Source organism: Pistacia vera, unplaced genomic scaffold (genome assembly GCF_008641045.1).
Source record: "Pistacia vera cultivar Batoury unplaced genomic scaffold, PisVer_v2 Contig586, whole genome shotgun sequence".
NCBI classification, from domain to species: Eukaryota; Viridiplantae; Streptophyta; class Magnoliopsida; order Sapindales; family Anacardiaceae; genus Pistacia; species Pistacia vera.
The window spans coordinates 172,473-316,651 of NW_022196430.1; the positions used below are offsets into that span (position 1 = coordinate 172,473).

General features: G+C 34.9%; 4 protein-coding genes and 1 pseudogene across 6 annotated transcripts in view; 3 read left to right on the forward strand and 2 right to left on the reverse strand.

Annotated features, from left to right (window-relative positions):
* The first annotated feature begins 33,303 nt into the window (after nt 1–33,303).
* Nucleotides 33,304–40,930, forward strand: LOC116109641 (1-acyl-sn-glycerol-3-phosphate acyltransferase 2). The gene is made up of 11 exons (XM_031395866.1): nt 33,304–33,529; nt 34,052–34,174; nt 35,564–35,603; nt 35,744–35,817; nt 36,130–36,189; nt 36,715–36,792; nt 36,939–37,097; nt 38,394–38,519; nt 39,839–39,931; nt 40,190–40,276; nt 40,389–40,930. The coding sequence occupies exons 1-11, from the start codon at nt 33,449–33,451 to the stop codon at nt 40,629–40,631; spliced, it is 1,164 nt and encodes a 387-aa protein (XP_031251726.1). The 5' UTR covers nt 33,304–33,448; the 3' UTR covers nt 40,632–40,930.
* Nucleotides 40,931–54,641: 13,711 nt separating this feature from the next.
* On the forward strand, nt 54,642–71,601 carry LOC116109633 (DNA-directed RNA polymerase I subunit 1). Its single transcript, XM_031395857.1, has 21 exons — nt 54,642–54,850; nt 55,091–55,260; nt 55,520–55,679; nt 55,789–56,100; nt 57,243–57,497; nt 57,605–57,775; nt 58,551–58,713; nt 59,895–60,085; nt 61,994–62,257; nt 63,015–63,103; nt 63,198–63,345; nt 63,476–63,694; nt 64,046–64,474; nt 64,572–64,752; nt 65,574–65,782; nt 66,382–66,584; nt 67,124–67,322; nt 67,414–67,679; nt 69,457–69,597; nt 69,729–70,554; nt 70,827–71,601. The coding sequence occupies exons 1-21, from the start codon at nt 54,833–54,835 to the stop codon at nt 71,421–71,423; spliced, it is 5,211 nt and encodes a 1,736-aa protein (XP_031251717.1). The 5' UTR covers nt 54,642–54,832; the 3' UTR covers nt 71,424–71,601.
* A 3,491-nt stretch (nt 71,602–75,092) lies between these two features.
* On the reverse strand, nt 75,093–81,392 carry LOC116109642 (target of rapamycin complex subunit LST8-1). 2 transcript variants are annotated; one of them, XM_031395868.1, is made up of 11 exons: nt 81,174–81,392; nt 80,704–80,800; nt 79,998–80,099; nt 79,773–79,885; nt 79,584–79,653; nt 77,200–77,277; nt 76,467–76,583; nt 76,283–76,377; nt 76,104–76,183; nt 75,943–76,002; nt 75,093–75,528 (listed from the first exon to the last, which is right to left on the reverse strand). In XM_031395868.1, exons 2-11 carry the CDS (start codon nt 80,749–80,751, stop codon nt 75,401–75,403), a joined length of 891 nt encoding a protein of 296 aa, XP_031251728.1. In that variant the 5' UTR covers nt 80,752–80,800; nt 81,174–81,392; the 3' UTR covers nt 75,093–75,400. The 2 variants fall into 2 exon arrangements, with proteins under 2 accessions (XP_031251728.1, XP_031251727.1); XM_031395867.1 differs by having other exon boundaries at nt 80,681–80,800; nt 81,174–81,390.
* A 22,052-nt stretch (nt 81,393–103,444) lies between these two features.
* Nucleotides 103,445–115,218, reverse strand: LOC116109625 (annotated as a pseudogene).
* Nucleotides 115,219–140,516: 25,298 nt separating this feature from the next.
* The window catches only part of LOC116109640 (oxysterol-binding protein-related protein 4C-like), a 3,691-nt gene continuing 28 nt past the window's right edge, over nt 140,517–144,179 (forward strand). The window contains exons 1-7 of one of the 2 annotated variants that reach the window (XM_031395864.1): nt 140,517–140,633; nt 141,520–141,666; nt 142,102–142,347; nt 142,417–142,525; nt 142,615–142,900; nt 143,250–143,352; nt 143,913–144,179. The exon at nt 143,913–144,179 is cut by the window's right edge and continues 28 nt beyond it. In XM_031395864.1, coding sequence (XP_031251724.1) covers nt 141,559–141,666; nt 142,102–142,347; nt 142,417–142,525; nt 142,615–142,900; nt 143,250–143,352; nt 143,913–144,167 — 1,107 coding nt within the window. In that variant the 5' untranslated portion in view covers nt 140,517–140,633; nt 141,520–141,558 and the 3' untranslated portion in view covers nt 144,168–144,179. The remainder of the gene's footprint in view (nt 140,634–141,519; nt 141,667–142,101; nt 142,348–142,416; nt 142,526–142,614; nt 142,901–143,249; nt 143,353–143,912) is intronic. The other variant, XM_031395863.1, reaches the window with a different exon arrangement.

Consider the following 144,179-nt stretch of genomic DNA (forward strand, 5'->3'; position numbering starts at 1 on the left):
TAACCATGCCATGCCATGCCTTGTTCTTTAATTCTTTGATACTGATTCAATGTTTCAAGTTTCCCTTGGAGTGGCTCTTCAACAACATCCACCTTGTTCCATACCGCTCAGAGGTGACTAAAATATGAAGCAACATATGAATTTCCTTATCGGATTTCAGCAAGACTTTGGTGCAATGAAAAAAAATGTTGCCACATTAAGGGTTTCGTGCATTTCCTTGATAAAATCCTATAACTCCTTTGCATTTTCGGTTGTTGGTAATGTAACAACCACCTCACTTGTCAAACAATTAGTGATCCATGAATGAACCAAAGCATTTGCTCTATCCCAAAACTTTTGAAGTTGGGGTTCTGATGGCATGGGTACAGTGCCTTCGATGAACCCCAATTTATCTTTGGTGATGAGAGCTCACCTAAAATCGCGAGCCCATGTTGCGTAAATCTCAAGTCTGGCAAGAGGATGTTTGATGAGGACAAGATCTAGACCATCTGACTGTGGGGCAAACAATGGGTCACCAGGTTCGGGTTGGTTAGTGGGAGTAAAAAAAAAGAAAATGAAATGGAATCAGTTATGGGATCTGACCCGTTTGACTTGGATTTGGAGCCATGTAAAAAATTGGTTGTTTAGAAAATTGTTATTGTTGACTTGAGCTTGAACCATGGTTTGGGTCATGATCTTGGTTTGCTAAATGGGTCTGGTCAAATGTGTTTTTGGTTGGATCCATAAAAGGCTGAATTGTTTTGAGTTAATGGGTTTGGATGGAGATGCTGAGAAATATCTTGAAAATTTTGCAGGGTGAAGCAGAAAGGAACAACTTTTACAGGACAAGAGAAAATTGAGCAGAAGATAGGAAGTGCTTTGATACCATGTCAAAATGGTATTTAGCTAGAAGAAAAGAATATGGAAGAAGAAGTATTGTATTCGTTGTGTCTTTACATGTACAATGTTGCTTCTTTATATACAAAAGAGAAAATCTAAGAATGGTAAAACAATATTACAATTGTTGTAAATCTGTCATGATTGCTATAAGTTAGTGTTGTAATCGAAGCTGCAATTAGGCCATTAACTAAGGCTTTTAATGAAGGAATCCATATCTCAATAGTTTTAATTGTAATAAAATGTTTGATTCTTCTTTCTTCATTTTGTTTTCATTTCAAAGATTTATATTTATAGTTTAAAAAAATTAAAAATCAATTGTAATTAATAATAGAACAAAAAATTTTCTCAATAGAAATTTATGATACCAAGTGTTTTGTTTTAATGGGTATGAAATCATGTTTTTTTTTCTATCAAGTTGAGATTTAGAAATGATTACCTGATTGGAAAAGTTTTGAGGTTGTAATTTTGTAACCAAATTAATTCATATTTGTATGATAACAAATTTATGATACTAAGTGTTTTGTTTTGATGGGTATGAAACACGGTTTTTCTTCTGTCAATGTGGGATTTATAATTAATTACTTGGTTTAAAGAAATCCGAGATTGTAATTTATAAACAAATTAATTCATATTTGTGTAATAATCATATTGATTGGTTTGTCTCATACTTTACTATTGATTTTGATTAATTTAAATTTACTATTAACTTTTTAGAGTAGTAAATATAAAGTTTTGAAGTGAATAAATAAGGAAAGAAGTATATTTTATTTTTATTATAAATATATCCTCACTTATAATTGAAGATGAGGGCTAAAAATCACGTCTTGTGAAGTAATTATTACATTTTACATTCGTAGTACGCTTGCGCACACCTCAACTGATCTTTGGAGTCTATTGAACACCTTACAAGCATCTTAACTAATCTATAGGGTCCATTGAACATCATACAAGCCCAATTGGATGGGTAAGTCATAAATATGGTTAGTGGCTACTTGGTGGGACTTAAGCATCTCAACTAATTCCTAAGGTCCATTGAACACCTTACAAGCCTAATGGATGGCTGGTTGGTAGGACTCGAACACAAGACCTCACCTCAACTAATCTTTAGGGTCTATTGAACACTCTATAAGCACCTTAACTAATCCTTATGGTCCAGTAAACACCATACAAGTCCAATTGGCAAGGTAAGTCATAAACGAGGTAGGTGACTACTTAGTGGGACTTGAACACCTCAACTAATCCCTAGGGTCCATTGAACACCTTACAAGCCCAATGGATAACCACTTGGTTGGACTCAAACATAAGATCTCACCTCAACTAATCCTTAGGGTCTATTAAACACTCTACAAGTATCTCAACTAATCCCTAGTGTCCATTGAACACCTAGGTTCAATGGGCTAGGTAAGTCATAAATGTGGTAGGTGGCCACTTCGTAGGACTCGAACACCTCAACTAATCCCTAAGGTCTGTTAAACACCTTACAAGCTTAATGAACGACTACTTGGTGGGACTCGAACACAAGACTTTACTTCAACTAATCCATGCGGTCTATTGAACACCCTACAAACACCTCAACTAATCCTTAGGTTCTATTGAACACCATGCAAGTCCAATGGGCTAGGTAAGTCATAAATGTGATAGGTGGCTACTTGGTGGGACTCAAACACCTTATCTAATCCCTAGGGTTTATTGAACACCTTACAAGCCCAATGGATGACCACTTGGTGGGACTCGAACACCTCATCTATTTCCTAGGGTTTATTGAACACCTTACAAGCCCAATGGATGGCCATTTGGTGGGACTCGAATACAAGACTTCACCTCAACTAATCCATAGGGTCCATTGGACACCCTACAAGTACCTCAACTAATCCCTAGGTCTATTAAACACCATACAAGCCCAATGAGATAGGTAAGTCATAAATGCGGTAGGTGGCCACTTGGTGGTAGGGGTGGAAAAAATCGGTTAACCAAACCAGTTTAGTCATTTTTCGAACTGAACCGGAAAATCGGTTTAAGTAAAAACCGAACCGAAACTGAATTGATTTATTAGCTTAAACCGGTTGTAAACCGAATCGATAATTCGGTTCAGAAAACCGAAAAACCAGTTTTGTACCGATTTTTAAATAAAAAATAATTTAAAAACAAAATCATGCAAAACATACCCCCATAGAGAAACCTAGTCGCTGCAATCAACCTTCTACCATACTCAACCACCAACGACCAAGCCGCCGCAAGACACCACAAACCACAACATACAAGCACCTTTTCACTCCTTTTGCTCACAGTTTCTCAATCTTAAATCTGTAAACCAAATCTGGAAGAAGAAAAATAAAAAGCACTAAAGAGATTAAGGACATTCGAAGTCCATGGCAGTCGAGATAACCATTTCGCTTACGAGAGAGAAGCTAGACAACAGAAAACAAAGATTAAAATAAAAAATAAAAATTGTTTTGGGGCTTGTTTATTTTATAAAGAAGAGAGAAAAATAAAAAGAAAGGGAAAGGGAAGGTCCGGTACTCAAAGAATAATAGATTGAATAGAGAGAAGAAGAAAATTTTAACTTTCTTTTTAAGTGAAAAACAACAACAGTAAGAAGCAAAGATTGCATGCAGAGAAAGGAAAGGCAAGAAGGAGAATAAGAAGGGAGTCTAAAATGCAGTCATTTCTCTTACACTTTAGCTGTGAGTTTGTATTTATATAGAGATATCTCAAAAGAAATAAATATATATAATTAGTAAGGAAGAAAAAACAAATTAGTAGGTTTGCTTAAATGGTTAAGGGCAAGACTTAATAGAAGTGTGTGTGGGTTCAAACCCCATAGTCTGCAATATTTTTTAAAAATCGGTTTATATTATTGATTGAACCGGTTAAAAATATTTTTCGGATCAAAACCAAACCAATTTTGGAAAATTTTCGATTTAGTTTCGGTCTGGTTTTTTGGTTTGGTTCGATTTTCCGTTTTTTTGTCCACCCCTAGTTGGTGGGACTCAAACACTCAACTAATACCTAGGATCCATTGAACACCTTACAAGCCCAATAGACGACCACTTGGTGGAACTCAAACACAAGACCTCACTTCAACTAATCCATGTGGTCCATTGAACACCCTACAAGCACCTCAACTAATCCTTGGGGTTTATTGAACATCATACAAGCCCAATGGGCTAGGTAAGTCATAAATGGTGTAGGTGGTCACTTGGCAGAACTCGAACACCTCAACTAATTCTTATGGTTTATTGAACATCTTACAAGCCTAATGGACGACCACTTGGTGGGACTCGAATACAAGACCTCACCTAAACTAATCCTTGGGATCCATTAAACACCATACAAGCTCAATGGGCTAGGTAAGTCATAAATATGGTAGGTGGCCACTTGGTGGGACTCGAACACCTCAACTAATCGCTAGGGTCCAGTAAACACCTTATAAGCCTAATGGACAACCACTTAATGGGACTCGAACACAAGGCCTCACCTCAACTAATCCATAGAGTCCATTAAACACCTACAAGAACCTCAACTAATCCCTATGATCCATTAAACACCATACAAGTGCAATGAGCCAAGTAAGTCATAAATGTAGTAGGTGGTCACTTGGTAGGACTCGAGCACAAGACCTCAACTCAACTAATCTAGAAGGTCCATTGAACACCCTACAAGCACCTTAACTAATCTCTATGGTCCATTGAACACCATACAATCCCAATGAGCTAGGTAAGTTATAAATGTGATAGGTGGACACTTAGTGGGACTCGAACACCTCAACTAATCCTTAGGGTCCATTGAATACCTTACAAGTCCAATGGACGACTGCTTGGTAAGACTCAAATCAAGACCTCACCTCAACTAATCCCTAATGTTCATTGAATACCTACAAGCCCAATGAACGACCACTTGGTGAGACTCGAAAACAAAACTTGTGGGTAACCTATGGTCTTGTCATCTAGCTACAAGTCAAGTGGTTAACCTTACCTTTGTCACATTGTAATTAATTTTCTATCCCGGGAATAATTAAATATGGGAAAATACCATTTATTACCCCTAAAGTGTGTGAAGTGGTTAAGTGGAGAGTGACTATTGCATTTAACATGCAATTTGCTAACACATGAAATGGTGAAAGGGGTTTAGAAAATATTTTTGATACAAGAAATAATGTTTGAAATAGTTCATTGAATTTAAAAGCATTTAATGTTTGGTTAGTCCATCTTACTGACTTGAACTAAATGAAGGTGGTTGCGGTAGTTGAGATTTTAGGAGAGGAGATGATGAGGCAGGAAGTCCAAAGTAGAAACTAGAAACCTTCCACAAACATTGCCTACACTATATAACCACCCAAAATATAGTGGTTGACCCACCACCTTAAAACTTGCACGAAAAAAAAAGGCATATAATTACGTGCTTCTTCATGGTTCATAATATTTGTAAAATTTAATTTAATTTTGTATTTTCGAGTAAAGAATTGTTGATGACTCTAAATTTTTTACTTTCCACTAAAAATGTTAAAATTTTAATATAAATAAATGTTATGGAAGATAGGAATAAAGGCAAGTATTATTCTTATAATTGGCAAATCCAACACGTCATTTGAAACAAAGCATCTTTGGGATATTGTCATTCATTAACAAATTACAATATTACTTGCCGTGTTTTGTTAGGTTGTTGTTTACCTAAAATTAAATTCACTATTTAGACAACCTTTAATTAAAGTAATAAATAACTCTAATTCGTTAATTTTAATATAATTAATGTTTCAGATCTATTGAGATTTTCAAATATTTTACAAAAATGAAAACAAAATAAACTTGATGTTAAAAAAAAAAAAAAAAGAAAGGGAAATCATGTTTTGTAACGGCTTTATTTCTAAGCACAAGTAAGAGAGTCACGTGAATTGTCTTTTAACAACTGTTTCATCATACAATGAAATAATAATTATAATTTTAGTTTAAAGAGTGTTATAATTTATTGATTAAATTAACTTGATCTAATAATTTAAATTTCCGTTTCATAATAATTTTCCTTAAATTAATATAATTTAAAGCTTATCATGTATGAAAGGTAAAATTAACTTGTAATTAATATTCAATCACTTAAACGGTCAAACAATGAAGAACCATCTATAATGGTGAGATGTATGATCTTTAATCAGTCATTAAAATTAGTTGACCCCTGTTATACTTAATTAAAGGTCATATTATTATTATTATTATTATTATTATCCACATTTTTTTCAATTTTATCAACCCATATGGTCCCTAGTATTCCCTAATTAATAAATATAATTATTTATTTGATGAGATTATATTAAAAACATATTCTTAATTTCGTTTGCGTAATTTCTAGAGACAGATTACAAACCGAGAACCCATTAATGAAATTGAATCTGAATGTGACCCGACCCGAATCGACCCGTAAATGAATAATTAATACAGCATTTAATTTCTTGAAAGGGGAAACCAGTCTTTAAAACTCCCACACTCCCCTGTCTATCCATCCAATAATTCTCTATTTAAATTTCTCTCAGATTTATCGGAAATATTTTGTCAACTGTACAAGTTACAGACACACTTTCTTCCTCTACGAAACCAAAAAGAAAGAAAAACAATAAGAAAAAGCAGCAGAGGCCATGGCGATTGCAGCGGCAGCTGTCGTCGTCCCCTTAGGCCTTCTCTTCTTCATTTCAGGCCTCGTTGTTAATCTCATTCAGGTTTTTTTCTTTTTTAATTTTTTTAATTGTAGATTTGATTTACTGTGCATCTTAGTGTCAGATTTTCTTTTCCCTGTTTTTTGTTTATTCGATTTGAATTCATTATAGCGTTTATTTTTCAAAAGGTTGATAGATTGGTTGTATTTAGATCATGTTGAGACTTTGTTTCTCTCGTTTGTTTCTCGAGAAAATGTGGATATGGGAAACAACGGAAGATTTCAAGGTTGTGTGGGTCCCACTTCAGACGATTAAACAGCTAATTGGTTGAACTTAAATCTTTACTGTCTGGAGCCGTTTTGGTTTTCAAACTAGAAACTAAATTGCCCTTTTATTTTATTTTATTTTTTTATTTTTTGAGAGATTAAGCTTCATTTTAGCTCTATATATTATGGTTTTGTTTTTTCATTGATTAGGATGCGAGTATTATGTTTTATGTCTCAATAAATTTTAGGATTATAATTGCAAACTTGTTGGGATGATAAACGTGATGGATTGTAAGTATGAGCTACTGATTTGTTTCAGGCGGTTTGCTTTGTTACTATTAAGCCTCTATCAAAGAGCTTGTACAGGAGAATCAATAAAGAGGTGGCGGAATTGTTGTGGCTGGAACTCATATGGCTTTTTGATTGGTGGGCAGGGATTAAGGTGTTAACATATTCCCATATTGTTTTAGCTTTTAATTTCTATATTTATCGTACTTTTTTTATTAATCTTGTATTAAGTGTTCAAGTTATATTTTATTGCTTCTTTTCTACTTGGCATCATTCTATACCATGCCTCTTGAGCTGGAACTTCACTTAGAAAAGCATTTAATAATAAGCGAATGTCTAAGTCACTGTTTGGTTGGTCACTGTAGTGTACTATTCTTTTGAATACAGAACAGCAAAAAGTTTATTGTTTGGTTACAAATTGAACAGTAATTTTCTGGAATTTTCCTTTAGAACCTGATAACAGGTATTCAAGATATTTTCTTTATCAATTTTGTTTTTTGTAGTAATATCTTTGAGACTCTTTTTTAAAAGAAAAAAGCAAAACATAGTGGTATCTCTATTTGCCAGACATACATACTTTTCAGCTGAAAGTAATATTGAGTAATATTTTTAAGATCACTTTTGATAAACAAATTTGTACCAAAAAAAAAAAAAATTCTCATCATCTTAAATGTGAATCATACAATTAGAAAAATGGGAAAGTTTAGGCGTCTTTTCTGGATATATGCTATTGAGAAACATTGGATGATTATGATATAGTTCTTCTTAACTAGAAGAAATATGCAAGCAAGAATACAATTTTGGGTTGCATAATTCATGGTCACAGAGTTAACAGCTGAGCATGTTAAAGAATTTGTTTGCCTTGTTTAGATAGTGAGAAAGAAATGAGGACAGTGGATTTTGAATCAAAGAGATAGCGCGATATTCCTGGAACTGTAGGATGACTAAGGATGTCCTAGTTTTAGTATTAACTATTCCAATAGTAAATAACACAGTTACATTGGATTCATAGTAGCTGATTTCCCGTCATTGTGATTTGTTGGCTCATGGTTCTGTTAGTAAATTTATGTATTATTGAATAAGCCTGTTTTCAGTTAAGCTGTTATAAAATTAAAATGAGCTGTGGTTTTCTGGTGATGTAGTGGCATATTCATGTTATGTCTTCCTGCTTGTGTGTTTCTTTGCATGTGGTCTTTTTTGAGCGACGTCACTAAAGGCGGCGTGCATGTGGGCTATATTCTTTTAGTCACTCACGAGTTCCTATAGCAACAACCTTCTTCTCTTATCTTTTACATTCTTTAAATAAAATTTCAGATTTGAATTTCTTTAATTATATTCTTTAGAGGATGATTCTACAATTTATTTCTTTTCTTTCTTTCTCTTATTCTTTAATGTTCTCCTCATGTGTATGTGCATGGAAATATGCTAATTCTTTACTATTCATTCTAAATGCAAAGTGAGAATGTGAGAATGCGATGGCATATAAAGATATCATTAGAGAACTAGTATTCTTACCAAAAATATTCCCATACTTGAAATCAATCCAGATTATTAGACAAAAATAAACTAATAAATTGGAAGCACTTTTGAGGTAGTCTCTGCACAGGTCATATTTCAAGGTGACATATCTCAAGTTATACACATCAGATTGCCATGATCTTGGTCTTATTTTAAAGCTTAGAGAAAGGGCTACAACTTTAGTTTAGGTCTCAACCCAGTTCGATATGTAAGATGCTCAAAAATCACTCAGAAGGCCACAGATTGACAAGGCAACCATGGTAACAGGTTTCTCTTAGGATTTTCATCAAACAATTCATTGCAAATGCAAATACTAAGTTGGTTACACTTCCACATCTTTCTCAAGCCACCAAAGTAGGAGCAAGAACTCCCTAAAGCCAACAATCAAACCTAGATAAAATTCATCTCACCTTTCCACATCCATACTTCGTTTTTCATCCAAATCCTCAACTCAAACATAAATACATCCATTCTCATCAATATTAATAAGAATTTCAATCCAATACTAATAATCAATTCTCTACACATCTAAGATCAATTCTCATTACATACTAATGAACAATTCTCATACATATTAATAATTCCATTCTCATTGCCATGAGATCACATATCAAACAACCTCAATTCAATCCATAATTCTCTCTCATCCAAACACACAAACAAATAAAATAAATTTCTTACACAAGTATTTATCAATCAAAGCTAAGTGGATTTACTTACCTGAATTAAGCAACTCCAACAATAATCTCTTGGTAGAATTTCCCTTTCCTTTAAACCTAAGCATATACAAACCATAAGATATTCCAAATTAAATTTAATCTGCTTCTTGGTGCAGGATCTTACCTTTAGATGCTTAGGATTGAAAAATCTATCAAATCTAGCCAAAATCATCTATGAATTTCCTTGGAAATTTAGTGAAGAAATTTGAGAGAATTCGGGTAGAGAAATGGCATGAATTGAGGGGTAGAGTAGCCAGGATTTCTCCTCTTGAATCTTATGACATAATAATAATATATGTTTCCCATTTTACCTTTGCACTTTCTATAAAATTCTCTTATGTCCCTAGTCATTACAAGAATGCCATCATTTTATATTATCCATGTTATCTCTTTTTTTTCACTCCCCACTCTTTCATTATAATATGAGTGAAAGACATTTTACCCTAATAACATTTTAAGAATATTTTTCACACTTGTTCAGATAACTTTAACAAAATTAAACTAAGGGTATTCGAGCATGAATAAAGTACTTACCTTGATGTGGGCGTTACAGAAACAATGTCAAGTAAATTTATATTATGTTTTGTATTGGAATATTGATTTGTGGATTGTGTATTGTATTGTGTTTGTATTTGTATTTATGTTTTAGTGTTTATGACTTATAATTTGTTTTCTATAGCTGTTGGTTTTAAATTGATGGAAATTGAGTGGTTGTGAACTTTTTTGTGTGAATGAATGAATATGAAGTATTGATTGTGGGGGGTGTAACTGCAAAAAATGAAAATTGTAGAAATGGCGGCGGTTGTAACTACAAAAATTGAAAACTGAAGTGAGAAAATGCAAGTACCCAGGGTCGACCCGTATCCGATATAAGGTAGGGTACGAGTCCAATATTTTGGACCCGAATAGAATTAGTCCTTTTTTACTCGTACCCGTTGGACCCATACCTATTTGATTGCTGTACCACCCGACCAATTTGTCGAGTTTAACATACACACCACATAGTTAGAAATAAGGTAAGTTGTGGAGGAAAAACTATAGTAGGGCAAATGAAATATGTACTCATACAAGTGGTCGGGCGAGCATGATGACGTTGTAAAGGGGTCTCTGTCTATAGATGGAGATTTCATTTGTGGAGAGATGGTTGTATCATGAGTGTTACCATTGGGGCTTTAGAGGACGAAGGTGTATCAAATCTGAAATTGGTGTCAGAAAGTAACGGTGATCATCATCATCAAAAGAATCAAAGGTCTGATGTGGATGAAGAGTGTCTGTTGATTCTGTCTCTATGAATGTAAAGATATCTTCTCGAAACAATAATCTCCGATAATCAGGAAATATCCTTAGTGGATCATACAATGATACCCCTTCTATAACATTGAATAGCCACGAAAACTTGATATTAGGTTTTTTACCAAACAAAAGTTCATAAAGGGTCTGTTGCTCAAAACTTTGGTTGACATGCGATATGATTAGATAAGTTGTCGTAATCACACATTGCCCATAAATGTTTTGGAATATTGGCTTGGTGTTTTAGGGCCCTAGCGACTTCAAGGCGATGTGTCTAGTTTCTTTCGAAAAATCATTTTGTTGGGGTGTGTATACACAAAAGCTTTATGTAGGTCACTTTGGAAGAAAAAGTGTGGCATTTTGTATTAAAGAATTTAAGGGCATTATCGGTACGAATGCGTTGCACTTTTGTTTGAAAACTGGGTTTGAACATTCGTATGAATCAACAAGTGGAGTATGAGTTGGGCTTTTGGTTCATAAGGAAGACTCATGTTCCCTGGAATATTATCTACAATGGTTAGAAAGTAACGAGACCCATCATGCTTTCGAATATGATAAGAGTCCCAAATGTCCACTGTGTATAAGGGCAAATGGTTTTTTTGGTAGTGGATTTACTGGTTGGAAAACTAGGTTGCGTTTGTTTGGCAAGAGGACAAATAGACAATTTTGATAAGGAATGGCACTATGTGTCCCAAATGCTGAGGAAAAATAGAAAGAGATTTTATTTAATATGTGTATTATAAAAAGTAATTTCAATATGTAAAAACAATATTAACTCTTTTAGTATAGATGACCAATGGTCAATCCATGATGAGTCTACCCAAGCCGTCAGTTTGCAGTCAACGGTCTTGAAGGGTACATATAGAAGGTAAGAATTGGATAAAATATGATCTGCTAACAATTTTGAAACGGACTTAAGGTTAAAGGTAAAGGTAGGGAATATAGGGCATTTTTAGAATTAGATTTTTTGTGAGTTTAATGTTTCCTATATGGTTGCTAAGGCGGGATTGCCATTCGGATTTTAACAGGGTGGCTGGCAATATGGGTTGGAATATTTCAAAAAAAAATTGGGGAGCAAACAATATGATCACTAGCTTCTGAATCAATAATCGTGTATAGTATTAAATGAATATTTAGACAGAAGAATACCGTATAAGTTCTTGAGGCATGTTGTCTTCGAAATTCGATTTAGGAGTGCATGAGTTGGTTGTATTGTCCTGATTGAGAGGATGGTGCTAGAGTTTGGTGTCGGTGGGAAAGTCATCACTTGATTAGTCATTAGTGTGTTAGTTTTTTTCTATGGGAACTCGGTCCTCCATTGAAGCTTCCAGCATGTGTACAGGTGGGTTTTTCCATTGCAATACACGTAAACATTTCTCTTTCTTGATTCCCCGTCGGCAACCCCCCCCCCCCCCCCCCCCCCCCTTAAAGGGTGAAAATACGAGAATTAGAATTTTGAGGGTTGTTTTGTAACTGAGACCAAATATGGGGACTTTTGGATTTGTTGTGCAACAAAAATGGGCCATCAGGTGGCATTGGTTGATCTGAGCCGTCCATTGATGATTTAAATTATATGTTGGTTTTAGAAAACCCTAGGCCATTCTCATTCTTTGCTACTGAAAGAAAAATCCCTTTACATTGCATAACTGATTCTCGATGTTCCTCTGCACAGCCAACTGATAAGATGCGAAGGACGGAGTTAGGGAAACACCAAGATTTGTGTATGAAGGGAAAAAACCCTTCATTCAACCAAGTAAGAACTTGTTAACATGCCCTGCCATGCCTTGTTCTTAATCTTTGATATGATTCAATGTTTCAGTTCCCTTGGAGTGGCTCTTCAACACATCCACCTTGTTCCATACCGCTACAGAGGTGACTAAATATGAAGAAATACGAATTTCCTTATCGATTTCGCAAGACTTTGGTGCAATGAAAAAAATGTTGCCACATTAAGGGTTTCGTGCATTTCCTTGATAAAATCTATAATACTTTGCATTTCGGTTGTGGAATGTAATAGCACTCACTTGTCAAACAATTGTGATCCATGAATGAACCAAAGATTTGCTCTATCCAAAACTTTTGAAGTTGGGGTTCTCATGGCATGGGTACAGTGCCTTCGATGAACCCCATTATCTTTGGTGATGGAGCTCAGCTAAAATCGGAGCCCATGTTGCGTAATCTCAAGTCTGGCAAGAGGATGTTTGATGAGGACAAGATCTAGACCATCTGCTGGGGGCAAACAAGGGTCACCAGGTTCTGGGGGTTAGTGGGAGTAAAAAAAAGAAAATGAAATGGAATCATTTTGGGGATCTGACTCGTTTGACTTGGTTGGAGCCATGTAAAAAATTGGTTTCAGAAAATGTTATTGTTGATTGAGCTTGAACCTGGTTTGGGTCATGATCTTGGTTTGCTAAATGGTCTGGTCAAATGTGTTTTTTTGGATCATAAAAGGCTGAATTGTTTTGAGTTAATGGGTTGATGGAGATGCTAGAAATATCTTAAAATTTTTGGGTGAAGAGAAAGGAACAACTTTTACAAGACAAGAGAAAATTGAGCAGAAGATAGGAAGTGCTTTGATACCATGTCAAAATGGTATTTAGCTAGAGAAAAGAATATGGAAGAAGAAGTATTGTATTCGTTGTGTCTTTACATGTACAATGTTGCTTCTTATATACAAAGAGGAAATCTAAGATGGTAAAACAATATACAATTGTTGTAAATCTGTCATGATTGCTATAAGTTAGTGTGTAATGAGCTCAATTAGGCCATTAACTAAGGTTTTAATAAGGAATCCATATCTCAATAGTTTTAATTGTAATAAAATGTTTTTTCTTCTCTCATTTTGTTTTCATTTCAAAGATTTATATTTAGTTTAAAAAATTAAAATCATTGAATTAAATAAAAACAAAAAATTTTCTCAATAGAAATTTATGATACCAAGTGTTTTGTTTTAATGGGTATGAAATCATGTTTTTTTTCTATCAGTGAGATTTAGAAATGAACTGATGGTAAAAGTTTTGAGGTTGTAATTTTGTAACCAAATTAATCTATTTGTATCATAACAAATTTATGATACTAAGTGTTTTGTTTTGATGGGTATGAACGGTTTTCTTCTTCAATGTGGGATTATAATTAATTACTGGTTTAAAGAAATCGAGATTGTAATTTATAAACAAATTATTCATATTGTGGTAATATCATATTGATTGGTTTGTCTCATACTTTACTATTGATTTGATTAATTAAATTTACTATTAATTTTTAGAGTAGTAATATAAGTTTTGAAGTGAATAAATAGGAAAGAAGTTTTTATTTTTTATTAAAATATCCTCACTATAATTGAAGATGAGGGCAAAATCACGTCTGTGAAGTAATTATACATTTACATTCGTATACCTTGCGCACACTCAACTGATCTTTGAGTCTATTGAACACCTTACAAGCATCTTCATAATCTATAGGGCCATGACACATACAAGCCCAATGGATGGGTAAGCATAATAGTTAGTGGCACTTGGTGGGATTGAACTTCAACTAATTCCAAGTGCCAATGAAACCTTACAAGCTAATGATGGCTGGTTGGTGGACTCGAACACAAAGACCTCACCTCAACTAATATTTAGGGTCTATTGAACACCTATAAGACCTTAATAATCCTATGGTCCATAAACACATACAAGCCAATTGGCAGTAAGTCTAAACGGTAGGTGACTACAGTGGGACTTGAACACCTCAACTAATCCCTAGGGTCCATTGAACACCTTACAAGCCAATGGAAAACCACTTGGTTGGACTCAACATAAATCTCACCTAACTAATCCTAGCTATTAACACTCTCAATATATCAACTAATCCCTAGTGTCATTAAAACCTAGGTTCAATGGGCTAGGTAAGTCAAATGTGGTAGTGCCATTGTAGGACTCGAAACCCCAATAATCCTAAGGTCTTAAAACACTACAAGCTTAATGAACGACTACTTGGGGACTCGAACACAAGACTTATTCAACAATCATGCGGTTATTGAACACCCTACAACACCTCAACTAATCCTTAGGTCTATTGAACACCATGCAAGTCCAAGGGCTAGGTAAGTCAAAAGTGATAGGTGGCTACTTGGTGGACTCAACACCTATCTACCTAGGTTTATTGAACACCTTACAGACAATGGAGCCACTGGTGGGACTCGAACACCTCATATTCATAGGTATGAACACCTACAACCAATGGATGGCCATTTGGTGGACTCGAATACAAAATTCACCTCAACTAATCCATAGGTCCATTGGACACCCTACAAGTACCTCAACTAATCCCTGGCAATACCCATACAAGCCATGAGATAGGTAAGTCAAATGTGGTGGCATGTGTAGGGTGGAAAAACGGTTACCAAACCAGTTTAGTTATTTTTCAACTAAACCAAAAATCGTTTAAGTAAAACCGAACCGAAACTGAATTGATTATTAGCTTAAACGTTGTAAACCGAATCGATAATTCGGTTCGAAAACAAAAAACCAGTTTTGTACAGTTTTAATAAAAAATAATTTAAAACAAAATCATGCAAAACAACCACTGAGAAAACCTAGTGCTGCAATCAACCTCTACCATACTAACCACACGACCAGCCGCCGCAAGACACACAAACCACAACATACAAGCAAGCACCTTTTCACTCTTTGCTCAAGTTTCTATCTTAAATCTGTAACCAAATCTGGAAGAAGAAAAATAAAAGCACTAAGGAACAAGGAATTGAAGTCCATGGCAGTCGAGATAACCATTTCGCTTACGAGAGAGAAGCTAGACAACAGAAAACAAAGATAAATAAAAAATAAAAATTGTTTTGGGGTTGTTTTTTTATAAGAAGAGAGAAAATAAAAAGAAGGGAAAGGAAGGCGGTACTCAAAGAATAATAGATTGAATAGAGAGAAGAAGAAAATTTTAACTTTTTTTAAGTGAAAAACAACAGTAAGAAGCAAAGATTGCATACAGAAAGAAAGGCAAGAAGGAGAAAGAAGGAGTCTAAAATGAGTCATTTTCTTACACTTTAGCTGTGAGTTTGTATTTATATAAGATATCTCAAAAGAAAAATATTATTAATTAGTAAGGAAGAAAAAAAATTAGTAGGTTTGTTAAATGGTTAAGGGCAGACTTAATAGAAGTGTGTGTGGGGTTCAAACATAGTCTGCAATATTTTTAAAAATCGGTTTATATTATTGATTGAACGGTTAAAAAATTTTTCGGATCAAACCAAACTAATTTGGAAAATTTCGTTGTTTGGTTGGTTTTTGGTTTGGTTCGATTTTCCGTTTTTTTGTCCACTACTTGGTGGGACTAAACACTAAATACTAGGTCCATTGAACACCTTACAAGCCCAATAGACGACACTTGGTGGACTAACACAAGACCTCACTTCAACTAACCATGTGGTGCATCCATGAACACCCACCTACACGCACCTCAACTATACTTGTTATGGTATTGAAACTACAAGCCCAATGGGCTAGTAGCAAAATGGGTAGGTGGTCATTGAGAACTCGAAACCTCAACTAATTCTTATGGTATTGAACACTTACAAGCAATGGACGACCACTTGTGGGACTCGAAACAAGACCTCACCTAAACTAATCCATGGGATCCATTAAACACCATAAAGCCATGGGTAGGTAAGTATAAATTGGTAGGTGGCCACTTGGTGGACTCAACACCTCAACTAATCGCTAGGGTCCTAAACACCTTACAAGCCTAATGACAACTTATGGGACTCGAACACAAGGCCTCACTCAAATCCATAGATCATTAAACACCTACAGAACCTCAACAATCCCTTGATCCATTAAACACCATACAAGTGCAATGAGCCAAGTAGTCATAAATGTAGTAGTGGTATGGTCACTTGGTAGGACTCGACAAGACCTCAACTCAACTAATCAAGGTCCATTGAACACCCTACAAGCACCTTAACTAATCTCTATGGTCCATTGAACACATACAATCCCAATGAGCTAGGTAAGTTTAAATGTGATAGATGGAACTTAGTGGGACTCGAACACTCAACTAATCCTTAGGTCCATTGAATACCTTACAAGTCTAAGGACGATCGCTGTAAGACTCAAATCAAGACCTCACCTCAACTAATCCTAATGTTCATGAATACCTACAAGCCAATGAACACCACTTGGTGAGACTCGAAACACAAAATTGTGGGTAACCTATGGTCTTGTCATCTGCTACAAGTCAAGTGGTTAACCTTACTTGTTACATTGTAATAATTTTCTATCCGGAATAATAAATATGGGAAATACCATTTTTACCCCTAAAGTGTGTGAGTGGTTAAGTGGAGAGTGATATTGCATTTAACATGCAATTTGCTAACACATGAAATGGTGAAAGGGGTTTAGAAAATATTTTTGATCAAGAATAATGTTTGAAATGTTCATTGAATTAAAAGCATTTAATGTTTGGTTAGTCCATCTTACTGACTTGAACTAAATGAAGGTGGTTGCGGTTGTTGAGATTTAGGAGAGGAGATGATGAGGCAGGAAGTCCAAAGTAGAAACTAGAAACTAGAAACTTCCACAACATTGCCTACACTATATAACCCACCCAAAATATAGTGGTTGACCCACCACCTTAAACTTGCACGAAAAAAAAGGGATATAATTACGTGCTTCTTCATGTTCATAATATTTTGTAAAATTTAATTTAATTTGTTGTATTTTCGAGTAAAGATTGTGATGACTCTAAATTTTTACTTCCACTAAAAATGTTAAATTTAATATAAATAAATGTATGGAAGATAGGAATAAAGGCAATATTATTCTTAAATTGGCAAATCCAACACGCCATGTGAAACAAAGCATCTTTGTGATATTGTCATTCATTAACAAATTACAATATTACTTGCCGTGTTTGTTAGTTGGTTGTTTACCTAAAATTAAATCACTATTTAGACAACCTTTAATTAAAGTAATAAAACTCTAATCGTTAATTCAATTTTAATTATATATATTATAATGTTCAGATCTATTAGATTTTTAAATATTTACAAAAATGAAAACAAAATAAACTTATGTTAAAAAAAAAAAAAAAAAAAGAAAGGGAAATCATGTTTTGTAACGGCTTTATTTCTAGCACAAGTAAGAGAGTCACGTGAATTGTCTTTTAACACTTATACGATTGATGGGTATGTTTCTTTAAATGAGATTTGGGTGTTACAAAGTAGAATTCTCAACTTTTGCCATATGCCTCCTCCACACTTAGGAGTGCTTTTGGCTGAAACAATGTTTGGTTTCTTAAAAGAATGGGGAATTGAAAGGAAGATTTTCTCTCCTACTTTGGACAATGCAAGTAATAATGATAAGATGAAATATACTTTAAAGAGGCAACTTTGGGTGCAAAATGTTTTGTTATGTAGTGGTGATTTCTTCCATGTGCGATGTTCTACACATATCTTGAATCTTATTATTCAAGGGTTAAAAATTACTAGTGTGGCTTTGCATAAGATTCGAGAGAGTGTGAAATATATTAAAGGAAGTGAGAGTAAAAGAATCAAGTTTGGAGAATTTGCTGTTTAAATTGGTGTGAAAAGCTCAATAGGATTGCGAATGAATGTTCCCACTAGATGGAATTCTACTTTTTTAATGTTTGAAACTATGTTAATATATCGATCTATGTTTGTATATTTGTCTTTGATAGATTCCAATTATGAAGATTGTCCATCAAATGAAGAATGGGATGGGGGGAAGAGGATATGCAAATTCTTGCAACCATTTTAAGAGATTACAACTCTTTTTTTGGGTTCCAAATACCCCATATCAAACTTGTACTTTAAAAATGTGTGGGAAATCCAACTGCTATTGAATGAAGGGATGGTGAGTGAGGATAAAGCTCTTAGTAGCATGGAAAAACAAATGATCCCAAAATTTGCAAAATATTGGCATTCTTATAGTGTTGCGTTAACTATTGCAACAATTCTTGACCCACGTTTAAAGATTCAATTTGTGGAGTATGCTTACAAAAACGTTTATGACTTACCTACTACCTAAAGAAAGATGGAGGTTGTTAAGCATAACTTGTATAAAAAATTTTAAGCTTACAAGGTACAATGTCCCAAAGAAGTTCCCTGCGCCACCTATTCAAATGCTCATCCTGCGAGTGGTTCTCCTCTTATTAGATGTCAAGTTTATATTTGTGTAAGTCACTATAATTTTTTTTTTTTTATATTCTTGTGATTAATAAAGTATTGTTTATTGTGTAATTTTAACTTTTGGTACTTAACTATTTAAATGGTGCAGGATTTTGACAACTTTGAGAGTGAATTTAGTGTTACTAAGAAGTCTAAATTGGATCTTTATTTGGAAGAGTCAAGGTTTGATCGCATCAAACATCATAATATGGATATCCTCTAACATTGGAAGAGCAATTGTGATCGTTATCCGATACTTGCCATGATGGCTCGTGACATCATGGGTATACCAATAACATCTGTTGTTTTAGAGTTCGCTTTTAGTATTGGCAGCAAAGTGTTCAATAAATATCGAAGCTCACTAAAACCAGATCTTTGTTTTGCACTCGGACTTGGCTAGATGGATATGAAATTAAAGGTAACATGTTAACTCAACATTTCATATGTTTTATTATTTTCATTTACTAATATTTATAGTTGTTAATTGTAGATGATGTTGAGGATGATGAAGAGCTTCATGTGTCGTTAACTAATCTGAGGACTGTGGAATCAAGAGACTCCACTAACACCACCATCGATCCATCGTGAAATCAACATGATCTAGCCAAGAATATCTTTAGTTGAAACTGTAATATCCTTTATAACTAGTAGTTCTTTGGAAAAATATAAGTAAAACTCACTAAATATATTATAGAAAATATATATGTATGTAAGAATGTAATAGTGGGCCCAAAACAAATTTTACTTTATATATAAATCTCTACATCATGTAATAATAGTTACAAAAATAAACTCAAAATACAGTCAGACAATGTTGCCTTTCTCCTCCACTACTTGACGGCCGATCCGACCGCATCTCATCTACTAACTGCAAAAACAGTGAAATCAACAGGGTGAGTACTAATTGCTCAGTAAATAAACCCACAATACTTCTATTCTTTCTCCGTTATTCAGATCTTGGATTTTTTTTCCTTACACCAAACTTCTCAATTCTTCTATGCTCTTTATAAGATTCTAGTTTCTCACTTATTGATATGTAAGCACAAATAGGGAAACTAACTCAGAATAGTAGAAATGACATGATGCATATGCACAAATACATAAACTTTTTCTATGCATCGCATTTTCTTTTCTGTTTTTCTGTTTTCTTATTCCGCTTTTTTTTTTTTTTTTTTTTTTTTGCGTTTCTTTCTTTTTCTATTTCTCTTCTTTCTTTTCTGTTTTTCTTTCTTTTCTATTCTTTCTTTCTTTTATATTCTTTTCTTTCTTTTCTTTTCTTTTTCTATTATTTTCTTTCTTCTCTTTTCTATTATTTTCTTTCTTCTATTTTCTTTTCTTTTCTTTTCTATTCTTTTTTTTTTCTATTCTTGTTTGTCAATTGGACTCGGTTGAGACATGAATTCAGAACCCTGGCCGTGTGAGTGGGTACAGTCCTCATCTACATGCACTTCTAACGGACTGTACCAATTCTTTTTTCTTATTCTGAGGCCGCTCACTAAAGGCGGCGTGCATGTAGGTATGCTCTGCTGGGTACAGTCCTCATCCACATGCACTTCTAACGGACTGTACAAATTCTTCTTTCTTATTTTGAGGCCGCTCACTAAAGGCGGCGTGCATGTGGGCTATTCTTCTTCTTAGTCACTCACGAGTTCCCTATCGCAACAACCTTCTCTTCTCTTATCTTTTTACATTTCTTTAAATAAAATTTCAGATTTGAATTTCTTTAATTATATTCTTTAGAGGATGATTCTACAATTTATTTCTTTTCTTTCTTTCTCTTTATTCTTTAATGTTCTCCTACATGTGTATGTGCATGGAAATATGCTAATTCTTTACTATTCATTCTAAATGCAAATGTGAGAATGTGAGAATGCATTATGGCATATAAAGATATCATTAGAGAACTAGTATTCTCTACCAAAAATATTCCCATACTTGAAATCAATCATAGATTATTAGACTAAAAATAAACTAATAAATTGGAAGCACTTTTGAGGTAGTCATTCTGCACAGGTCATATTCAAGGTGACATATCTCAAGTTATACACATCAGATTGCCATGATCTTGGTCTTATTTTAAAGCTTAGAGAAAGGGCTACAACTTTTATGTTTAGGTCTCAACCCAGTTCGATATGTAAGATGCTCAAAAATCACTCAGAAGGCCACAGATTTGACAAGGCAACCATGGTAACATGTTTTCTCTTAGGATTTTCATCAAACAATTCATGTGCACATGCAAATACTAAGTTGGTTACACTTCCACATCTTTCTCAAGCCACCAAAGTAGGAGCAAGAACTCCCTAAAGCCAACAATCAACCTAGCTAAAATTCATCCTCCACCTTTCCACATCCATACTTTCGTTTTTCATCCAAAATTCCATCAACTCAACACATACAAATACATCAATTCTCATCACATATTAATAAATTAATTCTCATCCCATACTAATAAATCAATTCTCTACACATACTAATGAATCAATTCTCATTACATACTAATGAATCAATTCTCATCACATATTAATAATTCACTTCTCATAGCCATGAGATTCACATATCAAACAACCTCAATTTCAATCCATAATTCTCATCATCCAAACACACATACAACATAAAATAAATTTCTCTACACAAGTATTTATCCAATCAAAGCTAAAGTTGGATTTACTTACCTTGAATTTAAGCAACTCCAACACTATAATCTCTCTTTGGTAGAATCCCCCTTCCTCTTAAGCCCTAAGCATATAAAACCATAAGAATTCAAAACTTTAAAATTTAATCTTGCTTCTTGGTGCAAGAATCTTACCTTTAGATGCTTAGGATTGAAAATCTATCAAAATCTAGCCAAAATCCTATGAATTTCCTTGGAAATTTAGTGAAGAAATTTGAGAGAATTCGGGTAGAGAAATGGCATGAATTGAGGGGTAGAGTAGCCAGGATTTCTCCTCTTGAACTCTTATGACATAATAATATATATATAGTTTCCCATTTTACCTTTGCACTTTCTAAAAATTTCATCTATGTCCCTTAGTCAATTACAAGAATGCCCTCATTTTTATTATCTTATCCATGTTATTCTATTTCTTTTCACTCCCCACTCTTTCATCTAAATATGAGTGAAATGACCATTTTACCCCTAATAACATTTTAAAGAATATTTTTCACACTTGTTCAAGATAACTTTAACAAAATTCAACTAAGGGTATTCGAGCATGAATAAAGCTACTTACCTTGATGTGGGCGTTACAGAAACAATGTCAAGTTAAATTTATATTATGTTTTTGTATTTGGAATATTGTATTTGTGTTATTGTGTATTTGTATTTGTGTTTGTATTTGTATTTATGTTTTAGTGTTTATGACTTTATATATTTGTTTTCTATATGCTTGTTGGTTTTAAATTGATGAGAAATTGAGTTGGTTGTGAACTTTTTTGGTGAATTGAATTGAATATGAAGTATTTGATTGTGGGGGTGTAACTGCAAAAAATGAAAATTGTAGAAATGTGGCGGTGTAACTACAAAAATTGAAAACTGGAGTGAGAAAATGCAAGTACCCACGGGTCGACCCGTATCCATATAAGGTAGGGTACGAGTCCAATATTTTGGACCCGAATAGAATTAGTCCTTTTTTACTCGTACCCGTTGGACCCATACCTATTTGATTCGGCTCGTACCCACCCGACCAATTTTGTCGAGTCTAATCATACCCCACATAGTTAGAAATAAGGTAAGTTGTGGAGGAAAATATAGTAGGGCAAATGAAATATGTACTCCATACAAGTGGTCGGGCCGAGCATGATGATCGTTGTAAAGGGATTGTCTCTGTCTCAATAGATGGAGAATCTTCATTTGTTGGAGAGATGGTTGTATCATGAGTGTTACCATTTGGTCTTTAGAGGACGAAGGTGATATCAAATCTGAAATTGGTGTCAGAAAGTAACTAGGTGATACATCATCATCAAAAGAATCAAAGGTCTGATGTGGATGAAGAGTGTCTGTTGATTCTGTCTCTATGAATGTAAAGATATCTTCTCGAAACACTACATCTCCGATAATCAGGAAATATCCTTAGTTGGATCATACAATTGATACCCCTTCTATAACATTGAATAGCCCACGAAAACATTGATATTAGGTTTTTTACCAAACAAAAGTTCATAAAGGGTCTTGTTGCTCAAAACTTTGGTTGACATGCGATTGATTAGATAAGTTGTCGTAATCACACATTCGCCCCATAAATGTTTTGGAATATTGGCTTGGTGTTTTAGGGCCCTAGCGACTTCCAGGATGTGTCTATGTTTTCTTTCGAAAATCTCATTTTGTTGGGGTGTGTATACACAAAAGCTTTTATGTAGGATCACTTTGGAAGAAAAAAGTGTGGCATTTTGGTTATTAAAGAATTTAAGGGCATTATCGGTACGAATGCGTTGCACTTTTGTTTGAAACTGGGTTTGAACCATTTGTATGAATCCAACAATGTGAGTATGAGTTTGGGCTTTTGTGTTCATAAGGAAGACTCATGTTCCCTTGGAATATTCATCTACAATGGTTAGAAAGTAACGAGACCCATCATGCTTTCGAATATGATAAGAGTCCCCAAATGTCCATGTGTATAAGGGCAAATGGTTTTTTGGTAGTGGATTTACTGGTTGGAAAACTAGGTTGCGTTTGTTTGGCAAGAGGACAAATTAGACAATTTTGATAAGGAATGGCACTATTGTGTCCCAAATGCTGAGGAAAATAGAAAGAGATTTTATTATTAATATGTGTATTATAAAAAGTAATTTCAATATTGTAAAAACAATTATTCAACTCTTTTAGTATAGATGACCAATGGTCAATCCATGATGAGTCCTACCCAAGCTCGTCAGTTTGCCAGTCAAACGGTCTTGAAGGGTACATATAGAAGGTAAGAATTGGATAAAATAGTGATTGTCTGAACAAATTTTTGAAACGGATATAAGGTTAAAGGTAAAGGTAGGGACATATAGGGCATTTTTTTAGAATTAGATTTTTTGTGAGTTTAATGTTTCCTATATGTGTTGCTAAGGCGGAATTGCCATTCGGCATTTTAACAGGGGTGGCTGGCAATATGGGTTGGAATATTTCAAAAAAAATTTGGGAGCAAACAATATGATCACTAGCTTCTGAATCAATAATCCGTGTATTAGTATTAAATGAAATATTTAGACAGAAAGACATACCCGTATAAGTTCTTGAGGCATTGTTTGTCTTCGAAATCTGATTTAGGAGTTGCATGAGTTGGTTGTATTGTCCTGATTGAGAGGAGGTGCTAGAGTTTGGTGTCCGGTGGAAGTCATCACTTGATTAGTCATTAGTGTGTTAGTTTTTTTCTTATGGGAACTCGGTCATCCATGAAGCTTCCAGCATGTGTCACAGGTGTGGTTTTTCCATTTGCAATACACGTATAACATTTTCTCTTTCTTTGATTCCCCGTCGGCAAACCCCCCCCCCCCCCCCCCCCNTTTATACCTAAATAAAAATAGTATAAAGTTTTGTATATTTATAGTTTGTTACTTGTGATGGAGTAGGACTGTAACCAAAAAAAATAAAAGAAGAAGAAGAAATAAAAAGAACAAAAGAAGATGAATTAGAAAAATAGATAAGATATCCTCGCGTCTTATTCTACTTGACAGTGAAATACAAAGTCTGAAGATGTAATGATGGACTTTCAAAGAGTATATAGGAATTATGGAATATTTTGAGTGACCTAATGTTTATAACTTAATATGGTCTCATTGGTATTTCCGACCATTTATGCTCTATCCCTTCGGATTTAACATCAATTTTAGTTTCCTTTATTTTGTGGTCTATAATATAAAATTCAATTTAAGTGGTAGATTTGGATGTAACTGCTCAATGAGCCCATGTCAAACTCGTAAATCTTGTTAGCTTACAATTCCAAGCCTGGGAATCCTCGTATAGCATTTTGGATTGTTGTACTGTGATCTTTTTCTAGTTATGAAATATTTGTGATGATATTCAGTAATTTCTAACTCATCTTTGTTCAGGTAGTCTCAACTCTCAAGCATTGACATGGAAAAGTCTCAGTCTATAGATATGGTTAATGTGAGAGAAAGTGATGATGTTTCTAAGGTAATGAAACCTCCTACCCATACTAGTAGTACTATTCCTATTTCTAGAAGTAAACGTAAAACTTCAAATGTTTAGAATTACTTTGATACATACTTTGATGAGAATGAGAATGAGAGGGTAAGGTGTTTGAGTTGCCAAAAATCCTATGCATATGGTAGTGCCTCTCATGAGACTAAAAATTTGAAGTGTCATATGGGAGATTGTGTTAAACGTGTCAACAAGGATGTAGGGCAATTAATGATTGATGTTGAGCATAGATTGCAAAGTACCAAGATTTTTCAAGAGAATTATCGTGAGAAGATGACATTATCAATTATTAAACATAATTTGCCACATTCATTTGTGGAGAATGATAGAATTAGGGATGTTCATTTCTATTTGAATAAGGAAGTTAAGCGTTATACTAGGAACACCGTTAAGACGGATTGCTTAAAAATATATAAAATGGAGATGGAAAAAATTAAGCTTGAATTAGGGAGGGTGACTAGTAGAATATGCTTAACTTATGATTTATGGAGTTCTTATACGATTGATGGGTATGTTTCTTTAAATGAGAATTGGGTGTTACAAAGTAGAATTCTCAACTTTTGTCATATGCCTCCTCCACACTTAGGGGTGCTTTTGGCTGAAACAATGTTTGGTTTCTTAAAAGAATGGGGAATTGAAAGGAAGATTTTATCTCTTACTTTGGACAATGCAAGTAATAATGATAAGATGAAAGATACTTTAAAGAGGCAACTTTGGGTGCAAAATGCTTTGTTATGTAGTGGTGATTTCTTCCATGTGCGATGTTCTACACATATCTTGAATCTTATTATTCAAGTGTTAAAAATTGCTAATGTGGCTTTGCATAAGATTCGAAAGAGTGTGAAATATATTAAAGGAAGTGAGAGTAAAAGAATCAAGTTTGGAGAACTTCCTGTTTAAATTGGTGTGAAAAGCTCAATAAGATTGCGAATGAATGTTCCCACTAGATGGAATTCTACTTTTTTAATGTTTGAAACTACGTTAATATATCGATCTATGTTTGTATATTTGTCTTTGATAGATCCCAATCATGAAAATTGTCCATCAAATGAAGAATGGGATATCAAATGAAGAATGGGATAGGGGGTAGAGGATATGCAAATTCTTGCAACCATTTTATGAGATTACAACTCTTTTTTTGGGTTCCAAATACCCCATATCAAACTTGTACTTTAAAAATGTGTGGGAAATCCAATTGCTATTGAACGAAGGGATGGTGAGTGAGGATGAAGTTCTTAGTAGCATAGAAAAACAAATTATCCCAAAATTTGCACGATATTGGCATTCTTATAGTGTTGTGTTAACTATTGCAACCATTCTTGACCCACATTTAAATATTCAATTTGTGGAGTATGCTTACAAAAACGTTTATGACTTACCTACTACCTAAAGAAAGATGGAGGTTGTTAAGCAGAACTTGTATAAATTTTTTAAAGCTTACAAGGTACAATGTCCCAAAGAATTTCCCTGCGCCGCCTCTTCAAATGCTCATCCTGCGAGTGGTTCTCCTCTTATTAGACGTCAAGTTTATATTTGTGTAAGTCACTATACTTTTTTTTTTTTTTTATATTCTTGTGATTAATAAAATATTGTTTATTGTGTAATTTTAACTTTTGGTACTTAACTATTTAAATGGTGCAGGATTTTGACAATTTTAAGAGTGAATTTAGTGTTACTGAGACCAAATATGGGGACTTTTTTGAGATTTTATTGATGCAACAAAAAATGGGCCATCAGGTGGCATTGGTTGATCTGAGCCGTCCATTTGATTATGTTAATTATTGTTAGGTTTTAGAAAACCCTAGGCCATTCTCATTCTTTGCTACTGAAAGAATAATCACCCCTTTTACATCTTGCATAACTGATCTCTGATGTTCATCTTGCACAACCAACTGATAAAGACAACGAATTGACGGAGTTAGGGAACACACCAAGATTTGTGTATGGAAGGGACAAAAACCCTTCATTCAACCCAAGTAAGAACTTGTTAACCATGCCATGCCATGCCTTGTTCTTTAATTCTTTGATACTGATTCAATGTTTCAAGTTTCCCTTGGAGTGGCTCTTCAACAACATCCACCTTGTTCCATACCGCTCAGAGGTGACTAAAATATGAAGCAACATATGAATTTCCTTATCGGATTTCAGCAAGACTTTGGTGCAATGAAAAAAAATGTTGCCACATTAAGGGTTTCGTGCATTTCCTTGATAAAATCCTATAACTCCTTTGCATTTTCGGTTGTTGGTAATGTAACAACCACCTCACTTGTCAAACAATTAGTGATCCATGAATGAACCAAAGCATTTGCTCTATCCCAAAACTTTTGAAGTTGGGGTTCTGATGGCATGGGTACAGTGCCTTCGATGAACCCCAATTTATCTTTGGTGATGAGAGCTCACCTAAAATCGCGAGCCCATGTTGCGTAAATCTCAAGTCTGGCAAGAGGATGTTTGATGAGGACAAGATCTAGACCATCTGACTGTGGGGCAAACAATGGGTCACCAGGTTCGGGTTGGTTAGTGGGAGTAAAAAAAAAGAAAATGAAATGGAATCAGTTATGGGATCTGACCCGTTTGACTTGGATTTGGAGCCATGTAAAAAATTGGTTGTTTAGAAAATTGTTATTGTTGACTTGAGCTTGAACCATGGTTTGGGTCATGATCTTGGTTTGCTAAATGGGTCTGGTCAAATGTGTTTTTGGTTGGATCCATAAAAGGCTGAATTGTTTTGAGTTAATGGGTTTGGATGGAGATGCTGAGAAATATCTTGAAAATTTTGCAGGGTGAAGCAGAAAGGAACAACTTTTACAGGACAAGAGAAAATTGAGCAGAAGATAGGAAGTGCTTTGATACCATGTCAAAATGGTATTTAGCTAGAAGAAAAGAATATGGAAGAAGAAGTATTGTATTCGTTGTGTCTTTACATGTACAATGTTGCTTCTTTATATACAAAAGAGAAAATCTAAGAATGGTAAAACAATATTACAATTGTTGTAAATCTGTCATGATTGCTATAAGTTAGTGTTGTAATCGAAGCTGCAATTAGGCCATTAACTAAGGCTTTTAATGAAGGAATCCATATCTCAATAGTTTTAATTGTAATAAAATGTTTGATTCTTCTTTCTTCATTTTGTTTTCATTTCAAAGATTTATATTTATAGTTTAAAAAAATTAAAAATCAATTGTAATTAATAATAGAACAAAAAATTTTCTCAATAGAAATTTATGATACCAAGTGTTTTGTTTTAATGGGTATGAAATCATGTTTTTTTTTCTATCAAGTTGAGATTTAGAAATGATTACCTGATTGGAAAAGTTTTGAGGTTGTAATTTTGTAACCAAATTAATTCATATTTGTATGATAACAAATTTATGATACTAAGTGTTTTGTTTTGATGGGTATGAAACACGGTTTTTCTTCTGTCAATGTGGGATTTATAATTAATTACTTGGTTTAAAGAAATCCGAGATTGTAATTTATAAACAAATTAATTCATATTTGTGTAATAATCATATTGATTGGTTTGTCTCATACTTTACTATTGATTTTGATTAATTTAAATTTACTATTAACTTTTTAGAGTAGTAAATATAAAGTTTTGAAGTGAATAAATAAGGAAAGAAGTATATTTTATTTTTATTATAAATATATCCTCACTTATAATTGAAGATGAGGGCTAAAAATCACGTCTTGTGAAGTAATTATTACATTTTACATTCGTAGTACGCTTGCGCACACCTCAACTGATCTTTGGAGTCTATTGAACACCTTACAAGCATCTTAACTAATCTATAGGGTCCATTGAACATCATACAAGCCCAATTGGATGGGTAAGTCATAAATATGGTTAGTGGCTACTTGGTGGGACTTAAGCATCTCAACTAATTCCTAAGGTCCATTGAACACCTTACAAGCCTAATGGATGGCTGGTTGGTAGGACTCGAACACAAGACCTCACCTCAACTAATCTTTAGGGTCTATTGAACACTCTATAAGCACCTTAACTAATCCTTATGGTCCAGTAAACACCATACAAGTCCAATTGGCAAGGTAAGTCATAAACGAGGTAGGTGACTACTTAGTGGGACTTGAACACCTCAACTAATCCCTAGGGTCCATTGAACACCTTACAAGCCCAATGGATAACCACTTGGTTGGACTCAAACATAAGATCTCACCTCAACTAATCCTTAGGGTCTATTAAACACTCTACAAGTATCTCAACTAATCCCTAGTGTCCATTGAACACCTAGGTTCAATGGGCTAGGTAAGTCATAAATGTGGTAGGTGGCCACTTCGTAGGACTCGAACACCTCAACTAATCCCTAAGGTCTGTTAAACACCTTACAAGCTTAATGAACGACTACTTGGTGGGACTCGAACACAAGACTTTACTTCAACTAATCCATGCGGTCTATTGAACACCCTACAAACACCTCAACTAATCCTTAGGTTCTATTGAACACCATGCAAGTCCAATGGGCTAGGTAAGTCATAAATGTGATAGGTGGCTACTTGGTGGGACTCAAACACCTTATCTAATCCCTAGGGTTTATTGAACACCTTACAAGCCCAATGGATGACCACTTGGTGGGACTCGAACACCTCATCTATTTCCTAGGGTTTATTGAACACCTTACAAGCCCAATGGATGGCCATTTGGTGGGACTCGAATACAAGACTTCACCTCAACTAATCCATAGGGTCCATTGGACACCCTACAAGTACCTCAACTAATCCCTAGGTCTATTAAACACCATACAAGCCCAATGAGATAGGTAAGTCATAAATGCGGTAGGTGGCCACTTGGTGGTAGGGGTGGAAAAAATCGGTTAACCAAACCAGTTTAGTCATTTTTCGAACTGAACCGGAAAATCGGTTTAAGTAAAAACCGAACCGAAACTGAATTGATTTATTAGCTTAAACCGGTTGTAAACCGAATCGATAATTCGGTTCAGAAAACCGAAAAACCAGTTTTGTACCGATTTTTAAATAAAAAATAATTTAAAAACAAAATCATGCAAAACATACCCCCATAGAGAAACCTAGTCGCTGCAATCAACCTTCTACCATACTCAACCACCAACGACCAAGCCGCCGCAAGACACCACAAACCACAACATACAAGCACCTTTTCACTCCTTTTGCTCACAGTTTCTCAATCTTAAATCTGTAAACCAAATCTGGAAGAAGAAAAATAAAAAGCACTAAAGAGATTAAGGACATTCGAAGTCCATGGCAGTCGAGATAACCATTTCGCTTACGAGAGAGAAGCTAGACAACAGAAAACAAAGATTAAAATAAAAAATAAAAATTGTTTTGGGGCTTGTTTATTTTATAAAGAAGAGAGAAAAATAAAAAGAAAGGGAAAGGGAAGGTCCGGTACTCAAAGAATAATAGATTGAATAGAGAGAAGAAGAAAATTTTAACTTTCTTTTTAAGTGAAAAACAACAACAGTAAGAAGCAAAGATTGCATGCAGAGAAAGGAAAGGCAAGAAGGAGAATAAGAAGGGAGTCTAAAATGCAGTCATTTCTCTTACACTTTAGCTGTGAGTTTGTATTTATATAGAGATATCTCAAAAGAAATAAATATATATAATTAGTAAGGAAGAAAAAACAAATTAGTAGGTTTGCTTAAATGGTTAAGGGCAAGACTTAATAGAAGTGTGTGTGGGTTCAAACCCCATAGTCTGCAATATTTTTTAAAAATCGGTTTATATTATTGATTGAACCGGTTAAAAATATTTTTCGGATCAAAACCAAACCAATTTTGGAAAATTTTCGATTTAGTTTCGGTCTGGTTTTTTGGTTTGGTTCGATTTTCCGTTTTTTTGTCCACCCCTAGTTGGTGGGACTCAAACACTCAACTAATACCTAGGATCCATTGAACACCTTACAAGCCCAATAGACGACCACTTGGTGGAACTCAAACACAAGACCTCACTTCAACTAATCCATGTGGTCCATTGAACACCCTACAAGCACCTCAACTAATCCTTGGGGTTTATTGAACATCATACAAGCCCAATGGGCTAGGTAAGTCATAAATGGTGTAGGTGGTCACTTGGCAGAACTCGAACACCTCAACTAATTCTTATGGTTTATTGAACATCTTACAAGCCTAATGGACGACCACTTGGTGGGACTCGAATACAAGACCTCACCTAAACTAATCCTTGGGATCCATTAAACACCATACAAGCTCAATGGGCTAGGTAAGTCATAAATATGGTAGGTGGCCACTTGGTGGGACTCAAACACCTCAACTAATCGCTAGGGTCCACTAAACACCTTACAAGCCTAATGGACAACCACTTAGTGGGACTCGAACACAAGGCCTCAGCTCAACTAATCCATAGAGTTCATTAAACACCTACAAGAACCTCAACTAATCCCTGTGATCCATTAAACACCATACAAGTGCAATGAGCCAAGTAAGTCATAAATGTAGTAGGTGGTCACTTGGTGGGACTCGAACATACCACCTTGGTAGGACTCGAACACAAGACCTCAACTCAACTAATCCATAAGGTCCATTGAACACCCTACAAGCACCTCAACTAATCTCTATGGTCCATTGAACATCATACAATCCCAATGAGCTAGGTAAGTTATAAATGTGATAGGTGGACACTTAGTGGGACTCGAACACCTCAACTAATCCTTAGGGTCCATTGAATACCTTACAAGTCCAATGGACGACTGCTTGGTAAGACTCAAATCAAGACCTCACCTCAACTAATCCCTAATGTTCATTGAATACCTACAAGCCCAATGAACGACCACTTGGTGAGACTCGAAAACAAAACTTGTGGGTAACCTATGGTCTTGTCATCTAGCTACAAGTCAAGTGGTTAACCTTACCTTTGTCACATTGTAATTAATTTTCTATCCCGGGAATAATTAAATATGGGAAAATACCATTTATTACCCCTAAAGTGTGTGAAGTGGTTAAGTGGAGAGTGACTATTGCATTTAACATGCAATTTGCTAACACATGAAATGGTGAAAGGGGTTTAGAAAATATTTTTGATACAAGAAATAATGTTTGAAATAGTTCATTGAATTTAAAAGCATTTAATGTTTGGTTAGTCCATCTTACTGACTTGAACTAAATGAAGGTGGTTGCGGTAGTTGAGATTTTAGGAGAGGAGATGATGAGGCAGGAAGTCCAAAGTAGAAACTAGAAACCTTCCACAAACATTGCCTACACTATATAACCACCCAAAATATAGTGGTTGACCCACCACCTTAAAACTTGCACGAAAAAAAAAGGCATATAATTACGTGCTTCTTCATGGTTCATAATATTTGTAAAATTTAATTTAATTTTGTATTTTCGAGTAAAGAATTGTTGATGACTCTAAATTTTTTACTTTCCACTAAAAATGTTAAAATTTTAATATAAATAAATGTTATGGAAGATAGGAATAAAGGCAAGTATTATTCTTATAATTGGCAAATCCAACACGTCATTTGAAACAAAGCATCTTTGGGATATTGTCATTCATTAACAAATTACAATATTACTTGCCGTGTTTTGTTAGGTTGTTGTTTACCTAAAATTAAATTCACTATTTAGACAACCTTTAATTAAAGTAATAAATAACTCTAATTCGTTAATTTTAATATAATTAATGTTTCAGATCTATTGAGATTTTCAAATATTTTACAAAAATGAAAACAAAATAAACTTGATGTTAAAAAAAAAAAAAAAAGAAAGGGAAATCATGTTTTGTAACGGCTTTATTTCTAAGCACAAGTAAGAGAGTCACGTGAATTGTCTTTTAACAACTGTTTCATCATACAATGAAATAATAATTATAATTTTAGTTTAAAGAGTGTTATAATTTATTGATTAAATTAACTTGATCTAATAATTTAAATTTCCGTTTCATAATAATTTTCCTTAAATTAATATAATTTAAAGCTTATCATGTATGAAAGGTAAAATTAACTTGTAATTAATATTCAATCACTTAAACGGTCAAACAATGAAGAACCATCTATAATGGTGAGATGTATGATCTTTAATCAGTCATTAAAATTAGTTGACCCCTGTTATACTTAATTAAAGGTCATATTATTATTATTATTATTATTATTATCCACATTTTTTTCAATTTTATCAACCCATATGGTCCCTAGTATTCCCTAATTAATAAATATAATTATTTATTTGATGAGATTATATTAAAAACATATTCTTAATTTCGTTTGCGTAATTTCTAGAGACAGATTACAAACCGAGAACCCATTAATGAAATTGAATCTGAATGTGACCCGACCCGAATCGACCCGTAAATGAATAATTAATACAGCATTTAATTTCTTGAAAGGGGAAACCAGTCTTTAAAACTCCCACACTCCCCTGTCTATCCATCCAATAATTCTCTATTTAAATTTCTCTCAGATTTATCGGAAATATTTTGTCAACTGTACAAGTTACAGACACACTTTCTTCCTCTACGAAACCAAAAAGAAAGAAAAACAATAAGAAAAAGCAGCAGAGGCCATGGCGATTGCAGCGGCAGCTGTCGTCGTCCCCTTAGGCCTTCTCTTCTTCATTTCAGGCCTCGTTGTTAATCTCATTCAGGTTTTTTTCTTTTTTAATTTTTTTAATTGTAGATTTGATTTACTGTGCATCTTAGTGTCAGATTTTCTTTTCCCTGTTTTTTGTTTATTCGATTTGAATTCATTATAGCGTTTATTTTTCAAAAGGTTGATAGATTGGTTGTATTTAGATCATGTTGAGACTTTGTTTCTCTCGTTTGTTTCTCGAGAAAATGTGGATATGGGAAACAACGGAAGATTTCAAGGTTGTGTGGGTCCCACTTCAGACGATTAAACAGCTAATTGGTTGAACTTAAATCTTTACTGTCTGGAGCCGTTTTGGTTTTCAAACTAGAAACTAAATTGCCCTTTTATTTTATTTTATTTTTTTATTTTTTGAGAGATTAAGCTTCATTTTAGCTCTATATATTATGGTTTTGTTTTTTCATTGATTAGGATGCGAGTATTATGTTTTATGTCTCAATAAATTTTAGGATTATAATTGCAAACTTGTTGGGATGATAAACGTGATGGATTGTAAGTATGAGCTACTGATTTGTTTCAGGCGGTTTGCTTTGTTACTATTAAGCCTCTATCAAAGAGCTTGTACAGGAGAATCAATAAAGAGGTGGCGGAATTGTTGTGGCTGGAACTCATATGGCTTTTTGATTGGTGGGCAGGGATTAAGGTGTTAACATATTCCCATATTGTTTTAGCTTTTAATTTCTATATTTATCGTACTTTTTTTATTAATCTTGTATTAAGTGTTCAAGTTATATTTTATTGCTTCTTTTCTACTTGGCATCATTCTATACCATGCCTCTTGAGCTGGAACTTCACTTAGAAAAGCATTTAATAATAAGCGAATGTCTAAGTCACTGTTTGGTTGGTAACTGTAGTGTACTATTCTTTTGAATACAGAACAGCAAAAAGTTTATTGTTTGGTTACAAATTGAACAGTAATTTTCTGGAATTTTCCTTTAGAACCTGATAACAGGTATTCAAGATATTTTCTTTATCAATTTTGTTTTTTGTAGTAATATCTTTGAGACTCTTTTTTAAAAGAAAAAAGCAAAACATAGTGGTATCTCTATTTGCCAGACATACATACTTTTCAGCTGAAAGTAATATTGAGTAATATTTTTAAGATCACTTTTGATAAACAAATTTGTACCAAAAAAAAAAAAAATTCTCATCATCTTAAATGTGAATCATACAATTAGAAAAATGGGAAAGTTTAGGCGTCTTTTCTGGATATATGCTATTGAGAAACATTGGATGATTATGATATAGTTCTTCTTAACTAGAAGAAATATGCAAGCAAGAATACAATTTTGGGTTGCATAATTCATGGTCACAGAGTTAACAGCTGAGCATGTTAAAGAATTTGTTTGCCTTGTTTAGATAGTGAGAAAGAAATGAGGACAGTGGATTTTGAATCAAAGAGATAGTGCGATATTCCTGGAACTGTAGGATGACTAAGGATGTCCTAGTTTTAGTATTGACTATTCCAATAGTAAATAACACAGTTACATAGGATTCATAGTAGCTGATTTCCTGTCATTGTAATTTGTTGGCTCATGGTTCTGTTAGTAAATTTATGTATTATTGAATAAGCCTGTTTTTAGTTAAGCTGTTATAAAATTAAAATGAGCTGTGGTTTTCTGGTGATGTAGTGGCATATTCATGTTATGTCTTCCTGCTTGTGTGTTTCTTTGCATGTGGTCTTTTGTCATTGTATTACATTGCCTTCTCAAAGAAAAAAATTTAAATCTTAATGTTTGGCACATCTGATGAGGGATACTAGTTGATGTGAGTGTGTTGTATTATGGTTGGATGATACCACATGAGTTAAATCGTGGCATTTGGGAGCAAATGAAGAAGAGGAAGAAGATTGGAATACTTCAGTATTTTTTCTTTTAATTTTTAAAATCTTTCATCCTTGTGGCCTTCCATTTTCTATATTCAAGTTCAAATACAAATGTGATAGTCCTTGAATGGATTTGGTACCATTTGAGGCATAGCATATATATCCTCTGGAGAATTTGTTTCTGATTATTTATTGGTCTGGCTGCAGGTCAAACTTTATACAGATCGTGAGACACTAAAGATAATGGGTAAGGCTAAAAAGCTTGTTAAAAATATACAAGTAATATTTGGTGTTTCTAAGTGTTATGGAGATGATAATATTCTCTGTTCTAAGATTCTATTGAATAGCTTATTTTTCAGTTTCATGTTGTGAATTATCAATTTTCAGGTAAAGAACACGCGCTTGTCATTTCCAATCATAAAAGTGACATTGATTGGCTTGTTGGATGGGTTTTGGCTCAGGTACATAATGTGTATAGTACAATCATATTCTTATGTGTGCACAAGGTATACAATCAGGAGCTTGCATGCATCTTACGCATCCATTGATACATAGACAAACATTCAAGAACAAGTTGTCATATATAGTAACTCAGTCTCTATGTGCTCATAATTTATGTATAAACTATACTCATGAGGCAAAAATTTGGCATTGAAGATTATATTCTTAATCCAATGTAAAAGCTTATGGTATTTATTTGAGTAGAGTTTCTGATCTCATATTCCATTACAAGGTATCTACTGCTTAGTTATTGTTAAGTTTGCCTATGACAGCGGTCAGGTTGCCTCGGCAGCGCATTGGCTGTGATGAAGAAGTCATCAAAATTTCTTCCGGTATGTTCTAATCCTGCAACTTTTTGATTTGACATTGTAATTTAATTGCGTTTGTTACTGAAACAAACTGGATTGAGTTGATGGTTTATGTTTAATTCTCTGCCCTCGTATGCATTTTGAATTTGACAATCTGCTGTTATATATTGTGTTCTGGACTATTGATGATATACGATTTTCGAGTCATTATTCTTCTTAATGGAAAGAGAAACACTTTTAAACTCATTCATGGTTTTAATTTAGGAATAAGATGGCAAAACGTAGCTCCTATCAAAGTCTTGTCTGAACCCTTTGATTTATTATCACCAGCATTTTGGTACTATTTGCATCATTCTAACAAGCAGCTGAAGTTGTTTGTTGGCAATAAATGTTGGTTATTAAAATGTTGGTGTGAATTTTTATTATGACATACAAGTTTTGTTTTGTTTTTTTATGGTTCTGTAGTCCCTTTCTATATAAATGTCACTTGGAAAAGCATTTTCTTTTGTCTTCTTTCTTAGTCTTTGTAAAAATGTAAAATATGAGCAGGTCATCGGTTGGTCAATGTGGTTTTCTGAGTACCTATTTCTGGAAAGAAGCTGGGCCAAGGATGAAGGCACAATAAAGGTATGGTGGTGTAAATTTGCTTCAACTTTACATATTCATGTTAATTTTCGTGTTGCAGTCTTTGTTTATATATGTTTTATGTGTCTCCTTTTTCCTATGGAAAACCACTGTTGCTGCCCTCTGAATCTTGTGGGACTTTTCTGCAGTCAGGTCTCCAACGACTAAAAGACTTCCCTCGGCCCTTTTGGTTGGCTCTCTTCGTAGAAGGAACTCGCTTTACACAGGCAAAGCTTTTAGCGGCTCAGGAATATGCGGCTTCAAATGGATTGCCCATTCCTAGAAATGTTCTGATTCCTCGTACTAAGGTCAGATTTAATCTACTTTGTTTCTAACAAATTCTCTTGTTCTCCATTTTTTAACTTTTCTGGCTAGTTCTAAATCTTCCCATATCCAGAGTGGGGAAACAACTTCTCTGAATAAAAAAGCTGAATTAGTTATGAGGTATATTTTTGGGCCTAAGACCCTTGATGTAATGTGGCCTCAGTTGCTATATAATATTGTGTTTTAAAATTATATATATTGTTAAAACTTTTTGCAGGATTAGGCAAAGCCTTATTATCAAGGCATCATCTTTGTATGTCAGTACCTATACGGTTCATTTTGTTATCAAATGTTTGTTATCTATCATTTTGATTACATTGGTGAAGAATATATTCTTTGAGTTAACAATCAGCTTGGCCAAGGTCTAGACATCTAAGCATCAAGCCCGCCCTTATATGAATGCTGCTGGCTGTATGAACTTCATGATTTATGATACATGGTCTCTGTTGCAATAAAAGCAAGGGCGTGACTCTGTTGGTGGATTTGTTATTCTAGGAATTGAATTTCCTTTGAAAATTATTGGTTTGGAGTCCAGGAAATGATTCAGTTTGTTATGATTGATTTATATGGTCACAGATGGAGCTGATGGTGAAAGGAGTTGTTTGGTCATTAGCTCATGGAAGAATTCACACTTGTGATATCATGCAATGGAGGTTGACTAACACTTGTTTATCTCATGACTGGTCTATATTGTGTAAAAAAGATTCTGAAAGCATTGATCATCTCTTAGATTCTGAAAGCATTGATCATCTCTTAGATTCTGAAAGCATTGATCATCTCTTTCTTTGTTGTTCTAAAACACTGAAGCTGTGGTGGAATCTCTTTGGAGAAACAGGAATTTTTTCTGTTTTTCTGGTCTTGTAGCTCTTTGTTGGTTGAAGTTTACATGCTTTTGGTGGAGGAGAAAAAGCCAAGGTTTTGTGGAAGAGCTGTGTTTTGGCTGTATTTTGGGTTTCATAGTCAGAGAGGAATAAAAAGTATTTTATGAGAAGCTAATGAAGATGAGGATGGTTTCCTATTTATGCTTCTTTATGGTCTTTAATTTCATAAAAGTTCCTGGATACTTCTTTTTACTTTATTTTTAGAGATTGGAATTCTGTTGTGGCTTAAGTTTATGCTATTTGTGTGTTTTTTTGGTTTTTATTTTTTATGGTGGACAACTGGTTCCCCATTTTTTTAGTCATATTTTCTTATCATTAACATACTGAGTTATATGTTTCCTATATATATAAATAAAAAATATATATATATATATAACCTAATGTGTTTGTGGCTTCCAGGGATTTGTTGCAGCAGTCAGTCATATGCGCTCATTCGTCCCAGCCATATATGATGTAACTGTAGCTATTCCTAGAAGTTCACCTGCACCTACAATGCTCAGAATGTTCAAGGGGCAACCTTCTGTGGTAAGCCATCTGTGATTGAGACATTTTAAGCAACTCTATAAAGCATATCAGGAAACTTATGGTATTTACATATGATTGCGAGTTTGAGTTTGAATTTATTTGACATGGTTTCACCTGTGATACAGTTTTACACCTATTGAGCATCTTACTTGTGTTATTTTTGAATGAGGATTTGGATGTCCCGGACATGCCTGTGTACAAAATTGTCCAATAGAATGAAAATTTTGCCTTTGAAATTTTATTCTTACTCAATTAAATTGTTATTCCAGTTCCTTATCTTATATGGGCATACGACATCGTGTCTATGATTATAGATTCTATTCAGTGCATGAAAATTCGCATAATATTTTGGGGCATAAAATGTGGTCACTTATGAAGGCTTTGACGAGAACTGAAAGGAGAAGTTTTGGAGTAGAGTGCCCTTATCTTTGTTAATATGTTGTTTCTGGTTAGCATATCTGCTTAGTGAAGTGAATGTTGGTTGGTGCAAGCCAAAGATTGTCAATAAGTTTTTATGGTCACGACAAATTAAAGAACCTGAGAGGTTACCCACGTGGTTGGGTCTGTGGTTTTTTTCCTATGAGGTTTGCAGATCCATTTTATTTAGGGGAACTACCTGGCAAACAGCCAAGGATTTCATGCTTTCTAAGATTGTAGCATTGGGCCTCAGTTTTAAACTCAAGCAGTGGGTTTGACTGTTTCTAGGTTATTTAAAAAAAAAAAGAAAAGAAAAGGAAACAGTGTGTTGAGTCATTTAATGTGGGAAAGTTTAGAATTAGGTTTTGGAGACTACCATAGACAAGTTCAATGCAATGTGACGTGAAAGTTTAGTATAGATGTTAGTCCAAAATCCAAATGAGCTTTACCAAACTTCATCCAATGTTAGTTTTTTTGAGAATTTTTATCCTATCTAAGTTTATTTGCCTTAGAGTCCAATCAATGTGATTTCAGGTAGATTGGGTGATTGGTTTATTGAATGGATTATATAGCCGTCTAAATTTTGTTGATTGAAGCAATCAAGTTGGTTTACCTGTGGTTGGACATTAAATTTGTCAAATATAATCATATGTGGTCAAATTTGTTTTGTTGTTTTGATTGCATTACATGCTTTGGCCAGATAGGATTAGATTTTGAATAATTGTAGAGGTTTTTTTCTCCGGTGCCAGGGGGTGGGAGAATGCATTGGAGATAAGAGATTGTCATTCAAAATTTTATTTGTGCAGTGCTTAAAATATACTATAAATTGTGGTTTCTGAAGTACGATAATAATGGCTAGTTTTTCTCTTGAATGAAGTTGAATCCTTGTTTATCTCTTGCAGGTGCACGTGCACCTCAAGCGACATGCGATGAAGGAATTGCCTGATTCAGATGATGCTGTTGCTCAATGGTGTAAAGATGTATTTGTGGCCAAGGTGAGTTATCATTCAACTAGTACAAGGAGGCAGCTGCTTTTGTTGTGATGCCAGTATAGATGTTTGGAACAATTATGATTTAGATGCAAGGACTAAGTGGTGTAATGTTTACAAAGCTAACAGTTGATGCTTATGTATACAACTCAATTAAGCTGTATACTCTTGCTTGGTGCTTCTGTCTACTTTTATCTGGTTGTGCTGGTAATTTGTGTTTCAGTTTCCTTCTGATTGTCTTGCCTTTTGATTTTTGCACACAAGGATGCTCTTTTGGACAAACATAATGCAGAAGACACTTTCAGTGACCAAGAACTGCAGGAAATTCCCCGCCCAGTAAAGCCCTTATTGGTGAGACACTAGTCTATAAGCCAGTCAATTTATGATCCAGTACCATTTTTTAGTCAGGGTTTTGGGGAATTACCCAATGAACTAATCATTTATCTTATAATGGAACAAACAGGTTGTTATCTCTTGGGTATGCCTGGTTATTTTTGGGGCCCTGAAGTTTCTCCAATGGTCTTCACTTTTATCATCGTGGAAGGGTATTGCAGTGTCAGGATTCTGTTTGGCCATTGTCACTGTTCTTATGCACATCTTGATTCTCTTCTCTCAGTCAGAGCGTTCTACTCCTGCGAAGGTTGCACCAGCCAAGCCCAAGAAGATCAGCGAGCCTGGAGAGACGAGACAAAACAAACAACAGTGAATCAAAGCTTTCAATAGATTGGTAACTTCATCTCAATCATATTTTTGTGGACTTATGATACATGTAGGTTGTGTATTGGCCTGGAGTACGTCAGTACATTTCTGTTTTGAACTCAGCGTTTGCTATGATTTTGATAACTGTAATGACACAGTTTGTATGCAATCAATTCATTATTTACCGGTTAACTAGGGTAATTTTGTATAGATTGTATCTAAAGGAGCTGTTGTAGCAGGGCTCAAAATTTAACTAGTCCTTTTTTGGCATCTGAGGACTTTTATATTCAAAATGCAATTTTTGCATGTGTGACCTTCTTAAAGACTTCTCATTCCATTAAGTCTTTTTTTCCATTAAGTCTTTTTATTTTACATTCATATATCTTTAGCGGTTTAACCAGTCTGAATTAATACATGAAGTATATATATAATTTGTTTGTTTTTTTTTTTTTAGAAAAAAATATTGAACTTGATAAGATATTATATTATATCCATTGTTTTAAAAACCGGACCGGTGGGTAATCCGCTCGGATGGCCGGGTCACGGTTCAACCGGTCCAACCGATTGGACCGGTGATGTTATCACACATCATGATGATGTCATCACATTTTAAAATTTTTTTTTTTAGATTTTTATTTTTTAATAAGACAATAACAATTTAATTACTGTCCAATCCAATATGATTCAAAGTTCAAATTCAACAACAATCCTAACATAATTTAAGTATTTAATAACAATTCAAAGTTCAAATCCAAACATGATGTTATATTTACATATTAAATGTCAAAATACATACTAATTAATAACAAAACATTTGATGCAAGTGTTTTTTCTTTGATCCGTCTCCATGTTGATTGAGTTTCACACACTAGCATCAAAATTCATCACCATCATCATGATCATGATCATGATCATCATAACTATCACCACCATCTACGCAAATTTAAGTAAAAAATAGAAATCATAAGTTGATCCAATTGCAAGTTCACCGCTGTGTAATCTCAAGATAAATGCAACCAACAATTTTTAATCTTTTTCAAGATCATCTGTGAGTAAACTTTTTGGTATAATCAAAAGAATCAAATACAAAATACATTGTTAATTGTTTTTATATGGCATATAAATGTAACATAAAACAAAACTTGTCGTCACTCACAACCACAGCCACGAAAGAATATGATTACTACAGAGCTTATGCTAACAGGAGCAAGCCTCAGAATGCAAAAAAACTATCATAACAACTATCAGCTAAGGGAAGCTTTTTATGACCTAAAAATCTATACTAGCTAATCCAATTACTTAATCATCTACAGTCTCTCAGCAAAAGCAATTTTCATCTTTGTTTAAACTCTTGGTCATGTATCAGCATTTTCAAAAAAATATTGCAAACTCTACATCCAATCAGTCGTAGAGCATTGAACTTTTTGTAGTGGAATCAATCAAGGACTGATTTTTAACATCAATATCTGGTTCTACAGAAATTAAAAGATCCCAACACCTATAATATCTGGTTCTAATTATTTTTGGGGAACATATCACATATATAGTCCTTGAAATAATGGAGTTGAGACTTTAATTAACGTTGTCATTAATTCCATCCAGTTTGCTGTTACTTTCAAATAGTGATCGCTTCATGCTAAGAAAGAGTAAGAGAGAGCTTCAAATGCAGGCAGATATGGAGTTTGTATGAAGAAACTGAGAGTTTATTTTAAAATTCAAATAGATCATATGATAAGATAGGAATCAAATTTAGAAACGTAACACATGAGCTAAGAATCATGGAGAGTGACATTATTGATTAGGCTCTGTTTGGTGCAATACTGCAATGCACTAATTAAATTCCCTGCACTTTTTTTGTGCAAATATACTTGAATCAAAGCAGAACCATCCTCAAGATCATGTTAATATAACCACAACAGCTTTATAGATTGAAAAATGAAAAGGGTGTTAACTGAAATGTAAAGGGAGCGAGAAATGACGTTACCTGGATCGACGAATAGAGCTGTCGCCGTCGATTTCCAGTGAGGGAGGAAGACGTCGTTGATTTCCAGTGAGGGAGGAAGACGTCGTTGATTTCTGGGAAGGGAGGAAGACGTCGTCGTCGATTTCCAGCGAGTTCAGATGCGATTTGGGTGGGATTTCAGAGAGAACAGAAGACAACTGAAACCGTTAGAATTTTCATGAGAAAGACTGAAAGAGAAGAAGATGAGAAAGGGTTGCGACGCTACGTGATAGAGAAGAAGAGAAGAAAGGCTGTGACTCTGCGTGACAGAGAAGAAGAGAAGAATGGGCTGCGTGAAAGAGAAGATGATTCTCGCGTATTATGGATTTAAATTGTGGACTGGTTTTTTCGTCAGTCCGGTTGGACCGACGGTTCACTCATATTATCCGGTTTTCATCCGGTTTAAAATGGCTCAATGCATATTAGCGGATTTGAGGGTAACTCGAACCGGACACGTGATCGGTTCACGGTCCAACCGGTTGGACAGGCCGGTCCGGTCCGGTTTTTAAAACAGTGATTATATCTGAACTTTGTTATATATTTTGTTAGAATAATTTTACTAAAACCCAATCAAGTTACTTCAAATTCCAAAAATCACGTTTCGGCCGACAATTATCAGAGCAGTAAAGGAAATAAAATTAAATTGAGTTTTTTGTATACATCCTAACTACAATATTATAAGTTTTTCTATCTCCGCTTATATTTTTCTTAGAATTAATGACAATAATTCTCATGAGGTATGATATAATAACAAAAAAAATTCTTTAAGTTTTCGAAATAACAGAAATTCTATTATTGTTAATGAACTGTTAGTAATTTACGCTGTTATGAGTTGGAAAATATTATCAAATTTTTATCTTGTCAGTTATTTTAACATCTAAAACTTAATACAAATGATTTTTTTTTTGTTTTCATAACTTTAGGAGGATTTTAGTTATTATATTATACCTCATGGGGATTAATGTTATTAACTATTTTTCTTAAAATAAAATAATACTATATACACATAATATGAATCATATAATACACGAGTGGTCTATATGTACAAACTAAAACTAATTTATAAAAACTGATGTAACCTAACTCTTTCATTTAACATGTCATTCATCTATATTTATTAAGCATTAATTGAGTTGATAATTTGTATGTATTCATCATTCACCTCATAACACATTAGTTTGTATAGAAAAGTTTGAACAAATAGTTTATCCATATAGTATTATTCATGATACAAATGCATTTCATATTATTTCATCATTCCTATCCAAATATAATATCTTTTCACAAATCCAATTTCTACCTAAAGTTAAGGAAATTCCCATTATTCAACCTTCTAGTTTTGTTATTCTTTCGGTAAGTAAAATTATTACTTCTTCCCTTTGTTTCATGTTCTTCCTCAACTTTGCATTCTTAAAATTTGTTGCCTATGGTCTTGGTAAAGAAACTATTTTAAGGATCCCTTTGGTAAGACTTATTTGAGTAGAGTTTATAGAGAAGAGTTATTGAAATATAGTTTATGAAAATATGATTTTTATGAAAAATGTGTTTGTTGTTTGGTTATGAAAATATAAAAGAGCTTTCAAGTGTTAATTTATTAGAAAATATCTTAATATACAAAAATAAATCAAGTCGAATATATAAAATAAAATAAATAAATTTTTAAAATTTTCAATGCTTTAAAAAAGCTCAGAAAGAGCTTCAACTTTGAGCTTCTTCCACAGCTATAAAATAGCATATTTTAAATCATGCTTTTGAAATGTTACCAAACAATACTAAAATTACTTCAAAAGTGCTTATAATTAATTTTAAATAAGCTCTTTTGTCCACTTTGGGTTTTATTAAGGTTTAATAACTATAATCATCTTTAAGTATAGTTGAATCATAAAATCCCCTTGTAATCATAGAAATAAAGAAAAAAAAATCCCTCTATTGTTAAAATCAATGACAGAAGGGTAATAATTAATTTTATATAATCCATCAGTTATAAAATCTAAGGGTGAACTTGCAGCTCACTAACAACAGATGAATTATTGTAACTTTTGAAATCTGAAGAGAACTTTTATTATTTGATCAAAACCTAAGGATAAGGAGGCTGAGATCAAAATCCCTCTTACTAATTCTTCAACTTTGAGTCCACTGCCAAGCACTATCGCCACTACCACGCAACAATCATGGCCAAACCCTAAAACAAGAGAAACCCATCACACATCATCTAATGACTAATATTGTTTATTGAAATAAGGGGTGTGTTTGGAAGTTTCTAAAACTATTGGAAACGTGAAAATATTAACAAGTACCTTGTCAACATAAAAACAAAAAGGCGAAAGACCGGGGGCATTTTATTAAAAGACTAAATCAAGTTCAAATTTAATTAAAAGGCCATGTAGTTTGAAAGTGTTAAGTAAGTATCCTTATTATTGATTAAGGTTAATTAAACATGATTAGTGGTTAATTAGGATTAATGAAGTATTGTGTAATTTTTTAAAATTATAATATGTCCCCAAAGAGCCGAAATTCTTGCAAACAAACCCAAACACATTCTTCTTCTTCCTCCGGCCATTAACGCATGTTTCCCTTGGTTGTTGTTTCTTCTAAGCTTTGTCTACATCTTCTTCTTCCTCCTTCGTCTACATCTTCTTCTTCCCCTGCCATTAACATTTTCTTCTTCCTCTGCCATTAACATCTTATTCGCCTAGATCCGCCTCCTTTTCCTCCTCCTCCTCCTAACATTTTGTCCAGGTATGTGTATCTCCTCTTTGTATTTTATATTTTGATTTATAAAGATTTAATGATGGATTAGGTTTGGGTTATGATTTTGATTTAGTTGTTTAGGTTATTGGGTTGTGCTTGAAATAATGCAAGTTGAAAGGAGTGAAATTTGTTGACTATTTTCTTGCATTGTGGGTAGCTGGGGGTGGTAGCACCGATTGTAGGTGGAGATGACTAAAAATGTGTTCTAGATATGATGGATTGCTTCAGCAATTTGGTGTATCTCTTAAGCGATCTGATATGTCTGGTATAATGCAGCAGAGTGAAATAGACCGCTTAAGCGATCAAGTATATGGCAGAAGATCACTTAAGCGATCTGTTACAAGTCTGGTATATGGCAGCAGATCGCTTAAGCAATCAGGTAAATGGCAGCAGATCGCTTAAGCGATAAAGTAAATGGCAAAAGATCGCTTAAGCGATCAGAATTATTTATACTAGATCGCTTAAGCGATCCAATAAGCGATACACCATATTGCTCAAGCGACTTTGTAGATACTTTTTAAAATTTGTCAACCCTTAATACATCAATTAATAATTTTTTTTCTTGCATTATAGGTACTTGACTATTATTAGACATGGACAAGTTGTTTTGGGTGTTTAATATTTTGGTGAGTGCATGGAGGAAGAAAGTTGTTGGAAGTGGATTGGGAAGAGCAAAGAAGTTATACCAATTGCTATGAGCACAGAGGTTGGTTTTGATGATTTGATTAATGAAATAATTAGAAGAGGTGATTTGAGTTGCTCATGTAGTGATATAGTTGTGAAGTATGTTTTAAGCAGAGTTCCTGAACATTATAAGGTACCTCTTCCTATATTAAAGTTGGATGAAAGTGTGAAGTTATATATGATTGATGTGGGCAATAATGGTTCAAGGCCGATTTTAAGGGTTTTTTTTTTGTAAATAAACCATTGGAAGTTGGTTCAAAGGAAGGGGATAACGAGGAAGTTGGTGGAGAGAATGCTGGTTTTAATTTTAACTACAAAGGCATTGATTTCTTAGTTGAAAAATCAAGAGTAGACGGTGATTTGGGTGGTGAGAAGGACACTGTAGAAGAGGTTGTTCCTCTGCGGCATAATAAAAATATTGACGAGGAGGACCTCGTACATGTTCCCGTAGATATAGATATTCCTATAAATATAGATTATGCAGAAGGTGTAGTTTGTGAGGAAGAGAACACTATGGTCCTTTATGCAGGTTCAGAGGCAGCGATTGCGGGTAGTAGTGAATCAGCTCATGTTTTTACTGATGGATTAGACTTGCATGTAGGGTATTTATTTGATAAAAAAGAGGAAGTGGTGAGGAAGCTAAAACTTGTTGCCATGAAAGGTAATTTTGAGTTCATCAACAAAAAGTCTAATTCATCGATAGTGACAGTTGCATGTCATTACCAAAAGTGCAAGTGGCGGGTTTATTGTAGAAGTTTAGCGGAGTTTGAAAAATTTTATTGTTAACACATATACCCGTGAGCATACATGTGAGTTGGGACATATTTCAGGTGAGCATCGACAAACCTTCGCTGATGTTATTGAACAATTTATCAAAAGTCAGTTTGTTGAAGGGAAAGGTTCATCTCCTAATGACATTCAGAGACATGTGCACACAGAGTTGGGATGTGTTGTTAGTTACTGGAGATGCTGGAAAGGGAGACAACATGCACAAGATTTTGTGAGGAGCACACCGGAGCACATGTATGCAGTATTAGAAGCGTACCGTTATATGTTTGAGTTGACAAACCAAGGTAGTAAGACAGCTTTGAAGTGGGACAAGAATATGAGGTTTAAATATTTTTTTTGTTGCTTACGGTGCTGTTATAAGGGGTTTTGTAAACATGAGAAAGGTGTTGGCTGTTGATGGTTGCTTTTTGATGGGAAAGTATGGAGGTACATTGTTGGTGGCCACTGCACATGACAACGAGAATCACACATATGTTGTTGCATGGTGTGTGGTTGACTCTGAGAACGACAAGTTGTGGACTTAGTTTTTTCAGCAAATATGTATAATAGTGCCTAATAGTGACGAGTTGTGCATAATATTCGATAGGCACAACTCTATAAAGAAAGATATTGCCACTATTTACCCTCAAGCACATCATGGATTTTGTATGAGGCACCTTGGTGAGAACATAAAACAAAAGTTTAAGTGTGCTGGCTTCCTTCAGACATACTACATGGCAATAAAAGCTTATCGAGTTGATGAGTTCGAGAAGCACTTCCGGCAAGTTCGAATCAAGTATGATAGAATTGCTAAGTATCTTGAGCATGATGTTGGTTTCAAGTGATGAAGTAGAGCTTACTTTCTTGGAAGAAGGTTCGATGTCATGACCACGAACATAGCTGAGTCCATAAATTCAAATTTGTTAATAGAAAGAGAGTTTCCAATAGTTGCCATTTTTTATGCAATCCTGAGGACATTGTCACGGTGGTTCCATGAGTGTCATATGGAGACAGATAATTTTACCACAACCCTTGTTCTGTCAGTTGAAAAATTATTGCGAGAACATAGGAACTGTCAAATGCATTGTTTGCCTATCTTCTCAATGCTCAAGAGTTCACTGTGCACGGCTATGGTCCGAATACCCTAGTTAACCTTCTTAGTAAAACTTGCAGCTGTAAAGTGCTTGACATTCAATGTTTACCTTATCCTAAACCCTAAACCGGCAGCACTGAAACACCAACGAAAGTCAGATTTTGGTTTAAGAATTTACATGAAACCTTGCTCTCCTTTCTATATGGCAAATCACTACATGCTGACTTATTCGGAAACGATATATTAAATTCCTCCAGAAGAGCAGTAGGTGGTGCTGCCATAGTTGATTGACATTATCATCAATCTGCCATTCAAGAAGACAGAAAGGGGAGAAAAAGAGTTAAACGTATTCCATCAGCTTGTGAGGTTCCCCGGAGGATGAATAATTGCTCTATTTGCAAGCAACCTAGCCACAAGAGAAGCAATTGCTAGAATCGATCACATGCAAATCCAGAAAATTAGGTTTGAATAGCTTAGATGCAAGAAAGCAAGCAACCTACTGTAAGATCTGCAGATAAGATCAGGTATGGAAGTTGGATTTAGAGTTTTGTAGTTTATGTGAAATGCATTTCTTATTGGGTTGTCTTGAATAATTAGATTGTCTTGAATAGGATTAGCTGGTGTTGTTAGACGTTAGGCTGTTAATACTTGGGTTGTGGTGTTATGTATGCTTTGTGGCCAAGACCAATGCTGGATAATGTTAGAAAGGGTGCTGTAGAAGATGACGAAGAGGCTATTGCTATTGTTGCTGCTGATGCTAAAGGTGTGCTGAATAATTGTGGAGGATGGGGAAGTGGCTGAAGAGAATGAGGCTGCCAGTGGTGCTTTTATTTTGGGTGTATATAGGACATTTATTTGTTGTATATAATATTGTAATTTAATGTAATTGACACATTTCAGATTTGTACAAAAGCAATTCAATATTTCTTTCCCTTTTTTGAGTTTGAGTTTATTTAGAATTCTTGTTAAATGGCATTAATGTGTTGATGCAATTAGGTTGTCAAATTCAGGAGAAATGATGAAATTAATATGTGTTGGTGATTTTAGTTTGTCAAAATTTAGGAGAAAAGTTGGAAAAAATAAGTGTTGCCCATGATCGCTTAGGCGACTATATATATCGCTTAAGTGATTAAGGGTTTTTTATACAGGATCGCTTAAGTGAGACACTAAATTGCTTAAGCGATCATGCATTTAGGATGATTTTGATTCTGTCTAGGACTTGATCGCTTAAGTGACTAAGGCTAAAAGCCAAGAATCGAGCGAGATCTTAAATCGCTTAAGCGATCGTGCATTTGGGACGATTTTGAATATGCCTTAGACTTGATCGCTTAAGTGACCAAGGCTAAAAGTGAATAATTGTTTAAGCGAGAGCATAAATCGCTTAAGCGATTGTGCATTTGAGATGATTTTGATTCTGCCTTGAACTTGATCACTTAAGCGACCAAGGTTAAAAGTGATGAATCACATAAGCGATACATCAATCGCTTAAGTGATCGTGCATCTGGGATGATCTTGATTCTGCCTTGGACTTGATCGCTTAAGCGATCAGAAATTGCTTAAGTGATTAAGGCTAAAAGTGAAGAATTGATTAAGTGACAAATAAATCACTTAAGCAATCATGCATCTGGGATGATCATGATTCTGCCTCAGACTTGATCGCTTAAGCGACGAAGGGTAAAAGTAAAAAATCGCTTGAGCGATACATAAATCACTTAAGCGATCGTGCATCTGGGATGATCTTGATTCTGTCTTGGACTTGATCGCTTAAACGATCCTAAATTGCTTAAGCGACCAAGGCTAAAAGTGAACAATCGCTTAAGAGACAAATAAATCGCTTAAGCGATCGTGCATCTGGGATGATCTTGATTATGCCTTGGACTTGATCACTTAAGCAATCGTTAATCGCTTAAGTGACTAAGGCTAAAAGTAAAAAATTGCTTAAGCGATCATGCATCTAGATGATCTTGATTCTGTCTCGGACTTGATCGCTTAAGCGACCAAGTGTAAAGGCAAAGAATCGCTTAAGCGAGAACTTAAATCACTTATGGGATCGTGCGCTTGGGGTGACTTGATTCTACTTTGGACATGATTGCTTAAGCGATCAAGCTTAGGCGACCAAGGGTAAAAGTGAAGAGTCGCTTAAGAGATCTTGATTTTGGCTTGTATGTGATCACTTAAGCAACTGTGAATTGCTTAAGTGACTACGGCTAAATATACTGGATCGCTTAAGCGATACTTGAAATTGCTTAAGCGAGCTTGTATATTTGGATGATCTTTATACTGCTTTTGACAAGATCACTTAAGCGATAACATACATCGCTTAAGCGACCAAGACTAAATATTCAGGATCGCTTAAGCGAAACCATACATTGCTTAAGCGATTAAGCCTAATTTACTTTGGTATTTTAAAAACATTAAAATTTGTGTTATATAGAATCATTTTATACTTTAATATTTCTTTTCCATGTTTATCTACACACGTAAATAAATTAGTTTAATTAAAATATAATTTAAAAAAAATTGATTAAGTGATATAAATAATCAAATCAATTGACACAAGACAGAGATAGTGGTCCACTGAACTAATCGTACAGTTACAATTCAAGCTTATTTCAATCTATTCCCCCCACATCGTACAAGATTTGACTGCATTTTTGTAAGAAAAAAGAGCAAAATAATCATTCTGAAATACACCATCCATATTTGTGAAATGAGGTTCGTTTCTACTAACGTGTCACACTAGTACGCTATGACATTCATCTATATATCATACGATTGTAACCTTAATATGTGTTAATGGAATTAGGTTGCAAATAATCCTTCTTGATTGGCCTTAATATGTGTTAATAACTGATGTTGCTTAACATTAACGTTATTAATCATGTGATGTTGTGAACGTCCGAAGTTCACATTAACGTCACTTAATATGTGGTTGGCAACCTATTCCAGAAAAAAAAAGGGATCGCTTAAGCGATATAGTGTTTATAAGCCTTCGTCGCTTAAGTGATAATACAAATTGCTTAAGCGATCTTGTTAAAGGTATAATAAAAATCATCCGAATATACTAGATCGCTTAAGCAATTTTAGATCTTGCTTAAGCGATTTCATATCTCACTTAAGCGATCCAGTATATTTACCCTTAGTCGCTTAAGAGATGCACAGTCGCTTAAGCACGTAGAAGCTAGAATCAAGATCACTTAAGTGATTCTTCATTTTTACTCTTGGTTACTTAAGCGATCAAGTCCGAGGCAGAATCAAGATCATCCCAGATGCACGATCGCTTAAGTGATTTATTTGTCGCTTAAGCAATTCTTCACTTTTAGCCTTGGTCACTTAAGCGATTTAGGCGATCAAGTCTAAGGCAGAATCAAGATCATCCTAGACGCATGATCGTTTAAGCGACATAGTGCGGATAAAAAATATCACCATTACTTCTCTGTCGTAGCCACATAAGTGCCAATACCTCATCAATGTGTTGCATCAAATAAAAAAAAGCATGATAAGTATACAATACTTCATGGAAAACATAAGCAAAAATAAGGAAAAATAACTCATCGAGTCGTCGAGCCACTTGCCCATTGTCAATATCTTTTCAAAGCACTCTCAAGGATAATCCTCAGTCATGCACTTCACATGCCCATCACTTCCAGAATTATTGTAATAGGCATAGAAGAGTTTTTTCTTTTCCTTATATATTGGCCTATACAAATCGACCTTTAACTCCTCCGTTTTCACTTGCCACTTCCTCCGCCTTCCTCCTCCATTTTCACTTCCCCACTTTCTTCACACCCTCTTCCATTTTCAATTCCTCACTTCCTCTGCTTTCCTCCTTACCTTCCTCCATTTTTGCTTCTCCACTTTCACGGACTACCTCATTTTTTTCTTCGTTTTCCTCTTCTTTCCATATGTTACTGCTGTGTAAGGAGATTTTAGTGTTTACTTTTTTGGCTCTCTCTTTTATGCTCAAGTTGCACTTTAACCACTTTCAATACCCCACCAATTTCCTCCTCCACCCTACCAACTTTCTCCGCCACTCTATCAACTTTCTCCTCCACCCTTTTCATTCCCTCTTCCATCTTCTCAAACCTCTCATAAACGGTTGTTCTAAAACTCTCAAACAAACCATTTATGAGGTCAATCACCTTATTCTCCTCATCTCGATGAATTAGCAAAGAGGTACTTGTTGTACCGGTTTGCCAATTGGGTGGAGGCGTACGAACCTCTTCATCCTCCTCCTCCTCCTCCTCCTCCCTCCCGCCGATTGGAGCTTCATCATCCTTGGCGTCAACAACATTCTCAAGCAGTGGCCCTACAACTGCACTCACATGCGTGACCCCTTCTAGGTCTCACATCCTCTCCCGCTGCACCCCTAGTAGGAGTGAGGAAGAGACAGACGAATTCGTGCAATAGGAAAAAAAATCAATCAAATTTAAGCCACATTTAAAGGCAAGTGCATATTTAAAAGATTAATCCTTTAATCTTACCTGAGCCGCTTGAATTTTCATGTCTATTTTGTTGTAATCCCAATGGGTACACTTCTCGATGTGTCATCGCAACATCTTAGGAAATTGCGATTGCTTATCCAAAGTCTTCTTCCTCCCTCTCGCTTTAGCCAGGGCAGGGACAACCTCATACATCCAAGCTTACATTGTAAAAAAATAGTCCATATCATAATTAAAACACATATAATACAAAAAAACTATTAATATTTACCTGCATTGCCCATGGGAAGCCAAACAAATTGTATGTGCTCGGTCTATTCTTCTCGACAGATTGGCGATGCTTTATCGCCATGTCTTTTCCATGCAATGAGTCCATGGTTAGCTGAAATGATACCCATCCCCACGGATAAGCATTAAAGAAGTCCATATTGCTTGCAAACTTCACCTAATCCATATTAACGACTTTGGTTGAGTCAGCAGCCATTAGGATTGAATACACGAACCATACCAGACACATCTTGAACCTCTATGAAGAGGTATACCCACCTTCTCCTAACATCTCCTCTAAATTGCATCCCATAATAGACGTATTCCCCCCCCCCCACCCAAAACCTTTTTAGCCAAGTTATCGGCTGCCATACTCTTCGTTATTCTCTCTTGCTCTTCCGCATCTAGAAATACCTCACATCTTAAGCATGTCATCAGGGCATATTCCATCATCCCAAAACGTAGTGGCTTCCCATCCACCACGAACCACATTTCATTTTTTTTTTTTTAACTGAGTGCAGTAACATATAATGCACTCCTTGCCCCCAAAATGTCTTTTTCCAATTTTCTCCGATGTCTGCAAATGACCGAAACAACTCACTTTGAATCGGTCTATACCCTTTTTTTTTCCTTTAAAATCTCCATTATTCTCATAAAAACTTGCCAACTCGACCTAACTGTCACTCTTACGGGAAAGTACGATACCTTATCGCTTATAACCTCCAACCCACAGTCTTTATAATTTACGCTTTGGAAAATCTGCACAATCGATATAAACAAAATATTAGCAAAAAAAGAAACCAAAACAACCGATAGGCTGCCAATTTAGGGGATATGGGCTTCGAGGGCATTGGGGAGTGGGTGTTTTTGGCTTCGAGAGGATCGAGGAAGCCAATGCAGGCTCTACAGAGGTTGTTGTGGCAAGTTCTAGTCATGCAGATGGTTGAGGATGGTAGAAGGTGGTGGCATAGGGAGGAGCTGTGTGTGGCCAGTTGCAGGGCAGCTTTCGAGCCCCCCTATTTCGCCACCTCCTACCATCCCCAGCCCTCCAACCTCCCACAAACAACCTCTCTTGCCTTCCGCCATCCTCTGGAACCCAAACAAAGCCACTCCACCGATGCCAGCCAACTGCTCGACAAAAGGTCACAACCACCGTAACAATAAAACCAACTACATATCCCTCAAATTCACACAAACTTGTCAAATTTTTTCATCAAATTCAAAACCACCAGTAAAAAATGTACACTTTCTTAACTGGCGTCCTCCTCTTTAGCTGAATTCTCGTCGGCGTCCTCCTTTTCAAAACCATTTTCCAATTCTTCTCTCTATTCTTGTACCGTCATTGTCTCCTCTGCCTTTAGTCCACTTGACTCATCGGATGATCCACTAGAGCGTCTTCTTCGACAGCCTTTGTAAAAAATGTACACTTTCTTAACTAGCGTCGTCCTCGTTAGCTGAATTCTCGTTGGCGTCCTCCTCTTCAAAACCATTTTCTAATTCTTCTTTCTATTCTTGTACCGCTGTTGTCTCCTCTGCCTTTGGTCCACTTGACTCATTGGATGATCCACTAGAGCGTCTTCTTCGACAGCCTTTGAAGAGCCACCGTCGCCAGAGTCTAGGATTTGAAATGGGGTTGGGTTTTCTTCTTCTTTGTGAATATTAGCTATAATTTTGTATAATGAATCTTTAGGATTGAATATTTGCAAGAAATAGGGAACTTTTATCGCTGGAAATCACGGAGAAATGAAAGGTGTTTCGTCTGTCTTTTTTGGGTGTATTGCTCAATTAAGCGATTTTGAATAGAAGGGGTCGTTGTTTTTTTTTTTAAATTTAAACAAAGTTTTATTAATTATAATATTACCTACGTATGTTTAAATTTGTTGAGTTACGTATGTTTAAATTTGTTGAGTAACCCGTTTTACACGTTTAATAAATGCTTACAATACCACGTTAGTGTTTGTAACTTAAAAAAAATTGTAATATATTTTAAGAGTTATTTTTTTTAAATGCAAGCTTGGGAGGTCTGGCGAGCTAAATTTCCTCGGAAGACCGCCTCCATCCCTTAAACCTCTCTTGAACCTCTGAAGCCGCTATTATACGCCGTGCTTTCTCCCGCCGTTTCAGTCACCGCCGGCCATTTAAACTTCTTACCTCTGTTCTTGCTGTTGTATAGCCTTCTTTTACACCAGCACGGATTCAACATGAATCCAACGTCAGAGGTCTCTTACTATCACACAGTTTTTCTTTCCTGTTTTGTTTTTCAACTTTTTTCTCTTTCTTTTTTTTTTTCTTTTCAAAATTTTGTTGAAGAGATTAAAAATATTATATGTGTTTTTGATTAAGCGCTTGGTAATTGTTTGGTAGCCATAGAATTGGAACTTTAGATTTTTCCGAATTTTAATTTTATTTTAATGTGATTTTTATTATTATTCGTATGAGGTTAAATTATATTATCGCAGGTTGCGACGGAGGCTGTGAAAGCGGTTTGGTTCAGTCTTTTAACAGATGAAGAAGTTCGGAAACATAGTTTTCTTAAGATCACAGAACCCCAATTATTGGACCAGCTTGATAGACCCTTGCCTGGTGGATTGTATGATCCTGCTTTGGGCTCTTTAGATGAGACTTCACCGTAAGTTTCCTCTTCAAATTTTATTTTTTGTTGCCTTCTAATTCAGTAAATTGCTCATTTAATTGTAACCCTTGAGCACACGAAATAATAACAAAGTCACATTGCATTTTGTTTAAAATGTTTATTTTGTACGAAATAAATTCTTTCTCAGTTACTTATTTTGCACATTAGCCATTTTTTCGATAATGTTTAAGATATACTGAGTGCTTATGTTGTATTACTGGTATTTTGATACAGTTTATTCTTCACCTTAATGCAGTTGCAAAACTTGTGGCCAACGTCAATTTCATTGCCCAGGTCATTTTGGTCATATTGACCTTGTTTTTCCAGTTTATAATCCCTTGCTGTTCAATTTTCTTTACAACCTTCTACAGAGGACCTGTTTCTTTTGCAATCATTTTACGGCAGGCAGGAGTGAGGTAATTCCACTTCAGTGGCTGAACATTGGAGTATTTTTTTTTGTTTTTGCCTTTTTGTCATTCTGACTGTTTTTTCCTTTTTACTTCTTGCTCTATTTATTTATTTTAGGTTGAGAAATGTGTGTCTCAATTGGAACTCATCATAAAAGGAGATATTGTTGCTGCCAAAAGGTTAGACTCAGTAGATGAATCCTCGAATCCAGAGGATAGTGATGGGAGCCATAAATCATGTTCTACGGTTCACTCTGGTGCACGATATGACAATGTCAATCATTTAAAGCAGCAAGAGTGGACATCTCTTCAGTCTTCTGAGGCAAAGTCAGTTTTACAGAATTTTCTGAAAATCAAACCTAAAAAGTGTCGGAACTGCAAAGCAAAAAATCCTTCTATCAGCAAGCCTACTTTTGGATGGATTCACATGGTATATCTTTTCATTTTCTTTCTGATTGGTATATTTTTAAACAGTGGGAAGTTGTGAGTGGTAATTTATGGTTTCTTGTTTTTTGGAGTCTTCTAAATTCAAGGTGGATGAGTTGTGTAGTTTTGTTCTTTTAGCACAACATTTGGACTTACTTTACTTTTATTTTAACAGAAATAAGTTCGGTTAGTTTAGTTGTGATGTTTATTTATTTTTGTGAGTGGGTAGTTGGGTTGAAGTTACACATATTTATCAGGCTCTAAGCAAACTTTTTATCATTGGTCATGTGTCTAGTCTAAAAAACATCTCTCCTAAAGTATTTAACCTGTGGAAGCATTATGAAGTTTCTGATCGGTAACTTATGGCTTAAATTAAGAAATAAGTTCTAGCTTTACTGTTTTTAACAGATGAGAATATTGCTCTCAAAATCATGGCTGGGATGTTGATGTTGCTTAGCTAGTGATGGATGAACATTAAGTTGACTTTTTCAAGTTGGTTTTATTTATTTATTTTATTTTTTAATGAGTTTACTGCAGCGGATATCGCCTCTGTAACTCATTGACCATTGAAGCATTAGAGGATCATTTATAAAGGCCATTTTAGTAATAATGCTGTAATTCTTCATATTATGTTCTCCAAATTTATATTCAAGGTTTCTTTAACCAGTAACGATATCTTTATCAATTTAAACAGCCAGGACGTTGATATTGATTATTTAAGATGTGCTAACATGGATTTTTTTTGAGGAAGTTATTTTTTGGATATATGTGGAATCATTTTGAAGCACTTAGTCCTTTTGTACGGAATTAAGTTTTCTGATATTTTATTTTTTACTTAAAAGGCATGTTCTATATGATATTGTAGTTCTTGTTAAACCTTTGTACAGTTTTTTTCCCTCTTTTATTGTTTAGTGCGAGTGGAAAAGCTCTTGTACTCTTACGGATATCCCAAGAATCGTATGTTCTACAGGGTTTCAACTAATGATTGGTTGTGTGTATAGTTATGATTTAAGCTTTCATAAAGTACATGGTCATGCTAGAGTATATGGTCTTCTAGCTTTTACAATGATGCTCTTTTTGTAGCTTTATGTCCTGTGACATTAGTAACTGAATTTTATTTACCCTTGTCCAACTCAATGGCTGCAGAGTGGTATGTCACGTGCCCTTATTAGGGAAAATATTATTAGAGGCTGCACAATTGGAGAGTCATTTGCTGGTGAGACAGAACCTGATGGAGAAGATTCTAGTGATGTTGATACTGCTGAAACACCTGCATTTGGTGATGCCTCCCGTGGAACCCAAGATACGACCGGAAGAAGGCATCAGAAAGTTTCTGGGCAAGTGCCTGCTGAATTCAAAAACCAAAAGGATCTATTTTCTGGACCTTTGTTGCCATCAGAGGTATGTTTCTTGGTACATTAGCTTGATGGCTGTTGTATGTGCCTATTTTTGTTTTTAGCTGTAAACGATTTAGAAACTCAATTTTACATTTCCTCATTTTATCACAGGCTAAAAATATTGTGAAGAATTTGTGGGAGAATGAGGTTGAACTTTGCTCATTCATCACTGATATGCAGCAGCAAGGATTTGGAAAGAGAGCAGGTCACTGTATATTCTTCTTAGAGACCATTCTTGTACCTCCAATAAAATTCCGCCTCCCTTCTAAGGGGAGTGATTCTGTAAGTCATCTTACTTGGAAGAAATTTCTTGTTGCTGAAAGTTATAGAGGAATTGCTGTGAGATTGGATGGCTAATAATAATATAATATAAACCTATACTTGAATGTCAGAGAGAAAATGCTTCCTCTTTTTCTCTTTTGTGCTATCTTGTGCTTTGTCTTTTGATCTATAGTTTGGCCAGTCAATGTAAGTGGTCACTGGTCCATCTAATATGGTCCTGAGTTATATAGCAGAATGAGATATATGCGCATTGAGCTTTCTTGTAGAATGTCTCATTCATATATCTCTAAAAGAGTGATGAATATACAGATTTTCGTGTGTATTGCTTAAGTGGTAGTACATGAATTTTAGACATTAATCAAGCTTATGTAGGTGTAAAAGCAACTTATGAAGAAACTGTATCACTTCAGCAAAACCTTTGCATATTAGTAATGATTGGCCAAAGGTTGTAGAAATCTGTTATAGTCAAGTTGACAGCAAAAGTGTATTCAAATTGGTATAATTTAGGAACAAGGGACAACCATATCAACTTCGTATAGCATGTTTATTACCTTCATGTTGTAGAAACTTGACTATTATCATAATTTTTGATCTTTTTTTAAAGAACTATTTCACAATTCACATTTGATAAATATTGGCATGCCAAAGAGTTTGAGTGGGGTGCTCGATGATATTCCCCTTTTATCTTTATGTTGTATTTACTGTTGGGTTTTTGATTTCAAGGATTCTTCCGAAATCACATCTTTTACATCTTGCTGTTTGATTTTTCTTGGAGGTGATGGAGCATCCACAAACTATTTTGCTGAGTAAGGTTCTGCAATGCAATATATATTTGGGAAATGCTTATGTTAACAAGTCAGAACACTCAAAAACAATTGCTCGGTGGATGGATCTTCAGCAATCCATTAATGTATTTTTTGATGGCAAAACTGCCACAGGTGAGTATTTTCATTACATTGATCTTGAACATGAGCCAACTCCTTCTTTGGTAATACCTTCTTTGGCATTGACCTAATATTAGTTGCTATCTTGTTATGTGGAGACAAAAATTAGATTGAATTGAGTGATGATGACAGTGATTCTGCTAATTTAAATTTGTACAGAAAGAGAGAGAACCAACTAGTCCTAATTCTTAAATCTTATGATTTTATCAACCATCCATGACTTAACCAAATAATACATAGATCATCATATCAATCCCTGCTCATTTAAGTCAAATTTGCACTTTTATGGGTTCCTTCATCTTGGACCTGGCAATTGTATTAAACGCCCAAATATTCTATAGAACCTAGAAGCTGATAGTTTCTTTTGGATAGTACACTAAGTATCAATCTTTGCTATCCATCTTTTGGTTGGTTCTAGGAACTGCACCCTTATTAAAAATTGTGAATGGACTCTAAAGATAGATGGTGGAAATGTAAATGTGGTGTAAATTACAAGAAGTTATGATGTATGATTGATATTCCGATTATTTGTCAATGTTTAATTACTTTTGCACAACAATTTGATACAAAAGACTTAACATTGAGAAATTGCTAGAAAGAAATTACTATAATAGAGTGCTTGCACATGCTTGATAAGTTTGGTTCCAATTCACTTTAGGCCTATTTGGTTTGTCATGTGAAAATAGATTTCATAATTAAGATTTAATCTAGAATTTTGAGTTGTATGTTAATAATTTTTAATGCCGCAGAACATAATGTGATACCATATCCAGAAATTGTTTCTATAGTTAAATGACTAAGAGAAATAGAATTTTTTTTTTTTGGTGTTACACTAGTTTTTAGAATTATCTTAAAATTGTTTTTGGAAACATTTCAATCATATACATTTTCTCAAATTTAATCGTCTCCCTTGTTTTTAAAAATAAAAGAGTTCATTTAAATTCTAAACCAAATTGGCCCTTGTAAAAGGACTTTAAACTCTGAGCTGCACGGGGGCCCATAGTTGAGCTATTTGAACATCATGTGATAGTGTGTCACACCATGTACAACACTTGTTGGTATATTTGAGGGTTATTGAATAATTCAGTTAATATCTCTTGGTCAAATATTAACTATACAGTTATTGGAGCATTTCCTTTGTCATCTAAGCAGTGGCTTTTTGTTCTTAATGATAGGTCAAGGTCAAAAAGATTTAGCTTCAGGAATATGCCAGTTGCTAGAAAAAAAGGAAGGCTTATTTCGTCAGAAGTTGATGGGAAAGAGGGTTAACTTTGCGTGCCGTTCTGTCATTTCTCCTGATCCTTATTTAGCTGTGAATGAGATTGGAATTCCTCCATATTTTGCGCTAAGGCTAACCTATCCTGAGGTAAGGTGTCTATGTGCTTCTTGATTACAAAGTAAACTTTGTTTATTTCTCAATAGTCTTGCATTGTGTTAGTTTTCAATGTTCTTGCTTGCGAATGATGGTTTTTGAGGAAGCGATTATGTAAAATTTATTAATTCTATATCATGTATTCATGTTGGGCTTTATTTAAGATTTGCACATTGTCATATACTGTTATTTGGGATATGTGGGTGTACATAGATTTACCCAAACTTTGATTTCTTTGTTTATTTGTGAAAGTTTATCTTGTAACTTCTATTCTTACATTCCCAAACTCCTTGAACATTTGCTCAACCTGCTCAAGGCATTCAACCTTAGTTGGGTGCCACCTTACTCTTCTTGTTCCATTCTTAAAAATGATTATGGCTTTTACGAAGAATAAGAAGCAATTATTTTGTGGGATTCTGTGGCGAGAGAAACGGGCTTCTATTTCTTCAGAATTTAGAGATACTCCCTTTTTATTCCTTCATTTAATGTGGGAAGCAGTAATCTCCTAACCTTCTAGTATTCTTTTTTCGGGGATGTTGTTTGGGGTCTGCTTTTGTAATTAGTTTTCAAGCCTCTAGTTAGGCCTTTATATGCCTAGGTTCTTTGGTAGGTTACAGGTTTCCTCTTTTACCCCTTTGTGGACAACTAGTTCATTCACATGTACACTTTTGTGATCATTTTGTTGACAATATACTTTGTTTCCTATCAAAAGAAAATAAACTTTTATTCTTTTCAGCGGTGGGCTGGTGTTTTAATCTCCCTTATATACTATTTTAATGATTATAAAATCCTTTGATTGTTACAAAAGAAAGTTGTTGTTTGATTGAAGTCACATAAAGCATTTAATATAGTACATATCTACAATTGGTTTCATGCAGTGCCTTAATGAAACTTTTAATCATCTCTATATAATATATATCCAATAACTGAATCTTTTTAAATACAGAAAACTTTATCCTATTGTTGTACTGATATCCCTTCCCTTTCTTGGAAATCTGAATATTTTGTTGAATATGTTTTATTATTGAACAAAGCTCCATCTTTGGGTATGCATACCAGTGATATATCAACATTGGGCATGTATTCAGCACAAGTTTTGCCAGGATTTCTAGTTAAGAACTTCATTTTAGAACAAAAGATTGAAATCTTATTGTGATGTGTGTGTGTCTATATACATATATATCAAGAAACCGATGGCCACTGTTTTTGCCTATGATTTTTTTCTTAATATTACGTGTCTGACTACTAGATAAAAAGGTACAATCCAACAATTCTTTTTTCCAATGCCCCTTACGCCTTTGATTCTTATACCGCTAATTAAAGTATGAAGAAGATGGATTATGTTACCCCAGTTATTGTCTGCCTTGTAATTTTTTTATAATTCTTGAATCTTATTCTATCTATTGATATATCTGTAAATTTTAATCTTGAAATTGTAACTTTATTTACTTTTATGGAGCACTAAAGACTTCACCTCCTTTATTGTTGTAACTGTTAATTAAACAACTTTACTATAAGCAGAGGGAAGTGGACTGTAGATGCAAACCCTTTGTACTTTGTAGAAATTTACTGTCGGTTGCCAATAAGCAGAAGGAAGTGGACTGTAGATGCAAACCCTGTGTACTTTATAGAAATTTACTGTCGGTTGCCATTCTTATGGAGGATAATTTCATTTTAAGAAACTTTCCAACAAGTATTAGTGTTTGATTGCTCATATGGATTTTAATTTGACAAGATATTCATATATGTGTATAGTTTATAGATTTGCATATAATTTTCTGTATTTTTAGCCTTATTTTTCTCTTATTTTGTTTTTGATAAGTTGGACAGATATTATTGGAGAAACCTCTGGCTTGGATCTTTACCTTTTCTTTGTTGCTTTTGATGTTTTTGTTGTTGCAGAGAGTGACTCCTTGGAATGTTTTAAAGTTGAGGGATGCAATTATCAATGGCTCTGAGAATCATCCTGGAGCTACACACTATGTTGACCAGTTCAATACTATGAGACTGCCGCTGAGCAGAAAACAGCGTGTTTCCATATCAAGAAAACTACCTTCATCAAGAGGTTCTGTCGTGCAAGCTGGCAAGGACTCTGAATATGAATTGGAAGGTAAAACGGTATATCGACACTTGCAAGATGGAGATGTTGTGCTTGTCAATCGACAGGTATTTCATAATTCTAATTGACAATTTCTCATTTTTATGCTTGTTCATGTCTGGGCTTTCTTAATAAAAGATAACTGGAATCTCTTTATTTTGGTGGTGTGGTGGGGAGGCATCAGGTATAAAAAATTTGTTCCTAATTGTTGGTGCTGGATCTTAGTTTCTAAAAGTAATGCAATGAAAGTGACCTACAATTTGATGTGCCAAATGCAGATGAGACTGGTTAAAATGTAAGAATTAGAGGGATGGACTAATTACATATTTATTTTGGGATCTTTACATATTTTAGGATTATATTTCTGTAGTTCAAACTTCTTCACTACTCCCCTCTTATTTGTTTTTGAAAAAAACATGAAACTTGTTTTGTTCATGCTATTTAATTTCCTATTTAATATTGCTTTTATATAATGTCATGTCCTACAAGTATAATGACAAAAAATAATTTTATTGCTAGAATTTGGTTGATATAAGATGCATATATAAAACAATTAAATACAATGAAGTAACTGATTATGGAGATATAAAAGATTTTACGTTATCCATGCATGTCATGGGTGAGTTAGAATTTAATTACTGTTGTGTATTTTCCATTAGTTTAAGCTATTTATGGTTATTGAAAGGATGATGAAAATATAAACCAGCATCACAACTCTTGCATTTTTGATGTTAAGATTGATTTATTCTTTCCAAATGTATTTTTGCGGTGCTTTTTTATTTTATTCTCTGTTGATGTAAGTTGGTATAACCTTTTTCTTGGCAGCCAACGCTACACAAGCCCAGTATAATGGCACATGTTGTTCGAGTGCTCAAGGGGGAGAAGACACTTCGGATGCACTATGCAAATTGCAGGTTGATTATAAAGTGCATTGACACTCAACACATATATAACTGTCTTTGCAAACACATCAGATTTGCTAATTTGGTAATCTTGTTTTGGTTCCAGCACTTATAATGCTGATTTTGATGGTGATGAAATGAATGTTCATTTTCCTCAAGATGAAATTTCTCGTGCTGAAGCTTATAACATTGTCAATGCGAATAATCAATATGTTAGACCTTCCAATGGTGATCCACTTAGAGCCTTGATTCAGGTACAATATATCCTTTAGTGATTGTTGTTAATTGCTATTATGTATTTTTTTCCCCCTTGTTCTGCATTATGTGATTAGAATGATTATAATTTTTTTTAACAAACATATTTGTTTCCCTTCAATTTCTCAGGATCATATTGTTAGTGCAGTGCTCCTTACAAAAAAGGATACCTTCTTAAATATTGACGAGTTTAATCAGCTTCTGTATAGTTCTGGTGTGTTTACTAGTGGGCTGGGTTCTTTTTCTAGCAAGCCTGACCAGAAAGTTTCTATATTAAGTTCAGAAGAAGAGGTGCTGCTCCTTCAGCCTACAATATGGAAGCCAGAGCCTCTTTGGACAGGAAAGCAGGTTACCATTTATTAAACTTACAGTTTAATTTTGCATCATATGCACCTGTTATAATCGAGGCCCCACATGTTCCAGCATGATGCTGATGTTCCTCAAGCATTGCATGTGATTCATGTTTCTCCAATGTTGCTTATTTCTCGTACCTTGATATTTGGTGATATGCTGTACATATTAGTGGTGCAAGTAAATTTTTACATACTCCTATGATTTTGGTATACATGTGTGAAGCACTGGAGCTCTGTATCTGTGCTGTCTGTTTTGGTTATTTCAGGTTTCTCAAACATCGTTGTCTCATAATATATTGCTAATGACTTTAAATCCATCTGTTTTCATTTACGTTTCTCTTTGTAGGTCATTACTGCCGTGCTAAATCATATTACAAAGGGGCACCCCCCATTTACTGTTCAAAGAGATGGGAAAATCCCACAAGATTTTTTCAAGACTAGACCTAATGAAGGTCAATGGAGTGACAAAAAGAGGAATGACAAAGGCAAATTGAGCACAAAGAATAAGATGGGTAAAGCTAAACAAAATAAAGAAATAGAGGTTGGTGAAAATAAACCTATTGATGTTAAAGAGGCTGACAAGAATATATCAAAGAGAAATGAGCTTAATGAAGAAAAACTTTTAATCTATAAAAATGACTTCGTACGTGGTGTGATTGACAAGGCCCAATTTGCCGACTATGGTTTGGTTCATACAGTGCAGGAGCTGTATGGATCAAATACAGCAGGCATTTTGCTTTCTGCATTGAGCCGTATATTCACTGTTTTTCTGCAGGTTAGATAGCTTCCATCCAACTTGCATTTTAATGATTTTTTTGGCAAATTTGCTGGATGGCATATCAAACTTAGGTAATATGGTGTTCATGATTCAGTTGCATGGCTTTACTTGTGGAGTAAATGATCTTTTGATAAGGGATGAAAAAGACAGAGAAAGGAAGAAGCAACTTGAAGGTTGTGAAAAAATAGGCAAAGAAATTCATCTGAAAGCTCTTCAGCATGAGGATGATGCTGATGTCAAGGATGATATTGAAGTTAAGGATGGTGATGAAATTGGTATGTTATTTTTCTCGAAGACTTGTTTGTAGCAGTTTTAATTTTACCTTGTATCAGGTGAGTTTGTGGATGTTTTAATCCCGGTTCTAATTAATCTAGATTTAGGGGTTGCACAGTGAAAATAAAAAAAGGAAGCAAGTTCACCTATCTTGACTAGCTGAGTGTTGTTCCATTAAAGGATGCAATTTTTCTTGAATGTTTAGAGACGTTGAGTAATCACTTGAACTAGAAGCTTAAGTTTATAGGTAATGCCAGTAGTATTTTGGTTCTAACACACCTCCTCATGTGCACATAGACCACAACCACCAATTCAATCCTAATTATAAATACAAGTTAGTATAATTTAATTAGCATGATAGGGATCTGAACACAAGACATTTGGTCAACTTGATTCTTATGACATATTAAGTACCCTCTTGATGAAAAAGCTTAGGTTTATAGAAAGAACCCAAAAATAGTATTTAAGCTGTAATAATACCATTGTCCAGTTGTGTGCTGCATCGTTTTGGTAAATGTGCCTATATTGGAGTTTTATATTTGATTTTAAATATGTAAATTTTGGAGAGATCCAAAGAAGATGATGGTCTTGCATATTTTGAGCCAAGTTCTATTTAACATAGCAAATGGTTTAGGGCACTTCTTAGGAAAAAAATGGTTAGGGGCACCCAAATAGTTAAAAAAAAAAAAAAAAAAAAAAAAATGGTTAGGGGTAGTTAAATTATTCTTCACCAACTTCATTTTCTTCATTGTTTTTTTCCCAATATTTTGTGCGGTTTATATTATAATGGATCTACAATATGTTGGTCTATTTTTTTTTGCAGACCCTATAAAATTGACGTTGAAAATAGAAAAGACTATACGTAGTGGTGGAGAAGCCGCTATAGCTTACTTTGATAGGCAGATGACGGGTGCACTCAATAAGTGCACAAGCTCTGGTGTCATCAATGAGTTGTTATCTGAAGGATTAGTAAAACCAACTGGAAAGAATTGTATATCTCTTATGACAACATCTGGGGCTAAAGGTAGTAAGGTAAGTATTTATACTCCTATATATATAAATATATTTCACTGTATTATTATTTTAGTGGTCTTTGGTGGTAGAAACTTTTAACAATTTGAAAGTCCATGTTTTGTGTTGGCTATCAAGCTTGTAAAGAAATTTCTTGTTTGTATGATTAATCTTTGGATTCTACGTGACAGGATAGAACGATATCACAATTATCAAATGCTGTCTTTGAAAATCCTTCCATTTTAAGTCTTTAGTTGTGTTAACAAATGATCTTGCTAATATTGTTATTGGCTCAAGTAGTGGCATCATTAAAGTTCACTATGGCAGTTTCAAGTTTACCTAGTGGATCAGTTGTGTGTAGCTGAACTTTTTTGTTCAATGATCCATTTCTGCTCTGCTGTATGCTGCTTTTAATTGTATAATATCTAGGAGTTAATCAGTAGTTTTAGCATTTCACTCTTTGCATAATGCTTTGATCAGGTGCGTATCAATTGTGGGTAGCTGAAGCTTTTTGTTCAATGATCCATTTCTGCTTTGCTGTATGCTGCTTTTAATTGTATAATATCTAGGAGTTATTCAGTAGTTTTAGCATTTCATTCTTTGCATTATTCTTTGATCAGGTTAATTTTCAGCAAATATCTTCTCATTTGGGTCAACAAGAATTGGAAGGCAAACGTGTCCCTCGAATGGTTTCTGGAAAGACGTTACCCAGCTTTCATCCATGGGATTGGACACCTCGGGCAGGGGGCTTTATTATTGATCGATTTCTTACTGGTCTTCGCCCTCAAGAATATTACTTCCATTGCATGGCTGGTCGTGAAGGGTAAATTGAACTTCACTTTTCTACTTTTCTACTTTGTCTTGGTGCCTTACTGCAGGGATTTGTATCTTCTATACGGAGCTAAAATTTCAATTAGTATTAGTGCATTCACTGACAGTACTCTACGTTTGTATATTGCATGTCATGTAAAAAGCAATTTTGTGAAAGTTATAACTTAATGCTTCATTTTCTAAACCTATGCACTTGCGTTGGAAACATTTCTGCTCCCGGCTGAGAAGCAGGAGTAGACATGCCGGCTTTTGCATCAGATTGTGGCAGTAGGTCAGAGATTCTAGTTCTGTTATGTTTTGTTAGTCTGTCAGAGATGCTGATTCAAGACTAAAGGATAGCCTTGTTAATACATGCAAACTTCTATATTGTATCTAGGTATCATTTGGATTGTTGTCTCATGAATGTTCACCAGTCAAACCAAACTAAGATCATGAAAGTTTTCTGGTGTTCTTAAGCATGTGGTAGTCATGATTCATTGTCAATCATCATACTATTGACATCTTTTAATATATGATCTTTCGGTCCTGTAGGTTGGTTGATACTGCAGTCAAAACATCTCGCAGTGGATACCTGCAAAGATGCCTAATAAAAAATCTTGAGTGCCTGAAAATTTGTTATGATCATACTGTTCGTGATGCCGATGGTTCCATTGTTCAATTTCTCTATGGAGAAGATGGTGTGGATGTCCATCAAACAAGCTTTATCACAAAATTTGAAGCTCTGGCAGCAGTGAGAATTTTTCCTGATTTCTGAAGCTGTAGTGTGAAAAAAACAAAACCTAGTTTCTTATCTTTAATGTGTTTTCTTGATTTTTTCTCAGAATCAAGATATGATTTACAAAAAATGTGGTGATCAGCTTGATGCATCAAATGGTTATATTATGGGTTTGCCGGATGCTCTTAAGGACAAAGCTGAGAAGTTCGTTGATGAATTCCCCTTGAAGGAACGGATATTTTCTAATTTAATGAAACAACAGGACTTCTTGAAATTACTGAAGCACAAGTTCATCCTAAGTCTTGCCCAGCCAGGAGAACCAGTTGGCCTGCTGGCTTCTCAATCTGTCGGAGAACCTTCTACACAGATGACGTGAGATGCTTCTTTTTTATTCTTCTCTTGATAAATGCCTGCTTGATTGCATTCATGTATACTCATCATGCACTCTCTGTTTTTCTTGTTTGATAGTGCATTGGGGTTAATGGATAGTGTATTTGCAATTCACTTAAAACGAAGCTTGTTTGTTAGTGCATTGGGATTAATGGATAGGTGTCAATTCACTTAAAACCATGATGGAAGCTGGTAAGGTGATTTAGATGCCTATGTTGTTGTAAATTCTAGATAATTATTATATTTCACAGTTTGGGAGGAACTTTTTCCCCCTCTTTTTGATTTATAAGTTCAAGCTTACCAATTTCTTTGCAGCTTTTTTTTTTGGATAGTCATGTCCTGGTTTTATTTTTTAAATGTTATTTAAATTCGTAAAAACCATTTTTTTGTGTCCAAGAGCTCTTCATAGAACTGTTGGTTTCATTAACTTTTGTGGTGGTCATCTTCTTAAGGCCTTAGAATTAAATTGCCTGTGGAAGACTGTCATCCACAGTCCTTAATTTGCACCTATTACTGTCGTAATTTCTGATTTGATCAGTTAGTGGTTTTAGGTGGTCCATGGTTTTTTTTTTTTTTTTTTTTTTTTTTTTTTTTTTTTTTTTTTTTTTTTTTTTTTTTTTTTTNTTACTTCTACCAGGATCCTGGTACAAAAGCTGTAAAAAGGCACTAGCCATCAATAGGCTTGGGGACTGAAATTTATGTTAGTAGTCAAGATCAAGTTGCAGAATGGACGGTTAGTGATTTTGATATTTTAATACCGAAAGAGTGAATAGTTAGAGTTTCATTTTTTTTTTTTTTTTTTTTTTTTTAAATGAACATAAGATAACTCTGCCACTTCTCAGCCTACTGATTGGTCTTTATCATCCTAATTATCAACACTGAACTGAAAATTGACATCAGATTATGCGGAGCTGTTACTTGATTTGTAATTTGAAGATTCAACATTTAATTGTTGAGAGCTGTTGAGGCTGAGCTTTAGTCAATATGCCATGCCATTTCTCTTATCAAATTGATGGTATGTTGACGAGAGAAACTTGGCTGACTACTGAAGGCGATTGTTTTTCTCTCTTTCTGAATTGTGAAGTCTATGCACATGCAGTTAAAAGCCGCTCTTTTACTGGCTACTTTTTTTTTCATTTTATCCACTTTAGTCTTCTGTTAAAGTAAGCAGATTCGTGTATGTAGGTCTTGTCATTGTGAGGATTATGTTCATATGTTCTTTTTCTGACTTTCTGTGACCTCTTGTTGGTTCCAAATGGTTGTGTTCATCTCTGCTGAGCCTCTGTAGCCTTGCAGTCTTCAATATCTTACACGCCTGTCCATGTTTATCCATTATATTATGATGGTTTTTGAACTTTCCATTTGTAGAACAAGAAGCAGATAGGCTATGAATATTCATGGGTTGTTTAAATCAGTTGATCTGCGGTAATATATTTATTTTCTCTTTTTGGGGTTTGGTGGAATGGGTGGTTCATAAAAAGCATCTTCTATGTCTTAATATTTTATTTTGTGAAGGTTTTGTCTACGTATAAGGATGTATGTGTATCTGGTTCATTTCTGGCCTAAAACTTCCTTTGTGTGTAGTTAAGGGCATGGATTATCAAGTATTAAACAGAATGCCTTGTACTGTGAAATATAGTTGATTTTGTTATGTGTAACAATGTTAATTTTGTTATGTATTTTCATGTAAACGTGCATTAGTTCATTTATGGAGAATTTTTATTTCTTGTCTTATTGGATTATTGCTATCAATTGTCAGGTTGAATACATTTCATCTTGCTGGGCGAGGTGAAATGAATGTCACGCTTGGAATTCCACGTTTGCAAGAAATTTTGACAATTGCTTCAAAGGATATTAAGACTCCAGTAATGACATGCCCCTTGCATGTGGGGAAAACAGAGTGAGTTGCTCACTTTTCCATTGATGTAGTGCACTATAGATTTTTCTTCCTTACTCCTCAAGTACTGTTGCTGGAAGTCTTGATCCACACACACCTTATGGTTTGCAATTAGATGTATTTTCTTTGTGCAGGGACGATGCCAAACGTCTTGGTGACAAGTTGAAAAAAATAACAGTAGCAGATATAGTTGACAGTATGGAAGTATCTGTCATGCCATTTGCTGTCCATGATGAGCAGACATGTAGTATTTATAAGCTCAAAATGAAGCTTTACGAACCTAAACATTATCCGAAAAACACCAATATCTCTGTGAAAGACTGGGAAGAAACTTTAGAGGTTGCATATGTCAGGGAGTTGGAGGATGCCATACAGAATCATATGGTTTTGCTCTCCAAAATTAGTGGCATAAAAGATTTCGCCGCAGGTTTGTCACCAAAGGCTTCAAATGAGAAGGACGAAGAAGTTTCTGTTAGCAGATCAAAAAATAAGAGTGAAAATGATGATGATGCAGATGATGAGGATGGTGTAGAGGCTGAGGATCTTGGGTTGGATGCACAAAAGCGAAAACAGCAGGCTACAGATGAGAGGGATTATGAGGAAGATTCTGAAGAGGAACTGAATGAAGGGGCTTCATCAGCTGGATTTGTAAGTGAAATTGATCAGGCAGAGAATGATGATGATGATGAACATGATGAGAGTGAAAACGAAATTGATCAGGCTGAAAACGAGAATGAAATTAGTAAGGATGAAACCTCTGAAAGTCTGTCACTCCTTGAAGAACCCCCTACGCCAAGTTCAAGCAAGAAGAAGGCCAAATCAGAGGTCAAACGAAAGAAGAAGGCTAGAGCAAAATTAGTGAAGAAGGAAACAGATAGAGCAATATATGTGGCAGCAAAGGGATACCACTTCGAGGTTCATTTTAAATTTATAAATGAACCTCATATTTTACTCGCTCAGGTACATGTACATTTCCATATTCTCTGGTCTTTAATCGTAGTAATGCTTATTTTTATAGCTTATTGAGAGGGCAAACTTATTGTAGTTGAACTTGTTCAATTTATTTCTTAATGAGTTCAAATCACATATACATGTTGGAGGAGAATATATCAGAAAAGCCAATATCGTCTCTTGCTTATAGTGCATGTTGTTTAGCACTTTTATGTTAATTACTGTACATTCGTTTGATCCTTGCCCTAAGGTGAAACTTGCTCTTGTTTTGTCATTTGCAGATTGCACAGAATACAGCCAAGAAGGTTGCCATCCAGAGCTCTGGAAAGATAGAACAGTGTAGGGTTACTAACTGCAAAGAAAATCAAGTGATTTACTATGGAAAAGATCCCAAAAAAAGGGTTAAAATGGAGCCTGAAGAAAAAGAAAAAATTCCGGCAATCAGTACAGCAGGAGTAGATTTCAATGCATTATGGAAATTACAAGATTATCTTGATATCAGGTACTTATACTCCAACAACATTCAAGCAATGCTAGAAACATATGGAGTGGAAGCAGCAAGAGAAACCATCATTGGGGAGATAAATCATGTTTTCAATTCTTACGGAATATCTGTCAATATTCGCCACCTAAGTCTGATTGCCGACTTTATGACCCATTCGGGTGGGTATCGACCAATGAGCCGACTTGGGGGCATTGCAGAATCAGTATCGCCTTTTAGTAAAATGACTTTTGAGACAGCTTCAAAGTTTATTGTTGAGGCAGCATATTATGGGGAGGTGGACAAGTTAGAGACTCCATCTGCTAGGATCTGTCTAGGCTTGCCAGTGAAGGTGGGTACTGGATCTTTTGATTTGATGCAAAAATTAGAAATTTGATGTACTTCAAAAGACGAGTTCTGTTGTTAAGATGTGTTCACAAATTTTGAAGTGTAAAATTTTTTTGGCCTGTAGTGTATGGGATGAGTGTGTTGTATCTTCTAATTTGAGAAAATTGATCAAATTGAGATATAAATCGGGAGTTTTCTTCTGATGTTTTTGTTTGCGATGATTTAAACAACTTTCTTCAACACAAATATCAATATTAGACATAGCCAAAATATTTAAAAACAAACATTCCAAAAAATTTTTAATCCTATAAATAATATAAACTTTTGTACTATTAATAGTCTCTTTACAAATTTGTATCTAAACTAGTATCAGTTAAATTAAACATTATTTTTAATAAGTACAAGGTGAGGGTTAGTTGGCTTAGGGAAGGAGACCAAAACACGGTCTTCTTCTTCAAAACCATTAAATGGAAAAGAAATAGGAGTAAGATATTTTCTTTAGTTCTTGAGAATGGTGATGTGGCTAGGGGCAATGTTAGAATCAAGGAGTTTGCGGCGATATACCAAAATCTTTTTTTGGGAGAAGGAGCTTAAAAGAAATTTTGAAGTCCATGACGAGTTTATAGCTCCTTGCATAAAAGATGACGAGAAGATGTTCATGGAAGCTGAGGTAACTAGGAAGAGATTAAAAGAATTATTTTTGAGCTTGGTAATAATAAAGTGCTAGGTCCCAATGGATATGGTACATATTTTTTAAAACAAACTTGGAACATAATGGGAGAGGATGTTATGGAGGCTATTCAAGGTTTTTTTAGATCATGGGGAGATCCTTAAGGAAATTAATTGTACAATTATAGCCCTCGTGTTGAAATGTGAGAACCTATCCACTTGTCATGACTTTAGACCAATTTCTTATTGCAACATGATTTATAAATGCATCTCGAAGATTATTGCAAATAAAATCAAGGATGCCCTCTCGGGCTTTATTGATCGAGACCAAATCGCTTTTGTTAAAGGTAGGAAGATTGGGGATAAGATTTTTCTTTGCCAAGAGTTGGTGCGCCATTATGGGAGGAAATCGGCCAAGAGTAAGAAATTTGTCTTGAAAGTTGATATGATGAAAGCTTACGACTCGGTGAATTGGGACTTTATCATCGAAATCCTTATGAGGTATGATTTCCCTCCTAAAGTTGCTCATTAGATTGAGGTTTGCATTAAAACACCTATGTTTTCTATTGCCATTAATGGGGAGTTGGGAGGTTTTTTTGGTAGCTCTAGAGGGTTGAGGTAAGGGGACCCAATCTCATTGTATCTTTTTGTGATGGTTATGGAAGTTCTCTCTCCGATCCTTGGGAAAGTGGCAAGGGACCCTAATTTCAAATTCCACCTGAGGTGTAGTGCGGAAAACATTACACATCTTTGCTTTGTGAATGATCTCATGATTTTTTTGTAATGGGGACATGATTTCTATTGGGTTAATTAAGTAAGCTTTGGGAACTTTCAATGAATGGTCGGGGGTTGGAGGCTAACACTAGTAAAAGCAACTTGTTTTGTTTTGATGCCTCAAAGGAGGAAAAAGCGAATATTTTGCAGGTTATCAATTTTATAAAAGGAAATCTCCTGGTTTGGTATTTGGGCGTCCCTCTTATTACAAGTAAATTGAAGTATGTTGATTGCAAAATTCTTATTGACAAAATCCTTACAGGGATTAATTCTTGGAGTAGTAAGTTTTTGTCTTATGTGGAACGAGTCATTCTCATCAAAGCTATCTTGTGGAGCATCCAAGTTTTTTGGTCCTCAATTTTTATCCTTCACTCGAGAGTGCACAAGGAAATTGAGGCCTCCCTTAGGGCTTTCTTATGGTTCGAGTTGGATTTGAGGAAAACTAAAACAAAGATTGATTGGGAAGATATATGTGTTCCAAAGGAGGAAGGGGCATTATGAGAACTAAGGAATGGAACAAGGCAGCTATGATGAGACATATTTGGAACATTGCCCAAATTAATCCCTCTTCAGGATGGGTCTCTTGGATAAAAACTTATCTACTTAGGAACAAAAGTATTTAGGAAATTCCCATTCCCCATGATTGCTCTTAGGCTTGGAAGAGTATTCTTAAGCTTAGATGTGAGGCTAGGTTGAGAATCAAGTGTGAGGTTGGTGATGAGAGACATATTTGGCTTTGGCATGATAATTGCACAATCTTGGTCCGTTTGCCCTCAAATATCGTCCTCGAATTATTTACAAATTCGGTTTATCTAATGAAGCCCGAGTTAGTGAGATTTGCGATCAAGGTGAGTGGAAATGATCAGTGGCAAACTCTTGTGCAGTGTTGAAAATGAAAAGGTTGGTTAATTTCAATCCCACCATGAGGGAGGATAGAATTGTTTGGATCCCATTTATGACCAAGGGTTTCTCTATTAGTTCGGCATGGGATGAAATAAGGCTAAGGAAAACTAAGGTTGATTAGTCCCATCTTGTGTGGTTCCCAAAATCAATTCCAAGACATGCTATGATTCTTTGGATGACTATCAAAGGGAAGCTCAACACAAAGGATAAGCTTGAGAGGTATGACATTTCGCAAAACTCGTTGTTGTTTTTGAAATTTGCCCCAAGAAAACTTGGATTATCTCTTTTTCTCTTACCCTTTCTCTAACTTTATTTGAAGCCAAATCCTTGCCATTAGCTCTATGGGCTATAGGGCGATGCCATGAAATATTTATATTCATGACTTTATCTTAAATTGGAAGAGAAAAAAGCTCAAGTATTTTTTTGGTGAAGTTGTGTTTTAATGCCACTATCTATTGGATTTGTAAAGAGAGAAACAATAGGGTGTTTGAAGGAGAGTGTAAAGATGCACTAACCATCCACAATATCATTTAGTGGTGAGAGATAGAGCCATGGAGCTTAGGAGGATGAAGAGGACCACGGGAAATAGAAGCTTTGTGCAAATTTGGGGGTTAACGATGTTTATTTTTTATGGGTGATCATTCTGGGTTTTGTGATCTTGGTGGTGGTAGGGTCCTAGGACAAACTTATTATTGAGGCTTTTTGTTGAGCACATGGGGGTCAATGAGAGTAGCGGTGTTTTTTTTGGCTCTAAAGAGTTGGGTTAATCAAGGAAGACCCTGGGGAAGTTTTCATGCTTTGGGGAGGGGTGGAAGTTGGTGAAAGGCGAGTGTCAAGGCAACTGTCTTTTTTGATGGTGCTGGCGCCTGTGTGAGTGCAGGAACTAGCGCTTGTGCGCACAGTATTGGACGTGCTAGTCTGCATGCATCTGCACTAGGGGCATATCAAATGGTTTTTTTCGGTTTGTTGGCCACTTTTTCGATCATTTATGATTTTTTTGAATGTTTCTGCAACCCAAGGCATAAAAAAAGAATTTAATTACAAAATTTTGTTCGATGCCTTGGGCTTTTGGCGTCGCATGTGGAGTCTTTGCCTTTTCAATTCGGGGGGCGGGTGGTTGTTGGGATTTTATCACCTATTTAGACATTGTCTTCTGACTCTCTTTGGTTTTATTCCTAACCCGGGGCATGTCCTGACTCCTGAGGTAAGAAGAGTTTTTCGTGTATTTACATAGTCTTATATAGACTATTTTATTTAGGTCCTAACCCAAGGGATTGTCCTGAGACAGGCTGGCCTCCTTTTATACAATTTTTTTTTTTTTCTTTTCTAATGAAAGCTTACCTATAAAAGCTTGACCATAGACTACTCACTATTTTTTGCAATATAAAAGTTCATTATTTAAAATCCAACTGTTAAGCTGGCAGTACACAACACAATTATTCAATAGAGGCAGAATAAAAAAACAACATATATTCATCTCCAGTAAAGTCTATAACCACATTGGAGAAGTTGAACATCAAAGTTTAGCTCTTGGAGGTGGAACAGGAAAAGGAAATGAACAAAAAGAACCCCCAAAAATCACTTGCAGCAAAGATCTTTTACTACAAGTTATGGACATAATGGGTGTAATTTGTTATCACCAACTCATACTCACCCAAAAACCGAAACATTATATGATGTTCAACATGTAGAGGGTTCAGCTCCATCATGGAGCGCACAACAAACGGTTGCTTTGTGGTGCCCTTGATACACCCTTATGTCTTCACCATTTGACATGGACCAAAGTCTTGCAGTTGCGTCAGAAGACGCTGCATACATTAAAAGATACAAGCATTTTATCAAAATGATCAACATGGCAAATAATAATCATATTTGTAACTTGAAAACTCACTACTCAATGTGGAGGTCCACATCTGTATGAATCTGAGTGGTTCGATAATTCTACAAACTATTATACTTGAGCATGAAAAACTTTCTAGAAATTAAAGAAAGGGTAGTAAAAAGGGCAAGTCTATTCCCGAAGACCAAAGTTCTATTAGATCATCAAACTCTAAACTAATTTCCTTTCCTTCTAATTGATGCTTACACACGAGAGCTAGATGACTTCATAGTGTGGTTTGATTGAAAGTAAAACCGTAATTACTCAGATTTAATCCAATGAAAGTTGCTTAAGTAATTAGTAGTAACTCAAGTTATAGATTTTATTTAAACAACCAAAATACCTGTTATGAGATAGGCACCATCTACTGAGAAAACACAGTCCCATACCCATCGTTGATGCCCTGTATAACAAATGAAACAAAAACAAAATTTAGTATTGGCTATATAGAAATAAATCTAGTCACTTGAGTAGGCCCTATAAAACAACGACTTCAAAGAATACCTATCAAGGTTTTCTCTAACGTGAAACCGTCAACATTCCAAATCTTGACAGTGCAATCGGAGGATGCAGTGGCCAGATATCTAGAAATAAAACATAAACACTTATTACATTAATATTGACTCACAGCAAGATTACTAAGTAGGACAGAAGTAAATATATGGGGAATGAGGAAACAGTACCGATGGGGTTCACAAAACTCAGGAGAAAGGAGACATTTGAGAATGTATCCACTATGTGCTTGCAGCTTATGAAGTGGCTCAAAGTTGGTCATAGTCTGCCAGAAAAGTGAATAGTGAGATGTAGCAGGAGTCAAATCTGATATACAGGGTAACATCACATGGTTGATTTGCATGAAAATGCTACCTGGGTCCCTCGCATCAAGCGCCAAACATAACATGTTCCATGATTATTAGCAGCAACCACCATGCTCCCGTCCCACATAACTGTTAAAGACCTTACAGCTGTATCCACCTCTGGCACCTAGGTTAGCAGCATATATTGGTATAAAAAGGTATACCGATAAAATACGACAATAAATTTACTAGGTAGCTCCCATTTTCAGGGTGCATGTTTGTTTGGGTGTGTGAATGAGTGAGAGAAGAAAATAGTATTATTATTAAATGTTTTTATATATCTGTTTCCTATATATCTGTTTCCTGTTTTTGGTTTTTGTTTATTTAGAGAAGGATAGAATGCAATGGCAGACCCAAAGCCTAAGGGTCATTTTCTTAATGATAGTATGGGCCAAGAAGCCTCAATACCTATTTGAATTAGGGCAAACCAGCTCTTGTATGGGAGGAAATCCATTCCAGTGAATCAAGATACCATAACAGTACACATATAGATACATCAGGAAGATAAAATAGAAGTCCTCAATCCATATGGATTTGTTTCTCATCCACACACAATCCAATTGCCTCCGCCTTTTGTATTAATTTTCATTGAAGAATTAACTTTCAGAAGAAACTTGTTCTCCTTTAGTAAAGTTATTGGAAGACGCCATGAAATTTCACCTTGTTTGAATATGGTACTGACTGTTTGGCACTCTGATTCAAATGAATTTGAAACGTGTTTAAAATAAAAGAACAAAAATTACCAATTCACAACTACATGAATTTGCTGTCAAATCCCACACACGAATATTTCCATTCTGGTCTCCAGATATCAGTTCCGTCTGCAAAACCACAGAAATAAACTTATAACAAGATATTAAACTAACAAGCAAAAGCACAGCATCATATAGAGAAAGAACATTTATGGAAAAACATAGATAAAATAAGAAGAAAAATTTATCAAAAAAATTGTGATAGAAAAAAAAGAGAAGACGTCACATCTCAGTGAACCCATTTTACATCACGGCTGACATCAGCATTGCTATCAAGAGCTTGTTAGTCAATATATCTCTAATTAATAGAATCAAATTCCTGATCCAAACATCAAAACACAGGCAGTGAAAGGCAAATATCAGGAGAATTTGCTTTCGTTTCTCTTATATGACAGTCCCCTCAAGATAAAGAAGGGGCAGTTCAGGAATCTGCAAAAACGTGCCAGCTAATTCAAATTCACATCTGTCAAAATAGACCAATATAGAAAAATAATCATCCGAAAAATATTTGACAAGTACATTTTGTTAACATTTACTCAGCACGATTTCAAAGCTGTTATTATAAGCTAATCTTTCCAATGTCCCTCATAACAACTACACTAGGAGAAATCAATTTGGCACTTTAACCTTCACACACGAGATCAGTGAATCAAAATTTCAAAAGAAAATACCGTAATCCAAAATGATTGAAAGCAAGTCAGGACAGACAGAAAAAGGAAACTTGTAACTACAAAATGGCAACTCAAATTCTCACTACAACAAGAATCTACATTCTCATGAACTTATATGTTCTTTTACAACTACTTAGCACCTACTAGAAACCAATAACACATTGAATGAAAATTAATCAGATGGCTGAGAGATAATATGATACTTGACCTGATTTGGGTGTAAGACAACAGTATTAACAGCAGCACGACTTTCATATTCCATTTGACAACCTGCAGCCCTGCATTTGACTTAAAATACAAATAAGCCTGAATAACTTTCAAAATAGAGCATAGAAATACCATGATTAAATTAACAAAAGACCAACATCTACTCTCTCTGCAGAGTTTACAACTTTACCTTAAATCCCAAATCTTTACTGTACCATCCTCAGAACCTGAATACATCCAGTTTCCATCACATTGAAACCCCACTGCCATAACATTATTTGTATGCTGATCATAGCTCAGCACCTGCCTTGCAATTTTTTAAAAGAACAATCCCATCAGTCAAAGAAGAAAAAAAATAACAGATAAAAAGATAAGAGTTCAGAAACAAAATGAAAAAAATAGGAAAGAGACGCACAGGCTGAGGAGTGCTTGAGTTAACATCAAACAATCGAATATGTGGATTACCCGCTGCCGCCAAGTAGTGTTTATTTGGAGTTATCTCTAGCCGATTAACTTGCTGTATACATTTATACCACAAATCAAATATGATATAACCAACCAAAAAAATGAAGAGTATAACTTGATTGGAAGAGCTGAAAAATTTAAGGTAACTTCATGCAAATTAGAAACATAAAACCCAAGTAATGTCTATTACTCGCATATGGCTAAAATTTTGGGTCTACATCCACGGCTAACATTAAACTTGTAAAAAAGTTACAAGTCTATTATTCTATCTCATAACTCATATCACTACTTATCTTACATTCAATACTATAAGTTTGACATTCTAATTATAAGTTGCATATTTCTTTTGCAGCTTTGCCATTGTTTTTATATATGAAACATCTATATCAAGAAACTTCCCTTGATACAGTCGTTTACATGATTATATANGAACTTGTTAGTCAATATATCTCTAATTAATAGAATCAAATTCCTGATCCAAACATCAAAACACAGGCAGTGAAAGGCAAATATCAGGAGAATTTGCTTTCGTTTCTCTTATATGACAGTCCCCTCAAGATAAAGAAGGGGCAGTTCAGGAATCTGCAAAAACGTGCCAGCTAATTCAAATTCACATCTGTCAAAATAGACCAATATAGAAAAATAATCATCCGAAAAATATTTGACAAGTACATTTTGTTAACATTTACTCAGCACGATTTCAAAGCTGTTATTATAAGCTAATCTTTCCAATGTCCCTCATAACAACTACACTAGGAGAAATCAATTTGGCACTTTAACCTTCACACACGAGATCAGTGAATCAAAATTTCAAAAGAAAATACCGTAATCCAAAATGATTGAAAGCAAGTCAGGACAGACAGAAAAAGGAAACTTGTAACTACAAAATGGCAACTCAAATTCTCACTACAACAAGAATCTACATTCTCATGAACTTATATGTTCTTTTACAACTACTTAGCACCTACTAGAAACCAATAACACATTGAATGAAAATTAATCAGATGGCTGAGAGATAATATGATACTTGACCTGATTTGGGTGTAAGACAACAGTATTAACAGCAGCACGACTTTCATATTCCATTTGACAACCTGCAGCCCTGCATTTGACTTAAAATACAAATAAGCCTGAATAACTTTCAAAATAGAGCATAGAAATACCATGATTAAATTAACAAAAGACCAACATCTACTCTCTCTGCAGAGTTTACAACTTTACCTTAAATCCCAAATCTTTACTGTACCATCCTCAGAACCTGAATACATCCAGTTTCCATCACATTGAAACCCCACTGCCATAACATTATTTGTATGCTGATCATAGCTCAGCACCTGCCTTGCAATTTTTTAAAAGAACAATCCCATCAGTCAAAGAAGAAAAAAAATAACAGATAAAAAGATAAGAGTTCAGAAACAAAATGAAAAAAATAGGAAAGAGACGCACAGGCTGAGGAGTGCTTGAGTTAACATCAAACAATCGAATATGTGGATTACCCGCTGCCGCCAAGTAGTGTTTATTTGGAGTTATCTCTAGCCGATTAACTTGCTGTATACATTTATACCACAAATCAAATATGATATAACCAACCAAAAAAATGAAGAGTATAACTTGATTGGAAGAGCTGAAAAATTTAAGGTAACTTCATGCAAATTAGAAACATAAAACCCAAGTAATGTCTATTACTCGCATATGGCTAAAATTTTGGGTCTACATCCACGGCTAACATTAAACTTGTAAAAAAGTTACAAGTCTATTATTCTATCTCATAACTCATATCACTACTTATCTTACATTCAATACTAAAAGTTTGACATTCTAATTATAAGTTGCATATTTCTTTTGCAGCTTTGCCATTGTTATTATATATGAAACATCTATATCAAGAAACTTCCCTTGATACAGTCGTTTACATGATTATATATAAAAAAAAAAATGACTAGCATAAAATAATTTTATATGCAAGAACACTTGTATTCACAAAAATCAATTGAGGATGCAAGTTCACACAGTTACCGATATGTGTAGAACAAATATTAACAAATCAAAGCGACTTATAATCATGAAAAAAAAAAAAAAAAAAACAAAAAACTGAAACGACCAAAGGATCATAGGACAGAAGGACAAACAGAATCTGGGTATTGAATAGTACGGTAGCAGCGCCCGCTTTTTGCCTCCCAAAACTTAATTGTGTGATCATAACTAGCTGTTGCGAGTATTACTGACGGTTGTGCCATCTTGATCACCGCCTAATCAAGATTATTAACACCTCAGTTAGCCAAAACTAATTCAAAACTCATGACCAAAACAAAAAAAAAGAATCAAAAGAATTGGGATAAGCGTTTTTAGGAATTGCAGAGAGAGTTAGGCATTAATTTTTTCTTTCTGGGTGAGGGTATAAACCCAAACCCTTCCTGTAAAATATTACTAAAAAAGACAACGTGTTTGATATTTTTAAAAGGAAACCAAATTGGTTTTTATTTCACACCCAATCCACTAAACTCTAGTTCTTAGATAAATTTTATCAAACAATTGACGTGCACATATTTTTCAGCTTCATCAACCCAACATTCTAATCACCCAAAGCATAAACCATCTCATTCTTGATGGTAACATACTTACGTTTTTGTACTCCGTCAAGCCCTTTCACAATTAGTTTCTATTTGAAGATTAGGGCAATAATGGCCAATCCCGAAGCATAATCTCCATAGCTGTTAAACCAAGAAAAACAAAGGAGTTGGTGGTTGGGTGTCAAAAGAACTGAGGCAATTTCAATGGATCTATTATGTAAGAGTGGTGTACTAATTGGAGGAACCCAACGAAACCATTACGTTGATGTATTTATTAAGATGAAAAAAAAAGAGTACATCGAATTTGACAGACTTGGCAGTTGGTAATATATATATATTTTTTAAATGAGTAATGCGAAAGTTATCGACTGTCATGTATCGAATTTGTGTATCGAATGACGTGATAAAATCTTGATCATTTATTTATTATTAGTTAATATTAATCAATTGTCAGGATTTTATCACGTTATTCGATATACAAATTCGATGTAAACTTTTCGATAACTCTATCATTTTTTTTTTTAAATTGATAGTCATAATGATGTCACGTCTGTTAATAAACTACTTGATATCTATTTTTCGTAATTATATCATTTTTCATTTCTTAATGAGCTTTTCCCACTTACCTCCAATGTTTGAATTTGTTTGCACAAAGACTATAACAAATTAAAAATTAACACAACATAAGTTCATAAATGAGAAAATATACACTCTTAAAGGAGTGAGTGGTTCCAGGTATTTGTTGGGTATTGCTGAGAACTGCAATCGGTCGGTTCCTAGCAAAAGGAAATCGAAACTTGAAATGTAGGTTCTGATTTATTTCTCGGGTATCTTATAAAATTACATTAGCTCCCTATTAATTTAAAAATTAATACACCTTGATAAAATAACAAATACACCTCTAACAGTTCAAAAAATTCACTGATAGACCCCTAGCTCCTAAACCGGTTCCCCATAGGGTACCCAAATATAGGTTTTAGTTCCGGTTCCTGGTTCCAACACTACAGAAATTGAAACCAGACTCAGGGATTCCCAAATCTAATTTTCCAAAACCGAAACCTACCCTGTGAGGGAAAGTTCTAGTTCCTACCCTGAACAGGAAATTTAGGTACCTGCCAGTTTTGGGTTTATCGTTTACCCATGCTCACCCCTAGTTACATGTATTAACTTTGTGAATTATTTAGATATTATGCAAGTTTCATGTGCTTATTTGTGAACATTGATTAATTTGAGATTGAGAAGATAAGTTTAAGAATATTTTTTTTTAAAAGTAATTTTAAGGACTTAATTTCTATTGACAAATGTTCAGTTTAGTGATTTGTTATTCACTTTTATTCGCATTGTAACATATGCATCATATTTTAAGGTTAAGTTTTGAAGTACTATAAGCCTAGGTTTAAGTCAACAAAATTTTATTCATTGACTTGAGTTGTGAATTTAGTCATAAGTTGATAATTTCTTTTTTTTTTTTTTTTTTTTTGGTGCGCACAAATATCAAATATTCTTCGAATGTGTAATTTACATATACTATTAAAACTGGTGTACATTTGTTTGTATCTTATGTTCATTCATGCACAGTATTACCAATCTTGGTATCAAACAAAAGTTAGCAATCTTATGTTCATTCATGCACAGTATTACCAATTTGGTATCAAACAAAAGTTAGCAATAGATGCAGAGCTACTAAGGTTGGAAGAGGCAAAGAGTCTAAGGTTAGACTTGAACTTTACACGGATCAAGTTTTTCTTTGAGTTTGTCTGTCAAAAGTAGCTATGCTTATAATGTAGGGTTTAGAAAAGTAAGACCATTTGCTCGTGGGTTGTTAACTAGCTAATAACTAAGTGAGCGTTTGGTTCGGGGTTATAAAAGATCACATTGATAATCTATCTTTTAATCCGGCAATTACCACGTTTGGGTATTAAGTAATAAAAGATTCTGGTAATCGACCAATGCCAATAGTGATTACTATAAGTAATATAGGGGGTAATTCGATTACCGTCTAAAAGGGTGTTATTTTTTTATTACTGGAGTGATCCACTGTTCATACCAATTTTACCCTTAACTAATAAACATTTTAGACACAAATGCCTTCATACATCTACTAAATAACAATTAGCCCAATTGTGCGGAATGACTATTGTAATCTCATATATTAATTTTTTGGACATAAATACCCTTACTATTTACATAAATAATAACCAAAATACCCCCAACCACCCAAGACGACTACCTGCCGTCTGCCACCACCGTCGATCGCCATCGATAGTCATCAAAACGGCACACGAACGACTGAATCTGGTCGATCGTGCTCCGATCTGCCCGTTAATGTGTTGTTCCCATGAGTTTACTTCAAAGACAGTTGATGACTATTGCACATCAATGGGAATTGATGTTGAACATATAGTACCACAAGTACATACCCAAAATGGTTTGGTAAAACTATTACAAGAACTTCGCTATTACGTACGCAATTACATGTGTAGCATGCTTCACTGCTCCAGTGCGACTGTGCTCCCAACTCTCCCATTTGTCGTTCCCTTGCCGAGGTAAGCCACCTACTTCCTATATTTCATATTTGTTTTACAACATGTTGCTCTCGTGCTCTGGATGTTAGTTGGTTGCTTGTTCTGGTGTGTTGGTGAGAGTTGGCAGTTTGCGATTTGGTGGTTGTTGGGCGTGTTGTTGTAAGCTCTTGTCTAGACTGGTGAATGCATATTTAAGCTGGGTTTGTTTAGACTTGGGTAGGGACTGGTCCCAATCGGGTTCAGGTCTAGGCCCAATTAGGATCGGTCCTAACCGGGTTCAAGTCTAGGCCCAATTGGGACCAGTCGCTCATGGGCCCGGTCCTAAGCCCATGAGAAATTTCAAGGCCCGGATCGGTCCCTAGGACTAGTCCTGGGCCCATAGGACCGCTCCTATGGGCCTGGAAAATTTATTTCCACCCCCAACTTGTTTTATATTTAGGGGCCAAATAAGGGGGTTTATGTAATTTTTAGGGGCTTGGAAATTTTATTTCTACCCTTCGAGAGATTAGTAAATTTTTAATTAATTTTAAAAAATAATAAATTAATAAATAAATTAATGGTTAATTATAATTAATAATTATTTATAAATATGGGGATTTAAATTTAAAATTTAAAGAGATAATATAATTAATTAATTTTAACATAAATGTAATATTCACACAATCACACTTCACAAATAAACAATTAAATAAATTGTTTTTATTAAATTATTCATTGTCAACAATATTTACATCGTTCAAATCTGTGTTCCTGAAGAGTTCGAGTAGTTCGGGATCTTCAGAGTGCTGTTGTAGTCTTTTCTCTGCATAAGTCGAATCCTGTAAATACGTTATCACTTCAATCATCTCATTGATTAAAGAACATCTTCTGTCTTCAACAATCTGGCCACTCATTGAGCATGTTGACTTGGATGCAATTGTAGAAACTAGCACGATAAAATGTCACGTGCCATTTGGGCTACAATGGAGAATCAACTTTGATGTTGTTTCCACCATTGAAGCACATCCATCTCACGTTTCTCCTTTTTCGTCATGTAGGACATGTACATTTGTAGGTAGCGATTCAGCTCATTTGTTCCATGTATATTCGAGCTAGAGTTCCTACTTCCGCCTCCTTGTTCCATATATGTCCACATGCTCGATTCTTGATAGTTGTCTTCATCAAGGTCTTATTGGTCGTCTCTGCTAGATGTTCTAGTTCCATTGTACTTGCTCTAATATAAAGAAAAAAGGCTTTTCAATTTTTGCTTAAAGTTAATCAAATAATACATATAATCATGTCCTAAATGTTGGTATAGCTCAGTAACTATACAATTAACTACGTTTAATTTAAACCTAGGATTTACAACAAGGTCTAATCCATATAAGAGTGGAATATCTAAGGCCAATATTTCTCGTTTTTTTTTTCCATCTTTGAAACAATTTCCATTAAGACGTCATTATATCTATATTTAGCAAAAGTTTTAGAAATTTGAAGTAAAATATCTAATGCTAAATTAGTAGTAGAATAATAAATACCACTTAATGTATTAGTGGATTCATAAAAAACTTTAAGAAATGAATAAAAAAGTTCGCAAACCGTCTAATCATCATAGCTGACAACTTCTTGCGATGGTTCTTCCAGTTGATGAAATCTGTAATTTGTTTTGCGGTTGGCAAAACTTTTTCCAACATCAAGTAGGTGGAGTTCGAACGGATAGGCATGTCCGTACATAACTTCAAAGGTCAAACTAGTGGGTCTTCTTGCTTACAATATTTGATGTACTCTTGCCATCTTTTGTTGCTACCGCCGACAATGAATCCGATAGCCACGAGCACCCTCTCAATCTTCGAATTTATAGCTTCTAAACCTGCTTTAACAATCAAATTGATGATGTGGCAAGCACATCTCTAGTGAAAAAATTTGCTTTCATCACGCAGATCTAATCTCTTTTCAAATAAAAAGGTAGCCGCGATGTTAGTAACTGCATTATCTAGCGTTAGCGCTATAACTTTATCAGTTAATACATATTCTTACAAAATTTCAAGTATTGTAAAATAAACAGTGTCAGCATCATGTACAGTATATATTGGTCTAAAACCTATCAATTTTTTTGGTAAACCCCAACCATGATCTAAGTAATGTATTGTATAGTTAAAAAATCTGTTTTTGATCTACAAACCCATATGTCTGAAGTAAGTGCAATAGATAGATTCCTAAAATTTTGAAATTCGTTTTTAAGTTGAACATTTATTTGGTTATAAAGTTTTAATATGTCTCTTCTACTTGTACTTCTACTAACAGGGGCATATACTGGACAAAATACAGTTTTAATTATGTGAATAAAATAAGGATTTTCAGATAAAGAAAGGGAAGAGTCTGTAGCAACTATGTATTTTGCTATTTCCTCTCGTGCTTGGAGTACATTGTATTGCCATGTTGACAAAGTTGAGGATTAAAATTAAGTTGAGTTTGAATTTGCTTACTGGGTGTGGTTGAAGATGAATCAGACAACTGCATTATTTGGGGTGCTTCTTTTCCAAGTGTCATCGCATCGTCGAAATCTCCTTCTCAGCGCCGATAACGGTTCCACAGAAATACATACCCCGCATGATTCTTCCCCCTTCCCATTTGCCTTTGCCTTTTTTGATTTGGTGAAATGTCGCCATACATCAGACACGACTCTCTTTAACAGTCGGGGGGGTTGGGCCGTGGAGTCACAGCTCGCTTGTGTTTGATTGCACCCCATCCCAATTGAATGTGGTTGTTATCGTTGAATTGCAGTTGCTACCTCTAGAAAGGGTGAAAATGGATCGAACCCTTCCATTTCTTCGGTTGATGGAACGTAGAACTCATTTGGCCCTTCCATTATGAATTTATGATATAATAATAAATAATTGAAATGAAAAAAACTTGAATAATAATATGAATAAGAGATGATATTGAAAAATAGAAAAAATAGAATAATAGAAATAAATAAATAAATAATATGAATAAATTATAAATATAAATATAAATTGAATTGAAGAGAATATAAATGAGAATTGGATTGGAGTAGAGAGATTGAGAGTTAGTGTGAAAAAAAATGGAAGTGTGGGGGATTATTTGTAGTGTAGGTTTGAGGGGGAAAATGAAAAAAAAGAACTTTTTCCCCTCTCAAGCACATGACCGTTAGCTGCCTAGGCATGACAATGTTCCTCGGGATTTCGGGGACCCGTCCTGCCCCTCCCCATATGGGGCGGGGAAGCCCCGGTTTTTTTGGGGATAGGGGCGGATGTGGGGGGTGTTTTAATCCCCGTCCTCGGGGATGGGGCGGGGGTGGGTGATGCCTTTCCCCCGGCCCGCCCCGTATATATATATAAAATTAAAAAATGTTATATATATATATATATAATATATTATATAATATATATATATATTATATATATTACTTTTCACTAATATCCTTATATTTCACCTAATTAATATCCTTATATTTCACCTAATTCACAATTATCCTACCTATATAAACCTATATTTTCCTATTTCCTCACCCTAAACATTGACAAGAACAAACCCTAACCCATATTTATGTATAATTAATTATGTTTAAACATTAATTTAAGTGTTTGTCATGTGGACGAGAATTAACATTGTGTTTGGTAATGCTCAAATTAATTTATTGTTTATATAAAATTAACGGGGCGGGGACGGGCCTCCAACATTCCCCTTTGGGGCGGGGAAGGAAATTCCTGTCATCCCCGTAACAGATGGGCGGGGGTGGGAAATGAGTTTTAGGGTGAGGATGGTAACGGTGAATGAGATCCCTGCCACGCCCGCCCCGCCCCGCCCCATTGCCATGCCTAAGCTGCCAATAGTTATAACCATTGGCAGGTCATGTGCTGTATTAATCGTATTTTTTTTAATTTTGTAAAATATCAATTTAACCTCTAATATTTTTGTTAAGTTTAAAATTTATAAGGGTTTTTGGATATTTTCCAGGAGACTTTTTTGAAAATGAGTAAAGGGGTTTGGGCCTAGGCCTGGGATTGGTCCCAGGCTCGGGCCTTGGAGGAGGGCCTGATCAAGGGACTGGTCCCTCCTCCCATAGGCCTGGTCCGGTTTGAGACTAGGCCCTCCTAGGATCGATCCTTTGGGTCGGTTTTTTGGGATCGGTCCCAAATGCCCAGGTCTAGGTCTATTGGATTTTAGCATTAGGTTTTTGTGCTTGTTGTGTAGGTTGATCTTTAATTTCAAATTCGGTTCAAAACTGGGTACTTGCTTTGGTTCGGCTGATTGCTTGAACTAGTTTATCGATTCAGTTAAAAAAAACACTGGACTGGTTCGGGTACTCGGTTTTGCACACCCCTACATATAACATTCATAAATGACTAAAACTGCATTCAAAATCATATGTTCACAAGCACTTCTATCAATCAATGTCTCGCATACCCACCATCACTACAATTAAAGTTCAAATTTCATATGTTTCCTAATATTAGGTCCAAATATTCTTGATTATTAAATTGTCATCATAATTCTTCAAAGAACAAAAAACAGATATAAGAGTAGGATAAACACATGCCTGAGGAATGTACCGCCTAGACTTGATAGGTTTGGACTGATAAATAGGAGAAAAAAAATTCCTTTGTAAACGGATCAGCCACTGTAGGTGCCTTAGTTTTAAACGCTAATATTGTGTCCGATTCATGTTCAACGCCTCTACCAATAGCCTTCCGGTAAGCCTCTCTCGATGAAGAGCATGACACAACTGGATTTTCTTTGCCCTTGATTTTAGCAAGTGGTTTATATATTCAACTCTAGCTAAATTAATGTTAAGATAATAAGTAAACTAAGGAAACATTTTAAACTTGCGCCCGCATGTCAGAATGCTAAACTGAGGCATATAGATGCTTGTATGTAACACAAATCTTTGAAAGTTTCACATATAAATAATATTTAATTAAGCAAAACTTTTTTTTTTTTATTTGAAAAATATTCTCCACCCACAAGTTTGACGCTGAAGCCGAGGTAACATCAAGATCTCTTAACCCTTCTTTGCTTGTCCTTCTATAGGGATCAAGATAATGTGAAAAAAAGATATTAGAACACAAATATAGGATAGATTAAATAAATAGAGACAAATACATCGGTTATTGAATACTAAATGTTACCAAAATAAATAGAAAGTATTTAAGTCTGCCTTCTACCTTAAATTTTCGTGGCACACCCTTTAATTCTCCTTATTATTATTAGGGTAGGTGCCCTAGCGCTAATCTAATTGTAATAGTTGACTACTTGTAAAAACATGTTGATATTAATAAAAATGCAATTTGACTATATTATGTCTAACTATATTATGTAAATCGTATTTCGGATATGTTAAAATATATGTCTTTAGAATGATAGAATTGTGATGAGGGTATCAAGTGCTTTAAATCTTGATTGTAAGAATCCTATGATCATAGTAGATGGTCGTTCTAGAAATTGTTCGCAGCCCCAGTATTATTCTGAAGTAAGGGCATAGATAATACGGTAAGACTATCATAGCGTTGAACGACCATATCAAAAGATTGTAACAAATCTTGCATGTTAAAGTTGTTTGGTGACAACTTGGTGCAACGCATGGGTGCTTGCAGTCGGCAAGTTCACATGATTGACCAGCCAGAGGATTCCATATAGATGGTAACCCCAATGTCTATGGAATATATCCTCTAATGGATGGTGATGCATGTGATCCTTAGAGTTAAAATCACCAAAGAGTCAAGTGTAAATATTGGTGTAGTTTGACGTTGGCTTGACATAGTCCTATTTAGGGTTATCAGCAAGGGAGTGATTTGCTACATTGAGAAGTACACTATGACTATAGTGGATTGACATATGATTCATCACTCTTGAGTACAGGAGAATTTATCTTGCTGAGTAATTTGGTACACGACAACGACCATAAAACTGTGGCCACGGTGGAATTGAGTTGGTGCTCAAGTTCGATTAAGTCGTTAGTTTGAATTACCGAATACGAACATAGTATATTTGAAATTGACATTATTTCTATACTTCAAACCTTGTTGAGATAATAGATAATGAAATGATTCGATTGCATAGTAACCATAACATTGACAGGTAGTTGATACGTTAAATCTGAATCTATCGGGTGACTATGATGTCTGGCTAGAGGCCAATCAGGGTCAGTGTGTAATGAGACAATTGATTAAGTGTCAATTGTGATATTACCCACTGCCGATATGATAAGAAGCCTACGGGTCAAACACTTAAAAGACAATTCAAAGAAGATTTGGAGTAAGGGCAATTTCGTCATTTAAGGGAAAAAAGGGTATTTTGGTATTTCTTACGGTGCAATTAAATTTGCTGAAGATTGTCGCCTGGAAGGTTGTCACTTATGTTCGATTTTAATATTGGGTTTTAATTTGTAAGATTACATAGTTGTTCAAATGTAAATATTGGTGTATATGCATATTAAATAGTGAATTATTATTGTATGATTAAAGCAAAAAAAATAAAATACCAAAACGACTTTTCTTGGACACTAATTAAAGTCTAATTATATTTTTATAAATAATGGATATTAATGGGAATATTCTTTGGAATATGCCAAATGAATATTTGAGTTAGGGTTTGCCTATAAAAAGAGGCTTTAAACCTTATTTCCCATTTAGCTCATTCTTGCCTCCCAAGCTAAAATTGTAGAGAGAAAATTTCCTAGAAAATTTTCTTCCCCTTTTCTTCTTCAAACCTTCACTCTCAAATTAGCCTATTGATTGTGTGGGTATTCTTGTCTTTGTGCAGATCACCATTCGTTCACTTCTCCTCTTGAAGTGGAAGTGTTTTCTACAATAAAAAATATGTGGAGCCTCCAATCGAAGGTTTGATTATAATGTTTTTGTTAAACCCTAAGTATGGCTAAATATTCCTAGAAGGGGGGTGAATAGGAATCAATAAAAATATTTGCAAAATAAAACTTATCAATGAAAGTTAAAGCAAATGATGAGTTTATCAAGACAATGTTCAATGGCTAAACTAAACAACTCAAGAATGATAAAGATATTACTAAAAACAATATGCTTTGAAGAGAGCAATAAATGGATTCAAGTTGTAGCCAATAAGTATGAATAATGAATGCAAGAACAAATGCAATAAATGATGCTCAACCAATAACAATGCAATGTTATAAAGAGTAGAGAGAAGAGAGAGAGAAATGCTCAGCAATTTATAGTGGGTCGGAGCTATAACCACAAGCATCCTACATCCACTTCTTCAAGGCAACCTTTTAAAGTTCCACTAGAATCGGGTTTTGCCCATACAATAGTTTTCACAACGATTTTCACCTCACACACATAGATTTACAAGATTACACCTAGTTTTATAGGATTTCGCCACCAAGGAAATGATTTAAAGTTGTTTGTGACTAATTGCCTCTTTCAAGTAGGCTTAAACACACAATAAGAACAAATGATCTCTCAAAGGTTTACAAGATGAGTACAAGTGAGAGTATTGATTTGGATCTTAAGTTCTAAGGATTCTATTATGATGTTTTTCTTATCTCTTCTCTGTAAAATAACCTAGGAGCATCAAACTTTTATAACCCAAAAAGAATTAGCCGTTGCAGCATTTAATGCAATTATGATAAAGCCTACAGAACCCAGAGGAACAGTCATTCCATAATCGCGAATGGTCGTTCTTGACACAACTGTCATATTTTTTAGATCTAGGTTAATTGGAATGATCATTTCACCACGCCGTACGATCATGCCAATGATCACATCCAGATGTTCTTCAAAATCTTCTTAAATTTCTAGAGGAGTGAACGATCTCTTGGAACGATGTCGTGCAAAACTTCTTCAGATACGAACAGTCATTCCACCACAAGAAACAGTTGTTCCAATTTTGATCTTTGAGTTTTGACTTTGACCTTTGAGATTAAGTCAAGAGTGCAAAATGTTCTAAATTTGAACTATCTTGACTTTTGAACTTGGGTGCACGATTTTGTAGGATGGTTGTGCTACTGCAATCTAGTCATGCGAGTGCCACCTCAAATTGGCAGCGTGTCTAACGACCAAGAGGAATGATGTCATGCGATGTTGCAAGACAACTTTTTCTTAAGGAATAGTCGTGCCTTGATCACGCACAGTCATGCCTAAGCAAAAATTTGCTTATGCACAATTGAACCACTTGTTAGACTTGTTTTGGTTTGGTTTATGACTTGAGTCATACCTTGACAAGTTTTGGTTAGTGGTCAATCAACTTTCTGGATAGTTTTGGCACATCAAAAGATATGAGAGGTCAATAATCACCCTCTTTTTTATTGATGACAAAACTAAACAAAAATTGAGTTCAAACAAGCATAATAACATATATTCAACATACATTTTTGACATGCATTTTTCATAAACCAAAACTTGAGAAGAACTCCCCCTTAAACCAAGAACTCTCTTACTGAATATGCATTTTCGAAACACATGATTGAGCACAAATGCTCCCCCTTTCACCAACCATATTCTCAAGTGTAAAACACAACATACACACTTCTTATATTCATAAACAACACAACTTCAAAATGCACATTTCAACATAAAACAATTTTTCATCATATCTCTCCCCCTTTTGGTCATTGATCAAATAAGACATTAAACATCAAAGTAAGGATGAAAAGAATTGAGAAACAAAACATGTATTTGCATGAAGATATCAAAATACATACAAAGCAAAAGTAACTGTCCCAAAAGACACTAATGTTCCCCATTGTGCACTAAAAAAATAAGTAAAGGACACAAAAAATTCGAGGTTGGTGGAGGAGGTTGTGTAACATGTGATAAATTGGCTTGGAGGCTTTGGAGGTTGTTTATAACTTCTGAAATTTGATTGCTCAGGAGAATGAAGTGCTTTCAAATAGTGTTGTTTAGCCTATCAACTTAAGGATCAAAATAAGATGAAACTCTGTCAAACACTTAATTTGCTAAACTGGGAGGCATTGAACTTGATCCAATTTCAACTCTTTCCCTTTTTCAATTTGTTGCTTCGTCTCCACTAGAAGATTCAATAGCATCTTCATCTCTGTCTTGTCCTTCAAGGGGGGGATTAAAACCCATGATCCATCAGCTCTAGCTATTATCAAACCCATCCTCTGAAGTGAATTGTCAAAGAACAAGTTGGAGTCGTTAAAGGCTATCCTCTACTCAGAATCCATTTCTATGATTGAGAGATTTAGACGATTACAAAAATAGGTAACAAGCATACCTAAAGGAATCTCTATAGAGGCCTTTTGAATCTCTTTAAGCTTCCTTATCAAAAGGATGGCAAAATTGACTTTTGTCCCATTGATTGCTGCTTCCATTAGTAGTAAATCTTTGGTCATAACTTGACCATTTGACATTTTCCTTGCATTAAAGGATAAGAAATGAACCTATGAAGAAGTCTCATCTTTGGATTTTTTAGCTTTGTCAATTTTGATATGTGAGGATCATAAGTGCCTATTCCTCCTACGATGTGCCACACAATTTGTGAGGACCAACCTCTAGGTGGATCCACTAAACCTTCATCGTCATAGCCATATAGCCAATGTCTTAACAGAAATAACATGATCAATGTTTTTCAACCTAAAAACCATTTGATAACCATTATCAACTTCAAGACTGTTATAAAACTCATTGATGAGATGTTTATAACCAGATGTCTTCAAGTTGATCAATCTTCTCCATTTCAATTTATCAATCAATTCTAACAATTTGCCATCAATTTCTAGAGATCTAAGAGTAGTCCAATCAAAAGTTCAACCAAGATGCATACCCTTTTCGTTAATGCACTTGAACTCCATTTTTTGAATTGGATTCTTGAACTCAAGTCCATAAGGCCCATGCAAATCTCCTGATCTCAGTCTTCAGCTTCCACTAGCAGTGTTCTTTGTTCTAGGCATGATGTTTGGGTGATTTGAGGTATTTGGAAAGTGTTTGGAAGGATTTGGAGTGAGTTTTGAGAGAAAAGATTTTTTGAGTTCAAAGGATTTTTGAAAATGATTTTGGTGTCAATGCAAAAATGAATCGACTTTTATCTAGAAAACACAGGGCACGTGTTAGAGTAGGTGCCCTAGAGCCAATCCTTTTTGTAATGTTGACTCTTGTAATAATGTTTATAATCAATAAAAGGATTTTTCTACATTATGTAATTCATATTTATTGTATGTCTTTAGAATGGTAAAATCGTGACGAAGGTATCGAGTGTTTCAAATCTCGATAGTAAGAACCCTATGATCACATATGGTGGCTACTCTAGAAATGTCCGTAGCCCCAGTATTATTCTAACTAAAGACAAATATAATACGGTAAGACTATCATAGCGTTGAACGACCTTGTCGAAAGGCAGTGACTGATCTCATTTGTCAACATTGTTTGTTGACAACCTGGTACAACATGTGGGTGCGTGCCATAGGTGAGTTTACTAGATAGACCCACCAGAGGATTTCACATAGATGGTAACCCTAGTGTCTGCGGAATAAATCCTCTAATGAATAGTGGTGCATGTGATCCTTAGACTTGAGATCATGGGAGCACCTTGTGCACCAATTGGTGTAGCTTTGAAACTAGCCCAATGTAGTTTTATTCACAGCTATCAGAACGATAGTGATTGATTATATTGAAAAGTGTATCAAGACTATGGTGGATTGACAAAGGATTCATCATTCTCGGGTATGGGAGAAATTATCTCACTGACCAATTTGGTAAATGGCAATGACACTAAATCTGTGGCCATAGTGGGATTGAGTTGTAGCTCAATCCAATATATTTTCGGTCATTGGTCAAATAACTTAATATCGAGATGTCAAGGATATCTGAGGTTAACACTACTTCTATATCTCAACCTTGATGAGAAAATGTATGATGAAAGCATTTAATTGCACGATAACCATATCGTTGATAGGTAAGCTGTTTTTGTTGAATCTGAATCTATCGGGTTGCCATGATGCCTTACTAGAGGTCAATCATGGTCTGTGTTTAGTGAGACGATTAATTGAGTATCAATCACAATATTACTCATTGTCGATATGATAAGGAGCCTTCGAGTCACACACATAGAAGACAGATTAAGGATAAATAAGTGAGAAGAATATTTTTGTCTTTTAACTTGGAAGAGTATTTTGGTAATCTCACTATGTAATTAAATTTGTTGAGGTTGTTGCCTATATTTAATTTCATAAGGAAATTAAAATAAGTGAGATTATCTATATATATATATATGTTTATATTAATATTCATATTAATATTTGAATGATATTAATATTAAAGATAATATAAAATCAAATTCAAGTTTGAATTTGAAATAAAATGCCATGTGGGAAATTACCTTGATATTGGTAATTGAATATATATTTAATTTAATTATGGAATTATTTGATATAATTCCAAAATTAAATTAGGGTTTTGGTGTACACTACTTAAGTGTACTTAAAATCAAAACAAATAATATCATTCACCAAAACTAAACCCTAGCCATCCACTCTTTCTCTCTCTCTCACTCTCCCAAACTGTGTACACTCCATTGTTGAAGGAGGAGAATTTTTCTTAGAAAAATTCTGCATTCCCATCCTTGATACTTGTGGGTTTGGCTAGCACATCGAACTGCTTGGTGATCAACATCCTGTCTTCTTATGGACACAAGTTCATTTCTAACCTGGAGTGGGAGTGATTCATATCGATTGAAGGAGCCTCTAAACGCTAGTATGAAACTCTAATATTTCAATTTAATATTTGTTTCATATGCAAACACCGTAAACAGGTATAAAAATCCAGGGCTCAATGGTTTATGGATCAAGTTTTTTTTTTTTTTTTTTTTTTTTTTGCACAAATCTGATTCGTAAATCTACAACACAGTCATGTGGCAGTCAGGCGAAATTGTTCCACTAATGTTTTATATTAGGGTTATGGTAATGTAACATGATGCATGGTCATTTGCGATAGCCAACACGAACATGTGTTGGTTTTAAAATCAGATTTAAACACACTCAACGCGTACAATCATTCCAAAATAGACAATTTGAAAAAAAATGTTTGACTCTAATTGCACATTGATCAAAACATCAACAAACAATGGTTTTGACATTCTAATCACTTGGAGAGTTCCCATATATGAGAAAAAATGTCAAGATTGATATTAACCACATGATTGTAGCATTTTGACTTTTCCTCATTCAAAACACTCATTCAACCATTCAAACACACATTTGTCAACAATTTGCCATTCATATGTTGAAAATACAATCTTAATCTTACATATGAGCTGAATGTGTTTCCCATCTGCGTGAGAAGACTTACCACTTAGTGATTCTTATGTCCACTATCTAATGTACCTTATCGGTCTCCTTTGGAGAAGCATGTATAGATTTCTTTATACGGGTTGTTGTAAAATCAGATTTTTGAGTACCCAACTCATAATCCTAACCTTTTATCTTTGCAATCCGATGGATCAAGTCACTAATGGGGTTATGTAAGAGTATTTGCATTTTTGACACATGCAAAGACAACCACACAAAGTATGTTATAGCAATCAACTTAAACAAATTTTCAACATGCAAACAAAACATGTCATCTCAACCAATTTCACACATAAGATAATTGCATAGGATGATGAATCATACCTGATTCGCATTTATCATTCCAAGCTCTCTTCGAATGGTGTAGAATCTTTCTTTATCAAAAGATTTAGTAAAGATGTTGGCCTATTGTGATTAGTATCAACAAATTCAAGCATAATATCACTTTTGCTAACATGATCACATATGAAATGATGTTTAATGTCTATATGCTTTGTTCTAGAATGACGTATATGATTTTTAGACAAATTTATAGCACTTGTATTATCACAATGAATAGGAATGCTATGCATTTTGCAACCAAAATCTTCAAGTTGTTGCTTCATCCAAAGAAGTTGTGCACAACAACTAGCCGCTGACACATACTAAGCTTCCGTGGTTAAAGTAGCAATTGAATTTTGTTTCTTTGAAAACCATGAGACTAGCATGCTTTCTAAGAATTGACATGTTCCACTAATGCTCTTCCTATCTATCCTACATCCTCCAAAATCGGCATCCGAATATCCTATAAGACTAAAAGATGATCCTTTAGGATACCATAAACCAATATTTGGAGTTCCTTTCAAGTACTTAAGAATTATTTTCAGCATTCAAATGAGATTCTTTAGGACAAGATTGGAAACGTGCACACATGCATACACTAAATAATATGTTCGGCCTAGATGTAGTTAAATATAATAAAGTGCCTATCATGCTTCTATAAAGCTTAGAATCAATACTTTTACCTCCCTCATCGGTTTCCAATTTGAGTGATGTGCTCATAGGAGTTGGTTGATCTTTTGCCTCATTCATCTTGAAACGCTTGAGGAGATCACGAGTGTACTTGGATTGATTCAACAAGATCCCTTCCTTTTGTTGCTTGATTTGTAATCCGAGAAAATAATTTAGTTCTCCCATCATGCTTATCTCGAATTCACCCTGTATCATCTTAGAAAATCCCTTGCAAAGGATTTCATTAGTAGTACCAAAGATGATATCATTAACATAGATTTGAACTACCAAGATGTCTTGTTTATTCTTTTTGGTAAACAAGGTAGTATCCAACTTTCCTTTTGGAAAACCATTTTGAACTAGAAAACTACTCAATCTATCATACCAAGCTCTAGGAGCTTGTTTTAGACCATAAAGTGCTTTTAAGAGTTTAAAAACATGTTAAGGAAAATCAGGGTTTTTAAATCTGGGTGGTTGTTTCACATAAAGCACTTCTTGAATGAAACCATTTAGAAATGCACTTATAACACCCATCTGAAAAAGTTTGAAATTTAAATGGCATTTATAAGCAAGTAACATTCTAATAGATTCTAATCTAGCAACGGGGGAATAGGTTTCATCGAAATCAATACTTTCCTCTTGAGAGTAGTCTTGAGTAACTAACCTTGCTTTGTTTCTTAACACAACACATTTCTCATCAATCTTGTTCCGAATTACCCATTTGGTGCCAATGATTGGATGGTCTTTCGATCTAGGAACAAGTTCCCATACTTTGCATCTCTCAAATTGATTTAACTCCTGTTGCATTGTTTGAACCCAATTTTGATCACTAAGAGCTTCATCCACTTTCTTAGGTTCAACATGAGTCAAGAATGCTATGTATTCCTCATTGATGCCCTTGTTCTTACTCTTGAGTGGGATCTCGGATGATTTGTGCGTGTTTCACTTCATCTTTCACTCTTGGAAAAGAAATCTCCCTTATCGTTCTTTGAGGCCATGATTCTTCTTGATATTCTTCTTCTTTTTTTGGATTTGATAGAGATGTTTTTATCATTGATCTCTAGTTCTTTCATCATCTCATCAATCTCCTTTTCATTATTATTTCCTGCATTCTTAGAAGAAGATTCATTAAATAACACACATATAGATTCTTCAACTAAGAGAGTTCTTTTGTTGAAGACTATATGCTTTTGAATGTGAAGAATAACCAAGGAAAGTTGCTTCATCCGATTTGACCTCGAATTTTCCAAGGTTGTCCTTACCATTATTAAGCACAAAGCATTTAGAACCAAAGGGATAAAAACATGCAATATTTGATTTTTTCCCTTTGAATAACTCATAGGGAGTTTTCTTGAGGATTGGCCTAATCATGGCTCTATTGATGATATAACATGAAGTATTAACCGCTTCGGCCCAAAAATATCTAGGTATGTCATGCTCACACAACATGGTCTTAGCCATTTCTACCAAAACTCTATTTCTTCTCTCAACAACTCCATTTTGTTGAGGAGTCTTAGATGCTGAGAAATTATGCTCAATGCCATGCTTATTGAAATATGATTCAAACAATGTGCTTTCAAATTTTTTTCCATGATCACTTCTAGTGCATGTAATTGCATAGCCTAATTGGTTTTGTAACTTCCAAATCAATGGCAAGAATGATTTGAATGCATCATTTTTTAGTGCAAAAAATAATACCCATGTAAAACGTGAGTAATCATCAACAATCACAAAACAATAATGCTTACCTCCTAGACTAGTTGTCCTTGTGGGACCACACAAATCCATATGCAACAATTGTAAAGGTCTAGAATTTGAAACAACATTATTGGATGTAAACAAATACGAGTTTGTTTGCCTTTAGCACATGCATTACAACTATGATCTCTTTTGAAAACAAGCTTAGGCAAACCATGCACTAAATCATTTTTAGAAAGCTTTGTAATGACATCTATGCTTGCATGACCTAGTCCTCTATACCAAAGCCAACTATATTCATCTTTTGTAGACACAAGACAAAGATCTTTGGATGCAATGCTGCACAAATCAACAATATAAACATTTGAATGTCTATAACCTATGAATGCAATGCTATTTGTGCAAGAATTAACAACTTCACAACACATGGATTGAAAAACAACTTTAAGGCCTTTGTCACTCAATTGACTAATGTTTAACAAGTTATGCTTTAATCCATAAACAAGCAAAATATCATGAATAGTTAGAGACTTGTTACCAATAGAACCAATGCAAATGATCTTTCCTTTTGAGTTGTCACAGAAAGGGAAATTTCCTTTATTCTTTGGCTTTAATGAGGTGAAAAAGCTCTTGTCTCCCGTCATATGTCTTGAGCATCCAATATCAAGAAACTACTTGTTTGCTCAAAATTTCATTGCTACAAGACATACCTACACAAAGAAAACATTCATGTACTTTTTGGTACCCAAATGGTCTTAGGTCCATGGGAGTTAGTTCCAATCATTCCCTTAGGAATCCAAACCCTTTTTATCACATAAGGTTTGCCTTTCCTAATAGGACATTTGTGTGTGCTATTACCAATATACTTGCAAAAACCATATTTTCTAGATAATGCATTAATGGATGGTTCATGTGATTTGTCAAAAGGTTTTTCATTTGAAAACATGTTATAACCTAAACTTTCTTTGTTAAAAGCACATCTTTGTGGAGTAAGCATTTCATCAAGTCTTTTGCTTCCCGAAGTGAATTTGCTCAAAATCTCTTTTGCGTTGTCAAGCTCATTTTTCAATTCAAGATTTTCCTTTTGCAAAACATCACAAATAATGTCATAATCATCTAATTCTCTTTCCAAAACAATCTTATCTCAAGAAACACAATCAATTTCATTTTTAAGCTTTTCAACATTTTCCAAAAGTTGCTCATATTCAACTTTCGTTATCCATGCTTGGTTTTTCAACTTTCTATTCTTTAAAGACAATTTTTAAAATCCTTCCATTAATGATTCAAATGCACATTGCAATTCATGAAAAGAATAGTGTTGAGAGTCTTTTACCTCGGATTTGGAGTCTCCTTCCGAATTATCTTTTTTGGCCATGAAACAAAAGTTGGCTTGCTCTTCATTTGACTCATCCTCATCACTTGAATCATCACCTCCACTCCAAGTGGCGACAAGAACCTTTTTTTTTGTAGAATTTGTCCTTCTTGTCCTTCTTCTTCCATTTAGCTTGAGGACAATTTTGACGGATATGACCGGGCTTTTTACATCTATGATAAATTAGCTTCGATTTGCCTTTATCATCTTCATTTCTTGGTTTGAACCTTTGGAATGGCTTTCCCTTGAATCTTTTGTTCCTTCCAAGAAACTTTGTGAACCTCTTTGCTAAGAAGTTGATTTCATCTTCTTCCATAGAAGAATTATCACCTTATTCTTCTTCATCCACTGTCTTGAGGGCAATCTCCATCTTTGGCTTAGTCTCTTCCTTTCTTGGCTTTCTTTTCATCTCAAATGTCAATAACCTACCAATGAGCTCATCCATTTTCATTGAAGTGAGATCTTTTGATTCTTTAATCGTGGTCACCTTATTTGTTCAACTTTCTGGCAATGAACGAAGAATTTTCTTCACAAGCTCAAGAGTTGCAAAACTCTTTCCAAGACCTTTGAGATCATTTACTAGGTTAGAGAATCTCTTGTATATGTCAATGATGCTTTCTCTAGTTTTCATCTCAAACAACTCATAGTCACGGAATAACATCTCAATCTTTGATTCCTTCACTTGACTTGTTCCTTCATGAGTGGTTTGAAGAATTTCCTAAGCATCTTCAGCTGTTTCGCATGCCAAAACTCTTCCAAACTCTGTAGAATCAAAAGCGCAAAACAAGATGTTAAGAGCTTTATCATTTAGAATCAATTTCTTTTCATCTTCGGTTGTATAATGTTCTTCATCTTTGGCAAGGGCCGTTGACTCATTCATGGGAACAAAATTCCCTTGCTCAACTATTTTCCACAAGTTATATTCTATAGATCTAATGTGGAGTCTCATTCCAATTCTTCATTGTGTGTAGTTTTTACCACAAAACAATAGGGGTTTAGTGGTGCGATGACCTCACTAAACGATGGTGTAGGCGAACTAGCCATGTAGATCGATTAACTCTTGAAATCATCAGGCTTTCAACACAAGAGCTCAACCTCTGATACCAATTGTTAAACCCTAAGTATGATTAAATATTTTCCACAAGTTATCAATAAAGCTTAAAGCAAATGATGAGTTTATCAAGACAATGTTCAATGAGAAACTCAACAACTCAAGAATGATAAAGATATTACTAAAAACAATATGCTTTGAAGAGAGTAATAAATGCATTCAACTTGTAGACAATAAGTATGAATAATGAATGCAAGAACAAGTGCAATAAATGATGCTTAACCAACAACAATGCAATGTAATAAGAAGTTGAGAGAGAGAGAGAGAGAAAGAAATGCTCAACAATTTATAGTGGTTTGAATCTATATCCACAAGCCTTCTACTTCCACTTTTTCAAGGCAATTTCCTTGAAGTTCCATTAGAATCGGGTTTTGCCTATACAATAGTTTTCACAATGATTTTTGCCTCACACACATAGATTTACAAGATTGCACCTAGTTTTACAGGATTTCGCCACCAAGGAAAGGATTTAAAGTTGTTTGTGACTGATTGTCTCTTTCAAGTAGGCATTTACACACAATAAGAGCGAATGATCTCCCAAAGGTTTACAAGATGAGTACAAGTGAGAGTATTAGTTTGGATCTTGAGCTCTAGGGATTATATTATGAAGTTTTTCTTATCTCTTCTATGTAAAATAACCTAGGAGCATCGAACTTTTATAACCCAAAAAGAATTAGTTGTTGCAACATTTATACAATTCTAATAAAGCCTATAGAACCCATAGGAACGGTCATTTCATAATTGTGAACGGCCTTTCCTGACACAACAGTCATGTTTTTTAGATGTAGGTTAATTGGAACGGTCATTCCACCACGTCGTATGATTGTGCAAGACCACTAAACAGTCATTCCATCACACAAAATGATCACATCTAGATGTTCTTCCAAATCTTCTTAAATTTCCAAAGGAGTGAATGACCTCTTGGAGCGATGTCGTGCAAAACTTCTTCAGATACAAATGGTCATTCCACCACAAGGAACAGTTGTTCCAATTTTGATCTTTGAGATTAAGTCAAGAGCACAAAGTGTTATGAATTTGAATTATATTGACTTTTGAACTTGGGCACATGGTCGTGCATGATGGTCGTGTAAGTGCCACTTCAAATTGGCAACGTGTTTAACGACCAAGAGGAAAGATGTCATGCGATGTTGCACGACAACTTTTTCTTAAGGAACGGTCGTGCCTTGATCATGCACAATCGTACCTAAGCAAAAAATTGCTTATGCACTATTGAACCACCTATTAGACCTGTTTTGGTTTGGTTATGACTTGAGTCATACTTTAGCATGTTATGGTTAGTGTTCAATCAACTTTTTGGATAGTTTTGGCACATCAAAACATATGAGAGGTCAACAGTTTTTAGTCTTTTATATATATGTTTGTTTTGAATGGGTTATTAACATCAATCTATAATCCGGGATTAAATGGGTTTCGAATAAATTTTTTGTTTATTATTCCGCACTTTATTCGATTAAAATCCTACAATTATCTCCCACACTTCCATTTTTTTTTTTTTTTTTACCTCTTTTATCATTTTCTTTCCTCTGTCTCTCTTCTTCCATTCTTGCCACTTGGTTCATAAACCAAATGAATGGCCAATGCAAATGAGAGATCATGTCTTATATAGAGCCACTAGTCAAGCTCCATAATAGCTTGGCTTGCTAAGTCAACAAAATTTAATGTCCTGCCTCTAACAAATACAACAACCACCTTTAAGAGTTAAGATTTATTTCTTTATTTTTCCTCTCTTTTTCCCCATATTTCTTTCTTCTTTCTTCTTCCCCTATTTCTCCCGCAGTAGTGTTAATCTTAGATATGATAGGACTTCACAACAATGTGTTATTGGTTGCCTGCTTCTTATAAATTATATTTGCTTGCTGCTACCAACAATCAGACTATTGTCACAGTTAGACCATTTTCTTCATATTTAAAGCTATATATTTAATTTACATAAAGCACATGATGAACACAAAAGAAGAAAATAAATAAAGTATAAGATGTGGATATGATTTTCATCTAGTGTCTCTATAAAAATATATCTATGTGCATAATATTATATTTCAATTAGTTCAAACATTGCTTTCTATGTCTACTAGATCCTCCATTGTCAATTGATCTCTAATTGAAACTTTATTAAATTAAATAAACCATTTAATAATACTGCATGAAAAAGAATTATGTACTTATCCAAGTGCAAAAAATACTCTAAACTATGAATGTATGTATATTATACCAACAAATGTATAAACATAAAACATTATTCATGGTCCTGATCATGCTTATTAAAATACATCTCATAGTTGAATTAGGACAACATTGCATTCTTAGACCGCTTTTGTCTTGATCTTCAATGGATGCTTAAATGAGAGAATGATTCATGTTTTGTTTTAGGTGCAAGTTTAGCCTCTTCAAGGGTCCCAAAGACATTCCAGATTCTCATAGTCTCATCTTTAGCCACAGATGCCACTGTGTATCCATCGGGGCTCTAGAAAAAGAAAACAGTCATGCAACAGATGGAATAATTAGAACATAAATGATAAACTAATATTTCTTGAAAACGATCTATCTAGAAGGTAATGTTATGTTGAGCCCTCATGTGTTTTGATGTGCCATAACTAATCAAAAAGAGTGATTAATTAATAGATTAACATTGTTCAATGGTGTGACATAAGTCATAACCAAAACAAAAATGCAAATTTTCCAGGTGGTGTTAGTCATTTGGGAAAAACGCAGTAGAATAAAATAAAATAAATTACGCCCAAAACCAATCTAATCCAAGATCAAAAGCAAAGAATATGTGCATTTTAATATAAAATCATACAAGGAAATAGATTATACCTCTATTGGTGGCTCCTTCCCTTCAAAGAAACGATTTCTTCACAAGTGGTATCAAGTATAGACACGCACTTACGTAGTCCACACGAAAGCAACCTGATAAGAACAAGAATCGATTGTCTGGTAGATCAATCTTGTGCTATTTATGATGATAGTGACAAAAGGAGGCAGCTAGGTTTTTAATGATATAAAATTCTCTCTTTTCATTTTAGCTAAACCTTTTCTTTATATACGCCTAGGGTTTAGTGGCTAATAAGAGCTTGAAAATACACGTGTACTTAGTGCTTTATGAGAATTACTTATGGGAAATTAGGTTTACTTTATTCAATCTAACTTAATTATTTCATAAATGACTTTTATAGGATCACAAGTATGTTTTGAGTGTTTTCAGGTTATAAGTTCTTAAAGATGACATTCAGATGAAGATTATGTTGATGATGGAATGTGGGACGACAAAAATCAAACAGTTTGTGATTCAGAGTTGAAACGAAGAAGTTATGGCGATTTGAAGTTGAAGTGAAAATCCTAGAAAACGCTCTAGTTTTGAACACATGTTAGTAATTCAACAATAAGCTGAGCTGTATATTTTGGATTGAGATGACTCTTGGACCGTTAGAAAGCTGATTCAAAGGACTACAATTCATATCTTTACCACTTAGCCAGATTCAAACGTTATCATGCTAAACAATCACCGTATTTTCAAGATTGCAAAGTTTTGGGGTAGAATCAACTATGCCTAGGCACAGTGTCGCGGCACAACTGGGATTCTAGAATTTTCAACATTGAATTTATGATGTGCATTTCTTGTTTTAAGAGTTCTAAAGTGATTAGGATAGTGGGAATCATAACCCTAAAACCCTAGGAGTATAAATATAAGTCTTTAGCTAATATTAGAAAGGAGAGAAGTTTAGCCGCTCTTTGGAGATTGCAAATTCCTGCAATTTTGGGTCACCATTTAGAGAAGTTTTTCTATTATTTCTTATACTCATGTTTATGAATACAATGGTTGCTTTATTATTGGAAGTATGGACTAATTTTCTAGGGCTAAGATGTAGCCCAATTTTATGAACATGCATTGAATTATTTGTTGCTAATTTTTATTAAGTTTTGTTCTAAGTTTTATTATTAAAGCTTTCAATTCTGAAAGGCCCTAGAGTTGAACGATTTTATGGGTTAGGTTGAGATTGAAAGATGAAACCTAATTAGTCTAAGGTAATAAACCATAGATTGAGCGAACGCTAGAGCTCGGTTATCGCGATCTGTGAGGCTATGGTAAATTCCATAGAACTTAATGATCTCCAATTGCTTAAATCTGATTAGAGATAATTCAGGTTAGTAATTAGGAGTTAATTTGTTAATTGTTCGAGAGAAAGTTAGCGAAATATTAGGGAGTTCAGCCTTTAGAATAAGCTTAATTGGGTTAACGATAATTGTCAATGCATATAATTAAATTGCTGTGAAATCTATGCTATAGGTTTAGTCATATTGAGTTCCTACCAAAGTATTGATAAAATTCTCTTTTTTTTTTTTTTTTTTTTCTACTTTGTTTTATTTTTCATTGAATCATTCTGAAAATATGATAAATCAAATAGAAAGAAGACAAGTTAGTGTGGTACTTGGTAGTAGTAATTCTCTTGGAGTTCAACACTCGTTACTCGAGCTTTATTATTTACACGATTATGTACACTTGCGGATTTCACAACAATGCCTTGTGTTTGGATACACACACTAAACCCTATTCCATTTAGGAATAAGGCATAACCCTATTCCAAGTAGGAATAGCCTACAAGTTATTCCATGGTAGAATAACTTTAATGGGTATTTTATTTTAAATGAAAAAAATGTAATTTTGTTAAGTCTATTTCATAAAGAAATAGGCATGAGTGACAACTCCAGAATTAAGTAAATTTTCATTCACTTAATTACACAACAAAATTACCAAAATACCTTAAGGCCAAAATGCCTAAAAGGCTTCTTTCCACTAAATAATATAAATTGTTATTCTTGACTCGGCTTATTAAACAGTCCTTACTGAATCCTAGAACTATGCAATGACATGATCCTAAAATCATGACAATCCACATCATAAGCCCCTAAAGCTCTAAAGTTTTATACTTCGAGATTTCAACTTTCTTATGTGTGTGACCCATAGGCTCCCTATTGTGTTGGCAGTGAAATAGTATCATGATTGACTACTACTCAATCCTTTTACTGTTCACAGACCAAGATTGACCTCTAGCAAGGCATCATGACCACCCAACAGATAGAGACTCAGCGAAGAATGCTACGTATCAATGTTATGATTACCATGCAATCAATCCTCTCATCATCTGTTATCTCATTAAGGCTAAGGTATAGAAATAGTGTCAACCTTAGATATCCTTGATATCTTGTTATTCGGTTACTTGATCAATGATCAGAATAACAAATTGAATTGAGCAATAACTCAATCCCGCTATGGCCATAGATTTATTATTGTTGCCAATTACCAAACTACGTAGTGAGATAACTTCTCTTGTACCTAGGAGTGATGAATCATTTGTTAATCCACCATTTCTTGATACACTTTTCAATGCAGCCAACCACTACCGTTCTGATAGTCTTGAATAGAACTACGTTGAGCTAGTGTCAAACTACATCAATTAATGTACAAGACGCTCCGATGATCTCAAGTCTAAAGATCACATGCACCACCATCCGTTAAAGGATTTATTCCAAAGACATTAGGATTACCATCTATGTGGAATCCTCTAATGGGTTAGTATGGTGAATTTGCCTACAGCAAGCACTCATGTGTTGCACCAGGTTGTCATCAAACAACCTTGACAAGTGAAATCAGTCACTGCCTTTTAAGAGGGTCGTTCAACACCATCATAGTCTTACCATATTATATGTGCCCTTAGTCAAAATAATACTGGGGCTAAGGACATTTCTAGAATGGCCACCATATGTGATCATATGGTTCTCACTATCGAGATTTAAAATACTTGATATCCTCATCACGGTTCCACTATCCTAAGAACATATATGAAGACATACAATTATGAATTACATGATATAGAAGAAAATTCGTTTTATTGATAAATAGACATGGTTTACAAAGAGTCAATATTACAATAATTGATTGGCTCTAGGGCACCTACTTTAACAGGTGGAACGACCGTTCACGCAAATGGGATGCTCGTCCCATCTAGTTTTTCTAGAAAATAATCTCCAGTCAAGTCGCTTAATTTTGGAACTACGCCGTTCCCCATGCCCATTCACAATTGTGTCCAAAATGAAGCACAAATCCTTTTGAAGAAAACTCAAGTCAGAATTGGAATGACCAATCTGCACGACCATCCTAGCTAGTCATCCCAAACATATCAAGTCTAATTCAAAAAGGTTAACACACATTAGTGATCTAAACATCATTTGTGATGTAAGAAGGAATGACTAAGATGCACGACCATTCATTCAGCCCATTCCATAAGAATGACGTTGTTCCATCAAGTCGTTCACAACTTTGGAATCTTGACACTTTTGCAACCTGAAGAGGAACATGATGCGTGCTTTCATAAACATGCATATGTAGCAAGTGCACTAGTCACAAAAAGTATAAAGTGATAAGTAGAGTATCGTTCCCACGAGAATAGTGTTACTAAGTATCGATTTCTCTAGTTTAAGTCCTAATTGAAGCAACAATAAATTGGATTGATGGCAAATTAACAAACTAAATACAAATTAACAAAATATTAATGAATGATAATAAAATTAAAGCAAAACCCAACAACTTAACTAATTAAACAATGCTAAAAAATGCGAGGGTGTTGATTTCACCTAGATACGCTAAACACAAATCGTAAAATCTATTACCCAAGTTCTAATTACTTGATTGAAAATCGAATTCCCTAAGTTGTTTGGTACTCCTTCTCAGGTTATACCACCCCACCTATTCCTATTAACCTTCCGAACCCAAAAATTGAAGTTTAATAGTTCAAGGTCTCTTAAGCTGTGTGGAATTCTATCTAGATTTCATAGATCGTGTTTATTTATCTCTAGCTTTCGCTCAATCTATGGTATTTATCTCAAGAGGCACATATCACAAATCACTTCTCAGTCTCATTATGAACAACACACATTTGAATGATGATCAAGCATCCAAAAGTAATTAAGCAAAGAGATAAACACTCAATCATGAAATTAAAACTCAAAGTAAGTCAATTCATATAAAATTGAATCATTGTATCAAGGTTACATCAAACCCTAGCTAAACAACTCAGTTCATACTCAAAAACAAAATAAAATAACAAAAACAAACTGACTCAAGGTTTATCATTGACAAACAAGCAAAAGATGGAGAAATCTTCACTAATTTGAAGCCCAAATCTTCAATAATCTTCTCCTTCCAAGAGTTGCCTCCCAAATGACGAACCAAGACCCTTTTCCCTCCCCGTTTCATGCCAATTTATACCTCTTTCACTTAAGAACGAAGCCCTAGTAAGCCAAAACGCGTCGTTTTATTTTTTTCGCATTAAACGTAGTTTCGCCGTGGATAATATCTGAATCTAGAAAAGTGGTAAAATTATTAATTGTTGACCTTTAAATTATATTTCTACTAGTTTCAAAATCAGCCCAATCCAAGGTCTACAGCTCAAGTTATGGCCAAAATACTGAAGCACGTCTTAAGACGTTTTTCTTTAGTTCCCAACGTACTGTTCACGACTTGAAGCAAAGTTTTCACCCTCTTCCAGTCAGAATTAGGAAAAACCCAAAACATAAAAGTTGTAGCTCTGCTTCTCAGCTTTCCAAATCTTCTAAATTCAAGTCATTCCTAGTTTCCAAACTCAAGTTACGCAATTTACGCTCAAAACTGTCATTTATGCTCAAAATCATCATTTAGGCCTACAAAGAAAAATTAATAGAATTAGGTAGCAATTATGGCCCAAATTGTATAAGAAGTATCCTAAATCCTATCAAAATTCAATGAAAAATTGTTAGGGCCAAAAATCATCTTGGGCTTGATAAGGCCCAATAACGAAATAAACATGTCACGGCCCAAAGCCTCAACCCAATCCCAATTGGGCCTATGCTTAAAATCACTTTGTGAACTACTCATTCTATAAGTTGGGCTATCCTATAAGTTAAGCTAAACTGGGTTTCAACCCATTAGCCTGCAACAGTCCATAAATAGGAAATCAGAATCCCATTCTATTTCCTCTTCTACTAAGATTCCAAATCTTACTCAAACTATCAAAACTTAATCTGATAAAGTCAAGAAATCATATCGCTTTCATGATAGGGATTATCTCCCAAAATAGGACTTAGTGTCCTACTAGGATTCCAACCCCTTAGGTTCACTATAAAAATAGAAGCTTGCCCTCTCATTAGGCATGTTATCTCCCATAGTCAATCTATACTACTCAAAACCATTTATTTGCTCCTAAAGTTCTTGCTCCCGAGAACCCGACACCTCCGCCGCAGTCCTAGCTTCTGACAAGACTCCTGGTAATTCTTCATCTCTTTAATTCTTATCAAATAATCTCTTTCAGCCTTGCTGACTTAAGCGTCGGAGTGCCTACGACAAACACCACCCCGGTGTTTTTCGGAAGCTTCATGCTTGTCCTTTCATGTGTACAGATCTATCGGATTGTCAGTGGCCTCAACCTCACGGGATCAGACCCTATTTTCATGACAGTAGATTTTTTACATCTACAGTTTGGCACTCACCATGGGGCCTGACAATCATCTGCCAACGATGACTTATAACGTGGGAGGCGACGCAGAACTCCTTTTGATTGACAATGTTAATCAGAAAATCCCATCACGATAAGAATTTTTTTTTCTTCGTTTGTTTTATCCATTCACATGCCATATTATATATATTCGGCATATATAATTTATTTTATATTATATCCACTTAGCAGGTAGTATAAGACCTTGAAGCTCATATTATTGTTCTAAATTAATAATAGAATAATAATGTGTTAGAGTTTAAAGTGGTGTTCCTGAACCACTTGATTCATTGACTTTGCTTCAACAATCTCTCTTCTCTAATCCTCTGTTCAGATAAGGCAATAGCTTATGTCTCTAACCTCTCTACACGCGCCTTTTCACTTCAATCATCAAACCACCAGGTGGTCCGCCACCGTCATCAAAGCTTTGCAATGCATTACCCCACAAAACCAATTAATTTGTTCATTCAAGAAGATGCCGCAATACGCCAGCATCTCTAGGACCTCCGCTCCATTGGAAGGTAACTCAAACTCGACCAACCTTGATCCCATCTCAATTCAACTTCACGGAGATTTGCCACCACTTTGAAACCCAAAACCCGTCCACCTGTTCTCCTAAAATTGCCCTAACAGCTTCTCCAATTACACAGTTGAATCCTAAAAACATAGCAGTAATCCTCTCAAAACACCCAAAGTCATCTACTAAATACGAAGAGAAACCCCCCAAACAAAACTTGCTTAAGTGACGCCACCCCACTCTCGCTTGATCTCCTTGCCCCACCATATTCCAAAACTCCAAACTCGAACCATCGCTCATTCCCAACCAATACATATCAACTAAAATCACCTTCACATCACAATCTCCAGCACACCTGTCACAAAAGCCCTCACGCTCCCCACTGTTTGCAAACTGTCCACTCCCCACTGCAACTCAACACCACTAAACAACATGAGTAGTCCACTCAATGATATTTGGGTCTACACATACAATATCAATGTGCCCATTCGGTTCAGCCCAAAAGTAAATCACGTGCCCACTCAACTTCAACTGGTTCAGCTCCCACTAGAAAGCAACACCCCTCTCTACATTCAGTCCAGCAAGCATGGGTGGCAACACTTGAAGGGGAAAGGTAAGTGTCATTATCTCCTTTCAACTAACACTCTATTTGGTTAAATCTTTCTCTATTCAGCCCATTACTTAAATACATGCAGCCCATTTTTTCATTTGGCTCACTCTTCATTCAGTCCATAACACATGCACATCATGCATATTGACTCTCCATTCGACACTTTGCTTAAAACATGCACGCCATGCATGTCACTGCTCCAGCTTCAATCAAATGTTTTCAACTACAAAGTCGGTCACGTTGACTGGGCCATATAACCCTCAAAGGTTTTAAACTACAAAGTCAGTCACGCCGACAGGGTCTCGGTACTTAGTATCTATAATTTTTTCAACTACAACTGGTTTATATCGACTCAGCCACAAGGCCCAATACGTTGATTTTCAACTACAAGTCGGTCACGCTGACTCGACCGCAAGCTCCACTTGGCATACACCTTCGATCGGCCCAGACCGATTCATAAGTTACACCTTCAATTGGCCCAAACCAATTCATAAGTTTACACATTCGATCGGCCCAGACCGATTCATAAGTTTATACCTTCAATCGGCCCAGACCGATTTATAAGTTTACACCTTCAATCGGCCCAGACCGATTCATAAGTTACACATTCGATCGGCCCAAACCGATTCATAATTTAAACCTTCGATCAGCCTAGACCAATTCATAAGTTTATACCTTCGATCGGCCCTGACCGATTCATAAGTCTACACCTTCGATCGGTTCTGACCGATTCATAAGTCTACACCTTCAATCGGCTCATAAGTCTACACCTTTGATCGGTTCTGACCGATTCATAAGTCTACACCTTCGATCGGCCCTGACCGATTCATAAGTTTACACCTTCGATCGGCCCAGACTGATTCATAAGTTACACCTTCGATCGGCCCAAACCGATTCATAAGTTTACACCTTTGATCAGCCTAGACTGATTCATAAGTTTACACTTTCAATCGGCCCAGACCGATTCATAAGTATACACCTTCGATCGACCTAGACCGATTTATAGATTTACACATTCAATTGGCCCAGACCGATTGAAGGACTTGCACCTCAAATCGACAAGTCATCAACCCAATCCATACAACGATCCATCCGACCTAACGAGCTGCTATCACTAATCCACTCAGTCTGCACTCATTCGATTAAATCTACTCTCTAAGCTAAATACTCTTTGACTTAGAGAGTGGGGGGCTAACTGTTAAGGCCAAAAATCATCTTGGGCTTGACAAGGACAAATAACGAAATAAACATGTCACGGCCCAAGGCCTCAACCCAATTCGATTGGGCCTACGCTTAAAATCACCTTGTGAACTACGCACTATATGAGTTGGGCTATCCTATAAGTTAAGATAAACTAGGTTTCAGCCCATTAGCCTGCAACAGTCCATAAATAGGAAATTAGAATCCCATTCTATTTCCTCTTCTACTAAGATTTCAAATCTTACTCAAACTATCAAACTTAATTTGATAAAGTCAAGAAATCATATCTCTTTCATGATAGGGATTATCTCCCAAAATAGGACTTAGTGTCCTATTAAGATTCCAAATCTTACCCAAACTATCAAACTTAATCTGATAAAGTCAAGAAATCATATCTCTTTCATGATAGGGATTATCTCCCAAAATAGGACTTAGTGTCCTACTAGGATTCCAACCCTTTAGGTTCACTATAAAAACAGAAGCTTGCTCTCTCATTAGGCATGTTATCTCACATAGTCAATCTAAACTACTCAAAACCATTTATTTGCTCCTAAAGTTCTTGCTCTCGAGAACCCGACACCTCCGCCGTAGTCCTAGCTTCCAACAAGACTCTTGGTAATTCTTCATCTCTTTAATTCTTATCAAATAATTTCTTTCAGCCTTGCTGACTTGAGCGCCGGAGTGCCTACGGCAAACACCACCCCGGTGTTTTTCAGAAGCTTCACACTTGTCCTTTCATGTGTACAGGTCTAGTGGATTGTCAGTGGTCTCAACCTCAATCAGACCCTATTTTCATGATGGTAGATTTTTTGCATCTACAAAAATCATAGGGAAAAATAGGATTATTAGAACACCCGTTCCATGAAGAGGAATGCCCGTTCCAAGCTGAAGTCAAGATTTTGGACCCTAGAATTTTCGAGCTCAAGTCAAGGTTGATAGATCTTCAAGTAAATCAAGAACGACCTTGACAAATGCCTGTTCCTAGTTTTCTTCAAGCCATTCTAGGAAGGAGCAACACCATTGCATAAAGTCGTTCAAGGTTCTAGAATTTGTGGACTTTAAGAGATCTAGAATGGACGAAAATTTGTGATAGGGTAACCCCCATTCGCGATAGGGTAACAACCATTCCATTTAAGGGACTGACCATTCCAAACCCTAGAATTCAAATTAAAGTGATCGTTAGTGTTAGGAACATTCGTTCCCGATATTGGAATGACCGTTCCTTTGGGTTATGTAACTTTTCAGAAGTGCATTAAATGCAACAACGGCTCTAATCTTTCAAGGGTTGGTGAAGACTTTAAAAGGACGATTTATTGCAAGAATTAAAGAGAGAGAACCTAGCATCATCCAACATTCAATCTTGCAAACCCTAGAGCTCAAAATCAATATCTCATTTTGTACTAAACTAACATCTTTAGAGATAACACTTGAATCCATTATGTATTAGCCTAGCTTAGAGGCAATCATTCACAAAACCTTTATCTAATATCCTTAGGTGAAATCCTATAAATCTAAAGGCGAAAACATGTGAAAACTATTGTACTAGGGTAAAGGCGAAATCCGATTCTAGTGAAACCTTAAAGAGGTTACCTTTTAGAAGTGGATGTAGGAGGCTTGTGGATATAGCTCCGAACCACTATAAATCTCTGAACATTTTTCTTTTCTCTATCATTTATTGCTTATCTTTGAGGTTACTTATTGTTCTTGTTGTTGGGTAGTTGGGGTTTTATTATTCTACATTTTAATCCCCTATTCACCTCCCCTCTGGGAGTATTTGCCATATTTGGATTTTACTTGTTCGATCAATGTGATATTAGTGTACCCGAGCCACGAAAAGAACCCTAGAGGTATGACTAGTGGAATCTGTCATCTTCACCATTGATAGGTATTTCCAAAGGGTGGGCTGATTTTTTGTAAATCCATGTGAGCTAAGCAATTCATGCTCATGTCTTTTCCAAAGAATAGCACAAATCTCAGAGCCAGTGTCCACTAAATTGAAGCAAGAACATGTGTGGGTGTTCCAGAACTTAATGCATGGGTCACTCCCACCTCCACTAGAGGCTAATAAATTCCGCTGGAATGGACACCAAGCTATGGCTTTTACTATAGCCGTATGGTCTTCTAGTTTGTAAAGCCACTGGTTTGGGGAATATGTAGAGTCAGGCCATGGAACTCTCCCATATGTAAAGGATATTATCGCTTCCCCTACTTGCTAACTACCAGCCTGAAGGTGGCCATTTGAGCCCACAACCTCTTGTCGGTGTCCCCTATAGGTATCAATGATGTGTTCTCTAACACAAAAATAATAATTAATTAAAAAACCATACATACAAAAAAAAGTATGTAACAGTTCCAAGCCAGTGAATTAACTCGTAATCTATGACCACCTCTCAATGTTGTTGGCTACAAAAAAGAAAGAAAAATAAATACAAAGAAAATCAATGAAACAATTAAATTAAAAGACGTTATTGGAAAATTCGAAACCAAAATATACTAGTTCAAGAACAATAAAAAACAAATAGAACAAATCACAAACCAGTCTATTGAAACCAGAATCTCGTTTCTGGACATGTGAAATATTCGAGCCAATGGTTAAGTGTTGCCCTTCAGGAGCCCAACTAATGCTTGTAACTGGCCCATCTTCATCATCAATGGTAACAAGCTATGAAGTAGAACTATTTGAAGTATCCCAGAGATACACTATGTTGGTCAGAGCAATAGCCAAGTTTATGAATTTTTTAAACAAGAAAAAATAAAAAAACACCTTCAATTAAAATTCTGGTTTTCTAGAGAAAGAGATTATTTATTTGCTAGTTGTAGCTGACATGCTTTATATTTATAATGCCAACAATCTAATAATTCGTTATTAAATAAATTAATTAAAATTGGCTAGTTGTTGAGAACTTATTGTGGAGTAATTAATTGTCAGTTATTGGGCAATTAAGTGTAGTAATTAATACAAATTCAAACTACAAGTTATAAAATTATAACAATGTATTATACAATTAAGAAGAAGTAAATGCGATTAATGTTGAAATTTTTTAATAGATTTCATTATAATTAATAATTAATAGCACAACATTTAATTGGTAATTAGGTTCCGTTATATTGAAACTTTTCCATAATATCTAACATACAAATTGTTGGTGGGGTTACTATGTCAAGGGCAAAACAGTCTAACTACATATTGGTCCAAGCGGCCCAAATAATAAATTGCACTAGGTATTGACCCAAATGAGGCCCATGGCAAGCCCGAGGGATGATGGATCCAACTTGTATCCATCATATGGTCCTATGAAGTGAGCTTGTAGGTGCCCTCCTATGCAGCCATGTTAATGAGCTAAGATTAGCCGAGGAGGGTTAGCCCAAACCATGACTTCCTAGCCATAGGAAAGAGTATTTGCCCAATCTCATTGCATGCAAAGTTGACAGTTAGGATACTAAGGATAGAGGCGCCCTCAAACTTTGTTAAGCTTTAGACAATGCATTTATTGCTTGTAGAAAAGTTAAGTAACTAAGATGGGGTTGACAAGCTAAGGTGTTGCATGAGTGTCACCTAGGCAAAGTCATAAGGCATGCAACAAGCATGCCTACATGAGTGCCACGTTGCATAGCCCAATGTGAGTATAAAGTAAAGCCTTTTGGTGAATTTTAGTGAAGGAAAAAAATAGAGAAACAAAGTAAAACAAAACATAAAACGGGATAAAAAAACAAGTAAAAGGGTTCATTACATGCATTAATGAGTTCTTATTGCAAATAAACATTCTCTTTTCTATGAATCCAAGAAATCTCTAATTAGAACTTACTTCCCTGTTTTTCCATTACTCAACTGTCTAAAAAATACCAACAAACAACTCTATTAAGTCTATCCTTGTATAAAATATTGAATGCATTCAACAAGCCTTTAACAAGCCTAATAGGCCTGCATGTGCTGGTCAAAATTATGGTATTACCCTCCTATGACTTGGTCGGTTGCAAGACCCTAAATATGATATGTTTGACATGAGTGACAGAGGGTTAATGCTAATTGCACAACCATTGGGCCCCTTTGACCTATTTTTTGTGTTCGTAGGAAGAGATATAAACCATGACGTTGGCAAGAATGCTTCCAGGACTACAATTCCAAGCATGAAGACCATAGGCCCAAGTTTGCGAGTTTTTAGCATCAATAGTTTAGCGCTAGAAGGAAAGCTAGATAATTTTGCTAGTGGTTTCTTACTTGAAATTAATGACTAATCAAACAGATGAAAGGCATGATCACATGGAGAAAGTCAAGATTGAAGATGTAAACATAGAAGAGAAGATTTGAAGTTCTACTTAGTTTGAAGAAAGGTCACTTATGCTATTGCAACCATTTCTTTCTATTTGATTTTTTGGTTGCCTTTACCTAATTTCCTTTGGCTAGGTAATTATTCTATTGTAATCATTTATTTTTCTTTTCATTTCATTTTTTTTTTCTTTTTCAGGATAATAAATATTTGACATTTTGTGGCCAGGTGATTATCTATTGTAACCATTTATTACTTGAATAACATTTGAGATTGATAAATGTTCATTAATATCTTGTCATTTTGGTGACTATTTAATGAACAAGTAACTCATGGATCTATTGAGATTGTGGAGCTAAATTCAATCCAAATTAGAGTTGGATTAGGACATAGGTTTTCCTAATTTGTGTTTAAGTATAATTGTTTTCTTTTAGGAATACAATTGGGAATATGATTATAATTGTATTAGGAATTAAAATATAATTCCTATTAGGATATGGGTTTGAGTCCTATTAGGAATAGTATCTCATATATTACCTATAAAAAGGGGTTAAGTGCTAGACTTATACAACACAAATTGAATAGAAGGCAAAGCCACAATCAAAGTGAGAGCCACCAAATAGGGTTTAGTGAGTGAACCAATTTGTGAGGCTTGAGAGATTCTTGTAATTTTTCTTCTTCTTCATAGTGAAATTCTATAGCAACAAAGTGGACGTAGCTCTCATACGGAGATTGAACCACTATAAATCTTGTGTTTGTGTGTGTGGTTATTTTGTGTCATTTGTTTGCATTATTTTTCGCTTTCAGGGATTTAGGATTTACTAGTATTCAATTAAATCCCCACAACAACTGGTATTAGAGTAAGGTTCAAGGAAGAAAGCAATGGTTGGAGAAGAAAGAGGATATGCACTTGGGATCAACAAGTTTGATGGAACATATTACGCGTTTTGGAATATGTAGATTGAAGATCATCTATATGGCAGAAAATTACATCTACCTCTCTTAGGAGAAAAACCCGAAAAGATGTCAGATGAAGATTGGGCACTCCTTGATAGACAAGTATTATGAGTCATTTGATTGACATTTACCAAGAACGTGGAAAGTAACGTGGCGAAGGAGACAACCACAACAGGATTGATGAAGATCTTGTCCGATATATATGAGAAGCCTTCTGTGAATAGCAAGGTATATCTTATGAAAAAATTATTTAATCTTAAGGTGAGAGAAGATGCTTTCGTGATAGAGCATATGAATGATTTTAATATAATCATTAATCAATTGTCATCTATAAAAATTGATTTTGATGTAGAAGTTTGTGCCCTAATTCTTATGGGCTCCCTACCAAATAGTTGGGAGCCTATGAGAGCAGCAATTAGTAATTCAACAGGTAGTGCGAAATTAAAACTCACAGATGTCAGAGATAAAATTCTCGCTAAGGAGGTTCGCATGAAAGATTCAGGTGAGATAACATCGAATGCTTTGAATTTTGAAACAAGAGATAGGGGCTACGATAGGAATTCAAACCGAGGTAGAGGAAGATCAAAATCAAGAAACGGAAGAAGCAAATCCAAGTTTGGGAAAAAACATAGAGTGTTGGAATTGTGGCAATAAATGCCACATACAGAGGAATTTCAAAGCACCAAAGAAAGAGGTGAACAACAATGATGATGTCGCCAATGCCGTAACTGAAGAGGTATAAGATGGTTTACTTTCATTTGTTGATAATTCTATTGACTCTTGGGTTTTAGATTCAGGAGCTTCATTCCATACCACTACATACCGTTAAATTCTAAAAAATTATGTGATTGAAAATCATGGAAAGGTATACCTAGCAGATGGAGAACCTTTGGATATTGTAGGTATGGGTGATGTCAAGTTGAAGATGACAAACGGATTTGTGTGGAAAATCCAGAAAGTAAGGCATGGACCAAAATTGATGTGCAATCTAATATCAGTTGGGCAACTTGACGATGAAGGGTATAGTGTGTCCTTTCTAGGCGGTGTATAGAAAGTTACTAAAGGAGCCATGGTGGTTGCTCGTGGAAATAAAACTAGAACTCTTTACATAACTTCTAGTTGCAGAGATTCAGTTGCATTTGTAGATACTAGTGTTACCTCGAGTTTGTGACATTATAGACTTGGGCATATGAGCGTGAAAGGAATGAAAGAGCTTCAATCAAAGGGAAGATTACTAAAGTTGAAGTTGATTGATCACAATTTGTGTGAAGGTTGCATCTTTGGCAAACAAAGAAGAGTAAGTTTTTCCAAAATAGCAAGGGAACCAAAGGCAAAGAAGTTAGAGTTAGTTCATACAGATGTGTGGGGACCCGCTTTTGTGTCATCCCTTGGAGGCTCAAAGTACTATATGACGTTCATTGATGATGCGAGCAAAAAGGTATGGGTTTATTTTTTGAAAAATAAATTTGATGTTTTTGATACTTTTAAAAAGTGGAGAGCCATGGTTGCAAATGAGACAAATTTAAGGGTGAAGTGCTTGCGATCCGATAATGGGGGAGAGTACATTGATTAAGGGTTCAAAAAATATTGTGCCAATAATGGGATCAAGATAGAGAAGACCATTCCTGTAACTCCTCAACATAATGGTGTCGCTGAAAGAAAGAACAGAACCATAAATGAGTGTGCCAGAAGCACGAGATTGCATGCTAGACTACCACATACATTTTGGGCTAAGGCAATTACTACTGCAGCTTACTTGTTTTACAGAGGACCCTCTGTACCGCTAACTTGCAAGATCCCATAAGAAGTTTGGAGTGGCAAAGAGGTAAATTATTCTTTCTTAAGAGTGTTTGGTTGTTTAGCATATGTTCACATTGACTCCACTCTTAGAAGTAAGCTTGATGCTAAATCTAACAAATGTTTTTTCATTGGTTATGGTGACGCTGAGTTTGGTTATCGTTCCTAGGATGACCAAAACCACAAGATTATAAGGAGCAGAGACGTCATATTCAATGAAGGAGTGATGTACAAGGATAGGCTCAACATGAAGTTAGAAAATCCAAGCACTGAAGTGAAGAAGCAAGAGGTAGTTCATTTGAAAGACTTCCCAATGAATGGCATGCAAGAAAATGACCAAGAAGATCAAGATAATATAACTCATGAAGTTGAACCACAAACTCCCGTATTCAAACCTAGAAGATCTTCTAGGACTATAAGACCACCACAGAAGTACTCTCATTCTTTGTACTATATTTTACTAACTGATGGTGGTGAACCAGAGTGTTACAAGGAAGCAATGTAAGTTGATGACTCAATCAAATAGGAGCTAGCTATGAAGGATGAGATAAACTTATTATTAACAAATCAAACCTGACAGTTGACCAAGTTGCCACAAGGGAAGAAGGCATTGCAAAACAAGTGGGTTTATTGGGTGAAAGATGAACATGATGGTAGCAAACGGTATAAAGCAAGACTGGTCGTGAAAGGATTTCAACAGAAAAAAGGCACTGACTATACTGAAATTTTCTCTCCAATTGTCAAGTTGACTACAATAAGAACAGTACTTGGGTTAGCGACAAAAGATAACCTTCACCTTGAGCAGTTAGATATTAAGACGATGTTTCTTCATGGAGAACTAGATGAAGAAATTTATATGTAGCAACCACAGGGTTTTAAAGTACAAGGAAATGAGAGAATGATGTGCAAACTTCAAAAGAGCCTATATGGGCTAAAAGAGGCACATAGACAGTGATACAAGAAGTTTGATAGGTTTATATGTAGTAACGGTTTCCTCAAATGCCAAGTAGACCATTGCTGTTATTTCAAGAAACTTGGTAACTCCTATATCATCCTATTATTCTATGTAGATGACATGTTGATTGCAGGCGCTTGTAAACAGGAAATAGACAAGCAATTGTCAAAGGAGTTTGTTATGAAGGATTTCAGAGCTGCAAAACAAGTCCTTGGTATGAGGATTACTAGAGATAGAGCCAAAGGTTTCTTGAAGTTGTCATAAGAAGAGTATGTGAAGAAAGTACTCAATAGGTTTAACATGGATAGAGCAAAGCCTATAAGTACTCATTTGGTAGTCACTTTAAACTATACAAAGATCAGTCACCTACAATAGAGCATGAGCGAAACTACATGGCCAAGGTACCCTATGCATCAATGATTGATAGTCTTATGTATGCCATGGTGTGTACAAGGCTAGACATAGCACATGCAATGGGAGTTGTGAGTAGGTACTTGAGCAATCCATGAAAGCAACATTGAGAAGCAGTAAGTGGATTCTCAGATATTTGAAAGGTACTAAAGATTCAACATTATGCTTTAGGAAGCCAGACTTGAGCTACAAAGTTATGTGGATGCTGATATGGTTGGTGATATTGATAACCGTAAGAGTATCACAGGTTATGTCTTTACGTTAGGTGGTACAGCTGTCAGTTGGGTTTCAAAGTTACAGAAGATTGTTGTTCTTTCTATAGAGGCAAAGTATGTTGCTATGACAGAAGCTAGTAAGGAGTTAATATGGTTACAACGATTCCTAGAAGAATTGGGTCAGAATTATGAGAAGAACGATTTGTATTGTGATTGTCAAAGTGCAATTCACCTGGCAAAGAACCTAGTCTACCATGCTAGGACAAAACACATAGAAGTTCATTACCATTTAATACACTTAGCTTTGGAAAATGGAGTTATAGCTCTTGAGAAGATTCAAGGGAGTAAAAATTCAGCTGATATGTTTACAAAGGTGATTACACTTGAGAAACTGAAGTTGTGTACAACTTCAGTTGGACTTCTCGCTTGAAGAAAGAGAAGTTGATGCAGCTGCTGATGGAAGTGAAGAATTGAAGACATGTTGAATTAGTCTCCAAGTGGGAGATTGTGGAGATTGTGGAGCCAAATTCAATCCAAATTAAAGTTAAATTAGCACATGGGTTTTCCTAATTTGTGTTTAAGTATAATTGTTTTCTTTTAGAAATACAATTAGGAATAGGATTATAATTGTATTAAGAATTAAAATATAATTCCTATTAGGATAAGGGTTTGAGTCCTATTAGGAATAATATCCCATGTATTACCTATAAAAAAGGGTTAAGTGCTAGAGTTATACAACACAAATTGAATAGAAGGCAAAGCCACAATCAGAGTGAGAGCCACCTAATAGAGTTTAGTGAGTGAGCCAATTTGTGAGGCTTGACATATTCTTCTAATTTTTCTTCTTCTTCATAGTGAAATTCTGCAATGGTAAAGTGGACGTAGCTCTCATACGGAGAGTGAACCATTATAAATCTTGTGTTTGTATGTGTGGTTATTTTGTGTCATTTGTTCGCATTATTTTTTGTTTTCAGGGATTTAGGATTTACTAGTATTCAATCAAATCCCCCCAACAAGATCATGGTGTAATGTTAACTTTGTTTAAGAAAATACTATAATTGTAGGCTAATAACAAGTGTCAAATCTTAAAATTGACAGATATTGAGTCTTGCCAAAATGTTTGCAAGCTAATTTTGATTAGACAATCTAAAGCTTGCATCACGTTTACAAGATATGATACAAGTTTTGATATATGAAAATGATCACATCCTTTTAGATCTTCCCAAGTTTTTTCACATAGTTATATAGAAGTGGGACACATGTATTGTTACCCATGCCTATTTCTTAGTATATACAAATTAGTTTTGTAAAGGCATAATTTTATCATGATAGAATTGTCTATGAACCCAAGTTTGATTGTTCAAAACTGAAAGACTCGGGGTTAACAAATTTATGATAGGATTATGAAATAATGAATGAAATTGGTGTTGCCGTTATTGATAAAACATTTTTATTTTTAGCTCTAGACTATTAGTAACACTTCATTTTTTGCTAGATTATCACCTGGCTTTGCATATATGTGATATTCAGAATAAGAGAAGAAACTAAACACAACTAATACTTGGAGCTTTGGATATTTTCAAGCTCCTTCGCAATTCGAAGAGCATGTAACTAGAGAAATAATACAAAGATATCAATTATATTGTCTAATATAAAGTCACTTGTATACGTTGTATTGGATAGTGTCATGGCTTGCTAATGTAATATCAAAATTTCATGCTATCAATCTCATATTCTGATGGCTTTTGAAAATAGTGGAAAAGACTACTAAAAAACAAATCATGCCAAAATAAACTTTTTTGAATAAGGCCCATAATGCACCTGAGCTTGTCCCTTTAGCTCATTTCATTTTGTCATTATATATTTCATGATCAAAATTTCCCTCTAAAAAACCCTAACACTAAACCTCTTGTTATAAATCCAACCTAAATCAATCTACTCATCAACAACAATCTAAACACACAATCAATCGCAAAAACAAACCAAAACAGCAAGAATTTTACAGTGGTTCAACTCCTTTAAGAGATAGCTTACATCCACGTTGAGCTCCACAATTGAGGGGCTCTCTGTACTAATTTATCCCTTGTTCAATTTACACATACAACACTCAACTCCTCTCTACAGATCTCACAACACTCTCACCACTCTCGTGATACACAACTGTAGACTAATCACAAGGAAATACTCAACTTGGCACTTCCTAACCCGAGAGTAAACAAACCCCTAATATGTGATCACTTGATCACAATCCAGAATACAACAATCAAGAAAAAATTTCAGACGCAAGAATAAACAACACTAACAGAGCAAAAATTTGCACAATATGAGAGAGAAAGAAATTCTATTGCTTTTTTTTTTTAGTTGCCACATGAGAGAGGGCTGCTTTTATATGGGTGTCACAATGGGAGCCGTTGGATCACTCTTTGAATCAATAGTCAGTAAGGTGCAGGCAAAAACGGCAGCGTTTTGACTTCACCTTTAACAATCTCCACCTTGAAGTCAGTCTTCAGCAGTAACACATCAACCCATTCTAGTGCAAAGAACCTTCCTATAACAGCTTCTTAGCTCTACCAACCCTTTCATCCAATGTGTAGCAAATTCAAGTAGTGTTTGAATTTTGCTGCAATAACCACTTTTGTTTCCATGTCCGCAAGGTTGTCTTCAGTTGAAATCTTCCTCAATTCTATCATGCCCTTTGCAATTAAGTCTCTAATGAAATGGAACCTAACATCAACATGTTTGGTTCTCTGATGGTATACTAGATTTTTGCTTAAGTGTATGGCATTCTGACTATCTGAATAAATGACTGCCATACTGTCCAGTAGACTTGCCTCCTTCAAAATCCCTTGCAGCCATAAAACTTCCTTGAACACATCTGTCACAGCCATATATTTTGCCTCTGTGGTTGACAAAGCTACTAATGGTTGCAGTTGTGACTTCCAACTGACACAATTACCTCCCAAGATAAAATAGTAAGAAGTTGTAGACTTTCTTGTGTCCCTATCCTCGCAAAATCAGAATCTACAAAGCCAACTAGATCAAGAGCAGAGTTTATTTTACAATAATTCAATCCCACATGCAAAGAGCCATTAATATATCTAAGTAGCCATTTCATTGCATTCCAATGTTCCATTCCAGGATTAGGCATAAACTGACTAATTAATGAAATAGCAAAAGAAAAATCTGGTCTTATGTAACGACTCCATTCTACTCATATTCTTTTAAAATATGCATAGTAAACATACATGTAAGAAAGCATAAAAGTTGGGCCCAATTTTTTTTTTTCTTTTATTAAATATATACACTCTTTATACAAAAAGTAGTATCATGTACAAAAGCATCAAACAGGGTGGACAGTGTAGCCAGTTCTCTTCGCTTGATGACGTCCATCCGACTGTGTCCTCACCTAGATCCTGCAAAAACATAGGGAACAACGGGGTGAGCACAAAACAATGCTCAATAAGTAAATCATCTACTCATCTATCCCTGTAACTCTCTCTAATTCTTTCCCTACAAGTCTCATTTACTCTCTCTTTTATAATCTCTCTGTTTTCTCTTTCTCGTAACTATTTTCTACTAACTCTCTTTAGTAAGTCACGACCCCATCTGACCGGAGGCACAGCTGGGACTCACTCCCACTCTCCGTGACTTGTACTCATTCTAGCCGATCGGACTCGGTTATGCATGGATTCAGAACCTTTGGCCATATGAGTGTATAAACTCTCTCTCAGGTACTCTCGGGTATAACCCTCATCCGCATGCACTCTCACGGGCTACACCACTTCTCTCTCTTATACTCATGCCGCTCTCTCAATGCGGCGTACATGCGGGAATACTCTACCCATACTCACAGGTTCCCCATCGCACAACCTACTCTATTCACTTATTTAGCACTACTTTCTCTTAATTCTCTAGTGCTCATTCTCTCATTCTCTCTATTCTTAGAGTAGCTCAACTCAATTTCTCTACTCTTTCTCTACTCTCTTCCTCTAATGCATAATTAATGCATATTTAATACATATGGATGACTCATACTCATTAATGCACTTATGAGATGCAATTATGCCATGTAGCAAAAATTAAGGCTTTCTACTCTTACTCATGCTTCTCTTGAGCATTTCATCAAAAAACTTATATGCATATAAAGCTCTACTTTAGCAATAACTTTTCTCTTCTTTTTAATCATCCAAAATGGGAGAAAAACTCCCTCATACACTCTAAATCCCTGTCAAAGGAAAACACTTCTATAAAGTTTACTCAAAACTCCCTTCAACTTCAATTAAAACTCACTCAACATCATAAAATCTTAACACTTCTCATAAAGGAAATACATCCAACAACTCAACATGAATACTCATCTCAATTCAATTTATCAACAAGTAGACATATCTTTCTACTCAATTTCTCTATAAACATCATATGTACATACATAAAGAAATCTCTACTTAAAGACTTTCTCAAATCTCAACTTGGTTGGATTTACTTACCTTGTGAGAGAATAGCTTCTCTAACACTTCTCATTTCCTTTGGTAGCTTGATTGCTCTCTACAACTTTAAACAACAACAAAATAAGACTTTAACCAAAACATACTAAAACTCTCATCTAAAGCAAGAATCATTACCTTAGGATGCTTTAGATTAAAACTCTACTAAAAACTACTCAAAAAGTCCTTAGAAATCCTTGGAAGATTGAAGGAAATTTGAGAGGAAAATAGAGAATGGAAGAGGTGGTGGAAATGGATGAAATGAAGGGTTCTCTACACTTAACCCTTTTTAGCTCAACTTATACACAAACATCCCCATTTTGCCCTTGCTCTTTCTTGAAAATTCCATCCATATCCTTTGATTCCTTACAATCACACCCCCATACTAACATATTCTCCATGAAATTTTTTTACATTTTACTCCCCACTTTTATTGCTAATTAGGGGTAGAATGGTCAAATTGCCCTTAAGGAAAAATATCTAAAACTTAATAAAACTTTTCAGCCGACACGTCACCACGGCGAAGGCAATTCCGTCGCCGCGGCGAAACACTCCAGCAGCTACTCTGTGGGCTGCAGCACTTCTTCGCCGCGACGAAGCTTCTTCTTCGCCCCGGCGAAGCCTGTAACACAAAATTTCGCCAAGTCTTCATAATTTTCAAGGCAATCACTCAACTAAACCAATACATCCATTCAACCAAGGGCCACCAAACAAAAATAACAACATATAAGTTTAATTGAAGCTGAACCAATAAACATTTAAGCAATACAACGACTCTTAACTACGTACCTCAAATGGGGCGTTACATCTTATGCTTTTCATAGCATACATTATAGACCCTATTGTGTTAGATTAAGGCACATTTTCCATTTTAATTAACTCAGTGTCAGATTTGGGACTTTGCAACTTGCTAAGGGTGAAATGACTTGCAAGTGGTGGGTTTACTAGTTTAGAATTTGAAATTCCAAATTTCAAGACTAGTTTTTGTAGGTAAGAACATTGCTGGATCCTTAATTCACTGTTTTTTGTATTCCTTTCAATAACCATTCCTAGGATCTTCTTAGCACACCTTAAATTTTTCATAGCAAATTCTGAATTTAGCTTTGATTTCAACTCAATTATCTTTGATGCAGATTTACTTATTAAAAGCATATCATCTACATATAGCAGCAGGTATATAGGCATTTTATCAATAGAGGCACAGTAAAAACATCTATCATATTTGCTCCTCGAGAACCCAATACTGAACACAAAGGAGTCAAACCTCTTATACTGCTGCTTAGGTGATTGTTTGAGGCCATACAATGACTTATGTAGCATACAAACATGATGAGGCAATTCTTTATCTATGAAACCAGTGGATTGTCTCATGAATATTTTTTCTTCTAACTCACCATGTTAAGAATTCAGTTTTCACATCTAGTTGTTCTAACTCTAGTTCTTGGTGAGCTATTATGAATAACATTATCTTAATGGTTTTAAACTTAACAAGGGGTGAAAAAATCTCATTGAAATCTATCCCATTCCGTTTGTGTATACTCCTTAGCAACTAAACGGGCCTTATATCCTAAAGGTTCAAAGGGAGTCATACATTCTTTCACTTTGAAGAGCCATTTGTGCTCTACTCATTTGTGATCTTTGGGTTTGAGGACCAAAGACCACATGCCATTCACCTTTAAGGATTCCATTTCCCCATTCATTGCTGCCAGCTACTTTTCTTTCTATTTGGACCTTATTGCCTCTTCATAAGTCTCTAGTTCTATCCTCTATACTTCTGTACCTACAAAAGGAATAATGTACATTAAATCTGCATAAGAGTACCTAGCAGATAGCTTTACCTCTCTCCTCGTCCTGTCCCTTGCCAATTGATATGGGGACAAGTCTTCTGGTTAGGGTTCTTTACCTTCCCCTTCTTCTTCTTCAGCTGCTTAATCAAGTTGAATAGGCTAGGTAGGTTGTGCAGTAGCTTGATCAGGTTCTTCATCGGGGTGGAGCAGCTTAAGGTAATGTCTTGATGACTCCACCTCAAACTATGCAGTCTCTGGTTGAGTGGGATGTTGACTGATATTGTTCAATGTACCTGCATCAGTATTAGTGGATTTGCAAGGAAATACCACTTCATTAAACACCACATTCCTGCTCACAATTACTTTTACTCTTGAGGATTCTCTATCCCATAGCCTTTTGTCCCCTCTTGGTATCCTAAAAAGACACACCTAATTGATCTAGGTTCTAACTTCCCTTCAACTATGTGTGCATATGCTGCACACCCAAAAATTCTTAAATAGTCCAAGTTTGGCTTCCTTTCTAACCATTTCTCCTTAGAACACATGAACTTTATAGCACTAGATAGGCTTTTATTTACTATGTAAGTTGTTGTGGTTAAAGCTTCTCCCCAAAATGTTTTTGGTAAGCCTGAAGTGAACAAAAGGCACCTCAATTTTTCTAGTAAAGTTATATTCATCCTCTCAGCAACTCCATTTTGCTGAGGGGTTTTTCTTATAGTTCTATGCTGCAAAATACCCTGATCAATGCAGAATTTATCAAATTCAGTGTTATAGAATTCCAGGCCATTGTAATCCTAAGGGCTTTGACCTTCCTATCTGTTTAGTTTTCTACAAACAATTTCCAACTCTTGAACTTAACTAGGGCCTCATCCTTGGTTCTAAGTAGGTAAATCCAAACCTTTCTACTGTAATCATCTAGCCCCATGCGATTTGACCTTTTCTTGTCCCCACAGATCATCGTGTAGGTATTCTAAACAGTTGGTAGCTAGGTTAGTTCCTTTTGTGAAACTCACCTTATGTTGTTCACCAGGAACACAGTTTTCACAAAAGTCAAGGTTGGTTATGTTATATTTATGAAACAGCCCCTGTTGTTAAAGGATGTCCATTCCCTTTTAGCTCATGTGTCCTATTTGATGAGCCGTTAGTGTACGATTATAGAATTTATAGTACGATGAGTTAATTAATATTTATGAAATTACCTCTATATATTTATGGTACTTTTAACTTTAAGAGATTTTTGTTATTTCTTAATGATAAGGAGATTTTTTGTATTTAATCGTTCTCCAGGTTATTATTTTATTAACCCAATTTTAAACGTAATTTTAGCTACAAACTGTGCTTATGTGAGAGCTGAAATGTGGTATGGTGTGGTGCAGGTTAAAGATGAAAAATAGTTCTTACAAAGCCATTGATGTTTGAAGGGAATCAAACGGTGATTACAAAGCTCCAAATATTCTAACACGCATTTTAAGTCTTTTTAAGAATATACGACCAGGAGCGATCTCACGCGCTTCCAGCAATTTTTAATATCTCCCAACTTTTTTGTTTAATTTTCAGGTCCCTCCGTTTAGGCAACAGTTAAGTCTCTGTTTGAGTGGAGAATAACATTTGTGGATTGGGATAGGTTAAACCCAACCCAATAATGAGTTAAACCCATATAAAATTTAACGACCCTCACTTCATTATATAAAGTTAAGATATAGATCGAGGTTAAAGGTGGAAAAATAATCGGCCGCCATCGTTAACCTAAATAAACTGGGTGGGTGGGAACCCGCCCAGACAGTTTTGTTGCCTTCCCTAATCCTAGTCTGAACCTAAAGTCTTAGTTTCTATTTGTCTTACTTTATTTATTGTTTGGTTGGTGGATGGGTGGTATATATGCTCAGCTTTATTTTCGCAGTTTGACAATAAGATGTATTATTGACTTTCGTGACTTGCCTTTGAAAATTCAGCTGCCAGCAACCTTCAACGTTCCAATCACACCTTCAATGTTATGGCGAGTCAGTGTACTGCATTAATAAAGATCTGTTGACCATTGCAACCAATGTAGAGCCCACTGGAGAGATTTCACATCCGTCGTCGCTTGGAGCATTTCCACGCACGGCCTACCATTTTTGGTCTGCTCTTTCAATTCGTTCTTGGGGACTCCCCTTTCTAGTGGCACCTCAATGTTCATTAGAACAGGTATTTGCACTTCAATTTGCATTTAAATGTCGTGATCAATTTTATGTATGATAATTGTTGTGCTTAGCGGGTTACACAGGTATCACATCATCACCAGTATCTGCGCTCCATGCAACCAATGAGAAGGAAAATATTGAATTATTTGGTGTCAACATCCTGTTGCAAATTCTATGGTATTTATATTCTTTTTAATGTTATATTAAAGATTATTAGAGTTTTAATTACGTAATTATTTGAAATTAAAAACTAATGTTTGTAGGTACTTCAGTGGAAGCCGAGGTTCATGGCAAAAGCATTAAAGCTACATAATACAAAGAAACTTACGAAATGAACCACCAAAACTCTTGATTAGATTTTCTCAGTGCCTGGAACTGAATGGGTTGGCAACGTTAGAATCAATGCCATGAAAATGGCCTAGAAGCCGAGTTATGTTTCAGAGGCGTTCTTTACTGGGGCGTAGAGGAAGAGCTATAAAGAAAAATCTTTGAATCGTTATCAATGCAGACTCTGTATGAGATCGATGGCCACTGGGACAGTACCTAATTTTGTGTATTAAAATTTGCAATATATAGAGTGAAACAAATAATAGAGTTACAAACATTAACCCCCCAGATTGAGAATAATAAATAATAAATATCCCCCTGAATTTTGGAAATAGCATAAATTCACATGCTGTTAGGTTTTAGGTGTTAAATAACAGTAGGAGAAATTTGGTAATACTTTAATTCATAACAAGTAAATTCTAACGGTTCATAGGTTATTATTTGAGAAACAATAGGGTATATTTGTTATTATATCATATCCGAGGTCTATTTTTACTCTAAATAATATTTTGGCTTTTTTAATCTCAAATTTCAAAATTACAGGGCTGTCTCAGTAAAGATATGCAGAGAAGGAAACGTAGAGTAATCTTCGATGCAAAGAAATTCTTTATGGGCTCAAAACTCTATTTAAGGTTCTCAAGTATGTTATGAAATTTATATTTGTAAATATTAGTTTTAATGTATGATAGATTTTAGTTAGATAATACATTTAATTAATGGATATGCCTACTAATAATAATAAATGTTATCACTTTCTTTTATTATTTTTTTGAACATGTCTTGATTGACCCACTTATATATGAGAGGGGGTTGGTGACCAACTCAAGAATTTTTTTTTTTTTTTTTTTTAATTTTGTTTATTTTTATTTTTTAGATTGCATTTGTATTAATTTCTAGATTTGATCCCATTCATCAACTCTTCCCATGTTTTAAATTATTTTATTTTGAATTTGCCCTCCTTAGAGTTAAATCTAAGTCCGTCCCTAATGCATGATAAAAATTAACAGATTGGGTGAATTATTCCTTATGTCACCAATTATTTAATGTGAATATCAAATGAATGTACAAAATACTTCTTGATTCCTTGAATATATATCAGGTGCATGAACTGGTCTTTCATGATCCAATGTAGTAAATTTAAATATAGTCTTCGTGACTTTATATGCGAGGGATCGTCCACTATGTCCTAGCTTAGTTAAGCATATCGCGGTGTGATTATTATTTAGCGTAGCAGGGTGACGAACGCAGGCAATCGGGGAGGGAGGGCAGAATCAAGAGGGGCTGAGTAGACGATGCCTGGGAAAGATCGGAGCACTTGTTGAAGATTGGTTTTGTGTTCCCGCTTTTTCTGCCTCCCCAAAGAAAGGGTTGGGACTGCTCACTCAATTCTTTGTCCGGCAGGCTCACAATTTTTCTCTTTCCCGCATTCTGATCTTTTAATGTGCCATGCACCCCTTCCTTCTATTGTGACCCCCTATGTCCCCACCCCCCCCCCATCCAAAAAAGGAAATTCACAAAAATGCAAGAGAAGATTGGTTTATTTCCTTTCTAAGAACCCTGACTTATGACTGTGGTCAACTCAGCCTTCACACTCACCACATCCAACCCAACCCACCAAAAAACCACTTTAGCAAGAAAACAAAAATTAATTTGGTTAATAACTGAAGAGAAATTTAGGAGGATTTGTTAAACTAAGAGACATAACACGCCAACATGACAAAAATTTGATTTGTGTTTAAGCGGGTTAGCGTTAACTCTAATCGTATTCGTCTCATATTCACCCGTTGTTAATTGTGACATATTTAAGTGACGGTTCTCAACCCGAACCTGTTTAATGACACAATTATAAAACGGATTACCTCAACCCACAAACGTAGTTATGACTCGTGAACCAATTTATGACATGATTTATGTTTATGACACAATTAATTTGTTTTAAAAAAAATCAAAAATCAAAAAAATAATAATAATATAAAAGGTATGACACAACTGAAATTTTAAGACAAAAACCAATAAAAAAACATATGTATGTTAATTAAAATCAAACATATTAGATAAACCGAAAAAAAAGATATACATGATACTGTAATTAAACTGGTAATTAGGACGGAGGGCAGGGGGCAAGGAGGCCGACAGCTGACCCTCCTTAATTTTGAAAATTTTTAATTAGTTTTACAAATTGCCCCTAAATGAAAAATAAATTACAAAGAACTCCAATCCAATAATCATCAAATAAGTTAACTCTCATTTTTCTTGTTGGGTTGTCAAACTAAACCCTCTTTCTCCTAAGTTTCCAGTACTGGTTTTTCTCTATCGCCCATGAACTGATTCAACAATTTATTTCAATTTTCCTAAATTTCTAATATCTTATCTACACAAATGCCGTTTCTCCTCCCAACTATCAAGCAGACAAGCCCTTTTTTTTTCTTGCATTTGTCAAGTAATACTAATACATTTATATTTGCATTCTTTTATTTTGAAGTTATAGGTTAAATTATTGATATTGGACCACAAATTGTACCCATTTTTGATAATGTCTTAGATATGCAGCTTCAAAGTTGAAGTACATCGTTTTAATGAGGTAAGCATTTAATTGGTTGTTGTTTGATATTTTTATGTCCAAAGAATCATTATTGCTTTTGATAAACAAACATTGCTCCGCCTTGCGAACTTTATCCAGAAGATTTTTTCTGACTGAGAATCATGACATTTGATCTCAACTTAATGTTTACATTTTGGGATATGGCACTCTAATGTCAAATTTATGGGTTAAAGGATTAAAGATCTTGCAAAAATGATGTGTTGAGACAAGAAGAGGATAGAGTATTCCATAGTTTATTTGTTGATGAAATGTAACCCTAATGAGTGGCAATGGCTATACTTGAGGGACAGATTGGTGGATAGGAACTTTAATTCTAAATGGTAAGCATTTCATATTAGATGCACAACTCATATTTGAATTTGATGTAGGAAGGGTCGGTCTTAGTGATTAAGGATTGTGCTAGCCGATTCTTATTTCAGTTAAGTCTATGAGGAGTTCCCCAATAAGCCCAAGCTTTGAAAGATGTGTTCAAGAAGAAAGGGTAGATTGTAAATGTACGGTGTGTCTTGATATGCTACTCGATGGAACTCGACTTACCTCATGTTAGTTCAGAAATAAAATTCGAAAAGTTTTTAAAAGTTGGAAGATGAGGATCCAACTACAATATTGATTTTTCACATGATACTCTTTTAGATGAAGATTGGGAAAAAAGCAATTGTGTTTGTCAAATTCCTAAGGAATTTTTATAAAGCACAAAGGATGTCGGGGTCCAACTAGTGGACTTATAACAATATTTCATGAGATTGTAGGCATTGTCATTCTTTAAAGAATGGGAGAATACTTAATCCTTCTCTTCACACAATGTCAAAGAGAATGAGGGAGAAACTTAACAAGTATTTTAGGAGTCTTGACCAAGTTACATGATGATGTTGATTGCAGTAGTATTAGATCTAGAAATAAAATGAAATATGTGAGCTGGTGCTACAAAAGATATAGTTGATGACTTAGAAAAAGACTAAAGGGTGTTCAGAATCGGAGACAAGTGTTACAACAACTGTATAAATTTTATGATGGACTTCCATCAATTTAGATGAAAGACAAGCTTCCAATCCTGTCCACCAATTGGAAATGATCAGCCTTTATGTGTTGATGGTAGTAGTGAGTGTGATGATATTGCCTCGACCCTCTGAGGGAGGCATATGTGGAAGAGAGGGGTAGAGGTACATGATGTTGCCACGTCAGAGTTAGACTCGGACCTTGAGGATAAATGTGAATATGTGAGGTCTGATTTGAAGTATTGAAACGTTTAAAATAAATGCATCAAGTAATACAATTCTCTTGCATGTGGCCAAATATATCTTTGCAATCTTGGTGTCCATAGTTGCTTCCGAGTTTAGCTTTTAGTCCATCGGGTCGTGTACTTATCAATTTTGGAGTTTCTTCTATCTCCGCGGTGGTTGAAGTGTGATTTGTACACATGAATGGTGAGATCTCTACACCAATTCTGGCTGAAGGATACTGGAGGATGCAGGCGGCTTATGATACCGGTATAATATCTATTGGTTTTATTCTTATCCTTTATTATGGTAATAATTTTATCTCAATGTTTTTACTTTTTAAGCTACTAATTGATTCTTGTGCTTTGATTTTTGTAGAAAGTGATTGGACTTCATTTACGTGATGAAGGAACATCCACGACTAATTTGGAGAATTAGACATGATGTTTAAATGTTTTATTGATTGTATTTTTGAATGTTGTTTCTGTGTTTATTTTTTGTTATGTTATTGCATGATGAATGTTATTTATAATTTTAAGTTTGGGAACAGTGTTGGCCAATTGTAGCAAATGTGATTTTTTTAAAAATAATTGTAGATGTATGTGTGAATTATGAACTGCCAGCGGTGTATTTGTAAATTTTTTAGGGTGTAGTATTGTTATTTTTAAATTAACAGGGAGTAATTGAACATTTTACAGGGTACCTAGGAAAGGAACTAGCCAGTTTTGGCTTACTAGAAATTCCAAGGGTACTCGGACACCACTTACCCCTAATCTATAGTGGCAAACATATGGGTTTTCTAAAATATCCCCAACAACATTTTATTCTCTTGTTGCCAATTTTTTTGGAAAAAATGTTCAAATAGGGGCAAAAATAAAGTTTTTGAATGTTGAAATTGAATAGAAGTCTATGTTGGACAATCTAATGATATATGAGAAAGATGTAAGAAAATAAGGTCTTTGAAAGAAAGACTTGGTTGGCTAAAACAAGACCCTTACCTTTGTACAGTTTGCATCGACTATCATTTATTGACCATTGTATTTCTCAACGCCCATAAGACAAACTTTTAGGTTAAGGCCCAATCTAGGGTTGTTATAACTTAAGATATATTTGATTATTTATTAGCTAGCAACTAAAAAGAGTTGGGTAAACCCCTTTAAAAATTGATAATCCTAACGTTAGTAATAAATAATCCATTTAGTTAAGCATTTAAAAAATAGGCTATAGTAGCTATTAAGATTAAAATTTCTTACTAAGTTGAATTACAAAATCACCAAAATATATAAATTAGAAAACATTATACATGGGAAATGAATAGACAGACAAATTTTGCACCAAACTAGAGTGACTGTCTTGCCTTTTGGACCACGATGACTTTCCTGTTTATACCTTTGTGGTTGACAGTAGTGTGACGATCTCTCCCTTGAAAGAAACCTTGCAAAAACTAAGGGTAAGAACGAGGGCTGGCCGGCTGGAGGCTAAATATGGTGGGCGGTCAACTTCAACTCAGAATGCTCAAGTTCAAGTCTTTTCGTATGAATATTAAGTTATCATTCTTGCCTATTAGCCCCATTTATATAGTGAATAAAATACATGTTTGAGAGATTTTCTTGTTGATGTAGGACTTAGATGGGAATGATTATTGGAGTTTTAGGAGAGAGTAACACTAGCCTTACAAGAGGCATACAAAGAGTCATACAAAGAGACAATCCCTACCCTTAAATTCATGTATTGTCTCTCTCTCTCTCTTTTCCCTTCTTTAAGGGTATAAGTTGTTCTTTGATCATCTTTGTAGACTAGTGTTACTCGAGAGGAGGAGTATAGGATCTCTCCTTAGTTTAACTCACTTTCCTTTCTCCAATGATTCCCCATTAAGTATGATTTCATTCCTATTTGTGGATTATCCCTAAAATATTTACTTTATGCGCAAAGTAATATCAAATAAGAATTATAATTTGCCCTTGGAGGAATTCGGGCACAACAATATATAATTATTGAACTAATTAAAGATTAAAAGTTTTTTTCTTATAATAATTATTTAAATAGCTTACTAAGAAAAACATCAATTTTGTCATTTTACATGTAACATATAAATTTTTTAAAATCAACAACAATATAAAAATTAATCTATAGCAGTACCATATATAACTATTTTTCTAATTTGATTATTTACACAATATAATCACAATAATATATAGTAATATAACATTTTAAACTAGTTCCAAATCTAATTTATAGGTGATTAATCTCCCATGGTAGCATTTGTTACGGGATTTTCCTATGTTTAGTTTGTAATTCTCTAGTTCTTTAAAATTACTAGTTACTGAAAAAATTTAAGGTTGAGTATATACCTATGAGTTTTTTATTTTATGTGAAGAAGGAAGGCAACAAGAGAACGAGGTGTAGGTGTCTTACCTGGATTTTTTATTTTTAAAATTTGACAATTATTATTAATTAGCCCTATTTAAAAAAAAAATATTAAAACACTCACACGTGAGTGTATTGACTTTGTTTGTCTTCAAATAACCCTAATACATATAAGCCACATTTGATTTTTGACTTTGTTTGTTTCTCAACCTTGAATAGTTTTTATACTTGCCACTTGGGATCTAGTGTCAACTACATACATACTAACTTAAGTAGTTGACATTTTGCATAAGACCGAAGTGGCCTGTTATATATATATATATAGCCACTTTGGCTCACTTGATTAGTTGATGAGAGCCAAGTTAGCCTACAAAATATATTTGTCTAGCAAGTAATATGCATTTCTTAAACACCGATTTCAAGACATTTAATGTAAAACTTTTAGTATTAGTTGAATTATATAATATTATTGTAGGTCAATCTAGTCTACAAACTCATTTATAGTTGAAGAAATGCTAAATAGGCCTAATAAAAGTCCGCTCATCATGCAACTAGCGCTCTTGAAAACCGGGGATTCACCACTTTATGGAGCAATTTGGTGGGTTTATAAATAAGATGTAACGACATGGTCCCCACCCAAAAAATGGTTTCATTGACAAATTCATACCCACCATTTTTTAAATACCATTTTACTACCCATGAGTAAGAAATCCGCTAACCGTTCTTCATTGTGATAAGGGTAGTATGGTCATAAGTCATTTGTAAGTAAAGGTAAAATGATCCATTGACATGTTGCACAGAAAACAAAATTTAAAATGCAATATGGGGAATCATAGGGCTGAAGTAAGTACACGTGTCCAGGAAGTTGACCTAAGGAAAAAAGAAAGCAGAAGTCATTTTACTTTGGCGAATCTTGGAGGAGTCGATGTTGGGTTTTCGTTTACAAAGGTCGACTGTTTCTTGCGATTTTATAGCTATTGGTGATTCTTAAGCGATTACACTAACTGGTTGGATTGGTTGTTTGGCGATTTTTGTGTTTAGGATTCATTCATGGTATTGATGATTAGTGTTGTTATGAGGAGTTTTTCGGCGAACGAACAAGTTTGATAGGCACTTCGAGTGACGATTTGACTCGAGACTTCTGAGTTGCTTCTTCGTTGAACAATCAACAAAGTTGCCATCGTTGAGACTTTCTGAGGTTGTGTTATTCTTCGGTTTTGGGAATATTCTTTTTCAGTTTTTACGTTTTATGGTAAGGCATGCAACAAAGTTGCCATGTTTTGGAAGAATTAAAGACAAAGAATTGTTGTTTTTACGATATGAAATGCAAAAAATTTATTATTATTTCTTTTAAATAATGGATTTCACATGAAGTTTCTTATTTTATTTGTTTTGTTATTGATTTGGTTGTGGGTCCATATTAGTAATAGTTACAAAGTCTCCCATAGTTTGTTATTTTTTCTGCGGTGGGTTAGAAAACTAGTTGGAAGAGACAAGAACGTCATGAGTGGAATGCTTCACATCCTAATATATGGGTATCTATGCCTTGATTGTTGTGTGTTGTTGTACCCTTTTTAAGCATTTGCTAAACTTTTCTGCTGAATGCCATAAATTTAGGATTGAATTCATGGTGTTCGAATGTCTGTTACCTGAGGTTGGATTGTTGTTTGTTGACATCTACCTACCTAGTTTAGTCTATGGTTCATTTTTACATTTTCATAAATCGCATGTTTGACTGTTGGGTTTTTTTTTTTTTTTTTTTTTTTTTTTTTTTTTTTTTTGTTTTTGCTTTTTTTCACTAATTGCAATGCATAAGTTTTGATCACTGTGTTGTCTTATGCTTAATAGATGTTTTAAACTGTGTGTCAGTATAAATTTTGGACCCAACAACATGTAAGTCTAACGTAAGCTGATTTAAACTGTAATACAACTGAAAATACGATGTAAATTTGTTTGAATTGTGTAAAATCTGCTAAAATAACTAATATTGTTTCCCTTTTTGATGTTATATAGGAACATCCGTAGCAACTATGACTACAATCCCTTGTTAAAACCCAGCCTAAATCATCTACTCATCAACAACATCTAAACACACAATCAATCACAAAACAAACCCCAAGCAAGAATTTTACAGTGGTTCAACTCCTTTAAGGATAGCTACATCCACGTTGAGTCTCACAATTGAGGGGCTCTCTACTAATATCCTTTGTTCATTTACACATACAACACTCAACTCTCTCTAAGATTCACAACACTCTCACCACTCCTTGATACACAACTGTAACTATCACAAGGAAATCCTCAACTTGCACTTCCTACCCGAGAGTAAACAAACCCCTAATATGTGATCACTTGATCACAATAGAACAATAACAAAAAATTTCAGACGCAAGAACAAAAAACCTAAGCAAAAAATTTGCACAAAATGAGAGAGAGAAAATTCTATCTTTTTAGTTGCACTGAGAGAGGGTGCTTTTATATGGTGTGCGTGCACTAGAGCCTTTGATCATCTCTTAAATCAAAGTCATAAGGTGCAGCAAAAACGGACGCGTTTGACTTCACCTTTACAATCTCCACCTTGAAGTCAGTCTTCAGCAGTAACACATCACCCATTCAGTGCAGAAACCTTCCTACAAGCTTCTTGCTCTACCAACCCTTTCATCCATGTGTAGCAAATTCAAGATGTTTGAATTTTGCTACATAACCACTTGTGTTCCATGTCGAGGTTGTTTTCAGTTGAAATCTTCCTCAATTCTATCATGCCCTTTGCAATTAAGTCTCTAATGAAATGGAACCTAACATCAACATGTTTGGTTCTCTGATGTATACGATTTTTGCTTAAGTGTATGCATTTGACTATCTGAATAAATGACTGCCAACTGTCCAGTAGACTTCCCTCCTTCAAATCCCTTGCAGCCATAAACTTCCTTGCACATCTTCAAGCCAATATTCCTCTGTTGACAAAGCTACAATGGTTGAGTTGTGACTTCCAACGACACAATACCTCCCAAGTATAAAAGTAAGAGTTTAGACTTCTTGTGTCCCTATCCGCAAAATCAGAATCTACAAAGCCAATAGATCAAGAGAGTTTTTTTACAATAATCAATCCCACATGCAAAGAGCCATTAATATATCTAAGACCATTTCATTGCATTCCAATGTTCCATTCCAGGATTAGCATAAAACAATATAATGAAATAGCAAAAGAAAATCTGGTCTGTCTTATCTTTTTTGTCTGAGATTCAAAACGGAATATAAAATATTACCAAATGTTTTTTAGAAACAATTTGAACGCAAAACAAATTTTGACCCTTGTTTTAGACTCTTCAAAAAACTGTTTCTAAAACCACTTAAATTAAACTGTTTTTTTTTTTTTTTTATAAACAATAATAATAAAACAACTTGAAATTCGGCAAACAAAAATAAATTATTTAATGTCAGTTACGTAAATGAGAAAGCATTTGCTTGGCTGATTGTGATTTGGTTGGGAATCGCTTTGGCCGCGGTCCAATGTTCTGTTGTAAATGTTGGTTCTCAAAATGGTGGTATTAACAGACGCCACAAGGCACATGTAAACCCAGGGATATTTATGTTGTCTTCAGGATCAGTTGTCAGGAGGTATTTTTATTATTTTCGGTTTGATAAAACTAATTTATTTTACATTAATATTTATATAACTTCTTATAATCTCAAAGATGATATACAATATATGGTGGGTTTTTATTTTATAATACAAATATCCTACCTAAGACAATATATATAGATTAAATATAGAAATTATAGTTACTTTCACACTCCTTTCCTTTTTTCTTTAATAATAATATAAAAAAAGTTTTCCGAGATGTTCTTATATCACCTAAAGTAATCTTACCGACTTTCTAAATTTTATATCCTTTTCTCTTTCTCTTTTTCTTTTTCCTTTTTATTTTGGAAGTTTCATGGATGAGCCAAAACATGCCGGCCTGTTTATTGCGTCGTCTTTATTTCATTTTTCTATATTTATGTCGCTCTTTTTTTTTTTTTTATTATTAGAGTAAACGACTTTTCCCCCACCCAAGGTTTGTCTTAATGACACTTTTTCATCCAAAAATTTATAAAATACTATTTTCTCATCCAAAATTAATATTCAGTTACTATCAAAAACCATTTTTAGCAGTGAAATTTCTCTCCGTCACCACCATTGAATCTCCAGTCTCCTCTCTACAAAATCTTTCTCACTCAGACACTTGATTTATCGCTGATTCCAACGATGAATATTTAATCGATCACCACCACCTTATCCATCGGTCTCCACTTTACAAAAACCCTCTTATCTTGACTCTTAGTAACTTGTCGAATGCTGACTGAGAAAATAAAATGTATTTTGGGTATTAACGGAATATAAATGTTGAGTGAGAAAATGGTATTTTGAAACATTTTTTGTGGGAAAGTGACATAATGGCAAACCTTAGGTGGGAAAAAGTGGGTGCGTTTGTTTTGTTTTTTTCAAAATACTCTATTCCTATCCTGAAAAAAATGCATGTTTGTTTCCCTATTCTCAAAATCATATCTTATAATATTCAACTTTTGAACCCCCATAGGTTTATTAATTTAACTAAACACCCCCAACAAAAAAGTTTTATAAATTGACAAAAACACTCCCACCCATTCACATTTATCAAATTCCGACAACCACTGCAAGGAAGTGGTCGGAATCTAGCGTAATGGCGTACTACCGGTTGGATCTGGTTGTAGTACACCGATCTGACTGGAAAATGCTAGATCCACGACCAAAGATCTGGCCATTGAAAACCAGATTTTTGGCCACATTTGGTAGTCAATGACGACTAATATATGGCCGTCGTTGACCATCAATGACAACCATATATTTGGCTGTCAACTAGATCTGGCTGTCAACAGCAAGATTCAACCGTAGATCTGGCCGAAAAAAGCCATAGCGGTGCACAACCAGCCAGATCTGGCCGGTCGTGTGCAATGAAACAAGATTCTGATGGTGGTGATATGAATCTAGCAACTGTGGGTGGGTGGAGGTTGCCGATCGTGTGTAATGAAACAAGATTCTGACGGTGGTGGCAGGAATCTAGCAATTGTAGGTGGGTGGAGGTATTTTATCAATTTATAAACTTTTTATTATTGGGAGTGTTTAACTAAATCTTACTTCGTAATAATAATTCAACTAAATTTAATAATAATATTTTAAAAATACTACTCAAAATAATAAAATAAACGCAACCGTGGTTTACTCTTATTATTATTCTTAAAAATAAAGTGGCCGACCCTGATTATGCCCAATTGACTTTACATATAGACTTTACAAATTAAAAACCAATTGGGTAGCACTTTTTCTGATGATTATGTGGTGAATTTAGGAGGCGTGTTAAAGTATTTTAAAGAAACTTCGTTTTCATACACGCTTTGTTTCCGATTAGACATTTGTTGATTTACTTGCAAGATATAATAAAGTACAACAAAAGTTTATCTTATAATCATAATTAATAAATTAAATATCTTTCTTTATTACTTTTTTGATATGATCTTACAGTCCAACGTAATATTCTTTTTAAAATAATAAGTTTGACTTTTCATTATTTTTCATGTTTTCATTTCCCCATTTTACAGTCCCATATTCATTATATTGTCAAATTTTAAAGGAGTCTTCTCAACCCTTGGGTTTAATCAAATAAAAAAGTCTTTATCAGAATTTAGAAATAACAGAAATTCCCCTATTGTGAGTGAGCCGTTAGTGTACGATTAGAATTTATAGTACGATGAGTTAATTAATATTTATCAAATTGCCTTTATTATATTTATGTGTATACTTTTAACTTTAAGGAGATTTTTGTTATTTCTATAACGATAAAGGAGATTTTTGTTATTTAATCGTTCTCCAGGTTATTATTTTATTAACCCAATTTTAAACGTAATTTTAGCTACAAACTGTGCTTATTGAGAGCTGAAATGTGGTATGGTGTGGTGCAGGTTAAAGATGAGAAAAAAATAGTTCTTACAAAGCCATTGATGTTTGAAGGAGAATCAAACGGTGATTACAAAGCTCCAAATATTCTACAACGCATTTTAAGTCTTTTTAAGAATATACGACCAGGAGCCGATCTCACGCGCTTCCAGGCAAGTTTTTAATATCTCCCAACTTTTTTGTTTAATTTTTAGGTCCCTCCAGTTTAGGCAACAGTTAAGTCTCTGTCTGAGCTAGGAATAGCAATTGGGTGGATTGGGATAGGTTAAAACCCAACCCAATTAATGAGTTAAACCCATATAAAATTTAACCACCTCACTTCATTATATAAAATTAAGATATAGATCGAGGTTAAAGGTGGAAGGCCCAATCCTTAACCTGAATAAACTGGGTTGGGTGGGAACCCGCCCAGACAAGTTTTGTTGCCTTCCCTAGTCTGAACCTAAATGTCTTAGTTTCTAATTTGTCTTAACTTTATTTATTGGTTTGGTTGGTGGATGGGTGGTATATATGCTCAGACTTAATTTTCTCAGTTTTGACAATAAGATGTATTATTGACTTTCGTAGACTTGCCTTTGAAAATTCAGCTGCCAGCAACCTTCAACGTTCCCAAATCACACCTTCAATGTTATGGCGAGTCAGTGTACTGCATTAATAAAGATCTGTTGACCATTTGCAACCAATGTGAGAGCCCACTGGAGAGATTCACATCCGTCGTCGCTTGGAGCATTTCCACCGCACGGCCTACCATTTTTGGCTCTGCTCCTTTCAATTCCGTTCTTGGAGAGACTCACCATGTTTCTAGTGGCAACCTCAATGTTCTATTAGAACAGGTATTTGCACTTCAATTTGCATATTAAATGTCGTGATCAATTTTATGTATGTATAATTGTTGTGCTTAGCGGGTTACACAGGTATCACATCATCCACCAGTATCTGCGCTCCATGCAACCAATGAGAAGGAAAATATTGAACTTATTTGGTGTCAACATCCTGTTGCCAAATTCTATGGTATTCTCTATTCTTATTTAATGGTATAATTAAAATATTATTAGAGTTTTAATTACGTAATTATTTGAAATTAAAAACTAATGTTGTAGGTACTTCAGTGGAAGCCGAGGTTCATGGCAAAAGGCAATTAAAGCTACATAAATACAAAGAAACTTACGAAATGAACTCACCAAAACTCTTGATTAGATTTCTTCCAGTGCCTGGAACTGAATGGGTTGGCAACGTTAGAATCAAATGCCATGAAAATGGCCTAGAAGCCGAGTTATGTTTCAGAGGCGGTTCTTTACTGGGGCGTAGAGGAAGAGCTATTAAAGGAAAAATCTTTGAATCGTTATCAATGCAGACTCTGTATGAGATCGATGGCCACTGGGACAGGTACCTAAATTTTGTATATTAAAATTTGCAAATATATAGTGTGAACAAATAATAGAGTTACGAACATTAACCCCCCAGAGGGTTGATGAAATAATAAATAATAAATATCCCCCTAAAATTTTGGAAATAGCATAAATTCATATGCTGTTAGGTTTTAAGTGTTAAAATAAACAGTAGAAGAGAAATTTGGTAATACTTATTAATTCATAACAATGTAAATTCTAACGGTTCATAGGTTATTATTTGAGAAACAATAGGGGTATATTTGTTATTATATCATACATCCGAGGTCTATTTTTAACTCTAAATAATATTTTGCTTTTATTAATCTCAAATTTCAAAATTACAGGGCTGTCTCAGTGAAAGATATGCAGAAAGGGAAACGTAGAGTAATCTTCGATGCAAAAGAAATTCTTTATGGGCTCAAAACTCCTATTGTTAAGGATTCTCAAGTATGTTATGAAATTTATATTTTGTAATATGTATGTTTAATTATGATAGATTTTAGTTAGATAATACATTTAATTAATTGGATATGCCTACTAATAAATAATAAATGTTATCACTTTCTTTTAAATTTTTTTTAACATGTCTTGATTGACCTACTTATATATGAGAGGGGGTTGGTGACCCAACTCAAGAATTTTTTTTTTTTTTTTTTAATTTGGTTTTATTTTTTATTTTAATTAGATTGCATTTGTATTAATATTTCTAGATTTGATCCCATTCATCAACTCTTCCCATGTTTTAAATTATTTTATTTTGAATTTGCCCTCCTTAAGGTTAAAATCTAAGTCCGTCCCTAAATGCATGATGAGACTAAATTAGACAGATTGGGTTGAACGTTATTCCATTAATTGTCACCAATTATTTAATGTATGAATATCAAAATTGAATGTACAAAAATACTTCTTCCGTGAATATATATGCATGCATGAACTTCTTCATATCATGTATAAATTTAAATATAGTTCGTAGGTACTTTAATATATATGGGTTTGATTTTCTTCAGGCAGTGTGGCCAAGCGAATCAGCGGCGGTATGGGCTGAGGTGAGCCAAGGCATATTGAATCAAGAGTGGGAGAAAGCTAGAGATGCAAAGAAAAGTGTTGAGGAGGAGCAAAGGAAGCTGTTGAGAGAAAGAGAGTCAGCAGGAGAAACTTGGGTTCCCAAGCATTTTAATCTGACGCAAAGCAAAGAAAGAGGTTGGGACTGCTCACCTATTCAGGAAAGAGTACCACCAGCTCCAATTGTTGTCCCTCTTTGAATTTGATATAGA

Coding starts and splice junctions, on each gene's coding strand:
- LOC116109633 (XM_031395857.1), top strand. Junction 57,498..57,604: donor GACCTTTGTTGCCATCAGAG/GTATGTTTCTTG, acceptor ATTTTATCACAG/GCTAAAAATATTGTGAAGAA. Junction 57,776..58,550: donor CTTCTAAGGGGAGTGATTCT/GTAAGTCATCTT, acceptor TTTTTCTTGGAG/GTGATGGAGCATCCACAAAC.
- LOC116109642 (XM_031395867.1), bottom strand. CDS start 80,788: ATGGCACAACCGTCAGTAATACTCGCAACAGCTAGTTATGATCACACA. Junction 79,886..79,997: donor ACTCAAGCACTCCTCAGCCT/GTGCGTCTCTTT, acceptor ATTGCAAGGCAG/GTGCTGAGCTATGATCAGCA. Junction 76,378..76,466: donor GCTTGATGCGAGGGACCCAG/GTAGCATTTTCA, acceptor CTTTTCTGGCAG/ACTATGACCAACTTTGAGCC.
- LOC116109641 (XM_031395866.1), top strand. CDS start 33,449: ATGGCGATTGCAGCGGCAGCTGTCGTCGTCCCCTTAGGCCTTCTCTTC. Junction 37,098..38,393: donor TTCTGATTCCTCGTACTAAG/GTCAGATTTAAT, acceptor TGTGGCTTCCAG/GGATTTGTTGCAGCAGTCAG. Junction 40,277..40,388: donor GCCCAGTAAAGCCCTTATTG/GTGAGACACTAG, acceptor TGGAACAAACAG/GTTGTTATCTCTTGGGTATG.